This window comes from Oncorhynchus nerka, linkage group LG3 (genome assembly GCF_034236695.1).
Source record: "Oncorhynchus nerka isolate Pitt River linkage group LG3, Oner_Uvic_2.0, whole genome shotgun sequence".
Classification (NCBI taxonomy): Eukaryota; Metazoa; Chordata; class Actinopteri; order Salmoniformes; family Salmonidae; genus Oncorhynchus; species Oncorhynchus nerka.
Window position 1 is genome coordinate 22,266,013 of NC_088398.1, and position 128,508 is coordinate 22,394,520.

The 128,508-nt window shown below is 42.7% G+C and overlaps 1 protein-coding gene and 1 pseudogene across 1 annotated transcript; both read right to left on the reverse strand.

Moving 5' to 3' along the window:
* Positions 1-21,553: 21,553 nt before the first annotated feature.
* On the reverse strand, positions 21,554-40,892 carry LOC115104818 (ETS translocation variant 1-like; annotated as a pseudogene).
* Positions 40,893-43,285: 2,393 nt separating this feature from the next.
* On the reverse strand, positions 43,286-113,256 carry LOC115104856 (diacylglycerol kinase beta-like). Its single transcript, XM_029626196.2, has 25 exons — positions 113,012-113,256; positions 109,515-109,640; positions 103,868-103,944; positions 103,480-103,500; positions 103,223-103,370; positions 102,420-102,569; positions 100,633-100,682; positions 93,216-93,290; positions 92,907-93,026; positions 91,966-92,083; positions 91,664-91,752; positions 91,271-91,387; positions 90,700-90,798; positions 90,452-90,556; positions 89,432-89,505; positions 88,669-88,743; positions 86,986-87,071; positions 85,723-85,812; positions 85,232-85,392; positions 80,389-80,453; positions 59,780-59,870; positions 58,534-58,729; positions 49,966-50,086; positions 49,735-49,795; positions 43,286-45,847 (listed from the first exon to the last, which is right to left on the reverse strand). Exons 2-25 carry the CDS (start codon positions 109,582-109,584, stop codon positions 45,740-45,742), a joined length of 2,367 nt encoding a protein of 788 aa, XP_029482056.2. The 5' UTR covers positions 109,585-109,640; positions 113,012-113,256; the 3' UTR covers positions 43,286-45,739.
* Between the last annotated feature and the right edge of the window lie 15,252 nt (positions 113,257-128,508).

Consider the following 128,508-nt stretch of genomic DNA (forward strand, 5'->3'; position numbering starts at 1 on the left):
CTTTACAGTGTGTGTATAATTACAGCGAAGCTATAGACGTTGGTCATGATTCCCACTGTGTGTTAAAACTCGTGCCGTTTATTATCTAATTCATTCAAGCCTTGGTGTATATTGAATATTTTATTTCCAAAACGCTATATCCATACACTATCTTTAAGATGAATCCACTTAAGGTAAGTCTTTCTTGATAAGAGCATCTGCTAAATGTCAAATGTAAATGTTTTACATACAGATATTACTTGACGTAATTATTTGTTGAAAGAAATATATAATTTTGATGTCACATGTATCATTGTACAGTTCTTTATTTAAACATCGTTATTTGTTACATTTGACTGTGTAAAACCTATCAGTACTACTTATTTCTCTGAGAGTGAGGCGGATATATAGCATTTTGCAAAAGAAACATGATTATTTGTCTCTGAAATGAAACCATCAAGTGATAGATTTGAAAACAAATACATGGAATGTCATTGAACAACCCCATGATTAAATAGTGAAAAAACACACCAATCTCTTTCATCATTTCTTTCAACAATAAAAGCTGATATACCAACATTTCTGAAAAGGGATGTATAGCGTTTTGGAATGAATCTCTTTATCTGCCTTTATCAGACTATTCATCTATGAGGTCTACCTGTCCCCTCCAAAGCCTACCATGTTTCCTAGCTTCTACCAAAGCTAGGAAACACCACCACTAACCAAGAGTATGAGGAATGAAGTTGAGTTATCGTTACCCATTTATGTCTTTTTTTGTCTTATTATTTTTCTATTACTTCTCTTATTTTCTCTCTGCATTTCACTGCATTTCACTGCATTTCACTGCATTTCACTGTTAGTCTCTAAACCTGTTGTTTTACGGAGCATGTGACAAATAACACTTGATTTGAATCTAAGGCGTTATTGTTTCTTTCCCGTCCTGTGGCGAGCAGAAAGCCTGTGACTCAGCTGTTTCCATGCTGCATTATAGAAAATGAATGTGAAGGCACACCAAACAGGCCCTTTAAAAATGCATGAGCGCTCCCTAAACCTCCCTCTCCCTCCTTCCAATAGAGCTATCACTGGGGCCTGTTATCTCCCGAACCCCCAGGTAGAAAATGGTAATGATACCACTTAACATCGCTGCACATATGGAGGGAAAATGGAAATGCCAACAGCACCTCAACTATAAAGCAAATCAAATTGAAATATTAATCCGCTGATTAATATAACATTATGAGAGCCCATTCTCTTTGTTGTTTAACAACAAAGGGTTGCAAAATAAGCAACTGCCTAAAGAGGTAAGGGGTTTAAAAGAGTCCCACAGAGGTGCTAAAGCCCCTTTCAAACATCATTACTGTGCATAATGTATTCACTTCCACAGTGCTGAGATTCGATATTGATGTTTACTCATTTATTTTTTAATTAATGTTCGTTGTTAATGAATTCTTTGATGAGGGGCATTTTGTAAAGCATTATCCATGCAAGAGAAAAAAGGGGTGTAGCGTTTCTCGGCCGTTGAACTGGGTATAACAATGCTAGGTGTAAGGAGAAAAAGTTGGTGAAAAGTGGAGTCATTTGTCCCCCCAAAAAAATCCCCAGCGATACATTTTTTTGTTGTGGGTTTGTGATCGCAACTTCTATCCACGCGGGGATGTGTGTTGAGAAGTCGACTGGGAGTTGCACGGGAGTGGTGAGAGAGTGAGATACTTAGCTAATTAAACGAATCTTACTCAAGGCACCAAGAGGAGGAGATACAGGTTGGTTTCTCCACAGAGCCTTTGGTGGAGCTCTGTCCTTCCCCTCATCTATATTGATCACTGGGGATCTTATGGAGGACAGAAAGTGAGCAGGGAAAACAGGAAGTAAAGTGAAACCACCATCACTCAGCATCAGCAAGAGATAGTTGAACAAACTGTTTACTCTTGAGTTTTACAAACACCTCTTGTATTATTGGTGAACTATTGTACTGTATGTTCCTCAGTTAACACCAAAGAAAGATTGTCCCATGACCTTGGATGATACTGAATCTGTGGAATCACAGTAGGCGGTTTGTACCATTTGGCCATTGGTGAGTCTCCATTCCCCTACCCATCTGGAGACCGTTTTGAGTAAGCAGAAACCTGGACATCGTTAGACAGCTCTTGGCAAGGCCAGTCCTGTCTCTCTACAGATACTGTACGAGGCTGTTTAAGGCTCTAATCCTACCAAGCAATTAATTGCGTAATTGGATCAATTAGGCATCCCAATTGGTCACACTGATCTGCCCCAGTTGCATTATGGTTTATAAATGTATGGAAAACTTTAACACAATATAACAACACGTTCCATTCTGCTACTATTCACCTACATAAAAAAGACAATCCGCCAAAACATTTACTCAAAAATGTTGAAAAAGATTGCATGAAGTGTCTCTAAAGTGGAATTTGAATGAATCCTTGATCCTTTCTAGGTTTTAGGCAACACATGCAGTTTTGTATTTAGTAGGCTTTGATCTGTATCACAAACATTTTAATTCCATTTCAATCATGAACGCACTTTTCAAGTTTCCATGTCTTGTCATATTTGCAGTATATGTTTCCGAGACAGAGGGGAAATCTTTGTGACTTATTGTGTTTGCAATATCTCAATGTCTCAATATCTCAATATCTCCATGCTCATACAGCTTCTTTTTCTGTCTATCCTTCCAGCCAGTCTCAAATGGAGCCCAGCCACACCACTTTAACGGCACATTTGTCAAAATGTGAAAGCGAAACATGGTGCAGATGTTACGCGTGTCGTAAATGATTGCTCCCACTTTCCCCCAAAAAATGTCGCAACTAGAATTACGGCTTTTCATCAGCCGATATATTTCACTTGTGATTAATTGCAACACTCACATTTGGATCATTTCTGCACAAGAGAAAGCATTTCTGCTTTGTGAAATTGATATAAAAGAAATGCAAATCGATGGTGTTCTTGGCACCAAACATATGCTGCCACAATGCCAACAAGCCTGCCCCTGACAACCCCAGCTGGGGGCTTGTAAGACTTGCTCTTGGCAAAAGACGTTTTTTTCCAGCCGCTTTGCAAATGAACACCAATTAATACGAACAGCATCCAATTCTAGTCCTGCACCTGGTTAAGTCTCTGAGATTCTCCAAATCTATTACATGCTAAGGAGCCAATGGATTGACATTCCATAAAGATCATCATTGTATTGGTGATGTGTGTGAAATCCTCCTGAAATCCAAACCGAGACAAATGACTCTGGCCCACCATCTCAGTTCAGTTTTTTTTCTTGATCATCAGGTACAATGTAGCATTTTTGTCCTGTCCTTTTATAGCTCACCACTAACCTAGTTGTCTCTCAGCAAATGCATAGACATCTCGACTAGTCAGTTTCCCATCGACCAAATTCTGAGCTGCTGTGGTAACATCCTTGTCTCTCTCTCTCTCTCTCTCTCTCTCTCTCTCTCTCTCTCTCTCTCTCTCTCCCTCTCTCTCTCCCTCTCTCTCTCAAACGGATAGTCACCATATGACTTATGATGGATAGGAAGCTTTAATGAGCTCTTACAAGCAATTAAGTAATCAGGGAACCCCGCTGTTCGGCGCTGGAGCTAGCGAGAGCGGTGACAAATGGAGGCCCATCAGTACTGTAATCAACACAGGACAAGCTCCTCTCCTTCGCTCACCACTCCCAAACAATGACACGCAAGGACAGCGATGGGGCAACCAGCATGGACCAATCTCATGTTGTTGTTGTGTCTCCAAATAGGATCTGAACCGTTGGACATTCCAATGTACTCTTTTAAAATTGTACGCACATTAGATGTGACTTGCAATACCTACATGACAGGTTGTATAGGCACTGAGTGGAAATAAGCACAATATCTATGCTATGTGATGTTTTTTCTGCGTTCTGATCAACACAAACATATTGCTATGCATGATTCCTATCAATGATATCAGTGTACAGTTACATTACCACTTCAGTGGGTTCCAGATGTACAGGTTTACATCTCAACATGTGGTGACAAGGAAAATGGAATCTAATTGCAAGACTTGGCCTGCTCAGCTCCCAGTCCGCCTGGGGCTACAGTATGTATGTAGTGAGGCTCTACGTTCTCAGTTTCACATTCTCACCCACCCAAAGCATGGTGTGCACCCCAGGGTGGTATGACACCTCTCCCACACTCCTGATCTTCCCTGAATAATTCAACTCTTACCATACGCCTGGTGTCGCCGTGTTGGATATCAGAACAGAGTTGGAGCCCGACACAATATGTTGCATGTTGAAAATCAAATATGTTGCTTATTAACAGGGTGGCTTTGGCGAACACTACCTGGAGAAATGCCTAAGGGAGGCTGAGAGAAGTGCGCCCATAGGGTAATGCTCTCTCATGTGAGTGAGGGAAACAGCTGAGGGTGCAGATTTGACATCACTGAAACTGGCACAGTGAACACACACCCACAGACACACACAAACATGCAAGCACGCACTGTATGGAAATCAGAGAGTTAGGCCAGCCATGCATGACAAACTGTGTGTGTGTGTGTGTGTGTGTGTGTGTGTGTGTGTGTGTGTGTGTGTGTGTGTGTGTGTGAGAGAGAGAGCGAGCGAGAGAGCCCTGTTTATACCTGGTGCTAACATGGGTCCTTTGTCCTGATCTTGTCTACATTCTGATTGTGCCCACATTTCCAGAAATGTATCTACACATTTAAATCAAAATGTGTCTGTTATCCGCCCACTGTGCTCAGATTTCCTGGTCCCTTCCTTTATGCAAATAATTTCACAGTAATTCTTTTAAAAAATGTATTTATTTATTGTAAGACACATATTGATGTAATCAGGCAATGGTGCCACCTTTCAATGATTTTAGATGTCAGAATAATGATGATTTAAATGGTTTCTCTGTCCAGATCTAGCTACACTTGTAAGATATCCAGACACTATGCATGTCTGACTACCCTCCGGTGGTGGGCAGGATGATCTAATCACAATCAGTGCACAATGTGTCTTTTGAATGCCTACACCTGTCTAAAAATGTAGGCACAATCAGAATGTGGACAAGATCGGGACAAAGGATGCGAGTTAGGGAGAGGTAGAGAGAGGGAGAGAGAGAGAGAGAGGGAGGGAGAGGAAGAGAGCTGGGGGGACAAAGAAAAAGGCAAGCTGGCAGGAAGTGAGTCCAACCCTCAATTGACCTCTGTTTTGAGTCAACGCTGAGGGACAACACTATGACAGCACACAATCAAAACAAGGTTTGATGTTTGGGTGGTTGCAGTATCACAATAAAGCACCGGACCAGTTATGTTTTGGTTAGCTACCATCTGGCCCGGTGCCACAAGGATTGTGTTCCTTCCAATTCAAATTGGCTCGGTGAAGGACTCATGTCCTTTCATATACTGCTCATTACATTAGCCACCAAACTGAAGGTATAATAATTACCCCGTCCACTGCAATTATTTCTTCACATTTTTCACTTTAAGTCATTGTGTAAGCAACAATGGTACAGATGTCTGTGGGTCCATACAGTGATGGTACACACGGAAGAGTGAGCTCTGTTGCACTGCTAACTTGGCGTCATTTCCTCAGATTCCGTACAGATTGCACCAGCTAATTATGATCTAATAACTGGCAGACTGTCTCAATATTATTACAGGAAGAGTAGGTTTAAATGAATAGCTCATCATCTGCCCTCAGTATCAGTCATGTTGTTTTAATGATCATAATTCCACCATTAAATCTTAATAATATGTCAAGGTCTTAAGGGAAGTATGTCCATTTGCTGCTTCAATTTGAATTAACCCAAGCATTGCTCAAGTTAGGTCTGTTTTTCCAAGGAGGCTTATTTTGGTAGCTATGTAGACAGCACGCGAACAGACGCAGAGCCACATCATTCTTCAATCAGAGACACAAAAATGTATGTCCATTCCTTTATTAATCTGTTGATGTAGCACAAGATACAGACAAACCAATGGTTTTCTCCTTTGATTATTTGGGCTCTGGCATGTGCAAATACTCAACCATTGAAATGTTGGAAAAATTAACTCTGTTTTAAAGAGCTCCGTGTGGTTTCCATTTGGATATGCATCCCTAAATGAACTGATTTTCAGAATAAATGTGCATCTCTGATTTATAAAACAACCATAAAGACTCAAAGGACCCATGGCGCTTTTGGCTGGACTTTCAGAATCTCTAAAATCACTGCTTTGAGGTGTAAATCTGTAAGATAACTGGTTTTCTCCCCAAGGCGTTCTATTTGTGAGGGAGGCAGACACTGCAAACAGCTTCCAGCTAAGAATCGCCGTAGGAGACAGAGAGAACAAGAGAGCAAGAAACAGAAGGAAAAAAAGAATAAGAGAAAAGAGAGGGAGAGAGAGAAACAGAAGAGGGAGAGAAATAGAAAGGGAGAGAAAGAGTGCAAAGGCGTCTGGTATAGTAAACATCATCACTGCCATCCGGTAGTGTCTAAGTCTGTCTAGCTCCGCGCTATACATGTCACTAGAACACTAGAGGGGCGGTGGAGCACCAGCAAGACATCTAAATCAATCGGTGGGGAGGAGGGTGGGCGGGTGGTAACAGGGTGTACCCAGCCCCCTGGCCCAGGGGTCACCACAGGCATGGGAGGGGGACCAAGGGAGAGGGTGAATGGTGCACAGTGTCAATCGCCCTGTTGAGGAATAGCATGAAGAGACCGTGCTAATGAGAAGAGCACAGTGTAAAACTCACATTAGTGTTGTATTGTGCAGTAGATAAGAGGGAGAGAGACTGTTTTACACTGCTGTGTTTAGCAGATTTAACTTTATAGCCATCATGTCCATGCTACAGTCTTATAGTAAGTTGATGTTTGACTTAGCAAGAGGGGGCTCATGATCTCTGTCATTATACTGTGAAGACAGATATGTGGTAATAGGTTATCGATGAACCTATATACTTCAGTCAAAACAGTGGAAATACTATTTTTCCATTCCTCTGAAATGCCATGAATAGAAAGGTGAAATATAGACTACATGGTCAAAATAAAAATGTTTCCTAACATGAGCTTTACCACACTCAAAGGCAGAGCCCATTAGAGCAACAAAGTCTCACGAACTGAGAAACACAGTTATCTCTGAATCCTCCCCTCCTCTCCACCAGATCCTCACCTGCAAAACAACATCTCCCCAAAACGAGGTGAACGCTTGCTAAAAATAACCATTACACCTCCAACACCAATTGATCAATTGTAATTACCTACCTGTGGATTGGCCTAGTGCTGCTAGTGCTGCTTCTTAGGCCCCTGGAGCCTGAGAGCCAGTCACAGGTAGAACTCCATAGGAAGGAGGGGAGAAGGAGCTTTTAATTGCTTTGTGCACTGTGTGTAATTGAAGGTTGAAGTGTGTTTGCCATGAGGAGTGTGACTTCACTTGGCCCTGTCTAATTAATCCTGTCACATGAGCCTTCTGCCTTCAATTTTCACTTTGCCGCTCAGCATCGCGAGGTGAGAATACAACTGGAAATATAGGTTGGTAACTGTATATCGCTCACTGGGCCAGATGCAGCACAAAAACAGCTCTGTCGCACGCTGGGTATGTACATAGTCAATGGTAGGCTTTGAGGGGAATCCTATGGTAGGTACACCTATAGCTCATCTCTTGGCAGTAGTACTGTAGACTACTTTATCACTGACCTCAACCCAGAGTCTCTCAGAGCGTTCACAGTCAGCCCACTGACACCCTTATCGGATCACAGCAAAATCACAGTCTACTTGAACAGAGCAATAGTCCATCATGAGGCATCAAAGCCAAAGGAACTGAGTAATATTAAGAAATGCTATAGAGGGAAGGAATGTAGTGTGGAAACCTACCAAAAAACAATTAGGCAACAACAAATTCAATCCCTTTTAGGCAACTTCCTGGACAAAATGTTCCACTGTAATAGTGAAGGTGTAAATTCTCTACAGGATAAAATAAAAACCCTTCAACCCAAAAATGCCTGTGTTGTTGACAAACAAACCGAAACAAAGGCAAAGGCAAAGTTTGATGACTTCAAACAGCTTTTGACTCAATTTGACATTTGCTATACAAAATTGATAGAAAGTGGTGTTGGGGGAAAAACATCCATGTACACAAACAACAAGTGTGCTGTTAAAAAAGGCAAAAAACACACATTTCTTCCTACAGGGCCCGTGGAGGGAGACAGGGATGCAGCTTAAGCCCCACTCTCTTCAACATATATACCAATGAATTGGCGAGGAAACTGGAACAGTCTGCGGCACCTGGCCTCACCCTACTAGAATCTGAAGTCAAATGTCTACTGTTTGCTGATGATCTGGGGCTTCTGTCACCAACCAAGGAGGGCCTACAGCAGCACCTAGATATTCTGCACAGATTCTACCAGACCTGGGCCCTGATAGTAAATCTCAGTAAGACCAAAATAATGGTGTTCCAAAAAAGGTCCAGTCGCCAGGACTACAAATAATTCCATCTAGACACCGTTGCCCTAGAGCACACAAAAAACGATACATAGCTTGGCCTAAACAACAGCGCCACAGGTAACTTCCACAAAGCTGTGAATGATCTGAGAGAATTTCACATGAGTTGACGCTGGAGAGACGAAGCAGGTACGGGGAGTAAAACATTTAATAAAGACAGATATCGAATGAGACAGGAACAGCGTCAGCAAACTAATATTAAAGACAAAAACAATACAATACAGCAGTGGGGAACAGAGCAGGGAACTGACATAAATAGGGGAGGAAATTAACAGGTGATAAGTGAGTCCAGGTGAGTCCAATAACGCTGATGCGTGTGACGAGGGAAGCCAGGTGTGCGTGATGGATGGCAGGAGTGCGTGATGCAGGGCAACCTGGCGTGCTCAAGCGTCGGAGGGAGGGAAGAGCGGGAGCAGACGTGACAGAGACAAGGCAAGAAGGGCATTCTATGCCATCAAAAGGAACATAACATTTGACATATCAATTAGGATATGGCTAAAAATACTTGAATCGGTTATAGAACCCATTTCCCTTTATGGTTGTGAGGTCTGGGGTCCACTCACCAACCAAGAATTCACAAAATGGGACAATGGGACCAAATTGAGACTGCACGCAGAATTCTGCAAAAATAGCCTCCATGTACAACGTAAAACCCCAAATAATGCATGCAGAGCAGAATTAGGGCGATACCTGCTAATTATCACAATCCAGAAAAAAGCCTTTAAATTCTACAGCTACCTAAAAGGAAGCTATTCCCAAACCTTCCATAACAAAGCCATCACCTTCAGAGAGATGAACCTGGAGAAGTCCCCTAATCAAGCTGGTAATGGGGCTCTGTTCACAAACACCAGCAGACCCCACAGAGCCCCAGGACAGCAACACTATTAGACCCAACCAAATCAGGAGAAAACAAAAAGCTAATTACCTGACACATTGGAAAGAATTAACAAAAGAACAGTGCAAACTAGAATGCTATTTGGCCCTAAACAGAAAGTACACAGTGGCAGAATACCTGACCACTGTGACTGACCCAAACTTAAGGAACTCTTTGACTATGTACAGACTCAGTGAGCATTGCCTTGCTATTGAGAAAGGCCGCCGTAGGCAGACCTGGCTCTCGAGAAGACTATGTGAAGAGAAGGCTATGTGCACACTGCCAACAAAATGAGGCGGAAACTGAGCTGCACTTCCTAATCTCCTGCCAAATGTATGACCATATTAGAGACATATATTTCCGTCAGATTACACAGATCCACAAAGAATTCGAAAATAAACCCGATTTTCATAAACTCCCATATCTACTGGGAGAAATACTACAGTGTGCCATCACAGCAGCAAGATTTGTGACCTGTTGCCACAAGAAATGGGCAAACAGTGAAGAACAAACACCATTGAAAATACAACCCAAATGTATGTTTATTTATTATCCCTTTTGTACTTTAACCATTTGCACATCGTTACAACACTGTATATATACATAATACAACATTTGTATTGTCTTTATTCTTTTGGAACTTCTGTGAGTGTAATGTTTACTGTTCATTTTTATTGTTTATTTCACTTTTGTATATTATCTACTTCACTTGCTTTGGCAATGTTAACATATGTTTCCCTTGCCAATAAAGCCCCTTGAATTGAAATTGAATTGAATTGAAAATTGAGAGACTCTGTTTTTCTCAATGTGGGGGAGGACACATATTGGGAGATGTTTGATTCAATCAAGCTTTAGCAAAGCAACTGTCCCAGTACACACATTTGATGCCAGTTTTTTTGTTGCTATAGGACCAATACTGTAGGTTCAAGAGTATCAATATTAATTCATTAGCATAGAGATGAATTACGTTTTTAATGAGTGAAATCTCAAATGAGATGAATATGACTCATTCAAACCTTCTGGCTTGAACATGTACAGTTGAAGTCTGAAGTCTACATACACTTAGGTAGGAGTCCTTAAAACTTGTTTTTCAACCAATCCACAAATTTCTTGTTAACAAACTATGGTTTTGGCAAGTCGGTTAGGACATCTACTTTGTGCATGACACAAGTCATTTTTCCAACAATTGTTTACAGAGACATAATTTCACATATAGTTCACTGTATCACAATTCCAGTAGTTGACTGTGCCTTTAAACAACTTGGAAAATTCCAGAAAATTATGTCATGGCTTTAGAAGCTTCTGATAGGCTAATTGACATAATTTGAGTCAATTGGAGGTGTCCCTTTGGATGTATTTCAAGGCCATGGGAAAATGAAAAGACATCGGCCAAGACCCCAGAATTTCTTTTGTAGACCTCCACAAGTCTGGTTCATCCTTGGGAGCAATTTCCAAATCCCTAAAGGTACCACGTTCATCTGTACATACAATAGAATGCAAGTATAAACACCATGGGACCACACAGCCATCATACCGCTCAGGAAGGAGACGCATTCTGTCTCCCACAGATGAACGTACTTTGGTGCGAAAAGTGAAAATCAATCCCAGAACAACAGCAAAGGACCTTGTGAAGATGCTGGAGGAAACAGGTACAAAAGTATCAATATCCACAGTAAAACAAGTCCTATATCGACATAACCTGAAAGGCCGCTCAGCAAGGAAGAAGCCACTGTTCCAAAACCGCTGTAAAAAAAGCCTGACTGCGGTTTGCAACTGCACATAGAGACAAACATCATACTTTTTGGAGAAATGTCCTCTGGTCTGATGAAACAAAAATAGAACTGTTTGGCCATAATGACCATCGTTATGTTTAGAGGAAAAAGGGGGATGCTTGCAAGCTGAAGAACAACATCCCAACCGTGAAGCACGGGGGTGGCAACATCATGTTGTGGGGGTGCTTTGCTGGTCACAAATGGGTCTTCCAAATGGACAATGACCCCAAGCATACTTCCAAAGCCCTGACCTCAATATAATAGAAAATATGTGGGCAGAACTGAAAAAGTGTGTGCGAGCAAGGAGGCCTACAAACCTGACTCAGTTACATCAGCTCTGTCAGGAAGAATGGGCCAAAATTCACCCAAGCTGGGAAGCTTGTGGAAGGCTACCCAAAACGTTTGACCCAAGTTAAACAATTTAAAGGCAATGCTACAAATTACTAATTGAGTGTATGTAAACTTCTGAACCACTGGGAATGTGCTGAAAGAAATAAAAACTGAAATAAATCATTCTCTCTACAATTATTCTGACATTTCGCATTCTTAAAATAAAGTGGTGATCCTGACTGACCTAAGACAGGGAATTTTTACTAGGTTTAAATGTCAGGAATTGTGAAAAACTGAGTTTAAATGTATTTGGCTAAGGTGTATGTAAACCTCCGACTACAACTGTATATATCTTTCTTATATGATGAAATCTTATCTAAAGATAAGAAGTGTACAGATGTAAGATCTTAATTGAACCTATATTGTCACAGCAAAATCCTGCAGCAACAGGATTTGAACGTTCAGTCCATAGTGTTGCTTGATCAGCGTTAGGCTATTAGCTGGCCAAAAGTAGGCTACATGAAAAGTGCAATACTGTTAATATAACCGATGTGTTCAGTGAATTTATGTAAATCATGAAGCTCATCTGCATTTCCTGCAAAGAAAATTCTCAGCAACAAAAGAGTAATCAAATTAAGATCCTACATCTGTAGATAAATGCTTGACTGACTTCTCACTACACTAGAAAATAAACACATACACATAAAGTAATCACACATCATACCCTCTCCAGCCTACAGACACTGAAGGGCAGAGCCAGGGACAAAACAAACAACCTCCTTGCCTCCCAACAGACTTAATGCTGACATGTTTGGCCCACATTCTGTACAAAGTGTTGTGATCATCATCACTTTTTACTATTTTTTCCCCCATTTCCACTGTTTTCCCTGCCTGGACTTGCAGGAGGAGTAAAGACGAGCCGTTGCCCACAGTGAGTCCCCCTGGCACAGATAGACATGGGATGGCCGTGCAACAGTATGTACAGCCTGCCTTCCTTCTGTTAGCAGTGCATCTGAAGATAGCAAACTGCACTGTTGCTCGCACTCCCCGATCCCGTTGTTGTCGTTGGCCAGGAGCCACCGCTATAGCGAGCCAACTGAGTTAACAGACACTTCCGCTCGGCACATAAGGAACCATCTGTTTAAAGACAAAAAATAAATAAATTAAGTGCCTCTCTATACCACCCATTTCCTCCCTCCTCCCATCCTTCTATGACCATGCTACAGTTAAGTGTTTTACAACATAGCTACTCCTCATACTTCACTGAATAGCCAATGAAATAGCGTTAAAAGTGACTAATGTGCCTAGTGTCTCTATCTTAAAGGAATGACTTAACAAGTACTTCTCGACACCTAGATGGCATTGATTCAGGACTCTCCTCGCTGTCTAATGGGCTTTATTTAACCTCCCATATTTTGTTAGATTCTCTTTTTCTGTCCGCAACATTATTCATTGGTTGACTTCACACAATACGTGGTGTTGTCTCTTATGAATTATTTAATTGTCATGTTACTTACTAGTGCAGTCTTTGAGCAGTAGATTACTGTGGTCAATGTCAAGTAGGGTTTTGAAGTAGGGTTTGATCCTAAAGTCTCGTTGTGTTTAAACCAGGGTTCCACAGTAGCCTTGGCTCTGTAAATCTCTTCAGACATGCCAGCTTGTAGCTAAATAAATATTGGCCGAGGGGCATTTGAAAAAACATATTGTCCTGGCTCGGCATCCAATCCCTCGGCCCTCTGTTGCCAAAACAAGACGATGGGGGTCTACAGCAGAATTGATCCTCACATGAGTGGGTTTGTAATGGTCAACTCAAACTCACTGCCATGGCTGTCTCTCAGGCTTTGTTCAGGTTTTGTGTATATATCATATACTGTATATGCCATATATAGGCATATATTACGGTGTCATATATATGACGTTACATCATGTAAGCTTGTGGAGGAGCCTGGGTGTGCCATTTACAATATCACACAGCACCTTTGTTGTTCCCAATATGGTTGACGAGAAGAGGGGGGGGGTCTTGTTCTTCTGTCTTCTGTTTACACCTTGAAAGAAACATATTTGTCTCCCTTGTTTATGACATGTATTTTGAGATGGTGTTCTAAATCTTGACAGGCGCCACACTTGGGTTTATTTTTCATCTTTCGATATCATTGGCCAGGGTCTGTGTAGGCCTCCGCAGACAATTGTTTGCTTGTGCCATTTAATATGTACACTATTTGGAGCATTTTGTTAAGCTTAAAATCATAGTGTTTCTATTTTTGTTTTCGCTTACTTTATTGACTCTGTTAGGTTCCAATATATGCACATTTTTAGAATCTCGCCAGATCCTGGATTTAGCTAACAATCCAAAGCAAACTGTTCTCTGCCTACCTTATTTAACATTAGGGAAACTTTAACATTGAGCCACAAAAGAATAAAATAACTTTAAGAGAGTTATGACTAGAATACTACCACCTGTACTCAGTCACACAGGTGAATGTCCCATAAATTCTCATCATAAAGAAATGAAGGTGTATTTTAATAGGTGCATTATTTAGTAGATTTGACATGGCTGCCATGTATTAGCACAGCGAGCGCATCTGTAAAAACTCCACAGAGAAAGAAACGGATCATTTTCCCTGGACCTATTTCTAGTTCTCCTCTTAAGCCTATTTTAAGAGCATTAGGTCGTTATAAATGTGAGGTGGTCTACATTTAGCCATGTAACATCTATCATCATCTGACTACATTAGTGTACTTTCCAGGCTCTGCACTGACTAAACTCTCTCTATGAGTTAAATGAGTGGATTCCCTGACTCTTATATGAAACTTATTTTTATTTAAAAAATGTTTACTTCTCCCAGATACATTTTTCTTAGCGTTGTCATTATTGTTATTTACGCTACTGTCTATATGGCAGAAAATATTTGTTAAACGGCTGAGGAAAGGCATTTAAATGGTTGAAAAATTAATTATGTATGTATACACTGAAAAGCAGCCGTATGGGAATTATGTAGCTAGGACTCCATTTTGTGCCTATTAAGAGCCCCTCTGAGGTACACTCGCTGTATGTAGCAGAGCTAATGGTCCAGGGGAGGGGAAACTGTGCGTGAGTAGGTTGGGCCCTATGCTGCTAAGTTCTCTGGGCCCGGCGACAGATGGTTGGCCACCACACTGACACTGGGTGGCTTTGTGTACTAGGGTCTGTCGTGAGACTGATCTGTGGTGTTGGCGTGGCAGAGATCAAACGACATTGTGGAAGGTGAAGAGACGGGTCGAGCGCCAGGCCAACAGTGTGACACCCGGAGAAGGAGATGCGAGACGAGGCGCTGTCGTGGCAACCCTGCCTCGACTGTTGGTTTTGACAGCCTCCCGTTTGTGTGTACAAAACGTCTCCGGAGTCGAGCGTTGGCTGGCGTTGAATGTGGCACGCCACATGGTGTGTTGGGGCTGTCGTGTGAGAGTATTAACCCTCACCACTCGTAGTGCAGGCAGGAGACGAAAAAAGTAGCCACACTAACAATAAGTACAACAACAAATCATCACCATCATCCTCATCACTAAACGCAAAAACAATTTGCAGATGCAGGCAGTAATAATGACTTCAAAGCTATGTGAACAATAGATGCCATGCTGCCATACAATCACAGATCATCATCAAGACACAAACACAGTGTCATGGTAAAGGGTTGTTGAAATACATCACCCATTTTGACAAAGGATATTGTGTAAAGGGTAACAAAGATAGGTCTACATATTGAGAATAGACTTTGAATGGCAAAGTATTTTTGTTTTCATTTAGTCGTAGTAGACAAAATTAGATGAATGTGAGAAATCCCCATTGAAAATAAGCAGGGCATCCATTCTACAACAGTTCCACCCACTGGATAAAGGATAGGGCTGTTAACCGATTACTACCCCGTCAATGATCAGATCATCTTCTGCCCACAGTCTAGTCAGAAACTACTTCGACCTGACGCTCCCCCCTAAAAGCATCTCAATATCCAATTCCGCAGCTTTCTAAACATGGATCAGGCCCCTATTTATTACTGCCATGATCTTGGTGTCAGTTTCTGTCAGTCAGTCTGCTCTTGGTGTTTCATCTGCTCCAGAACAGGAAGATGGCAACCAGATCAACAGGGGGAACAGTGTAATGAGTGTGGATGGAACCACCGGCGATGCCTAGATCTGAGAGGGCTCCTCGTAAATTACAGACGACGCTGTTCGTCTCAGGAGTCAGCAGCTTCTCTGAGACCTTTGATCCATTCGCTGTGAGTGAGTGGCTACTGGAGAAAACAATTACGTCAGACTATACATTACACAACCTGGATGGGCTCGGTGCAATTAATTAAACTGTTGTAGATGTAGGCTCACCTACATTGGACATTAAAGGGCCAATGTGTATTTATGAAAATTAGTGTTTTCATGTTTTGAAATATGATTGGTGTGTAAAAATATATATATACAGTCAAAGGTTTGGACATACCTACTCATTCAAGGGTTTTTCTTTATTTTACTATTATCTGCATATTAGAATAATAGTGACATCAAAACTATGAAATAACACATATGGAATTCTGTAGTAACCCAAAAAGTGTTAAACATATTAAAATATATTTTAGATTTGAGATTCTTCAAAGTAGCCACCCTTTGCCTTGATGACAGCTTTGCACACTCTTGGCATTCTCTCAACCAGCTTCACCTGGAATTCTTTTCCATCAGTCTTCAAGGAGTTCCCACATATGCTGAGCACTTGTTGGCTGCTTTTCCTTCACTCTGCAGTCCAACTCATCTCAAACCATCTCAATTTGGTTGAGGTCAGGTGATTGTGGAAGCCAAGTCATTTGATGCAGGACTTCATCACTCTCCTTCTTGGTCAAATAAGCCTTACACAGCTTGGAGGTGTCCTGTTGAAAAATAAATGATAGTCCCACTAAGTGCAAACCAGATGGGATGGTGTATCGCTGCAGAATGCTGTTTAAGTGTGCCTTGAATTCTAAATAAGTCACTGACAGTGTCATCAGCAAAAGCACCCCCACACCGTCACACCTCCTCATCCATGCTTCATGGTGGGAACCACACATATGCAGAGATCATCCGTTCATCTACTCTGCATGGTGGTTGGAAACAAAAAATCTCAAATTTGGACTCATCAGACCAAAGGACAGATTTCCACCGGTCTAATGTCCATTGCTCGTGTTTCTTGGCCCAAGCAAGTATTTTCTTCTTTTTGGTGTCCTTTAGTAGAGGTTTCTTTACAGCAATTTGGCCATGAAGGCCTGATTCACATAGTCTCCAATGAACAGTTGATGTTGAGATGTGCCTTTTTCTTGAACTCTGTGAAGCATTTATTTGGGCTGCCATTTCTGAGGCTGGTAACTCTAATGAACTTACCCTCTGCAGCAGAGGTAACTCTGGGTCTTCCTTTCCTGTGGCGGTCCTCATGAGAGCCAGTTTCATCATAGCACTTGATGGTTTTTGCGATGCACTTGAAGAAACTTTCAAAGTTCTTGAAATTTTTGGTATTGATTAATGATGGACTGTCGTTACTCTTTTCTTTTTTTCTTTATTTACCCCCCTTTTCTCCCCAATTTCATGGTATCCAATTGTTAGTAGTTACTGTCTTGTCTCATCGCTACAACTCCCATACGGACTTGGGAGAGGCGAAGGTCGAGAGCCATGCATCCTCCGAAACACAACCCAACCAAGCCGCACTGCTTCTTAACACAGCACGCATCCAACCCGGAAGCCAGCCACACCAATGTGTCAGAGGAAACGCTGTACACCTAGCGACCTGGTCAGCGTGTACTGCGCCCAGCCCGCCACAGGAGTCGCTAGATCACGATGAGACAAGGATATCCCTACCGGCCAAACCCTCCCTAACCCGGACGACACTAGGCCAATTGTGCGTCGCCCCTTGGACCTCCCGGTCGCGGCCGGCTGCGACAGAGCCTGGGCTCAAACCCAGAGTCTCTGGTGGCACAGCTACCACTGCGCCACCCGGGAGGCCTCCTTTATTATTTTTTAAGTTCTTGCCATAACAAGGCCTTGATCTTTCACCAACTAGGGCTATCTTCTGTATACCACCCCTACCTTGTAACAACACTGATAGGCTCAACACTGATAGGCTCAAATGCATTAAGAAGGAAATACATTTGTCAAATTAACTTTTAACAAGGCACACCTGTTAATTGAAATGCATTCCAGGTGACTACGTCATGAAGCTGGTTGAGAGAATGCAAAGAGTGTGCAAAGCTGTCATCAAGGCAAAGGGTGGCTACTTTGAAGAATCTCAAATATAAAATATATTTTGATTTGTTTAGTACTTTTTTTTCCCCGTTACTACATGATTCCATATGTGTTATTTCATAGTTTTGATGTCTTCACTACAATGTAGAAAATGGTTAAAATAAAGAAAAACCCTTGAATGAGTAGGTGTGACCAAACTTTTGACTGGTAATGTATATGAAACCCGTTCAGGGAACAGAACAAAAAACTGGCAAAGAATGACATTTTTCAAGGAACAGAAATGGAACCTGGAACGAAAGTGATCCATACTGTTTCAGAACAGAATCGTTATTTTAAAAGCATAGGAATCATAATAATGTTATTTTATGTTCCAAGCATTTTTTTTCTATTCCCACAACAAAACACAACAAAGCACATATGTAAAGCCCTCACTCTGTCAATCAGAAACTCATTCTAGTGTCTGCCTGCAATTTGAAAATCTTTGCCTGTGCATGTTTAGGCTACCTTCCCCTCCCCCCTCCGAAGCATAGGCTAATGTAGCTACTGAAGTTGCAATCATGATTCAGAGATTATGGAGAGAGATTTTTTATGAGCTAGAGAAGAATGGATTAACTTTTTCAATGTTAGTTAAGGATACTATAGGCCAAGATACTACTTTTTACGTTGGATTTATTAACTACAAAAGGTAAGATGTGTTTTTAATTCTGGTGGCGCTCTGAACACACGAGCTTTCTAGCTAGCTAGCTCAAGCTTGTTAGCTATCTGACTCAAAGGACATTCAAAGTTCCTCTATGGAAGTGGCTTCTCCTAGGTATAATTCTGTAGACGTAGTTCATATAATGCATGTCATAGCAAGATGTCCAGCGCTTCAAGCCTCCTCCTCAACCCTCCCACGCTATTAAATGTATATTTTTTTAATCAGCAGACAGTGCCTTTAACTGTACCAACAGCTGTAACGGGCCTGCTATTACAGAGGCTTTATTATCTCCCTGCTTATCCTTGTAAAACCACTGTTGTTCCTCTGATTTACCCCTGAATGATTTATGCTCACTGGTCTGGCCACTGATAGACCATGGCAGGAAAGATAGAAACACACTTAGGGGCTTTCTCATGGGTAAACACACCATATTAAAAGCACACTTGTTTCGAAAGCCCAAACACATTTGCTACATGAGGGTGGCCCAATGTCATTTCACTTGTCAAATACCACAGTGTCAGAGCCAATCAGGCGACTCGGCTGGCAACACAAGCCATTTAACCTGAGCAAACACTGCGTGTCATGAAGCCCAAAGAGAACTTAGAGCCTCTGCAAACACCGGCGAGGTATAGCGAGGACCATCGGGCACGAATCAAGGCAGCCACGGTGAACACGAGTCACTCCCGTAATGGGTTTGTGATGACTCAAGAACCAAGGGCCATCTGCTTGCTCCAGTGGGGGAGGAAAGAATGGACAGAATCACAGTTCAGAGACACACGAATCATCCTATTTTAGCATGACTGGTAGTAAAGGGAAAAATGTAGCTACTGTCACACAATGCATAAGGGTTAAAAAAAAAATGGAAATCTAAAGTGATAGTTTAGTGATTTGACATATTTAGATATGCGTTCTCTTTGAAAAGCAGTATATGGACAATGACAGAAATATGATAAATTAGCTGAACTATCCCTTTAACCCATGTTCTATGTATTGTAACCAGATAACAGGATTAGCATGGTGATTTTCAGCTCCTATACATGAAGCCTAGAGGACTTCACAAAATGAACTCCTTTCTCTGAAACCTATTTATTTCTTGGTGAAATAAAATGTTATAGGATCTCTATAACTCTCTTGCTTAGTGCTCTTTTGTAGGGCATTCAATTTCCCTGATGACATGAACGCTCACCACGTATTTAAAACACAGAGGTTTGCATGGGATTTCAATGTGGAACTTTGAATAAACCACAGTCATTTGTGTCCGCTCTTGAACCGTGAAGTTCATTTCAACAGCCAAAGTCAACCACAGCCTTGGACACACACAACTGAGATGAGGCACCAAAACTAAAAGTATTTTCTCCGGAAGCACAAGTTTGAATATACGGTCGGTCCACGAAAAAAGTGCCTTTTACGTTCTTTTGATATTTTAAGGAGAAATTGTGAATCAATATTTCATTTTAAAAGCCTGTTATATTAAATGAAATGACCTTTAATATAGACCATGTAATCACATTTGTAGTATGAACAGAGGCTTGCTAAAGTGAAAAAAGTCAATGTTTCGCCATCATTGTAAAGACCTATTTATTATGTTGCTTTGATAAAGTAATTTCTGAAGACTATTATTTATTTAATGTGATTAGTGACTCTGTCCCTCATATTAAGGTCAACCCTTAAAATGTACTGAACATTCAAACATTCAAATGTACTGAACATTCACTTTAATATGGTGAAACTATTCCTTAAAAAAAAAAATCCAAAGAAACATTGAACATCCAATAGTAAAATCGCAGTGTCAAATCAAAAGAGCTGGGTCGACTATTTTTTGGCCACTTTCTGATGTTTTGTGGTGAAAATCTGAGCGGGTTGAGCATATCACGTTAACCCTGATAGACAGGCTACAAATATTTTAGCAATTAAATTGCCACTCCCTGTTGCACACAACAAGCTTCCATTCCTCTTGTCACGAGGAGATTTATGGCTGATTTAATTAAGATGAAATCTCCAACCCTGTTACGGTCAACCTACTTTTTTTGATGTATACTGAACAAAAAAGAGTAATTCTGTTTGTAATAAAGCCCTTTGTGGGGAAAAACTCATTCTGATTGGCTGCGCCCCTGCCCAGTCATGTGAAATCCAGAGATTAGGGCCTAATGAATTTATTTCAATTGACTGATTTCCTTATATGAACTGTAACTCAGTAAAATCATTGAAATTGTTGCATGTTGCGTTTATATTTTTGTTCAGTATAGTTGAACATCTGTTCTTTATGACAGAATGTAAAAATGAGGTCAAATCAACTGTTTTGTTTTTACCAAGTTACACTTCTCAAAGCACTGAATTGGTGGAACGACCCTGTAATCAAATAATATGTCATTCATCATATTAAAAGTTAGGTGTTAGTAAATGCTTCAAAAAAGCAATCAGATGGATAAAGGTAAAGGGGCAATACATTGCACTATAGGCAATCAATAAAAACATCTAAGACTAGGACCTATAATAGGGTTTGCCTGTAACCTGGCCTGACAAATTAAGCCAAACTGTGCTTTTTCATTACCTACACATCCGTTTTCATTTTTCCCCCAGTGAAACCAATTAAACAATGCTTCCTTAAATTAGCCATTGATTTTTTTTGCGAGTGACACTTTTACAAGAGGCAATAATAACTTTAAGGCAGTGTTACTTTTTCATTACTGACACTCCAGCTTTTTAAGAGTAGGAACAAAAGACACCAACAATTGTCCAACATGAAAAAAATACTACCTTAAATTAGACATTGATTTTTCTTTGGGTGTCACTTTTGGCTAAATGCTTTGCGGTAGAGAGTATCCCCACCAACCTGGAAATTGACGAGTTACTTTTCTCCATTGCACTTCTCTACACCAACCCACTCATGCTTGGTTGAACTGCTCTAAATTTGTCTATGCCTGTCAGTAAATCTATGAACTACAACATCTTATCCTTACTGAGTAATGCGGTTTTGAAAACTTACAGAATATTTGTGTTTTATGCAATAAGAGGTTTTGTGGTAAAATTGGCTGTGGAAATGACAACAAAAATGATATGTTCTATTTCAGTAGTTGCCGTAGATAGCTCACCAAGATCCCATACTTCAATTCTCTTTAAAAATGTTTACTTGCTAATAAATCTGAAAATATTGTATTCATGGTAAAAAAAAAACATGTGTATATTTTCATGGGTGACAATCACGCATGTACCAGTTTTTCAGCACTATTTTATTACAGAATTTTGGCTATTGCTAATTCCATCCCAACTTTTTTTACAGAACTTCATCGTGGTGACTTCATTTTTTTCCCTTTTTGAAGAATATAAAACAAAACATATGACTAAACAAAACACTTAAACACAGAACGCAGAATTGCAGATTGCAGTTTGCCATTATTCTTAAGACTATAAAATGACAGTTACAATTCGAAGCAGCAACCAATGTGCATTTACCTGATTATACATGGAAACCCTATTTCAGATATAACATGGATCTTTATAATACTAGAAAATTCCAAATAGTTCTGATACCTTTTTATTCAAATGCAACACGTACATCATTTGTCTACAAACAAAAAGGAAAAAGTTAGATATGATTTGATTTCAGTTAGCATGTTTATCTCTTTTTTGTATGCATTCCTCACATTACGTTTTGATTTTAAAAGGGGGACAGCAACATCGTGTGATAGGATATAAAGGGAATGTTTGTTTTTGTACAATTCCCACATTGTGGCCTTGAAATATCGAATAACTCGTGTTGTGGCTGAATTAATACACATCATTGACATAAAAAACATTTGTGTCGTATCATGTAGGACAAATCAGAATTAAATGTTTGTTATACATATGTAAATCATTAAGTTGGCCGCTGGTGTGATATACACAACAATGCAAAGACTAAATAAGGTACAGTCTCTGCTTCGTTTGTCTTTTGAATACAGGTTATTTGCATTACATATAATAAAGTATGTTTAGGGTGAATTTGTTTGCATCTGATCGTTTCGTGTCGAATTCCTACAGGTCTACACAGTCAATGCAGTTTTGAAAAGGAAACCAAAACTCAGTCATATCATGATGCACTGTGGGTCAGTCAGTACTGGCAAAGGGGCACGTTTAAAACTGGCAGCAAGGCAGCATGTAGATGTCAACTAAGATTGTTATAATTACATTACTGTTTCAAGTCTAGAATTATGTCACTTCACCATAAAAGTATCTTAAAAGCATGTCATTACAATACATTGCATTATTCACTTAAATGAGTAAGAAAGTACACATGATGGAGATGAAAGGGCAATTGAACAAAAAGAGGAATGAAAGAAATAATTGAGGATGTTTCCTGTAGCTGTCGAAAAGATCAGGAGGATTTTTTTTCTTCAAGCTCTGAGGATTCAGCTGCCTAGACTGCAGGAATATGTCCATATGTGACCTTTGGCCTTTGAGTCCTGTCTCATACGAATACGGCATGCTTATGGGGGGGGGGGGGGTCCCTCCTTTAAATTACATAGCTAGCCCCCGCAGGTTCACAAACTGTCAGTCAGTCCATAAAGTGCACTCTCCATCCTGCAGCACAGCTTGGACGTCAAAAAAAAAAGGAAGAAAAAGGGTGGTGTTTGTGAGAGAGGGTGACTCGGGATCCTCTGAATGACAAAGTCTTTCCCCTCCGTTCGTAGCGACTGCGAAGTACACCAGTTCGGCGTCCTGGGGCTTTACGTTAATAAACGTAGCCCTCGCTGTACGGGTGTGGCGGGTTGCAGTAGGGCCCCGCCTCCTGCACGTAGGCCATGTTCTCGTCAAAGTGTGACAGCGGCACTGTGTCCTCCTCGTTGATCTGCCGCTCCATGTCCGTCTTCAGCACGGGCCGCTGATTGTCAGGGAAGGCCATGGAGAACAGAGCCTCGGGGTCGCACACAAATTTGTACACGTATCTCTCCCCTGCCACCTGGAGATAAGATAAGATTAGATAAGATGAAATGAGATTAACTTTATTGTCCCCAAAGGGACAGTGGGCAGAGCCCATGGTTGACTATGGAGAAGACGGTATTACAGCTAATCAAACGTGGAACCATCGTCATATGTCTCTTGTCAGGGTGCCGCCTTAGGCCTCTTTTACCTTCTGCATAATGCCTTTTTCGTAGTAATAGCGTAACGATCGGCTGAGTTTGTCGTAGTTCATAGCAGGTCGATTCTTCTGGATTCCCCATCGACGTGCAACCTTTGTCACACACATCCACGAACAGACAGACACACATAAACAAAGGGGAAATGGTTATGGTGAAATGAATAGAACCAGAATGTCATAGAAGGACCACATTGTACAGATTAGTGGCTTCAGTCTTGTAACATATTTCTTGTGCATAATAAGAGGTGAGAACATAACACGCCCCCTGTTGCACAACTTCCCGGTAAAAATGCAATGACGTTGTCTTAATGTCAGAGCTTACTAATCCATATTTCCTAATAACAGCAATTAGAGTGGAACCAGACTCCACACCCCTTGACAGGGATGTGTTCATTAGGAACTTGTCACCCACCCAGTGGAGCAGGCAGCAGATGTTACAGCACCTGTCTACCAGACCACACAACCTCCCCATCCTAAAGCCCTTCTCTCTCTCTCTCTCTCTCTCTCTCTCCCTCTCTCTCTCCCTCTCTCTCTCCCTCTCTCTCTCACTCTCTCTCTCCCTCTCTCTCTCCCTCTCTCTCCCCTCTCTCTCCCCCTCTCTCTCCCCTCTCTCTCCCCTCTCTCTCCCCCTCTCTCCCTCTCTCTCTGGATCCAACACTAAAAACATCGCACCCCCTTTCATGTCCTCATGCTCATTCATGTGTTACACCTGCCCTGGCCAAAGGCAGAATTTACGGCCACCCAAAGCCCAAAGTTAGCGCGTTTGGTCACCTGATGGTATGAATGCCCCCCTGTTCGCTGCAGCTGGCTGGTCCCACTGAGTTGGGCCATGTGGACCGATGCCAAGTTACCCCCCCGACACACACATACACACACACTCCTCTAACCATTACCCTACCAACACACCAGACACTGACTGTGCCTCTCTGTCTGCGATGTGAGCGCACAAACCCAGACCTGTTCCATTTCAAAGGGCAGAACCGTCAACACCGTTTATATTTTTAGGAACAGGTTCATTGAAACATTTAGTAGGCCACTCTCCGGTTGACAGTTTGTTTGATTTGATCAGATTTCATACTTTTAGCACGTGGTGAGGCAATAAAAAAGGAACGTCAGTACGGTACATTGCCTCGTTCAAACATTTCCTAACACATTATTCTGACCGTTTGAAGAACAGATTTCACCTCAAACTCACTTCAATGATCAGAATAATCTGGTCACTGTTGCTTGAAGGGACTAAGATACTCCATGTGGAATATGATGAGACAGACATGCTCTCACCTCCTCTGGCTCGATGAGTTTGAACTCCATGCCCCGGCCGGTCCAGGCGATAAAGTGAGAGTTGGACGGGTCGTCCAGGAGAGCCACTAGGAACTGCCAGAGCTGCAGTGAGCCTCGGCGCTGGTAGGTTGGACCTTCACGGTATAGACCTGACTCCTGCTTTATGTCACCTAGAGGGGGGGTGGAGGGAGGAGGAGGATGGAGGGAGGGAGGGATGGAGGGAGGGAGGGAGGGAGGGAGGGAGGGAGGGAGGGAAGGGAGGGAGGGAGGGAGGGAGGGAGGGGGAGGGAAGGAAGGAAGGGAGGAAGGGAGGGAGGGAGGGAGGGAGGGAGGGAGGGAGGGAGGGAGGGAGGGGAGGTTGTTATTTCACGTTTCAATGAATATCTTTGATTGAAATTACAAGTGAAAGCAGCCGTTTATGTGTCGACTCTTGGACATCTCACCTTCGACCTTTTCGGGGACCACGCAGGTGTCGTCGTAGAAATGTCTTGCGACTTTATCGAACATGCAGCCTGAGAGACGAGACAGTGTTGAGAAATCACGTTAAGGGAAACGGCAACTTGGACGGGATGAATAACCCAACCAACATGCATGTCTCCAAGCGTCATCCCTCACCTTCAGTCCTGCTGCTGTGAGCCAGATAGCCGTCTTGCCTCAGGTAGACAGAATGGCAGCTAGGCACTTCTGCTGGAGACAGGGGAGAATGGGTGTTAGAAGCCCTTAAGGGAGCATTAGGACAGTATCAGCTATCTGAGAGCAGTCAGTTACTGCTCACTCACTGCACCACTGCCCCTGATTAAAGAACATGTCTTCTAGCATGACACTGGAGCTCAGCCAACACTAAGCGCACAATATGACACTAGTCCTGAACAGTGCAATGTCGTAGTCTAGGCTAAGCTCAAGATAACCTATTAGCAGCATTGGAGTAAATGTAGCATAAAATGTTGGGCATGTTTTCGGCTTGTTCTGTTTCTTCAGCAGTGAAGCATGATGGCTATGATGGCTTTGTTTCACTGACTGCAACTTCACTGGTACTATTTACAACAGTATAATATTACATATGTCTGGCCCTCCTACAACATTACAGCTGCTGGTTACAATCAAAGGGCCGAAACAGTTACAAAGTGAATGGTCAATAAAATGACTAACCCCGTTCATTTAGGGTCCATCAACATTTCTCTGAACTTCATCAAAGTAATGGGCTTGTAGAGGAAATTGCTGCTAATGAAATTACCAGGCTCCCCTCCCATCCTCTCCACAGGCCTGGTCTAGTAAACAAGCTGCAGAATGACTGCTAATAAATTCGCCTAAATGGTCAATCTGGGATATAAAACATGCTGGAAAAGGGCTCCCTCTGTTCATCCACGCCATCGAGATACTTGGGAAACCTGCGTAAATGTTTGCAGGGTAGTGTTCATTAGGCACCAAACTGAAGACAACAGACTGAAATAAACCTGTGTGGCTCAGTTGGTAGAGCATGGTGCTTTGCAACACCACGGCTGTGGGTTCCACTCCACGGGGGAACGGTATGAAAATGTATGCACTCACTACTGTCAGTCATTCTGGATAAGAGAGTCTGCTGAATAGCTCAGATGTAAATAGTGAGGACTACCTGGATATAGAAACATTTGTTTTCTGTTGCAAATGTTTTCTGTACGCGCTCTCTTATGAACATGTCCCTGTTGAAAAGGGCTCATGTTACAGAGAGAAGGCCAACTCAAAGGGAGCTCAGTGCTGTTTATATTGAAATCTTTCTCTGCATGAGGCAGCAGAGTGGACGCCACATTCCACCCTGACTGGGCACACTATTACACCACTCCACAGTAATCTCTCCTTGGCTCTAGCTTATGAATGAAGCCAGCAGGATTGCAGGATTAGAACACCCCACCACCCCTTCTGCGGGGGAGGACTGTGACCAGGCACAGACATTAGAGCACCACAGGAAATGGAGCCCGGCACAGACACCCAAACCAGAAACCCCTGCGCTAATAATGGGTTAATCCAATCAACAGGCCCATTCCTCAAATGACAACTATCTGGTCTGATTAAAAAGAGGGTGGTTTGATGCTGTGGTGGGTCCAAATGCTCAAGTATTTAGTTATATTAGAGTGAAAAGAGTGTTCTTTGGCCGAATTTGTCATATTTCTCTAATGATGTACACTAAAATATAAATATACAGTAGGCTACATTTTTCTATAGCTCTAACCAAGGTTATAGATTCAACGGTCGTAAAGGTGGGGAGAGGTCTGTCCGTAATAAAGAAATGCTTTTTTGACACCACACTCCACAAAGCAAGACCTGCAGGCTGTATGTATAGATATGTAGGCTATGTGTGACGTTTTTAAAAGTATGTAGTTCTGTCCTTGATCAGTTCTTGTCTATTAATGTTCTGTATTATCTCATGTTTCTTGTTCTGTGTTGGACCCCAGGAAGAGGAGCTGCTGTTTTCGCAACAGCTAATGGGGATCCTACTAAAACACCAAAGACTAAATAAGACAATGACACCACAATATTAAATACAACACATTTTACTGCATCTCTATTACCACCACCTCCTCCCCCAAAAAAGAAGAGGACAACTAACACACCCACTCACCTGAGTCATAGGTGAAATCCCTGGGCTCCTGTTTGATCATCATGGAGGGGGGTACGTGGGGGGAATGGGCGCCCCTACCATGGCAGGGTGCTCAAACAAGGGGTCGGAGTACTCCTGCTTGAAGCCTTGTGGGGGGAACAGGATGTTGGGCTCAGACATCTGTCTGTGGTACATGGGCCTTCCGTCCCGAGACATCGACGGTGGGGAGGGGAACGAGTGGCAGGGCTCCGACAGCTGACGTCGAAATCTGAAAAGGCAAGAAAATTACATTTTCACAAATTCTCATGATAACCGATTGAGACAGATGGACTGACATCAATACACATTTTTATACCTAAAACTTGACAATTTATACAACCTGTTGTGTATAATTAGAATGGTACATCGGGATTCAGGTAAGCTGTACTGGATGTACTATAATGATCAAATAAACTTGAAATGTGCACTTGAAACTATGTCGATAATGTTTTGTTAGTGCCATTTTAAAGATGATGTAGCTGTACCTGTGGTCCATGGAGTAAGTGCTGTCCGGGAGGGGCTGGGAGGGCTGGAGGTGGGGGTACGTCCTGTCTGGTTTGGGGGTGGGGATGGCCGTGGGGGAGCCATTACGAAGGGGGACACGGGGTTGCTGCAGGGGGGCGTCGCTGGGCTGGAGGGCTTCATGCCTGTAGGGTGTTTGTGCTGCTGGTAGGCACTGAGAGACACACGGGGTGGAGGGATCAGTCTGTTGTTGTTTTTACATTATGTCGACGCATGCCATTTGACAGAAGCCATTGTAGTGTGGCCTAGTATTTGAACGCTATCCTTTTCCATATCCAATCGTCTTTTATGTTATAGTTATTGTCGAAGTGACAGTTTAAAAACATTTCGGGCAAAATTTTGAACTTGAATTTTAAGAATATATATATATATTTGATATTTTAGCGTATGTTCAGGGTTTAAAATACTTTTGTGTTTCCTCTTCTAGAATACATCTTCATGATGACCCTTGACGTACACGGCACTGTAATATCGCAAGCATATGCCACAATGCCATATATCACAAGTCAAATCAATTAAAGATTTGATGTAACTAGGCAATTATTGTGCCATAGGCATTTTGGTTCATTTGAAAAAACACCTTAGGTAGACAGTATATTATCCTAGATCTATTCCCCAAGTCAAGCGCATCCCACTTGAAACATTTAGCACAGCACCTGGCCTTTTGTTTCATAGGGAATGGCTGCAATTCCAATGTCTTGAATTCTCAAAATGGAAGGCAGTAATACAACGTTGAAAACAGGGTGGGAAGCCAGAAGTACTGTAGTTTATCAAGCAATCATAATGAAGCAGTCATTATCCATCTAACAGCGTGGCGATATATTGGACAACCTGTGGGGATGAAAAAAGACTGTACAAAATGTCATTCATTTTCATTTTCATCAAACCAGATTTACCTGCAGAATCCTTGTGAGATTTCACTACAGGTAAAATAAATACTACTTCAATATCCCACAGGATATTTTTCAAACCACCGAAACCTATAATGTTCATTTTTGTGTGTTAGTCTATCTCCTTGTGTGCAATCTGGCTCTGTTGGTTCCAGACAGGGGGAAGTGGAACCTCATGTGATGTCATACTGGCTGATGCAGAGAGCTAGGATGTTTTCAACCTGTTAATACTTATTTGATCAAGCTGAGGCTGGTGCTGTGGCTTACCTACCTGATGTTGTACAGGCACTTCTCCCCATAGTGGAGCTTGAAGGGCCGCTCCTGGCCACAGGCGGAGCCCAGCTCGGAGCAGGGGCTGTGGGGCTCCTTCTTGATCTTCAGCTGCAGTCCGTGGAATGCCACTATGACATGCATGTGTGAGATGGAGGGAAGGAAGGAGGGAGGATGGAGAGGAGACATTAGATTGGTGACATTGAAACATTTATTCAGTAACTAATTCATTATTTATCAGTACTCTATATGTCCAAATGTACAATAGTCATATAGTCCCCATGAAAAGTAAACCTATTTTAAAGGCCCTTCCACCACATACAAAATCCTTATTCAACACTTGGGTAATAGGTATACATGTCCAGTACTTCATCTTACTCCACTGCTATCCCTAAGGACAGGGAATATAATATCTATGCAGACTATTTCTATTTCTAAGTCCAGAATCCCAGTCTTCATCACTCACTGTAACTCACTTCTCGCAGTTACACAATGGGAGTCTCTTCCTTCCTGAAATATGACAATCTCAAAGCAGGGCTAGACACCACTAAATCCCTATCACGTTTCAGCTAACTGCCAATACTGTCCAGACAACACTAACAAGGCCCATTGATCTGAACCCACTCTCTGTACCTATGCCCAGTTTCCCACAGTGGCCTGTGCATTTAAGAAGCTGTTAAGTGCCAAATCAGTCCTGATTAACATCCCATCATCTTGAGTCATGATCAACACTAATTCAATTGGCCACGGTGATGAAAACCAAGTCACTCAGGATCAAGTCAGACCCGGGTACCTGGAGAGCTAGCGTGTCACCGCTAATAAACACACGTAGGCTACGTACGTGCGCGAACATGCACACGCGGTTGCACCAGGCACATGCACAACTACCGAGGAGAGTATAAACCCAAAGTGCTTTACTTATGCAGAGAATATGGCACAGTCATTTCCTCGTTACCGTTGACAGGAAGTGGTTTGTCAATCTTCATGTTAAAATCCGCATCCGACCCACTGTGACGTCAAAACAAAGTAGATACCGATCTTGAATGGAAGTGAAAATCAATCAAACTAAACAAAGCACTAAAAATGCTTGTCTTTTCTCTGGTTATTTAGGGCTAGAACCATGCTCAACTGTCTACCTGGGGGAATGCCGGGCCAGTGTATGTTTTTCTAGAATGGGCCTTAGAAAACAAGCCCTTTCCAGAGCTGATGACTGAGGAAGTAGTTTAGGGGTTGAGGAGCTGAGAGAAGCGGATGTTTTGAGTTTCTCACTGCTGACTGACAGCTCGGCCTGTGTGACAGTGTCACAGTCTCTCTGTGTGGAGGAGTCGATCTGTCAACACCCCATCTGACGCCTGTGTCCCAGGGGACTGATGCACGGGGCACGTTGGGGCAAAGCACAGGGGATGTTCACAGGTCTCGCTGGCCTCGGTGGGGCGCGACCTTTACGGGTCATCGATCGGTGGTCAAAGTTTTACCTCCTGAGGGGAGACCTTTGACGAGGTCGAACGGCGTCACAGGCGTCGCAGACACAGAGGCTGCAGCCTTATCTGGCTAATTAAAGGCTTATGGCAAGAGGTACAATAAGTAACAGAGAGGTATTGTTTACTGTTTTGTGATGTACATGTATTTATTAGTGGACATACACTGAATAAAAATATAAACGCAGCATGTGAAGTGGTGGCCCCATGTTTCATGAGCTGAAATGAAGAATCCCAGACATCCCAGACAACACAAAAAGCTTATTTTTCTCCAATGTTGTTTACATCCCTGGTTAGTGACCATTTCCCCTTTGCCAAGATAATCCATCCACCTGACAAGTGTGGCATATCAAGAAGCTGATTAAACAGCATGATCATTACACAAGTCCTCCTTGTGCTGGGGGCAATAAAAGGCCACTTTAAAAAGTGCAGTTTTGTCATGCAACACAATGCCTCAGATATCTCAAGTTTTGAGGGAGCATGCAATTGGCATGCTGACTGCAGGAATGTCCACCAGAGAGAATTATTTAATGTTCATTTATCTACCATAAGCCACCTCCAACATCGTTTTAGAGAATTTGACGTCCAACCGGCCTCACAACCGCAGACCACGTGTAACCACGCCAGCCCAGGACCTCCACATCCGGCTTCTCCACCTCAGACCACGTGTAACCACGCCAGCCCAGGACCTCCACATCCGGCTTCTCCACCTCAGACCACGTGTAACCACGCCAGCCCAGGACCTCCACATCCGGCTTCTTCACCTCAGACCACGTGTAACCACGCCAGCCCAGGACCTCCACATCCGGCTTCTCCACCTCAGACCATGTGTAACCACGCCAGCCCAGGACCTCCACATCCGGCTTCTTCACCTCAGACCACGTGTAACCACGCCAGCCCAGGACCTCCACATCCGGCTTCTTCACCTCAGACCACGTGTAACCACGCCAGCCCAGGACCTCCACATCCGGCTTCTCCACCTCAGACCATGTGTAACCACGCCAGCCCAGGACCTCCACATCCGGCTTCTTCACCTCAGACCACGTGTAACCACGCCAGCCCAGGACCTCCACATCCGGCTTCTTCACCTCAGACCACGTGTAACCACGCCAGCCCAGGACCTCCACATCCGGCTTCTTCACCTCAGACCACGTGTAACCACGCCAGCCCAGGACCTCCACATCCGGCTTCTTCACCTCAGACCACGTGTAACCACGCCAGCCCAGGACCTCAAATCCGGCTTCTTCACATTCTTCATGTTGCATTTATATTTTTTATTTATATCTTTAATAAAGCCCTTTTGTGGGGAAAAACTCATTCTTATTGGCTGGGCCTGGCTCCCCAGTGGGTGGGCCTGGTATGCCCTCCAAGGCTGACCCATGGCTGCATCCCTGCCCAGTCATGTGAAATCCATAGATTAGGCCCTAATTTATTTATTTCAGGTGACTGATTTCCTAATATCAACTGTAACTCAGTAAAGTATTTTAAATTGTTGCATGTTGCATTTATAATTTTGTTCAATATAATTATGGTTTATGAAATTATGTATTTGTCCTACAACACAGTAAGTTAATATGCACATGAACTGAATGAACTACAATGTTAAGAACAGCTCATGCGCTCTAAGAGAGGCACCTAAAATAGAGATGGAAATGTCACAATAGATTTATCAGTGGGGTGCCAAGGTACACCAATCAATATGGAAGACCTGTAATGACAACAGATAAACCTTTTTAGAATGTCAGGTCCATCAATGTTTAAATTGCTGTGAGTATCTACAGATTGATTCATCTAAATGACTGTGCATTTTAAGAACAAGCATTTCTGACAGTTATTTACATCATTTTGAATGGTTTCATTTGAATTTCTCAAATATTCTGTCAACTTCTTTGGCTAGTTTTCTGTACAAAATGAACATGTGTTATGCTTGCCCACATTAATTGGCATTTTAGTATTTGGATAAATTACTATTGTTTGTTTGGCCCTATTCCTTATTTAGAAACCAAACCATACATTTGATTCAAAACAACATTTTGATCATTGATTTTTTATAAATACAGATTTGAGTGTATTTGCATTTTGTCTGACTTTACGCTTTGCAGTGCACACAATCTCTTTCATTGATTATTTTGGTTCCCTTATTTAAATCATATCTGAAATACCCCCCAACCAGCTATGCCGTTCACAGTGAATTTTCTCAATACAGCCACTATATTAGCTGCAAGCTAAGAAATGTCATTTTGGTGCCAATCATTCCTAATTATCACAAAACCCCCTTGAGGGCAACAGTTGTGTGCATTGGGTTACAAACTGTGTATTTTGGCATTTACAGTGAGTTCTACTTTTGGCAGATATTTCTCCAGTCCATTCATAAAATATCAGCCTTTTGGCAACAGGGGGAAAAAACGTCAATTTTCACACAGCGTAAGTGCTTGCCATTACTGTTAATGTGAGTAGCTCCGATCCGCTGATTACATGTGTTCTCATTTTACACCATCTACAGTACTTCTTCATACCCTGCTAAGTTATGCTAATGAGAGCTTGGAAACCACTAAATTTGAAGGTAATAGACAAAGAACATGTCTCCTCCATGCGCCAAGCCTTAAGATTCAATGTCTGGAAGTTTCCCCTTCAAATGTGATGTTAAGTATGGTTGATGGACATGGGAAAATTGTCCACAAGTGAGGTGATAAAGTGAGGACGTGAATGCTTCTCTATGAAGCGCAAAAATAAACATGTCAAAAATATCCGCAGTGATCTATTTCCAAGTTTCCACCTGTTCTCTATGTCTATTTTCTCATACCGTACGAATGAATTGACTGTACATGTCATACACCTCGTTTTACCTCTATTGACCTCTAAACAATCCCACCATCCTCTCTCACTCTCTCCTTGGTGAAACCCATATTGGAGTCCTGCAGGCTGGGACGCCTGCTCGAGAGCCCAACCACAGTGCCCTCGCCCTCCCACCCACCATCTGTTTCTGCCTCTCCAGTCTGCTCCAGCATGCCAACAGGACGTTTCCTATGGTCAGCAGTCCCCTACTACAGTGGACACGATGGGCCCTGGATGGCTTTGAAGGACATGGGGACCTCAAGACCTTATGGATGTTACTGTGCAACCATTTTGGATCCTATAGTGGATATGTACCATACTGTACGTCTACGGAGCTCAGAGAAACTGGTAAGAGGTTCCTCAAAGGCAAACAGTTTCTTGAGACAAATGTAGAAATAAAAGTATTGAAATGAATAAAATATTCTGAGGTGAATATCAAACATGTGAGCGATAAAGGGGGGTAATGGTCATTACAGACAGTTTCCTGCTTTCTCACTGTTGCACAGGCCTTTTGGCTCATCTAAAAGACATGTGCTAGCACTGGATCCCACTGAGCTCCACTCACTCCACTTCTGTCTCCACGTTGGCTGACTTCCTTCATAACCCCACTGTGCCAACAACAGCCTCGTCTCCACTCACTTTAAATGCTCATTGTACTGTGCCACCAAGTGCATTATAATGTATAGTGCATTTATGTCAAGATATATTGATTTCTTCCCGTATAACCGCCACAACAAATGCTGACAGTTACAGAGGATAAAATACTGTTGGAAAAAATTGAGTTTGAGATTATTATTATTTTATATATATATATATATATATTTATATAAACACTATCTGATTATTATCACTCATTGCAAATGACTCAAAATATTTTGATGTTTTCCTACATAAATAAACCCCAGTGCTATAATATCATAGCTCCCTCTTCCACCCCCTTTCTTCCACCCCCTCTCTTCTACCCTCTCTTCCACCCCCTCTCTTCTGCACCTGTCTGCCAACCTGCAAGACTAGCTCTCCGGAGACCACATGTGAGAGTGAAGGTGGGGGTACTGAGAGACATGGAAAAAAACACACACACACTCACACACAAACACAGAGACTCACACATACATACACAAACACAGAGACTCACACACTCACACACAAACACAGAGACTCACACATACACTCACACACAAACACAGAGACTCACACATAGATACGTACACAAATAGAATAAAATTGTGGCATCATATACTCACAGTTTTCAGTCTGGAAGTCTGGGACAAACTGCTCGTCATTGTCGGGAACTTGAGCTAGAGAAAGAAGCAGAGAGGAAAGGAAAAAGTGATTTTCATGCCGATGGACAACACCAGACTCACGATATCCAGTCTAACCCTCTCAATCATTTATTTTGGCAAAAAGCCTCTAAAGACATAAAAAAATCCCTTTATGGACATGTATCTATTCATGAACAAAGCAATGTAAATGCAGAATCCTACCAATGTTTATCCATGTTATAATGCACCAACGGACAAATAGAATGCAAATGGAGCAGCTAAAAGCTAAAATAACAGTCTCTAGAGAGAAAGAATGTATTGCTCTTCCCCTCTTTCTCTTGATTACACATGTCCTGAGGTTGTCTGGTCCGTTTTTAGATGATGCTGTAGCTTCAGGAGTTTGCCATCTCCACGCCGATAGCAATAACACCCATTGTTAACAGTAGCTAATTGGGTTCTTCCCCACTGCTGAACCCACCTGTACCTGCCGAGTCAGCTCTGCTCCAATCCAGAGTGTTTCACCTATCATTCACACTCCTGTGCTTTCGGCTAATGCTAAGACAATGAAGGCTCTGCACAGGGTCCAATTAGGCATGTACATATTTATATCACACATATTTGCACTTTTTAGGTCCCTGAAGTTTGACGAGTTTGGAGAATTGTGGCAAACGGCAATATGAGAGATTTTTTAAATGTGTCATTAGCACGTCTATTTTTACGCACAAAGAGGTGAATTCTCATTATCACCGAATCAGTATCATGTCGAGGCAGGTCTGTATTAGATGATCATGTTTTGTATTTTCACTTTTCAAAATGAGAGAAAAGGAACGATCCAACAAGATAGAGAAAGGAAAAACCTATTTTCTCACAATATGCGTGGTGGAAAAACACGTGAAAAACTATTAGGTCAAGCCTCGTGTGAACTAATGTTCACTGTAAAACAAGTGTCAATACAGTAGACTGATCTGATACACACTAGGAAAGATGAATTATATGGTATGGTGCAATACTGTAAAGATCAACATAACAGCAACTGAAGTATAATTGTAAAACCCTGTGCACCTGCTGACTTCAATTCTTTGTGCCAGCCAAGCCCCCTCTTGCAGTGGGATTGTGGTGTGCACTGTGATTTCTGCATCAAGATGGCCATTGTAAGAACTACAAAGCACCTTTTCGTGCAAAATAATGTCATACCTTGCCACTACAAATAATTACAGACCAGAACTTTCTCTCAATTCAAAATACTGGCTCCACCACAAAACCATGACTGGAAAACATTCACCCAGTGCCAAGCCAGACAACTCAAAGAAAAAACTACAATGTCTCCACCACAACCGTGTACAACTTCTATCTGCCTCAAGTTCACTAGCACTGTGTAACACACGCGCACTGCAGGCATCACAAAGTCGCAAGGTTCAAAGCGAGAGGGGAAGAAGGATGGCGACAGACAGGCGGAAACGAAAGGAGAGAGGGAGAAAGTGATGTTGAAGCCGGATGCATGAGTCACCGGACCCAGTCTGTGAATGGGCCAGCTGATCCCTGCAAAAATTCCCGGGGAGAGCACCAAAATTAGAACTCTGCCGCCATTCACAAAAAAAGAGAGAGAGAAAGAAAGAGAGAGGGAGAGAGAGAGAGAAAAGAAAAACAGCCAAGCCCCATTCACAGGCCCTGAGTAGTACATCCTTTGTCTTTTCTTCAGCCCATTCTTTTCATCCCAGCCCAACACCATCAGGCTCCTGTACCTACAAGTACTGTGTGTCTGATGGTGTTAGGTTTCAAACAAATCTAGCTAGCGCGCCAACAACAGGGCTGAGATGAAAAGAACGGGTTGAGGAAAAGATTTACTGTCTCCTTTTAAACGTTTGAATTCAATAGACCAGACTGCATCAGCTATCATTTTCACATTTGTGTCAACATTTTATTTTAAAAAATTACAGTATTCTAAATTGTGGCAACCTCACCGAATAGATTTCAAAGTGAAATTGATACTTGAAGAACTCCCAAAAAGAAAGAGAAAAATAGCCTTGGCCAAAATGGCCAGGTTAAGAACCCTTCAACCTCTCGGTTTGTGATGTCAGAAATTCAGTCTGTCTCCCATAATTCCTCCTCTTATTTCCAATTACCTGAATGAATAAATCTTTGATATAGGTAGGTAGGTATTCCTTTTTATCTTAATGGACAGGAAGTAATTTATTAAATCTACTTCAATCTTGAAACGTACATCACAATGATCCACGACATGCAGAACTGTACTCCTTACAGTAATATCTATATCAGGAACCAAGTCCTTTTTCCCCACTTAAATACTAAAATATTAAAATGACACCTTATTCTTTTACAAGCCCTGCGGTATATACTTCATAATCTAACTGGCAGAGAGTAGCTGGTAAAGTATTCCAATATCTATTTCAAAGCATACTTTTCATTTTTAAAACCCCTAAATTACACTGCGAGCATTTTTAAATGTATTAAAGAATAGATGAATCTCATCAATGATTAAGTTGCCTATCCACCTGTGCAAAGCAGGGAGAAATATTTTTCTACCTCTTTGGAAAATGTAATAAGATAACCTCAAAAAACTTACCAGAAAAACATCACAGTTGATAGAGTATGATAAAAATGTATATTACTGGTTAAGGATTTACACTTTAGACCTTAACATTACAACTAGAATCATCTGCCAGTAGAGACTAAGGCCTACTGGATAAAGAAACAGGCTGTCTTGTTCAATACTAACATAGCGCAACAGTAGAGCTGAAGAAAATATCTAAACAATTTACCATAAGTACACATTTTTCTAGATTAATTTCAAATATGTGGTCTGAACATAAATCATCAAAAGTTCAATCTGTCATCAAACGTCGATTCCCCTCAAAGCTTGAGAGACCAACAAAGAACAAAAGCCCTGACACTGACATAGATTGAACAACAAAAGAATGATGTCATTATTGATACCAAATGTAGCCTAATTCTAATCCAAACGAAATTTGTTTTAAATAGTTAGCTGACACAAGATGTTGGCATGTTTTTGTCTTCCATAATGCAGTCCGCAGTCCACAAATGCAGTGCATTTAAGGAGAAAAGTAAATATGCAGTGCATTGGGGCGGCAGGTAGCCTACTGGTTAGAGCATTGGGCCAGTAACCGAAAGGTTGCTGGATTGAATCCCTGAGCTGACAAGGTAAAAATGTGTCATTCTGCCCCTGAACAAAGCAGTTAACCCACTGTTCCTAGGCTGTCATTATAAATAAGAATTTGTTCTTAACTGACCTGCCTGCCTTTATTTAAAAGGATCCATTTAAAAAAGAAAAAATGAGGAAAGATGTCCCACATACAGAGATAAACTTAGTTATATTTTGTGTAGAAAGGGAACACATGGTGAATTTACAATACGAGATAAGATGATGGGACCACATTATACAGCACATAATGTCGTGGGCTTGTTTCGGTCCCTAAGCAAGCGGCAAGTACAAACTTCAAGATTTGTCATGCATGCATACAATCATATTGACATGGGAAATTAAAATGATTAAACAGTAATGTAGATGACTTTTATAGAAGCTACAAAGAACTCACACGTTGAATCCACAACCTACTTCATATTTACACCACTATTTACTCAGAGTCAGAAACTTTGTGATTTCCTGTTTTAAAACCTAATGCCAATAACATAGATTGGACATACTGCATATTATAATTTATAGGTCACTCTAAATGTAATCAAAGCAATATTAACATCCAGAAATGTAGCAACAAAAGTTTTAAAGAATAAAAGGCCATGTTTTTCTGTTAATGCATATTGCAGCTTATTAGCAATCAATTGTAAGGAAGAAACATTGCAAACTAATGCAAATGTCCCATGCAAAGAAAAGCATTTTCAATATGTAAACATTACATTCAAGAAGATCAAATGTAGATACAACCGACAGACTAATACGTTTACAGACTTAGACATGCACAAACATATGAAACATGCATCTTACGAAAATGGTACAGGCACAATATGATCAATATTCTTTACTAACCAAAACTTCTGTGCTGCAAACAGGGCGGAAAGAAGACACCCGCGCTTAAATCCTGAAGCATCACGTCTGAGTTATACCACACAGAGCAAGTCTTGCCATTAGAAAAAAATGATTAAATAAACAAAAACAAACAAAAAATAAATTCTCAACAAAAAAAACAAGTAAATCCGTTATTTTTCTTCCAATAGAAAGATAAAGAAACGGAGAAGACAGCTGATACTACAGCTATGGAGGATGAATTCTAGAGAGATGCGCTGAGAGGAAAAGAAAGAGAATGAGGGAGGGAGTGTGAGAGAGAGAGCGATAGAGAGGAGATGGTAGAGGACCGGTGGAGGTGGTGCGGTGGTGGCGGCTCGCGTGCGTTAGCTCTTGCCAAAAGCAGAAGAGACAGTGAGCAGCGGAGAGCTTTCTCCTGGTAATTTGTGATGACACTCTGGGTAGAGCCTCCTCAGTCTCCCTCAAGACCACGCTCATCACAGTCTCTAATGTATGCATGACACACAAGGTGCCTCTTCCACACAGGCTTTAATTGGACTGCACGTTAGTAGGAATGGAACTTGGGGCCAATTTTTTTCTACATCTCTACCTTTCCCGTTCCCTTTCTCCAATTCTCTTACTATGTCTTTTAAACCAAGTGAGCTTGTTGAGCTTCGACACTACAGTAAACGGGTAAACACTTACCTTCCGCCAGCCAGGTCTCTTGCAGTTGACTGAGGTCCTGGAAGAGTTCTAGGAGAATAAAACAATGGAGGACAATCATGGAGGGGAAGAAAAAACAGGACAAAAAAAGCTTCAGAAACAATTCCCTCCACAATGACAGGCTGATAGGCTTAGAATGCCATTGGAGGCTTGGCCAGATGATTCAGAGGCACGTGTGTAACTAATAACAACTCAATTTGTGTCTGTAGCCACTGACAGATGCTACTCGCAATCTTCACAGGTGAATGTCTTGTAATTGAGATTTTGCTTACGAGTGCAGGTGGCCACAAACCAATTGAATTTTGCTAAATGTTAAGAAGCCGTGAAATGAACTTTTCCCTCCCCTCTGCTCTACCTACCTTCAGTGTCCAGGGCTAGGTCAGAGTTAATTAATTTTCTTTTTCTGTCATTTGCCGGTCTCTCACTGCAAGTTGTCTTCCCGTGTGGCCTCTAAACGGGAGGAAACAAATCAATGTCTCCCACTGGAGTGATTCTGTTGTGTACTAGCACAGATGACAGCTGAGAGAGCAATAGATGGCCATCAATCACACATCTCACACACTTTTAAACTTGACCCTGTCCCTTTTCTTTACCTATAACTACAGAGGGAAGGCAACACTAGTAATAACGTTATTACAATATTTCTTAGAATATATATAACATCATGTATTACACAGTAATAGTTTAAATATTACGCTATCCGTTCATACACCTGCACATGGAGGAGGTGACTGAGCGACCGAGTGACCAGCTTGCAGGTTTTACATCAACTTAATAACACAGTAATGAATAACATTTTCCTGATATCTAAGTGCTGTTTATTTGTTATTTAGTCTCGGGTTATACGTAAAAAAAAAAAACGTGTCTCTCACTCACATTGGATTTAATATAAGGCACTTGTTGGTCTTGAATCCCATCCATTCTCCAACGCTAATGCTCTACTTTAATTGATAAGCAATTAGCCAGAATTGTCCGCGGAGTGTGCCGTCCGACCACCCTATATCAAGATGGATTGGGGGAAGAATCAAATGAAGAGACCGTCTAAACTTGCCGAGGTAGTCGACCTGAAACAGTTTCATTCATAAAGGTACAAACACCTCCGCAGTGAACTTGCACTACGATTATCCCACTACAAAAGTAAATAATTGACATATTAGCTGCATAGCTCTCAATGAGTTGTGTTTACTCACCTTTGTAAAGAGGTAGGCTATGCATAAGGTTGTTTACAAACGGTCCACTTCTAGCTATAGGCTGTGCGCAAGGATGGCGATAAATATTGAGAACCACCACCTAACGTGACCAAAAGCTGTACTAAATAATACTCTAAAGCATGTCGTAAACACAAAATAGAAAATAAATTAATAGGGACACTCACCTAATTAATCTGCGCCGCATTCATTCACGGGTTTCTGTCTGTATTTAGTAAGAAACAAAAGTCAGCGACGTGAAGCCCGCTGCTGAATCTGACGGCTGAAGCCTGCGCACACTCAGCTCTAGTGTTGGTTTGGCGCCGCTTGGCTTCGCCTTCTGGGGCCCCCCATGGAAAAAGAAGGCGCTCCGTTTCCTATTGGTTGTCAGTCTTTCACTGGATCCGATTTCCATCCTTCAATCAGGCACATTTTTAATCATGTGTGTTTAACTTCTAAAGAGAACAACTTGTGAGGAACAGTGTCACAACTGTCTGTCTGTCTGTCTGTCTGTCTGTCTGTCTGTTTGTGCTTACATTTACATTTAAGTCATTTAGTAGACGCTCTTGTGCTTGTAATTGCGTGTGCATGTCTGTTTTAAACTTTATCACTTTGCACAATGTTTCTCAAAAATTGGGCTTTTATAAAGCTCTTATTATACTTTTACTTGATGCCATTGTAGTGTCTTAACACTTAGTACTTATTTATGTAATAAGAAAGACTCTGAATACAAGCAATTGAACTGGAGCTTCACATTTACTCAAACGAGTTAGTACCAGAATAACATAGAACAACACTGCGCATGACCAAGGGTGCTCCATCCTTAAAGGGGGCATCAGTAATTAACAGAACATAACACTACATTTGAAGAAGGAAATAGGTTACCTGTGTACAGAACCTGTTTTGTTTTGTTTGAGAATATGTTTCTCAGAGCACGTTCTTGATCAAAACACACACACACACACACACACACACACACACACAGTCGCGTAAACACACAGTCGCATAGACACACACAAACCTTATGTTCTCCTATTTTCCCTAACCCCTAACACTAAACCTAACCCCTAAACTTAAAATAGCCTTTGTCCTCATGGGAACATGGGAAATGTCCCCTCAAGGAACGTTTTTCCTTGTTTTACTATCCTTGTGATTTTAGGTCCCCACAAGGATAGAATAACCAACCCCCCCCCCCCCCCCCACACACACACATTCCCTTAGCCTAACCCTAACCTTAACCCAAAAACTAACCTTAACCCTAACCCTAAACCTAACCCTAGCACCTAACCCTAAAACTAACCCTAGCTCCTAACCTTAACCCTGAACCTAATTCTAACCCAAACACTAATTCTAACCTTAACCCTAAACCCCGTAGAAATAGCATTTGACCTTGTGGGGACCAACAAAATGTCCCCAGTTGGTCACATTTTGGTCCCAACAAGTATAGCTAAACACGTCCACACACACACACACACACACACACACGCTCCCTCTGTCCTTCTTTCTCAATCAGAGGCAACACACACACAGATGTGAGCACACACACTTTGTGACCATGGAAACAGCATTTTGAAGTGGTTCCAGAGGGACTTGCTAAAGCTGCAGCTCTCCCCTAATGTAAGGGATGCACTGCTGTGTGCCTCAGACCTGCAGAAGGCACTGACCTGTAAGTAAATCACAGGTCACTGGGCAACTGAGGACAGGTTTGCATCACAGTCAATACGACACTGACACACAGTGAGAGCAGTCTGGTGCTTTACAAAAGAAAGATATCACTAACACTCACACCTGACTCCCCCCCCCCCTACTAGCTCTGACTTTGCTGATAGCTACTTTATTGAGGAAACATGTACTTACTAAGACTATGATATGTGGTTGTCCCAGCTAGCTATAAATGCACGCACTATGAAGGCACTAACTCTAAGTTGCTCTGGATAAGCTGTCTGCTAAATTACTCAAATGTTAATGTCAAATATAAAAATCTAATGATTTGGGGGAAATTCTAAACATTTATTCTAATAATATACAAATTGGTTATTACATTAATCAAAACACTTGCATGGCTGATGAAAATATCAAAGAAACACATGTAATGTTCAGTTGAAAGGGTGTTATATGTCAGTAGAAATCTTGAAGCCGTCCTATGGCCATTATTACATTTAAAAAATACATGTTGTATTGATACACACAATGGAGAGGTGCAGTGAAATGTGTTGTTTTACCGGGTCAGCCATTGTAGTACGGCACCCCTGGAGCAAATCAGGGCTAAGAGCTTTGCTCAAGGTCACATCGACATATTTTTCACCTTGTCGGGTCGGGTACTCAAACCAGCGACCATTCGGTTACTGGCATAAAGCTCTGACTGCTAAGCTACCTGATGCCTAAGACATTGATGGGGATAGGAAGTGAATTATCTTGTCACTCCTGTGGAACCCCCCGAAGGCCTGAGAAACACAGGTCAAGCGTAGGTGTCCCGTCCATCTGACACCAAGCGAAGAGGTAAACACACTCATTTGCCTCATCCCTAGAGAGTTAGGAAAACAAACATTTGCTATGTGTTCCAGTTGAGATTTTACATTGTATTGTATTAGTAGCAACACCATGTAGTTACTTTGTGCAGAAGGCATTGATTGTTTTATGTGTCACATAAGCCTACATTAAAGATATAAATGAGATCATAATGAATGAGGAGTTATGATTGGAATTATGTAATATAATCAAAATGATTTCCATTATTTTAAAAGTAATGTAGGCTAAAGGAAATGATTAGATTTGTTAAGGGACATTTATTTTAAGAGTAATCCTATATTGATTTAGTTGACTCAAGCAACAAGAAAAAAGCATGTTACAGGGTCATTGAAGGGTCATCGCAGGATCAGGGTGCAAACTGTACACAGCACTGTCAAGTGTGACATACCATGAGCCATAAGAAAGTTTGACAGGCATCTCTCATGGCTTGAGTGTATCCACTGTATAAATAGCTTTAGAGCAGGTGTAAGAACACTAACAGGATCGTGAGTGTCCTGTCGGTGACAGTCAACCCGTCTCAGGTGACATTGTGCCATTGAGTGCCATTAGGTGTCAACAGGGTCAAAGGTCGGTGAGCATGTCAAACGACAACAACATTTAATTGTTTTCATGTTCTGTTCAGTTTTTGAACAGAAGAACACATTGGCGTGATTTACAGAGGAGAGCAATGCTTTACGCAGAAAAATAACATTGTGTACAAAAATACAACTTCACTGTACAAAGCAAACACTGCACATACAAAGCAAAGTAATGGAAAAGTTGGTGGAACCAAATCTTCCATAAGCAGGATGGGACTTTGAACAGAGACAGAAATCCAATACAGTCATCTTCTATCATTGAATTGTACTTAGAAAACATGCAGGAATGCATTTCACTTGAAAACTTATATCTATTCATGTACTGTTTGGGTGTCATTCATGTGTAACAGATTTGAAGAATTTCAGATAGTGTATGGATCTGATCTGAATATGGCCTTTCGTTCTGTTTATCTTTGGTAGTATATTATATTGAGATATGGGTCAGAGGTTTTGGTGAAAACTGGACAAATGATGTCAATATAATAAAAAGTCACGATAGATTTCTGAAATTAAGAATACAATATACTGTTCAGGTTAACAATATCAGGCCATTCTTATGGTTAGTCTTACTTATCTGCACATCATGTGCCAGACCAAATAGCCTCTGCAGATATCTAGAGGGAGAATGCAGAGCTTCTTCTTGTCTCTGAATAACCCAGTCATGCAAATTGATTAGACTGATTCTCATGATTGATTCTTCAATTCTAGCTCAAGTATGTCAATAGTCATTTCACATTTGGACTTGAGTTCTAATTGGTTAATGTATGCATGTATGAGTCATGTATTGTAAACATGCTCAATGGCAAACCACTGGAAAAGACTGAACAAATCAATGACCTAAGGAGGTCAAAACCTGCTCTGGAGTCTTGACTGTGATAATTGTACTACATGATGTACTCAATTTTATTCTTTGAAAGGTTTTTCTATAATAATAGTTAAGTGTATAAACCTTTGAGCAATATTATATCTTAAAAATACCTGAGTACCTGCCCCTGAAAAACAGGACTCCCTGACCACAAAAGGTTGATTTCAGGTTGATATGATTTCATTTAGTGTGAGAGAAAGGCAGTAGTTGAACCCTGACAAAGTGTTTTACTTCCAAAATGAACAACACAGTACAATTCCACGTTCAAAAATAGATCTTGGTTATCCATGCAACTCAAGATGTGCAACTGCACAATTAGAAGAAATTGTCTGGATATCCCGTGCAATATAGAAAAAGTGTATATGTCATGTGACGTGTGCATGCGTTTGTTACCAATTCATTTTCCTTAATTGGTCTATGAGCCTTAATGGAAATAGTTTCTATGATCCAGCTGCAAGACATTTGAGCAAGAACCTGTCAAACATGTTTTGTGGGAAACCTAACAGAGCCTTTGAGATTCTTAAATGCATTCTCTGATGAAGTCAACATTGAAGAGATAGTCAGTGCCCGAAGAAATGCGAAGCAAATAACCTGAAACGTTAACTTAGACCAAATGCTTAAAGTATATGTTAACTCAATGTCATCACTGTCCTTATGCACCCTGAAAGATATGTTCACCTCATAAACAGTAATCCAATGTCCATCATGCATTGGGGGTGTTCAAACGCAAACACATTCAAAACATTGACGCCGCATAAATCAATACCTTATCATACAAATGATTTTCAATGATTGACAGAAATGTGTCACTTCCTTCAAAGGACTTGATCCACATGGCACGTTGCACTAGACCACTATAAAAATGACATTTAGAAAAAAAACATGCCATCGTAACAGTATAAAGTTGAAATCTGGAAAGGTAAACAACTGTTCCAGAGGGACAATACCACTGTGTTGGCATTGTGGAGTGGCACCGCATCATGAACCAAAGCTTCTGTCCTTGTAGTTCCTCACTCTAAATAAGTAAGGGGGGCACTGACATTTCTATGGCAGAAGTAGCATGCACAGCTACAGTATGCTATTGAATGGAGCTATGCTAACAAATTGGAATCCTAGCATCATAACCTAGCGATCCAAATGGAGCTAGGCTAACAAATTAGCATCCTGGCATCACACCTAGCGACCTCCGTGGGTAAGACGGCTTGATTCTCTGGAGAAGAGGCCGAAGGCTAAGTCTCTCTCTCTCAGTCTTTGCTCTCGCTGCATGTTCGTCGGATCACAGAAGAGAAGAAGCTGTTGCCTTGTGGGGGACCCATCAACATCGGGGCCTGGTTCTTATGCACTATTTCAATCTGGTGTGGACAGAGAGTGAGGGAAACAGGACAGAGTTACATGGTGGTATGCTATGGTTGGGTGAATGCTTTCATAACATGGAGCACACGGACCCACTGAACATACCTGTACACTGTACAGCAAGGGAGGTCATGGCCTGTGTAATAATGTAATCATGCCATTCCAATTAGCGACCACAGAGAAAAGCTTGATGCTTGAATTCTATGAGTATTAGACGCTATTAGTATGTCAGAAGAAGAAAAAGTGAAACTACCACAGATCAATGAAAAGGTAAATATCAACCATCAAGGTATGCCCTGACCTGGACGCAGCTCATTATACTATATCCCTCGCAGTATTAACAAGAATAATGAGCAAGGTGAACAGTATCATCAGCATAAAAGAAACTCTTCTACTTCAAAGAGACGCTCATCGTCCATGAACTCTAACACTGTAGTGGTCGCTATTGTGCGTGGGCTTGATGTCCAAATCATATTCAACGTGACCGAACTGAATGTTACTGGAGTATAATTTAATTGACAAATGAACCTTTCCATGAGAATTGAGGTCAAAAAAAGGTTCAGTACAAAATAAGGACTTGAAAGAGAAGCTGGCCGTGTTTGAAAGCTTAAAGGGCTATAAGAGTTTGTATTTTATGGTAAAGAAATTGATACTAATTTTCAAATAGATGAATTAAAGGGGCAATCTGCAAAGCACAACAAAGTGGCTACCCTGCCACTGTTTTGGTAAATAGCTGAGGGATGGTGCTGGAGAACGTAACCAAACAATGCTATCAATACTGGGACTGACCATCCATTAGATCAAAATGATAGTTTTAACCATGTTTTAAAGCTACACAGTCAGTGTTTGTTTACAATTGACTGGTTTACAAATAATGGAGTAAAACAAATGTATATTTTGGGTTCTGATTGTGTACAACAGGCAGAAGTTTGCATCCTGTAGCTCCAACTCCAAAAAGTTCTGGGACACTGTGAAGTCCATGGAGAACAAGAGCACCTCCTCCCAGCTGCCCACTGCACTGAGGCTAGGGAACACGGTCACCACCGACAAATCCATGATTATCGAAAACTTCAACAAGCATTTCTCAACGGCTGGCCATGCCTTCCGCCTGGCTACTCCTACCTCGGCCAACAGCTCCGGCCCCCCCGCAGCTCCTCGCCCAAGCCTCTCCAGGTTCTCCTTTACCCAAATCCAGATAGCAGATGTTCTGAAAGAGCTGCAAAACCTGGACCCGTATAAATCTGCTGGGCTTGACAATCTGGACCCTCTATTTCTGAAACTATCCGCCGCCATTGTTGCAACCCCTATTACCAGCCTGTTCAACCTCTCTTTCATATCGTCTGAGATCCCCAAGGATTGGAAAGCTGCCGCAGTCATCCCCCTCTTCAAAGGGGGAGACACCCTGGACCCAAACTGTTACAGACCTATATCCATTCTGCCCTGCCTATCTAAGGTCTTGAAAGCCAAGTCAACAAACAGGTCACTGACCATCTCGAATCCCACCGTACCTTCTCCGCTATGCAATCTGGTTTCCGAGCCGGTCACGGGTGCACCTCAGCCACACTCAAGGTACTAAACGACATCATAACCGCCATCGATAAAAGACAGTACTGTGCAGCCGTCTTCATCGACCTTGCCAAGGCTTTCGACTCTGTCAATCACCATATTCTTATCGGCAGACTCAGTAGCCTCGGCTTTTCGGATGACTGCCTTGCCTGGTTCACCAATTACTTTGCAGACAGAGTTCAGTGTGTCAAATCGGAGGGCATGTTGTCCGGTCCTCTGGCAGTCTCTATGGGGGTGCCACAGGGTTCAATTCTCGGGCCGACTCTTTTCTCTGTGTATATCAATGATGTTGCTCTTGCTGCGGGCGATTCCCTGATCCACCTCTACGCAGACGACACCATTCTATACACTTTCGGCCCGTCATTGGACACTGTGCTATCTAACCTCCAAACGAGCTTCAATGCCCTACAACACTCCTTCCGTGGCCTCCAACTGCTCTTAAACGCTAGTAAAACCAAATGCATGCTTTTCAACCGATCGCTGCCTGCACCCGCTTGCCCGACTAGCATCACCACACTGGATGGTTCCGACCTTGAATATGTGGACACCTATAAGTACCTAGGTGTCTGGCTAGACTGCAAACTCTCCTTCCAGACCCATTTCAAACATCTCCAATCGAAAATCAAATCAAGAGTCGGCTTTCTATTCCGCAACAAAGCCTCCTTCACTCACGCTGCCAAGCTTACCCTAGTAAAACTGACTATCCTACCGATCCTCGACTTCGGCGATGTCATCTACAAAATGGCTTCCAACACTCTTCTCAGCAAACTGGATGCAGTTTATCACAGTGCCATCCGTTTTGTCACTAAAGCACCTTATACTACCCACCACTGCGACTTGTATGCTCTAGTCGGCTGGCCCTCGCTACATATTCGTCGCCAGACCCACTGGCTCCAGGTCATCTACAAGGCCATGCTAGGCAAAGCTCCGCCTTATCTCAGCTCACTGGTCACGATGGCAACACCCATCCGTAGCACGCGCTCCAGCAGGTGTATCTCATTGAGCATCCCCAAAGCCAACACCTCATTCGGACGCCTTTCGTTCCAGTACTCTGCTGCCTGTGACTGGAACGATTTGCAAAAATCGCTGAAGTTGGAGACTTTTATCTCCCTCACCAACTTCAAACATCAGCTATCTGAGCAGCTGTACATAATCTATTGGTAAATAGCCCACCCATTTTCACCTACCTCATCCCCACAGTTTTTATTTATTTACCTTTCTGCTCTTTTGCACACAAATATCTCTACCTGTACATGATCATCTGATCATTTATCACTCCAGTGTTAATCTGCAATATTGTAATTATTCACCTACCTCCTCATGCCTTTTGCACACATTGCATATAGACTCCCCTTTTTTTTCTCTACTGTGTTATTGACTTGTTAATTGTCTACTTCATGTGTAACTCTGTGTTGTCTGTTCACTCTGCTATGCTTTATCTTGGCCAGGTCGCAGTTGCAAATGAGAACCTGTTCTCAACTAGCCTACCTGGTTAAATAAAGGTGAAATAAATAAAATAAAATAAGTTATAGTCGTCAATAATCAATGATTATATATACTTAAAAAAATGTATGGCCCTTTAAAGGTTATTCCAGTGTACAATAGAGATGTAATAATACATGTTATAAGTGCAAATTAATGTGGTTAATTATCTTATGTTTGCAAGACATGATTTGCATAACTGTTGTTGTTAATAATTAGTTGGATAACATCCCATTTTAATGAACTTTTAACAGGTTGACTGATTCAAAATTCAGCATCGAGACGTCTGTAACTCACCATGGAAATCATCCAACACACAATTATGTATTGTCAGAGCCTAACTTTGATTTGTGGAGTTTTGCCAACAGACACAAGTGCACTTACAAACTACTTGTTTTGTCATGCACTAGATTCTCCCGTAATAACTGAAAGATCTGTATGTAAATTCTGGCTCCACTTCATCTGTGATGCTGTCAGATTGTAATTAAAAGCAAACACTGGTTTAATCAGCACAAATTGAGCCATTTCATTTTGAAAAGTGAACAAAACGTCAAACAAAACAAACACTTGTACTTGTTCAGGGGAGTAGTTTGAGGGACCAGGTGAATACGTTCAAAGAAAGGGTCGTGTTATTACATGTCAGTTATGATAAATTACAAATATTTCAAACAATGCAACTTCCCTCCCGAGAAACTTCTGCCGGGGTACTTTAAAGCATTCATCTCTTTTGTGGGAGCATAGTGACAATTAGATGATGAACTTTCTATATGAACCACCTGTGTGCAGCACATTCTACATGCATTAATACCACAATACACGGAACATTGACATGACTTACAGTACAGGGAGTCTGCATCCAGGGCTCTCCATCAATCTGCATGGGGAGGGCTTTGGTGGTCCTGACAATTACAAACAAAAATCCCTCTTAAAACATGATTCTTGACTTCTGTCATGTCTTCCATCTAGATTGTTTCTATGTTGTTATCAGTGTTCAAAAAGGCTGGATGGGATTAAAGAAGGACGACTGGGGTCAGACAGTGATCAGTGGTTGTGGTCAAGGGGTACCGACCTGATGGTGACCGAGGAGCACTGGGCCAGGCGTCTTCCTGCGCTCCTCAGGCCGATGTGGATCTGTCCCATCTCCATGGCTCCCTCCAGACCCACCACCTCCAACAGCTGGTCTGACGGGTCTAACAGACACGGAGACATAAACACAGCCACACATAGAACTCAGACCATCTCTCGACCATCTTGTTGAGTCGAGCATTACAGTTTCAATTGATCCTAAATCAAGCCATTGGTTAACTCTGGAATCCATGCATCTTGAGTAAGAAGAAGAAGAAGAAGGAGAAGGAAAAGAAGAAAGATGAGAACAGGAGGGATAAAAGAGGCAAAAAGGAAGTGTGCTTCATTTTCAAGGTGCACAGTTTGCCTTCCGCTCTCCGAAGTCTGAATATTCACTGTTGAAAGGAAAAAAGAAGCAACAAGAACAACAACCAGCAGCCATAAACAAAACACCTATTAATTAGATTGCACCGGCAATGCAAAGCAATCTTGTCTTCCTATAATTATTAATTTATTTTCTGTTTTGAAGTTATGAGCATTGATTTTGCCCCTGCTGGAAGCCCAGTGTCGCGCTGAGCCCATCTGTTTCAGCGGGCCTGTTACTCCTCCTACTCTCAGACTACCCCTCCGCAAATTAAGCCCTGTTGGGAGTGCAGAGAGACACTAATTGAAACTAAGACCCATTTTAGGGACTTGGTGGGTATGGTAGAACAAACTAGCATGCTGTCATTGATCGTGTTGTATGGTGCTGTTGCTAATGCTAGGTTGCTGCTGCTAGGGTCAGGCTGATGTTGAGGGCTTCTAAGATGTTTGAGTGATGCCTTTGACACGATATATAAATCAACCATATTTGCATTTCTATGGATGTTACTGTTGAGGGGTAGTGTCCAGCTGTAACTATAGCAACAGGCTGGGTCGGCACCCTCTGTGTTAAATTGTGAATGGAGAGCTTGCCCTGTCATGAGAGCTAAAAAGAGTTTGTGTGCGTTCGCACGTGTTTGTGTGCGTTCGCACGTGTGTGCGAATACGTGTGTGTTCACACCTGTGTGTGTGTTTATGCCTGCCTGCATGCCTGTGTGTGTGTGTGTGTGTGTGTGTGTGTACACAATGTGCTAGCCCCCTGATACTGGGCCCTCCCCTCCAGCATGTCTTCTCACGTTAGCGCTGCTGGCTCACAGAGCCCCTGGCTGACACATTTACATTTAAGTCATTTAGCAGACGCTCTTATCCAGAGCGACTTACAAATTGGTGCGTTCACCTTAAGACATCCAGTGGAACAGCCACTTTACAATAGTGCATCTAAATCTTTTAAGGGGGGGGTGAGAAGGATTACTTTATCCTATCCTAGGTATTCCTGAAAGAGGTGGGGTTTCAGGTGTCTCCGGAAGGTGGTGATTGACTCCGCTGTCCTGGCGTCGTGAGGGAGTTTGTTCCACCATTGGGGGGCCAGAGCAGCGAACAGTTTTGACTGGGCTGCGCGGGAACTGTACTTCCTCAGTGGTAGGGAGGCGAGCAGGCCAGAGGTGGATGAACGCAGTGCCCTTGTTTGGGTGTAGGGCCTGATCAGAGCCTGGAGGTACTGAGGTGCCGTTCCCCTCACAGCTCCGTAGGCAAGCACCATGGTCTTGTAGCGGATGCGAGCTTCAACTGGAAGCCAGTGGAGAGAGCGGAGGAGCGGGGTGACGTGAGAGAACTTGGGAAGGTTGAACACCAGACGGGCTGCGGCGTTCTGGATGAGTTGTAGGGGTTTAATGGCACAGGCAGGGAGCCCAGCCAACAGCGAGTTGCAGTAATCCAGACGGGAGATGACAAGTGCCTGGATTAGGACCTGCGCCGCTTCCTGTGTGAGGCAGGGTCGTACTCTGCGGATGTTGTAGAGCATGAACCTACAAGAACGGGCCACCGCCTTGATGTTAGTTGAGAACGACAGGGTGTTGTCCAGGATCACGCCAAGGTTCTTAGCGCTCTGGGAGGAGGACACAATGGAGTTGTCAACCGTGATGGCGAGATCATGGAACGGGCAGTCCTTCCCCCGGGAGGAAGAGCAGCTCCGTCTTGCCGAGGTTCAGCTTGAGGTGGTGATCCGTCATCCACACTGATATGTCTGCCAGACATGCAGAGATGCGATTCGCCACCTGGTCATCAGAAGGGGGAAAGGAGAAGATTAATTGTGTGTCGTCTGCATAGCAATGATAGGAGAGACCATGTGAGGTTATGACAGAGCCAAGTGACTTGGTGTATAGCGAGAATAGGAGAGGGCCTAGAACAGAGCCCTGGGGGACGCCAGTGGTGAGAGCGCGTGGTGAGGAGACAGATTCTCGCCACGCCACCTGGTAGGAGCGACCTGTCAGGTAGGACGCAATCCAAGCGTGGGCCGCGCCGGAGATGCCCAACTCGGAGAGGGTGGAGAGGAGGATCTGATGGTTCACAGTATCAAAGGCAGCCGATAGGTCTAGAAGGATGAGAGCAGAGGAGAGAGAGTTAGCTTTAGCAGTGCGGAGGGCCTCCATGATACAGAGAAGAGCAGTCTCAGTTGAATGACTAGTCTTGAAACCTGACTGATTTGGATCAAGAAGGTCATTCTGAGAGAGATAGCGGGAGAGCTGGCCAAGGACGGCACGTTCAAGAGTTTTGGAGAGAAAAGAAAGAAGGGATACTGGTCTGTAGTTGTTGACATCGGAGGGATCGAGTGTAGGTTTTTTTCAGAAGGGGTGCAACTCTCGCTCTCTTGAAGACAGAAGGGACGTAGCCAGCGGTCAGGGATGAGTTGATGAGCGAGGTGAGGTAAGGGAGAAGGTCTCCGGAAATGGTCTGGAGAAGAGAGGAGGGAATAGGGTCAAGCGGGCAGGTTGTTGGGCGGCCGGCCGTCACAAGACGCGAGATTTCATCTGGAGAGAGAGGGGAGAAAGAGGTCAGAGCACAGGGTAGGGCAGTGTGAGCAGAACCAGTGGTGTCGTTTGACTTAGCAAACGAGGATCGGATGTCGTCGACCTTCTTTTCAAAATGGTTGACGAAGTCATCTGCAGAGAGGGAGGAGGGGGGGAGGGGGAGGAGGATTCAGGAGGGAGGAGAAGGTGGCAAAGAGCTTCTTAGGGTTAGAGGCAGATGCTTGGACTTTAGAGTGGTAGAAAGTGGCTTTAGCAGCAGAGACAGAAGAGGAAAATGTAGAGAGGAGGGAGTGAAAGGATGCCAGGTCCGCAGGGAGGCGAGTTTTCCCTCATTTCCGCTCGGCTGCCCGGAGCCCTGTTCTGTGAGCTCGCAATGAGTCGTCGAGCCACGGAGCAGGAGGGGAGGACCGAGCCGGCCTGGAGGATAGGGGACATAGAGAATCAAGGGATGCAGAAAGGGAGGAGAGGAGGGTTGAGGAGGCAGAATCAGGAGATAGGTTGGAGAAGGTTTGAGCAGAGGGAAGAGATGATAGGATGACACGTACGATGGACAGCGTCACCACGGCGATGGATAAACGTGTGGAGATTCCTGGTTGCCCGGGGCTACACACAGGTCATATAGTATACCCCAGAGTGCTTACTGTGGGCCAGGAGTGTGCTCTGCTCTCAGTAACCAAGGTCAGGGCAGGGAGGTCGTCAATGGACATATGGCTTCATAAGGCTTTGAATTTGTCTATTTTTGAAAATAGCAAATGATTGGTATATGATTATCATAAACAGTGGTGGTTGTATTAGTATTTTCATGAGGCTACTTCAGTTGTTTAAGTTTATGCCGTTGGGGGAGGGGTGAGGGACTAAGCTAACATTTTGAATTATTTTAAGATGGTCATACCATGGATCATTTAGCTATTTGATTTAGAATTGAATCCCCCAAAAAATAAAATAAAATAATTTGAGAAAATATTGAATATTGCCTTTACTACTATAGTCCATAGAAATGCATGAATAACACATTCATGAATTTGCTAAATATTCAACTCTATTTTTTTGTGGCACAAAACTACTTCCATTAGTTTGTACTTCAGATGAGTCCCGTGACACTTGTGGAGGTCGTAGAGCATAATGGAGAACATCGCGGTCGCGAGAGACTCCCTTTTCCATAGTGAAGTCATATTCGTTTGTAGTCCAAACTGTTCGGGACACTACAGACATTTTCTTGAGAAGACTGATTTTCGGGATGTCTCATGGTCTGACAAACACTGCTGTCTGTAGCTCTGCCACCTTCCAAGGCCGACATCGGCAGATGAAGTGGATTGAGACACAGCCCATGCAAAAAAAAACAGTTTAAACTCTAGCTTAAACTGACAGATTTTGATGGGGATTTTATTATTACGTTACTTAGATTGAGGCAAAGGTGACACTTAAGGAGGAATGAATGCCTGTATAATACTATCTGACTGTTACAACCAGTGCAGTGCCTGTTTAATAATAGTGATGGATGCATAACTATAGCCTGGTCTGTAGTCTATAGTCATGGAAGAAAGGCACTGGTTGCACGTGTCAGACGAGAGAGACCGATTAAAGATGTATTTTTATTTCTTCTTGTCAAGTGATTTTTTTTTTAAAGGGCAACACTAGTTACACCAGCACTTCCGGAGAGGTTTCTCTAACTCAGAGCCATGTAAATATATGGTTCTGCTCTCACTTGTCTACTACATTCTGGTCAAGTGTTATTGGTTGAGAGTTGGTCATAGCGGAGAGGTTTTGGGACATATCATCAAGCGCTCTGAGAGAAGACCGTCATCCACTCATCATGCAGTGTTTAAATGGGCAAAAGGTGGAGGGTGAAAAGGAAACATAGATCTTGCAGAAATAAAAACTTGTTGGTGTTGAGCGATTAGTGATTTTTGTGGTCGTTTCGGTTGAATGTTTTGGCACCATGCATTACAAAAAAATTATTGGTTTAGATGTTGTTGTTTTTTTTTACCCCTTTTTTCCCCAATTTCGTGGTATCCAATTGTTTAGTGGCTACTATCTTGTCTCATCGCTACAACTCCCGTACCGGCTCGGGAGAGACGAAGGTTGAAAGTCATGCGTCCTCCGATACACAACCCGCACTTCTTCTTAACACAGCGCGCATCCAACCTGGAAGCCAGCTGCACCAATATGTCGGAGGAAACACCATGCACCTGGCAACCTTGGTTAGCGCGCACTGCGCCCGGGCCCGCCACAGGAGTCACTGGTGTGCGATGAGACAAGGATATCCCTACCGGCAAAGCCCTCCCTAGGCCAATTGTGCGTCGCCCCACGGACCTCCCGGTCGCGGCTGGTTACGACAGAGCCTGGGTGCAAACCCAGGGTCTCTGCTGGCACAGCTGGCGCTGCAGTACAGCGACCTTAACCACTGCGCCACCCGGGAGGCCCCGATTTTAGAGCTTTTTAATGGAAATTCCAAAGCCAAAAATAGTGATAATTCAATCGCCAAAATATTGAAAATATTGTCTCTGTTAGGTTCACACTGGGTAGACATCATTAGAAACATAGAAATTTACTATGAAATAATACAACATTTCAGTTGTGTATATTACTTAATTTTTATTTGATGGCTTTATTATTTTTCATTCCTTAAAGTCATCATCTCATCTCTGCTCTGGCAGTAGAAGCCATACTGTACTGTCTGTAGTCATCTTGTTTAGCTAGGCTAGCCTGCCTAAGTATGCTGCAGAGCTGTCTGAAGAAATCATTTTACGAGTTCTTCAAAATAGATAAGGCATACTTTCACAAACTGTCTCTATCACTCGTAGTAGTGTTGTGTACATTTCTCTCTCATGTGGTTAACGTGGTCTTGATTTTGGTTAATCGCTTGCACTAAAACTTGTCCTTGTAGATAAATTGAAAATACAGTCATACAAATAATACAAATGTAGTTTTACACTCATAGTGGTTTCAAAACAATCTGTTTTAAAAGAGGGGACCAAATAAAGACCAAATCGTTCCTGATCGCACATCGACATGACTTATCTCAGATAGAAGACAAGACTGAGTCACAGAGATGTTACAGTGGCTTACACACACAGCCAAGTCCTATATTAGGCAGCCCACGCCTCATAATCGAGTTGTCACAGTGCACGATTAGTCCCAGCATCCTTGTCATTGTCAAATACCTGTCCAGGGCAGTCTCTACTCCACTGACAACATGCAGAGTGACAGAGAGGGAGTGGGTGAACGACGTTGAGACCACCTTTAGAATCTCCATGGTACATGTCTCAGGGAATCAGTCCCCCCCTCCCCCCATTGCCACTCCCCTCTGTCCCCGTTCTAAATAATTCACCCCTAGCCATTCCCTTCCACCTGAGGGGCTTGTCTCCTGGCGTCAACAGCGGGATGACTTAACAGCTCCAGAAAGGTCAGTTGTTTTTTCCCCCAGTTTGATCCACACTTCGCACTCTGTGCTCTGGGTACGTGTACAGCCTCCCGCCCCCACGACCCCAGCCCCACCACAGCCCCCCAGCCCCACCACAGCCCCCCAGGCTAATGCACTCGGTGTTTATGGGCCCCTCTAATACTCCATTCTCTGATCTGACAAGTTGGGCCTCTCATCTTGAGCACACCTTCAGCAAGGGCAACCAGCAACCAGCACTCACTCACTGGCCACTAAGTGCCTTTTCAGGTTCAGGCTGAGGGTTTAGGATAAAACAAAACAAAATTATTTGCACCAAATCAAATGATTTTTGGGTGAATTAATGGAAGGGAGGGACTACTGTAGTGTATCGATGGGGTGTGAATTGATCATCTCCGACCACCACTACCATCTTAACCCACCTTGCCAAAGCTGTCATTTCTAAGGCTCTGTCCATTGCCTCTCTCCCAGTCTATAAGAGTAGAACTCAGTGAAATGGATGATGCCCTAGGTTATTAGAAAGAACATGCATGATCCAAATGGGTGCATTCATCAGTGCTTGACTCGTATTGACTGAAATTAAAGAGCAGGGGGAATCTCCTCGATACTTCACTGTTGGTGAAGAACATAATGGATTTGGTACTTTGATTTTAACTGAGGAGGATACATCCCAGAGTATGTAGTCAATGGGTTGCCTATTATACAATGCAGTGTACATCGCAGTGGTACTAATTAATGAAAAAATCCTTGGTATGATTGCACATTTGACAATGAAAAATTGTCACATACCCAAGTCTTGTGTGATTTGACTTTCACTATGCACTGTATGAATCTGATTTGGTTGATCTATGATCTAATCAAGCCTGGACATAATACACCAGCAAAATACTACCACATTCTACGGATGTAGAATCTTAATTTGATCACTCTTTTGTTGATGAGAATCTTCCTGCGGTGCAGGAAAGGCAGATTAGTTTAGTGATTTACATAAATTCACTGACAACCCGCACTAAAACACGGTTGTATTAACAGTATAGCACTTTTCATGTGGCATACTTTTGTCCAACTAATAGCCTAACCACCAATCAAGCAACATTATGGACTAAGCGTTTAAATCTATTATTTTGCTACAACAATGCTGGTCAAATTAAGATCCAATGCACTTGCAATAAAATACTGTACACCTTCTAATACAAACACCTTGATCACAGCTACAGCATTATTGCGCACAATGGTACGTAGCATCATCTGGACATGTGGCAACAAAAGTTTTAACACTCCCCATTTCTGTCAAGCGGTCTACGCATACAACTTGATGATATTGTTTGATAACTTCAAAGCATGCAGCTCACAGAACTCACTGCAACTGCCTCTGCAATGGGATGCTGCAAAGCAAACGCAGCGTTCCGTTGGAAATGAATGTACTTCTGGTGTACCAAAATGCAGTGACGCTGTGTAAGCGGTAGCCCTAGTCCACTGTGAATTACACTTCCCTACATTATGCTGCTCCATGTGAGGACAACCCTCGACATAGTATTGCCTAAGAAGGTGATACATGCGTGTTTACAGGAACTTAACCAGTGACTAAGGTGATCATCGGCAAACTAGACATGAGTAGACAGTTCACCGGTTTACCGGCTGACCTTAACTCCTCCTAAACAATAATATGTGTTAATTCATAGATTCTCCTTGATGGGCTTCCCATCTGACATATTTCTGTGTTCAGGGCCCATAAAGGCAGCAGAATTGACACTGAGCTCCTTCAGTCTGCTCCTATTAAGCTGGGTTGTCCACTTCCACCTACACAAGCCATTACCAGTGAAGTGACAGTGCGAAACAATGACATTAAACCGCACCCCTTCATCCTAAACCAAATCTAAGCACTGTGATTCAACTTGTCATTGGTGAAATATTCATACCAGCGCCAGGGAAAACTTTGTCCCAAAGTTTGTCTCTGATTGGACAAGGTCTTGCCTCTTAGTGTCACAGGTTATTAGGAGAAAGGGTATTCTATGCTAACAAAACTATACACAAAATGGCAGCCGATCAGCCATTGAGTTGTAGCATTTCAAGGCTATTATCCGGTGTTTGTTTGGTTGTAGTACTGATCTGTAAGAGGCATACCTGAATATGAGCAAGCCTTTGACATTTTAAAAGACCTTAAAGGACCTATGTAAAATACCCCATGTAACATAAATGTGACAATGTGAACAATGTTTCCTCAAAGTTGGAATTGCAATAAATACATTTCAAATTCACCAGTATCCATCATTACGATAGCTACCTTGGACAGCAAATTGAAGCTCTTTGGGGTCCAGCACTGTTGTCCTCTTATCCTGGGTCTTCTTCCCTCCCCGGCGGTTGCTCCGCCTTTTCCTGCTCTCACCCCACAGGTTGGAGCCGCCATGCATGCTGGGAATGTTTAAAATGGCGATGCCTTCCAAAGAGATGCTGTCTAGGTCCAGAGTGATGCCATCGCACTTTACAAAGGACAAGGGTCAGGAAAGAAAGCGCGAGAGAGAGAGAGGGAAAATGGAGGGAGCAAGAGAGAGAGTGATTACATCATATCAATAATCAAAGTGTTCCTCTTGAAACATTTGTGTAGCAATAAAATAATGTTAAGTAGATCATGCTAATTTTGCTTGAGCCAGAGCTTCTCAGTTAGGTGTTTTCAAAACTTTACTACGCTCATCTGACAGCGCTCACTGCTGAGTGATGATTAACAGTTTATGTCGAAGCCATTTGATCTTTGACAAGCTGTAAATGTCCACCAGAAGGGGACCTGCCACCAGCCATGACTCCTAACAACCTTATACTAGTACAGCATCCATATTAGGAATACCCTCAGTTGCCAGCTGTGTAATAAAAGGCCACTTCTCTGTCCTCTCTCTCAGTGGAGTTTTATACATGGCCTGTAATTCCACACCGAACCTGCTCTCCTTCAGTACCATACGAAGTAGCCATCCACGGCTAATTAATGAACACCTCTACCACCGCTGATGGCTCTGAGGAGGGGGAGATGGATCAGATAGACACCACCTTCATTATCCCTCAATATCACACACAGCAGGGCCGTGCCGGGATAATTACCTGTGTGTTGGGCTGAGGATCCGTTAGGGGAGTGGGAGGGGTAGAGGGGAGGCCTCCCTCCCTCCTCAACACTTCAAGACTGAAATTGGTACAAATGGAAGGCTATTTGTGGATCAGGAGGTGGCTGGTGCTCAGTGTCTTAAAATGGTGTGCACTAGATTAGAGACATTATTATTTCTCCCAGGGAGATTGTACCTAGGTGCTTTACTTTTTGCTTCTTGTTCTCACTGCATTGTGTCTGCTTTCAAAAGACTTCATTTTGCATGTTAACAGTATGTGTTATTGTTGCAGAGAACAGTACAAGTGAGAGTAGTTTATGTTGAATTATTACATATTCATTACACAGTAGTGCAATTAAAAGGTGACAAGTCATAGGATTAAATGGCATAAAAATACTCAGTCCCAATCTCCCAAAATTGAAAGCAGGCAGTTGTATTTACCTCAACCTCCAGAAAGTCGTGGAGCTTCTTGCATGTGGCCGAGAAGGTCTCAGAAGTGCCAAACTCAAAGTACCACAGCTTATTCTTTGTTCTGAAAAACAAGACAACAAGAAGTGTAAGGGGACTAGGAGGAAACAAAAATCTATCTCTCCCCACATCAAAATATACTGCCATACAGTCAGCAATACAAAAAGTGGTTGAAGTGATTTCCCTTTCTCTCCTCGCAATTTCTCGCTTTTAGTTAGTCTGGGCTTTATGGAATAGCTCTCTGTCTATAATAGCATTGATTCATGTAGTTTTGTCAGAAATTTATTTATTTCAGACTTTTCAGAATTGACTTGGAAGTATTCTCCACTATTGTTTATCAACAAACAAAAATATCTAATAATAAAAACCATTTTATCGTCATATACACAGGAGAGGTGCAGTGAAATCTGTTGTTTTACAGGGTCAGCCATAGTAGTACGGCGCCCATGGAGCAAATTAGGGTTAAAGGCCTTGCTCAAGGGCACATCGACAATTTTTTCACCTTGTTGGCTTGGGTATTCAAATCATCAACCTTCCGGTTACTGGGCCAGCACTCTAACCGCTAGGCTACCTGCTGCCTTATAACCCGTTACCGTGAATACCATCCACCATTGTTTGAGAATTTAAAATACATTTGATATTGGATTTTAAACATATTCACAAAATCCAATCTCCAAAAACATACAACGTCACTCATTAATCATAATGTCTACACACGTAGAAGCCCAAAGACTAACGTAAAGCCGATTAACCACTAGCGTATGTGGGGTGGGTACCTTGCATTAAAACACAGCAAGGGGTGAGAGAGGGTAATCTAACTGGCCCTTCAATTAACTGAGGACTGGGGTGCTGCTCCTGGTTCCTAGGGACACATGATCCCAGAGCTAAGCCTGATGATCAATGACCCTGCTAGTTAGAGTCACCATCTGTCTTTATAACAGAGTGATACTCTGTATAGAGCTGTATGCTTTTACTTTACTGAGCCGGCTTGTATTTATTAAGCGTCTCAGAGCAGGAGTGCAGATCTAGGATCTGGTCCCCACTGTCCATTCATTACAATCTAAAAGGTCAAACTGATCCTAGACCAACACTCCTACTCTGAGATGCTTTATGAATACTGTCCCAGACGTTAATCTGAAGATTGGTGCAGAATGTAGGCTACATCTTAAGACAGAGCAAGCTCTAAAACAAAGCAAATAGAAACTCTGAAATACTCCACGTGGACCGCTGAGTGAGAATGGATAACTGTAGGCCTAATACACAATGGGAAATGAACATACAGAACAGAGAATACAATTCTCTATGAAGACAGGATTTTTATAGACTCTCCAGGCTTAAAAGGCCTACAAGGTGAATCAATATTACTAAACGCTCTGGTAGCCACAGTTTGGCCAGCAAAGATTACTTGTCTCAACTTATTGCACTCTGCCCATAGAGTTAGTGAGCCTTGAAAGATTCATAATAACTCACAGCTCATCCCCCTTTGAGCAAGAATTAAGTGGGGAAAGAAGATATCTATCAAGATGTGCTAAGAAAGATGTTCAAATCTCCTTCCCCTGGCAAAAACAGATGGAGCAGTCTGAGTAATATTAGCTACTCTTTGTAGATTCTGTACTGTACATGTAGTACACATTGGAGTTAAGTTTAATAAGTTAATTTAATGAGGCATTAATCAACCTCAGGAGGCTGAAGAAATGTGGCTTGTCACCTAAAAACCTCACAAATTTTTACAGATGCACAATTGAGAGCATCCTGTCGGCAACTGCACCACCCACAACCACAGGGCTCTCCAGAGGGTTGTGTCGTCTACACAACGCATCAACTGGGGCACAATACCTGCCCTCCAGGATCCCTGTCAGGATTTGGCCAGGGTTGTTCCGGTTTTTGGTCACTAGATGCCCCCATTGTGCCTTTTGACCTTTTGTTTTCCCTTGATCCCCATTATTATTTGCACCTGTGCCTCGTTTCCCCTGATTGTATTTAAACCCTTTGTTTTCCTCAGTCCTTTGCTCTGTGTTTGTATGTTAGCACCCAGCCCTAGTATTCTGTTAACTCTTGTTGATCCCGGTGGATGCTCTTGTGGAATTCTGTTTTTTTGTTCTTGTTTATTTATTTTTTGAGTATCTTTTGAGGCTTTTTGTGCTATACCTACCACCTTGTGGATTTACCTTTTTTGTCTTGGAGGATTACCTTTGTTCTTGTGGAATTCCTTTTGAGGTTGTGGAGTTACATGTGTTCCTGAAGGACTTCACTTTTTACTACATTAAATACACCGTCTCAAGTACTGCTGTGTCTGCCTCATCTTCTGGGTTCTGCCGACTATTCGTGGCTCAGTTGGTTAAGTGACTGTTTCTCACTCCGGAGACCCGGGTTCGTAACCGGGTCCTGACAGAAACACAGAGCCAAAGATGAACCCAGAGGCAGCCAGTTCCCAGGACCTTGTTGCCATGCTGTCCCACCACCAGGAGACTGTCCAACGCCACAAAGCCGCCCTGGTTCAGCAAGAGGCCTTAATGGCTAGACATTCTCATCTTCTGTCGGAGATGCTGACTTCCATAAAGCAGATATCTGATCGACTTACCTCGGCAACAGTTCCCGTCCCAGTACCTCAGATTCACGTACCCATGGCAGTTAACCCTCTGGCTGAACCTCGTCTTCCACCTCCCCAACGGTTCTCAGGTGATCCAAGTGCTTGTAAAGGGTTTCTCACCCAATGTTCTCTCTCCTTCGAGCTGCAACCCTCGTCGTTCCCCACCGACCGGTCTAAGATCGCATATATCATCACCCTGCTGTCGGAAAAAGCCCTGGCCTGGGCTACTGCTGTGTGGGATGCCCATAGTTCCTGCTGTGCCAGCTACTCTGCCTTTGTTGAGGAATTCAAACGAGTGTTTCAAGGCCCAAGCAGTGGTCCTGACTCAGCCAAACAGCTCCTGACTCTCCACCAAGGTCGGCGCAGCGTGACTGACTATGCCATCCAGTTCCGCACGGTGGCAGCAGCGAGTGGTTGGAACGAGGCGCTCACTGTGTGCTTTCTGAAAGGCCTTTCCGACACTATCCAAGATGAACTGGCCACTCGGGAACCACCGGACAATCTCGAGTCCCTGATCAAGTTGGCCTCACGCATTGACCAGCGTCTGAGAGAGAGAGAACTCAACCGTAGACCTCTAGCCCCTATCAGTCCCAGCTCCGAGTCCCCACCTTTATCCTCGCTGGCTCCACCGGAACCCATGCAGATTGGACGCATCTCCCAGGCTGAGAGAGACCGCCGGATGAGGGAGCGACGCTGTCTATATTGCGGCAAACCGGGCCATTTCCGTTCCACGTGTCCCGGGCTCCAGGGAAACGCTCTGTCCCGTACAGACCGGGGGGAACTGTAACGGGAAAGATAACCTCCTCCCATCCGTCCAACTCCCGTCTGCTCATTCCAGTCACCCTTTCCTGGGACAACCACAAGCTTCACCTTCAAGCCTTGGTGGACTCTGGAGCCGCAGGTAACTTCATGGATGGTGTCTGGGCGAAGGAGAATGGCGTTCCCTTTGAACCTCTAAGTGACCCCATGAGGGTTACTACATTGGATGGAAGCCCTTTGGGATCTGGACTTGTCACTCATGTTACTACCTCCTTGCGACTTTCAGTTTCACAACACAAGGAATTGATGAACTTTCATTTGATCTCCTGTTCCGAGTTCCCTCTCGTCCTTGGATACCCCTGGCTTCACAGCCATAACCATCACATCGACTGGTCTGTGGGCACTATCAAGCAGTGGGGTCCTACGTGCCAAGCTACATGTATTTTCCCGAATTCCCCGAGTTCTACTCCCGAGTCTTTAGAATCCATCGACCTGACCCGAGTTCCCGAGTGTTACCATGACCTCAAACTGGTATTTAGCAAACAGAGGGCCACCATGCTACCACCCCATAGACCTTATGATTGCCCCATCGAACTGTTTCCGGGCACTTGCCCCCCCAGGGGTCGGATCTTTTCCCTATCTCCACCCGAACGAGCTGCTATGGATACCTACATCAAGGACGCTCTGGAAGCAGGCCTCATGCGTCCATCCACCTCCCCGGCGGGAGCAGGGTTTTTCTTTGTGGCCAAGAAAGACGGTGGATTACGTCCTTGCATCGACTACCGGGGACTCAATGCCATAACCGTCCGTAACCGTTACCCGCTACCCCTTATGGCCACAGCCTTCGAGCTGCTCCAGGAAGCAGTTGTTTTCACTAAGCTTGACCTGCGGAACGCATACCATCTTGTGCGGATCAGACCTGGTGACGAGTGGAAGACCGCGTTCAACACGCCTACTGGTCACTATGAATACTTGGTGATGCCCTTCGGCCTGACCAACGCCCCAGCGGTGTTCCAAGCGCTCATAAACGATGTGCTTAGGGATATGCTTAACATATTTGTGTTTGTTTACTTGGATGACATCCTCATCTTTTCGAGCTCTCTTCAAGAACACACAAAGCATGTCAGACAAGTACTCAAACGCCTCCTAGACAGCCATCTGTACGTTAAGCCGGAAAAATGTGAATTCCATTCATCCCGAGTACAATTCCTGGGATTTGTAGTGGAACCCAGTCGAGTCCAAATGGACCCCAGGAAGGTAGGGGCGGTAGCGGATTGGCCCACCCCCAAATCCGTTAAGGAAGTTCAGCGTTTCCTGGGCTTCACAAACTTTTACCGCAAGTTCATCAAGAACTTCAGCTTGGTGGCAGCCCCTCTCTCAGCTTTAACCAAGGGTGGCAATGCAAGGTTTTTTGTGGGGAAGAGAAGCTGAGACGGCCTTCCAAGGACTCAAGCAGCGCATCCTCTCTGCTCCCATCCTGATACTACCGACTACGAATGAACCGTTTGTGGTGGAGGTAGACGCCTCAGAGGTTGGTGTTGGAGCTGTCCTGTCTCAGAGGGGTGAAGACAAGAAGCTTCATCCGTGCGCTTTCTTCTCACACCGGCTTACCCCGGCTGAGAGGAACTACGATGTGGGGGATCGTGAACTCCTAGCGGTTAAGATGGCATTGAAGGAATGGAGACACTGGCTCGAGGGGGCTTCTCACCCGTTTCAAGTGCTTACGGACCACAAAAATCTGGAGTATATCCAGCAGGCGAAGCGGTTGAACTCTAGACAAGCTAGATGGTCTCTTTTCTTCAATCGATTCCAGTTTATCCTCACCTATCGGCCCGGGTCGAAGAATCTCAAACCGGATGCCCTGTCCCGAGTCTACGCTCCTGCCATTCGAGATGACACGGACATGCCTGTCCTTCCTGCTGCTAAGATCGTGGCTCCGATTTCGTGGCAAGTTGAGGATACCGTGAGACGAGCTCAAGCTATCGAACCGGACCCGAAAGGGGGTCCTGCCAATCGGTTGTTTGTCCCCAAGGCAGTGAGGACTCAGGTCCTTCTGTGGGGGCACTCCTCTCGCCTTACCTGTCACCCGGGCGTAGGTCGCACCTTGGAGTTCATCCAGCGTAAGTTCTGGTGGCCTACCATAAGAGAAGACGTTGCCTCTTTCGTCAATGCCTGCCCCGTGTGCTGCCAGGGCAAATCTTCTCACCTCCGCCCTCAAGGACTCCTTCACCCTTTACCTATTCCCCACAGACCCTGGTCCCATATCTCGTTGGACTTTATTACTGGCCTTCCTCCATCCCATGGCAATACTACTATCCTAGTCATAATCGACAGGTTTTCAAAGGCGGCCAGGTTCGTCCCTCTGACTAAGTTACCTTCTGCCAAGGAGACGGCTGAGTTGGTAATTAATTATGTGTTCCGAGTCTTCGGCATTCCTCAAGATATGGTTTCTGACAGAGGTCCCCAGTTCGCCTCAAGGTTTTGGAAGGCCTTCTGCCAACTCATGGGTACTTCTGCCAGTCTATCTTCAGGGTACCATCCGGAGTCCAACGGCCAAACAGAGAGGATGAATCAAGAGCTGGAAGCCACCCTCCGATGTATGACTCGTAACAACCCGTCCACATGGTCGTCCTTCATTGTTTGGGCCGAATACGCGCACAACACCTTGCGCTCCTCCTCCACTGGTATGTCCCCGCACGAGTGTCAGTTTGGCTATGCCCCTCCATTGTTCGCGGACCAGGAGGCAGAAGTCAGAGTGCCTTCAGCCTTGAAGTTCGTCAGACGCTGTCGGCTTATGTGGAGGAAGACCCGTCTTAATCTTATGCGTTCCTCACAGAGGTACCAACAACAAGCCAACAGACGTCGCCGTCCCGGGCCTACCCTGCGCCCCGGCCAGAGAGTCTGGCTCTCCACAAGAGACTTACCACTACGGGTGGAGTCTCGCAAGCTGTCCCAAAAATACATCGGTCCCTTTAAGGTTGGCAGGAGAGTTAACCCAGTTTCTTATCGCCTACACTTACCCAGATCCCTTAAGATTAATCCCACATTTCACATTTCCTTATTAAAACCTGTTGTTTTTTCTCCCCTTGTCCCGGCAGACAGACCTCCCCCTCCGCCTCGTGTCATTGGAGGCCAGCCGGCTTATACCGTCCATCGGATACTGGATTCCCGCCGGGTGCAGCGGTCCTGGCAGTATCTGGTGGACTGGGAAGGCTACGGTCCCGAGGAGCGCTCCTGGGTTCCTGCCAAAGATATACTGGACCCTGACCTCATTCGTCAGTTCAGGGCTCTCCACCCTGAGAGAGCTGGTAGGAACGTCAGGAGCCGTTCCTAGGGGGGGGGATTCTGTCAGGATTTGGCCAGGGTTGTTCCGGTTTTTGGTCACTAGATGCCCCCATTGTGCCTTTTGACCTTTTGTTTTCCCTTGATCCCCATTACTATTTGCACCTGTGCCTCGTTTCCCCTGATTGTATTTAAACCCTTTGTTTTCCTCAGTCCTTTGCTCTGTGTTTGTATGTTAGCACCCAGCCCTAGTATTCTGTTAACTCTTGTTGATCCCGGTGGATGCTCTTGTGGAATTCTGTTTTTTTGTTCTTGTTTATTTATTTTTTGAGTATCTTTTGAGGCTTTTTGTGCTATACCTACCACCTTGTGGATTTACCTTTTTTGTCTTGGAGGATTACCTTTTGTTCTTGTGGAATTCCTTTTGAGGTTGTGGAGTTACATGTGTTCCTGAAGGACTTCACTTTTTACTACATTAAATACACCGTCTCAAGTACTGCTGTGTCTGCCTCATCTTCTGGGTTCTGCCGACTATTCGTGGCTCAGTTGGTTAAGTGACTGTTTCTCACTCCGGAGACCCGGGTTCGTAACCCTGACAATCCCTACAGCACCCGATGTCACAGGAAAGCCAAAAAGATCATCAAGGACAACAACCACCCGAGCCACGGCCTGTTCACACCGCTACCATCCAGAAGGCAAGGTCAGTACAGGTGCGTCAAAGCTGGGACCGAGAGACTGAAAAACAGCTTCTATCTCAAGGCCATCAGACTGTTAAACAGCCATCACTAGCACAGAGAGGCTGCTGCCTACATACAGACTTGAAATCATTGGCCACTTCAATAAATGGAACACTAGTCACTTTAATAATGCCACTTTGATAATGTTTACATATCTTGCATTACTCATCTCAAATGTATATACTGTATTCTATACTATCTATTGGAACGAATTGCAAAAATCGCTGAAGTTGGAGACTTTTATCTCCCTCACCAACTTCAAACATCAGCTATCTGAGCAGCTAACCGATCGCTGCAGCTGTACATAATCTATTGGTAAACAGCCCACCCATTTTCACCTACCTCATCCCCACAGTTTTTATTTATTTACTTTTCTGCTCTTTTGCACACATATCTCTACCTGTACATGATCATCTGATCATTTATCACTCCAGTGTTAATCTGCAATATTGTAATTATTCGCCTACCTCCTCATGCCTTTTGCACACATTGTATATAGACTCCCCTTTTTTTTCTCTACTGTGTTATTGACTTGTTAATTGTTTACTCCATGTGTAACTCTGTGTTGTCTGTTCACTCTGCTATGCTTTATCTTGGCCAGGTCGCAGTTGCAAATGAGAACCTGTTCTCAACTAGCCTACCTGGTTAAATAAAGGTGAAATAAAAAAAATTAAAAATAAAATTAAAAAAATCTTAGCCCATGTCGCTCTGTCATTGCTCATCCATATATTTACAGTTGAAGTCAGTTTACATACACTTAGGTAGGAGTCATTAAAACTCATTTTTCAACGAATACAAAAGTATCTATATCCACAGTAAAATAATTCCTATATCAACATAATCTGAAAGGCCGCTCAGCAAGGAAGAAGCCACTGCTCCAAAACCGCCATAAAAAAGCCAGACTACGGTTTGCAAATGCACATGGGGACAAAGATTGTACTTTTTGGAGGAATGGCCTCTGGTCAGATGAAACAAAAATAGAACTGTTTGGCCATAATAACCATTGTTCTGTTTGGAGGAAAAAGGGGTAGGCTTGCAAGCCGAAGAACACCATCCCAACCGTGAAGCACGGGGGTGGCTACATCATGTTGCGGGGGTGCTTTGCTGCAGGAGGGACTGGTGCACTTCACAAAATAGGTGGCATCATGAGGTAGGAAAATTGGATATATTGAAGACATCAGTCAGGAAGTGAAAGCTTGGTCACAAATGGGTATTCCAAATGGACAATGACCCCAAGCATACTTCCAAAGTTGTGTCAAAATGGCTTAAGTACAACAAAGGCAAGGTATTGGAGTGGCCGTCACAAAGCCCTGACATCAATCCTATAGAACATTTGTGGGCAGAACTGAAAAAACGTGCGCGAGCAAGGTGGCCTACAAACCTGACTCAGTTACACCAGCTCTGTCACGAGGAATGTGCCAAAATTCACCCAACTTATTGTGGGAAGCTTGTGGAAGGCTACCCGAAATGTTTGACCCAAGTTAAACAATTTAAAGCAATGCTACCAAATACTAATTGAGTGTATGTAAATGTCTGACCCACTGGGAATGTGATGAAAGAAATAAAAGCCGAAATAAACCATTTTCTCTATTATTCTGACATTTCACATTCTTAAAATAAAGTGGTGATCCTAACAGACCTAAGACAGAGGATTTTTACTAGGATTAAATAGGAATTGTGAAAAACTGAATTTAAATGTATTTGGCTAAGGTGTATGTAAACTTCCGACTTCAACTGTATATATTCTCATTCCATTCCATTCCTTATTCCATTAGGTAGTTGTTGTGGAATTGTTAGATATTACTTGTTAGATATTGCTTCACTGTCGGAACTAGAAGCACAAGCATTGCTACACTCGCAATAACATCTGCTATCCATGTGTATGTGACCAATAACATCTGATTTAATTTGATTGTGGACTGAATGCTGCTCTAACATTCATAGCATCACATCACATCCATATCGAGAAAGTTTATGAGCACCAATGTCTCTTTATAGCGAAATGCTTGACTTTCTTTCGAGATTTCTTTGAAAGCACACCTCACAGCCATTGGTTAATTTAGCCAGAGACCGCAACAGATGATTTATCATCATGGAGATAGAGAAAAACAACCTTACAACAGTGCTGACATGCAGAACTGAATGCAATAAAAAATGGCCTTCTTTTCGCTAGGAATCAAAGCCTTACTAGCGGGATGTATTAGTGTAAGCAAAGTAACAATCACTAAAATATTGATTTCCTCATTAGGAGTTTTGTCAGGACCATTTAGCCGCTTTATAAATTAGCTTTCATTAGCCACTTGCAGGATAGCCCGGCTCGATGTTGATTTATAATGTGCAAGATGGTCAATAGGTGCGGGAAGAGAGGAGTAAGGAGAGAAAGGGAGAGCAAAAGAGAGAGCGAAAGAGAGAGAGAGAGAGACAGTGGAGGGAGACATGGGGCATGCTGAGAGGGCCTACTACACAATAACACATCTAGCATCTCTCTAACATGACTTCCAACAGCTGCCCTGGGCTCCATGTGCAAACCTCACCATAAATCTGTGTGCTTAGCAGACCTAGGTTCAAATATGATTTGAAATCATTTAAATTACTCAAATTGTGCTTGATTGAACTTGCCTGTTGAAATGTACTAATAGAAAAGTCCCAAAAGTGCACAACTCCCCCCCTCACCCTCCCGACCTAGGCTAAAGCAAATGCGCAATGTAGGCTATTTCAAATACTATTTGAACACAGGTCTGGTTCCTTCTCTTGAGAAACCTGTCTGTGACAGCCGAGAACGAAAACACACTCCTGTTGTAGACAAAACACAAATACAGACGTGAGCATAATTTGCAAGCAAACAAATGCGGTGGCCTATTCACGAGTCTATTCAAAAACAAAGCAACTTGGGGTGTGACTGAAACTAAACAATGTGCAGTCTTTACACCTGCAGTGAGCTGTTGGACGAATATTTTTTGGGGGGGTTTGTTTTTGTTATTTTCAAGAGGCCCTCGCACATCTGAAGCACTGCGTCCTCTAAGACACAGGGGAACTACCCAGGTCTCCAAGCAGCTGTATTATTTGGTTGCCAGGCGGAAAGTTTCTCTCTGTTTACATGAGGCAAACTCAAGAGGCTATTTATCTCCTCTGACGTGCACTACCTTTTTGTACAGTGCACCCCATATCATCACAGTAATAGGCTTAATAAGCTTAATACAGTATGTCTAAAACACAGCACATACAGTACACACAGCACATACAGTACACACAGCACATACAGTACAATATAACCAAAACCAGACATGGCACTTTCTAGAGAGTCTCAAGTCGACTTTGTAGTAGTTAAAAATGGGAATAGATAGCTGACATCTGAATGTCCTGTTTGTTCCCTCCACTTAGGATTTCTAAAACACTTGTAAAAACATACAGTAGTTGTTACAGCAAATTCACAATTATAGTACTATATCAAGGTTATATTTTACTGTAACCAAAACCAAAAAGCAGCACTTTGTCGTCCCCAAGTCTACTGAATGTAGCTAAACAAGGGAGTAGATAAAGTCAAAATCAACATATACTACTACACATTGACTTCTTTACAGTACAATATAACCAAAACCAAAACGCAGCACTTTGGCGTCTACAACTTTGTGTAGTAGTTAAACATGGGAATAAATGGAATTGATAGAGTCGACATCTGACTGTCCTGTCGATTCCCTCCACTTAACCTAACAAGAGAGCCATGGCAACAAATCACGGCCTTATCTCCCTGCTCATTAGATAATTAGGAGCATCCCATTGGCCCCATCGGATTCCCATCCTTTATGTGCTGATAGACTGGCGCTCAGCACCATGATCTGAAACACAGCTGGAACAGGGAGAAGCTCCAATGAGATGGCCATTGAGGATCAATGGAGAATCAACTGAAAATGATTGTCTGAACAGGCTGATACTTTTAATGTGGGTCAAGAGGTTTGACTTTGCAATAAAAGTGAATATAAAGGGGTTTCATTAACCAGAGTGTGTCCATAATATCATAACTTATAATATATCGCAAATGTAAGTTCATTTTGAAGATCAGATAAACAAAGAAAGGTACTTGTTCCACCACTGAGTGCACGAGAGACAATTTGTAGCTACAACTGCAATGTCAAAAGACAACACTGTCTCAGGTTTCACCAACCACTGAAGCAAGCGGCTCCCTGCGCAGACTTAACACAGTATTATGCCCCTGTTCTCTCCTCATCAGTCAACTCATCTACTTTATAAACCCCTGTCTCGTCACTGTATTAAAAAGTGTCAAAGGCAAACAGGCTTCAGTGTAGCATGGCTAGGCTATCCCCAGGCCACAGCACCTTGTAATACTCTTTAATGCTCTTTCTACTGTCCACTGTTAGCACGAGGCACAGCGCCATTGATTTTTCCCTCTGACACTTAATCTAAGCCCCCGTGATCTATGACCTTATTTTCACACTAATTTATTTTTGATCAGAGGTGATAAATATCACATTGACATAACCAAGTCTTTGTGCATTGCATCAATGCACTGTTTTGTTTAACATGACACCGCCCCGAGTGCTACAACTCTGACTGGCAGCTTGAAAAATGGCCTGTGTTGTGTCGTCTCCCCTTTCTTAAAGAGATATTCCAAATAAAACAGTACAATGAATGGGTTTGAACAACAAGAAAAGTATCCCTGGGTGTATTTATAATATCAGTATCATCCCAGCAAACTAAAATTGTTCTCACAACACAAAAACGGTTCAGTCTTGATGATTATACAATGTTTGTATGAAACATTCGCCTGATGTTGCAAGATCGTTCCCAGAACGCATTTAGCCTGTTCTTTAAAGGTTCCCAGAATGTTTCATTAAATTGTCGGAACATTGTGGGGATATCACAAGGTTCCCAAAACACTAAAACTGTCCAGTTGTGCTGACATTCAAATAATGTTTGTCTCAGGGTGCACAAAACGTTCCTTTGGTGTTGCAAGAATGTTGACAGAACAGCGTGCGAGTTCTTTAAAGGTTCCCAGAACATTTAATTAGGTTATGGGAACAGTGTGGGTACAAGATATGATCAGTTGTGATGACGTTTATACAATGTTTAAGTTAGGTTGGACACGACATTCCCTTAATGTTTTAAGAATGTTGACAAAACACCTGGTCCATTTATTTTAAAGGTTTCCAGAACATTGTATTAAGTTATGGGAGTTGTCTGGGATGTTGCAAGAATATTCTTGTGATTCTCACATATTGTACTTAAAAGGCTGCATAGAACATAACCACAATGTTCCACAATTTGCAAATTAGTCTGTTTTTATTACTTTTATTTGTTTTAGGTTTGGCATACTATTCCATGGATGTTCACACAATATATATTTTACCTGGTCTTGGAGGTACCCTGATGAAGACAGCTTGTCTTTCGAAACATTGGTTATTACATTTTTGCATCTGAACTCCTAGAGTGTGCGGCTCGCCTTATCTTTTTCAAGCGTTCTACTCCGCTAGCCAGCACCTCGCCTAAACAGCTGTGAGTTTATTTCGCCTCCAGACTAACATTGTCTTGGAAGCCCTCAGAAAATGTCAAGAACATTTAGAAAATGTTATATTAAAGTTTTACCTAATATTATCACAACATTCTCAGCATACATATTTCTAGTTCCTTGAAGCATAAGAAAGCAGATTGGAATACATCCCAATTATGTTTCCCTATAGATTTAATGGCAATTTGCATTTGAAGATTGTATTGTTGGCCAACTACAAAGTGATATAGACACAGAGCATTTCATTTCATCCATTTAATTAAATGTTGTTATCAAAAACATTATTTTCATGTTTTTGGGATGTTATCATCATAATGTTAATAAAACCCTAACTAGAACTTAATGGGAATCTTAGCTAATGTTCTGGAAATGTTCCCGGTTTGCTCATTTTATCTGAGTTTATAAAAAATTGTCCTTGTCATTGGAACTTTTCTGTTGCAAAGCTCAGCTCATACTAAACTCAGCAAAAAAAAGAAAAGTCCTCTCACTGTCAACTGCGTTTATTTTCAGCAAACTTAACATATGTAAATATTTGTATGAACATAACAACATTCAACAACTGAGACAAATGTGACTAACAGAAATTGAATAATGTGTCCCTGAAAAAAGGGGGGATCAAAATTAAAAGCAACAGTCAGTATCTGGTGTGGCCACCAGCTGCATTAAGTACTGCAGTGCATCTTCTCCTCATGGACTGCACCAGATTTGCCAGTGACTTGCTGTGAGATGTTACCCCACTCTTCCATCAAGGCACCTGCAAGCTCCAGGACATTTCTGGGGAGAATGGCCCTAGCACTCACCCTTCGATCCAACAGGTCCCAGACGTGCTCAATGGGATTGAGATCCAGGCTCTTTGCTGGCCATGGCAGAACACTGACATTCCTGTCTTGCAGGAAATCACGCACAGAACGAGCAGTATGGCTGATGGCATTGTCATGCTGGAGGGTCATGTCAGGATGAGTCTGCAAGAAGGGTACCACATGAGGGAGGAGGATGTCTTCCCTGTAACGCACAGCATTGAGATTGCCTGCAATGACAACAAGCTCAGTCCGATGATGCTGTGACACACCGCCCCAGACCATGACGGACCCTCCACCTCCAAATCGATCCCGCTCCAGAGTACAGGCCTCGGTGTAACGCTCATTCCTTCGTCGATAAACGCAAATCCGACCATCACCTCTGGTGAGACAAAACCGCGACTCGTCAGTGAAGAGCGACTCGTCAGTGGTCCAGCGACGGTGGGTTTGTGCCCATAGGCGACGTTGTTGCCGGTGATGTCTGGTGAGGACCTGCCTTACAACAGGTCTACAAGCCCTCAGTCCAGCCTCTCTCAGCCTATTGAGGACAGTCTGCACATTGATGAGGGTTGTTACATGTGGTCTGCCACTGCAAGGACGATCAGCTGTCTTAGGCATCTAATAATACAGACATTGCAATTTATCGCCCTGGCCACATCTGCAGTCCTCATGCCTCCTTGCAGCATGCCTAAGGCACGTTCACGCAGATGAGCAAGGATCCTGGGCATCTTTCTTTGGTGTTTTTCAGAGTCAGTAGAAAGGCCTCTTTTAGTGTCCTAAGTTTTCATAACTGTGACCTTAATTGCCTACCGTCTGTAAGCTGTTAGTGTCTTAACGACCGTTCCACAGGTGCATGTTCATTAATTGTTTATGGATCATTGAACAAGCATGGGAAACAGTGTTTAAACCCTTTACAATGAAGATCTATGAAGTTATTTGGATTTTTACGAAATTATCTTTGAAAGACAGTCCTGAAAAAGGGATGTGACTTTTTTTGCTGAGTTTATAAAGAGGGGTCTTGTTTTTTTTGTCCAATATCAAAATACAAATAATCCTAGATTCATCACAATAAATATACTGAAGTAACAGAATGGCTTGTAAGGGATATGGTCCTATCAATTGTTATAATATAGGGACTACAATAATCAGACACATAAAATCTAAAAACGATCTATTTATTTAATGTACATTATTTTCTGTCTGTTATCTCTCACCCTAGACGTGAACATACTGCTGGTGGGAAGGTGTGAGAAGGAAACCGTGTAGCCAGCTGGTGGCTCTGCAGGGGCTATGGGGGCTCGACTGAGGATGGGGGACACAACAGGGACTAGGAGACTTTTGGAGGAGTGATGGGGAGTCAATATGTGGTTGGGGTCTTGGACAGTAAGAGCTGTTGCTACAATGTGAGAAATCAGAGGGCATGGAGACTATAGGGCTTTCATCTACAATCTTAGAACAAAAGGGTTCGATGGATGTCCCTAGAAGAAGAACCCTTTATGGTTCTAGGCAGAATCCATTTTGGTTCCGTGTATCACCCTCTATGGAAACGGTTCGAAATGGAACCCCAAAAGGTGATATCTGGAACCCAAAAGGGTTCTACACCTTTTCTTTCTAAGCCTGTATAGAAGTATCATATGAAATATTACATACCAACCAGTTTGAATTAGAGTTAATGGAATTTACTGAAGAAGACTGGTGGCCCACTTCTGAGGTCCAGACAAGTGTGAAACTATGTTTATATAGGATACGGCTGTGTGTGTGTGTATGTCCATGCATTAGTGAGTGTGTGCGTTTGTTTATCTTTGTGTGTACAGTATATGTATGCCCTCACTTGCCTGCGTATGCGCATGTGTGTGACTGTGTGTACATTCACGCTGGGCTGGGGACAGGGCCACAGGTGAGATCTCTCTAAATTACACTCACAAGTGGCCATTAATTATAGATGACATCCTGGTCAGACAAACGATTTCATCCTCAAATGAGGTCCGGGCGGCGGCCTCTGCCCGGGTCCACAGGGGCCCTGCGGGGAAGCGGTTTGGGAGTGTGTGTGGCAGTGTGCGAGTGGATCCAGTGGGCCCTGCACACACAGCAGGCTTTGATGAACACACTCATTATGCTAAAGAGCGCTCCATGCCTGGGCTTCCCTGTGCCTCCAGGAAAGGTTAACGCTGGAATGGTTCAACAGAACAGCCACAGGCTACATAAGGGAGAGTGGTAATAGAACCAGTGCTTAAGACAGTAGTAGTAATAGTAATAGACTGCCATACATCATATACAATACCTCAGGCTTAGAACACAGACCCGTGTCGGTGGCCATTGAACTGTTGCTAACAGATTATTGAAATTGGCTGAAAGTGTAACTGCTTTTGAGGGTACAAAGGCAAAGACGACGACGACAAAGTCTATCTCGCTATAATCGTGTTTCTTTCTCTCCATCTCTCTCTCTTTCTCCCCCCTCTCCCTTACTTTCTCTCTCTCTCTTGCTGAGGCAGAGATTAGTGTGTAATTACATGGGAGATCAGTAACAAGAGAGAGAAAAAGGAGCAGTATGTTTGAACTAGGCAGAGGGAGGTAGTGTGTGGCGTCGTCACGGGTCGACTGATTGTCTTACTTTTAATCCTCGACCTCATTATCACCTCTTGGTCAGGCTGCAGTCAGTAAATGAATCTATCTGCCGACGTGTCAAATCTTCACACATTCTCCCTCATAATCGCCCAGAGGTGCAAAAACAGAGAGGGAGTCACCCCCGGCCCGGCCCCAGCATTCATTACATTCATCAACCAAATCCCCTCATTCCATAATTTAAAAAACAATATGCCATTATTTTGTTGCTAATTAAACCTGATCAAATATGTATGTCTTCTTTAAGGTCAACCCGACGACAAATGTAATTGACACGCTCTGAGGAAAGAGAGAAAGACAGAGAAATAAATGAGGAAAGGAGTGCAGAGTCGGTTGTGATTTCGATGGGGGGGAGGAAGGGGGGGAGGAAGGGAGTGGGGAATGCTTCTTCCACTCATTGTAACTTAGTAGCCTCCGGTGCCAGGCCTGATGGCTGCTGAAAGACTCTAATGCAGTAACTGAGAGATGGTGAATATATCTGATTTGGAAGAGTCCTTTATGTGCAGTTCAACTGTGGCATCACCCTCTGTGGAAACGGTTCGACATGGAACCCCAAAAGGTGATACCTGGAACCCAAAAGGGTTCTACACCTTTTCTTTCTAAGCCTGTATAGAAGTATCATATGAAATATTACATACCAACCAGTTTGAATTAGAGTTTATGGAATTTACTGAAGAAGACTGGTGGCTCACTTCTGAGGTCCAGACAAGTGTGAAACTATGTTTATATAGGATACGGTTGTGTGTGTGTGTATGTCCATGCATTAGTGAGTGTGTGCGTTTGTTTATCTTTGTGTGTACAGTATACAGTGCCTTGCGAAAGTATTCGGCCCCCTAGAACTTTGCGACCTTTTGCCACATTTCAGGCTTCAAACATAAAGATGTAAAACTGTATTTTTTTTGTGAAGAATCAACAACAAATGGGACACAATCATGAAGTGGAACGACATTTATTGGATATTTCAAACTTTTTTAACAAATCAAAAACTGAAAAATTGGGCTTGCAAAATTATTCAGCCCCCTTAAGTTAATACTTTGTAGCGCCACCTTTTGCTGCGATTACAGCTGTAAGTCGCTTGGGGTATGTCTCTATCAGTTTTGCACATCGAGAGACTGAATTTTTTTCCCATTCCTCCTTGCAAAACAGCTCAAGCTCAGTGAGGTTGGATGGAGAGCATTTGTGAACAGCAGTTTTCAGTTCTTTCCACAGATTCTCGATTGGATTCAGGTCTGGACTTTGACTTGGCCATTCTAACACCTGGATATGTTTATTTTTGAACCATTCCATTGTAGATTTTGCTTTATGTTTTGGATCATTGTCTTGTTGGAAGACAAATCTCCGTCCCAGTCTCAGGTCTTTTGCAGACTCCATCAGGTTTTCTTCCAGAATGGTCCTGTATTTGGCTCCATCCATCATCCCATCAATTTTAACCATCTTTCCTGTCCCTGCTGAAGAAAAGCAGGCCCAAACCATGATGCTGCCACCACCATGTTTGACAGTGGGAATGGTGTGTTCAGGATGATGAGCTGTGTTGCTTTTACGCCAAACATAACGTTTTGCATTGTTGCCAAAAAGTTCCATTTTGGTTTCATCTGACCAGAGCACCTTCTTCCACATGTTTGGTGTGTCTCCCAGGTGGCTTGTGGCAAACTTTAAATGACACTTTTTATTGATATCTTTAAGAAATGGCTTTCTTCTTGCCACTCTTCCATAAAGGCCAGATTTGTGCAATATACGACTGATTGTTGTCGTATTGACAGAGTGTCCCACCTCAGCTGTAGATTTCTGCAGTTCATCCAGAGTGATCATGGGCCTCTTGGCTGCATCTCTGATCAGTCTTCTCCTTGTAAAGTTTAGAGGGACGGCCAGGTCTTGGTAGATTTGCAGTGGTCTGATACTCCTTCCATTTCAATATTATCGCTTGCACAGTGCTCCTTGGGATGTTTAAAGCTTGGGAAATCTTTTTGTATCCAAATCCGGCTTTAAAATTCTTCACAACAGTATCTCGGACCTGCCTGGTGTGTTCCTTGTTCTTCATGATGCTCTCTGCGCTTTTAGCGGACCTCTGAGACTATCACAGTGCAGGTGCATTTATACGGAGACTTGATTACACACAGGTGGATTGTATTTATCATCATTAGTCATTTAGGTCAACATTGGATCATTCAGAGATCCTCACTGAACTTCTGGAGAGAGTTTGCTGCACTGAAAGTAAAGGGGCTAAATAATTTTGCACGCCCAATTTTTCAGTTTTTGATTTGTAAAATAAGTTTGAAATATCCAATAAATGTCGTTCCACTTCGTGATTGTGTCCCACTTGTTGTTGATTCTTCACAAAAAAATAAAGTTTTATATCTTTATGTTTGAAGCCTGAAATGTGGCAAAAGGTCGCAAAGTTCAAGGGAGCCGAATACTTTCGCATGGCACTGTATGTATGCGCTCACTTGCCTGCGTATGCGCATGTGTGTGACTGTGTGTACATTCACGCTGGGCTGGGGACAGGGCCACAGGTGAGATCTCTCTAAATTACACTCACAAGTGGCCATTAATTATAGATGACATCCTGGTCAGACAAACGATTTCATCCTCAAATGAGGTCCGAGGGCGGCCTCTGTCCAGGTCCACAGGGGCCCTGCGGGGAAGCGGTAGGGAGTGGGGAATGCTTCTTCCACTCATTGTAACTTAGTAGCCTCCGGTGCCAGGCCTGATGGCTGCTGAAAGACTCTAATACAGTAACTGAGAGATGGTGAATATATCTGATTTGGAAGAGTCAGTGATGTGCAGTTCAACTGTGACATGTGGGAATGTGTGTCAGGCTGTGTTTTTGAGTTAAGACTGCTGTGCACTTTCATGTGTCTTGGTGTTGGCTTTACACAGGCCCAAATGTTCTATCCTGTACAGACAGTGTTCTCTGCCTTACACCCGCTATTGAACACTGTTCATACACTCGGAAGGAAATGGCTCCATGATAAGTTGCATTCTACTTGCAATGGACATGAGCCCCTTGGACAAATCCAACAAAATATACGCTACCTTGAAAAACTATAATCATGCATTATTCAATTGGCAAGGATAGTGTGTAATAGAGAGATCCTAAACCCATTCCCTCCTGTAAATTATTCATTGAATTCAAATAACAGATGGTATAATTTTCTTTAAATATCTCAATCATTTTTCACATGGGCTTAAAATGGTATAAAACAATATATTTGATGTCTTTGTATACATTCTTTTTGTCCTGTGTATTAATATGTACAGCCATATCGTGTTACTGAACAGTTTGGGAATGGAGATTTAACCTAATGATTCAAACAATATACAGTGTGGCTAAACCTGTACCTTCAATGTATGGCAACAGTAGCATTAGAATATGCCTAAAACACACATAACGTTCAGTAAAAACACAAACGGCAATGTCCTGAACATTTGAGTTCTCTCACATATATCTCTTTGCACTGCAGCCAGCCTTGCAGATCACGTAGCCTAAACGAACCTTTGGATAATAGTTTGCTGTATGTTGAACTAAAGTCAGAGTAAACATGATAAATGAGTACAAATGGGATTATTAGGAGACTGTGTGTCATCACTCCGACACACGCATGATGTCAAACTACCCAAGCAAATTCAATTACCCACGCCATTACTCCCTACTGCTAGTGAAGACGTATTGGTCGTGTTAAATATTGATGGGAACATAGATGCCACATTTGTTCATCTCCAAAGGTGAACACATCTATTTAAGGTAATCACAGATGCTAAATATGAGACAAGTCCATTTACTGTATCAAGTGACTACTGAAAAAAGAAGAAGAAGAAGAAGAGTCTATTGCAATGAGGGTTCCGCCCATGTTTTTAGAGCTTTCTGACTTGGTGAGTATTTCTGTTCATAGATGTCACACTACCAGAGGTTTTGAATGCCACTTTTTTTGCCCATATTGCTAAATGAATGTTAAACTTCAGAACCATCCCTAGTATGTTTGAACTACATACTTTGACAGAACCCACTGTATACATTGACCAATCAAACAATCTAAAAGTCCCCCTTGTACCAATGCAAAATCCTCTCGACTCGTACATATATTTGTAGTAAACAAAATAAATTCAGTAAGAGATGGGCTAAAGTACGAGGAGAGAGAGAGGGGGGAGGAAATACCAGTGCTAACCACATACCAGTTAGAAGTGGCAGCTTCACAGGTGCTGACAGTCAACAGGGGGGGAGGAGTTAACATGTGGTGTTGGTGAAGTGTTGGTTAAAACCCAACAACACATACCTGCTGTTAAAGCGTTCAGGGTGTCTCTCCCTCATCATGTGGAACCGATGTGCAATGGAAGCATCCTAAATAAGGGAGAGAAAATAACATGGATTCAGCAATGACTTTTATTTTGATACTCGTTTATACAGTGGAAAAGGCCTATTAACCAATGGACACCAATGAACACACTTACTCATTCCATTTTTCCGCTTTTTTGGTTGCTACATGATTCCATATGTGTTATTTCATAGTTTTGAGGTATTCACTATTATTCTACAATGTAGAAAATATTAAAAATAAAGAAAAACCATGGAATGAGTAGGCGTGTCCAAACTGGTACTGTATATTATCGGTATAAACCTAAATAAATATTTTCATTTTGAAATAAGCTACACAACTAAAATAGTTTAGATTTATATTTGGGATATTGTTATTAATTAATTGATGAGATATAAAGATGTCGCAAAATACAGGCAAGATGTTGGTACTAAAATCAATACGATGGCTTTTTAACACCAATTAAAGTCAACTTCTTCCCCTCTGCTGATAAGCATCTCAGCCAACTTTCTATTGCACCCAAAAAAACGACACATATGCCCGATGCATATTGATATGCCTAAACAGAACCAGGGTGTTTTTGAATTCCTGGCCAACTGGAAGGCGGGCGGTGGTTGAGGTTTGAGCCAGGGATGAGGGTATTGACAGAGAGCTTGACGAACAGCACGCCATCTTTCCACACAGGCTAATTAATTAAACACACATTGCTCGTAATCACAGCTCCCAACATACAGGATGCTGCCGGCTCCCCTGGCAACCAACTTGTTCTCTCTCTCTCTCTCTCTCTCTCTCTTACTCTCTCTCTCTCTCTTACTCTCTCTCTCTCTTTCTCTGACCCGGGGCTAGAATTCTACCACATTGGTAGACTCACTGGCAGTGTTGGGTGTGAGTGTGTGTGTTTGCGTGCAGGCATGTGTGATGAGAATGACAGACTGTGAGATTGACAGCTACTCTATTAATCAAGAGAATCTAAGGAGTAAGTAAATCTGTGCATGTTTGTTGAAAAATCTATGTGTTCTATGAAATGCTACCAAAAAGTATACTACCCCTGGGCCAGAATTGACCATGGTCTTTGTGAGTCACGATGATTGCCAAGTAAAAACAACAACTGACGAACAGTCGTCAACCACAAAAGGGGGGAAAACTTCAGGAAACTTTTAGGGTTTGTTCCTATCCCCCCCCCCCTTGAGCAATCTGTTTTGACCCGCTCCATGTTGAGTGGCTCTATTGAAACGCCAGCCACAGGGAGGACCCCCTGCTAGCTCTCAGTACAACATGTAGGAGAAACCAAAAAAAAAATCAATGCCGTTTTCTTGATGTCTTTTCAAGACGCTGTTAAATAAAGACCAAAGAATTTCCAAGATCCCCGCAGACTCGATTTATCTTCAACATGAGCCAGAAGAGGTGAGATGATGGATATATCTGAAAGATTGGAACTTGATTTTCTTACAAACAGGACAATAACTGAAAACGAGAGAGCGAAAGGAAGGAGGAGTAGTTTGAAAATATACTGCAGCTCAGAAACCAGGGAGGATCCACTTCAAGTAACCTCCAAATTGAAGAAGGTACACTATAACCCTGTATACGGTATGTTGAATCAAATCAAAGCAAATTTTATTGGTCGCATACACATATTATGCAGATGTTATCACAGGTGTAGCGAAACACTTATGTTCCTAGCTCCAGCAGTGCAAAACAAAACGCGCTAATCCAAAAAATACAAATAAAGGAATTAAGAAATATAGAAATATTAGAATGAGCAATGTTAGAGTCCGGTGTGTATAGACATTATGGACAGTATATGAATGGAAAATGTGTGTACAGTAGTAGTTATATAGGACGTGCCTTGACTAGAATACAGTATATACATAAGAAGTAGATAAAACAGTATGTAAACATTATTAAAGTGACCAGTTATCACTGACTATGTACATAGGGCAGCAGTCCTGAGTACTGGGTGTTAGCCGGGTAGTAACAGTGACTAAAGTTCAGGGCAGGGCACTGGGCAGAGGCCAGCTAGTAGTGACTATTTAACAGTCTGATGGCCTGGAGATAGAAGCTGTTTCTCTGTCCCAGAGACTTGTACTGTCTCCAGATTGTGGCGGGGTGAACAGGCCGTGGCTCGGGTGGCTAGGGCACTCAATGATCTTCTTGGCCTTCCTGTGACACCAGGTGCTCTAGATGCCAGCACCCTCTGGAAAGCCCTGCAGTCCCGGACGGTGCAGTTCCAGGCGGTGATACAGCCCCACAGAGTGCTCTCAATGGTGCGCCTGTAGAAGTTCCTAAACTCCCTGTAGAAGTTCCCGTCAGTCTCGAACTGTAACTAGATGGACTGCTACTGCAACTACATTCCACTAAAGCTACTTTGTCACTTCGGGCCAATGTCATGTAGAGCAAGTTCATATGTACATTAAGAGGACATTAACAGTAGATCATCTGAACTGATGATACAAACATCTTCAACCTCCATCCCCAAACAGCAGTCGGACAATGAAGTCTCTCTCTCACGCTCCCTCTCACTCATCTTGGGGCCGCCTTCAAATAATTACCATTGTAAAACTCTGGCACCCAAATTAATACAGTACATGTGTAATGTAATATGCCCTCATAGCTCAAAGTTTAGTCCAATTATGAGTGGTGCTCAGGCAGCTGATGACTCTCCTTCACCGGGAGAGTAATGACTTTGACATGCGAGCCTGGGTCATTAGACGAACTGACTGCATCATCTTAGGACCTCCTCTGTGATTAGGTCTGTCCCTCAGCACACTAAGCCCTGATTGAGATCATTACACTTCACGTCACTTTTAACGTCCTCATAAAGGGATGGCGCCATTAATTCCATTCAACTGGACGGAATGGCTGGATTGGAAGGATAGGAACAGGAGGTGTGCTACAATAGTTGACGATGTGGTCGGATGATGGTCTATTGGGAAGACTTTATGACTTGAGTTTGGTGTAAATCTTGTAAAAATGGAAGAGGAAGTTGTAGGTGATCCTAGTACTTTGTGAAGTTTGACAGGAATGGTACGTTTTGAAATATACTCTCCCCATACAACACTTTTACCCATTCATTCACCGACCCCTGGGCTTGTACAAGTTCAAACAGATGCCTTTCGGTTTGTGCAATGCCCTAGCCACCTTTAACGCCTGATGCAATGGCAGGTTGATGCTTATTGTCATAAATCTTGCCCTGGAGACAGAAATTAGCCATTTCCTCTAGCTGCAAAGTCAAAATTGGCTATATTGTAAAAATTCAGGACAACAAAAATGATATTTTTTGTCTTAATTTAAGGTTAGGTTTAAAATCAGATATTATGACTTTGTGGCTGTGCCAGCCAGTAACCGTTCTGCAGAGCTGCCTCCAATGCAATAATGCCAATAAATGCCAACCTGTGACGCAATGCTTAGAATTGTTAAGATGAAAAAAATGTGCACACTGTACATAAAATGTTTGAAATCCAAGAATAAGATGCTTAGGATTACACTTTTCTGTGGCTCGACATAGTGAACCCGTTTGGTTACTACTGATCCTCCGAGTTTGACTCTACAGAAATGTCATTACAGAAACAATCTTTCTTCATCTGCATAATCTCTGAGGTAATTATTAGCTTGACTTGTTTTGTAATCATTATTGTATTCTGTGGTTTTTTCCCCCCAACGGAAAGCAAAATTTGATGTGAAATGTGACACAAAATATATCACACTCAATTCCATCGAGAGCTCAGAATCTTCCTAATCCCGGGCAAACAACTTCATTTGTCAACACGTTCGTTAGATACTAATCCCATTGTTAGAAGGCCATGAAAATAGTGTTATAACAACGAAGACGATTGTTTGCAATGGCTTAAAGTAATACTTCTGCTAAGGCTACTACTGTTGTTTGCTAGAAGGGTATTGCAATATCTGTGTATGCATTCCGAAAACATGTTTTGCCTCAAGCCATGACGAATATTGAGGAATTATGAGAGAAATGATCTTGATTTATTCCAATGCTTACGACCCCTTCGTCCGTTAAGTGGACCTACCTTCGTCAATACGGGACAAAGCAAAGGCATTTATTTGACTAACATTTGTAAGGACATGCATCCCTCATTTCCCCGTCGTGTTCGAATGTCACAACACCAAGATGCCGGCGTCTCCCAACCTGCAAATGTCAATTACCATATTTCCCCTGACATTTATCAGTAATGACCCACATGAGCAGGGTGTAATCAGTGTCATTATGTTGAAGATGGACAGAGATGGGCCTGACTCTGCTGTAGACGAGTTTAAAGGTGCGTAACACCACGCAGATGCACAACATACTACATATTCTTCAACCAGAGGTCGTTTAAGTTTAAGCACATCTCAATAAAGGCTTATTAACTAGCATTTGATCAAAATGAGTAAGATTACTCAGAAGAACATGTGATTACGTTGCTGCTTTAAATTCGGTATACAGTGTTATCCAATTGAGGACTTTATATAGATTATTCGATTGAAATGGATGATTCACGATAAGCATGAAGTTGTCAGCCTTGTTGTTTTAGGTGAGAGCCTTAGATCTAACATGGCCCCTCTCCTATTGACTAGTCCAGTTTGTTGACCCACTGTTCTTGCTCAAAGGGATACGTTTTAGATATTTAGATATGCGTTTACTTATCTTGAAAGCCATCTATGGACATGGAGCGACTGCAATCCACACGTTCGTTTTGTTCAAACAGCCACTGCCAAGATTTGCTAGTATTAGGAAACACATTTTTCAAACCGCTTAACTATGCCTTTAATGTGACAAATGCTCTGTATATTAGTGTAGGCAACTCACCACCCCAATGGAGAAATAGTTGTTGACGATGCTGTAAGGCACAGGGTCTCCCCTCTCTTCTTTGTCTGTGGGTGTGACGTCAATCTTCCAGCGGTCCAACATCACCTCAGAGCTGTTTTCTATGTCCCTCAGGATGTTCAGAATGCTCTCTCCCTCATAACCTAACACAGAAACAACGTAGGTTAGCTTATGTCGGAGATAATACCTCAGAACATAAGCTAAAACACATTATAGTATAGGCCATAAGTATTTTAATATAACATTATTCTCAGGACTTTTAGCTATTCTAACTATTTATTTATACTGATTTATTCCTCCATGAAAACAGAGACAAAATAAAATATAGTCAAATCTAAATTCAATATCATGAATCATGTAATTGGACAGAAAAAAATAGAGTACACACATTTATGTTTCCTTCATTTAAGAGGAATAATATAATTCATTAAACATTTTTTGCACACTTTGGGTCATTAAATTGCTAAACATACCTCCTCCCCATCGCAGACACCTTGCCAGGTCATTTCCTGTTCCAAGGGGAAGTACACACACAGGGGGGTTCCTGTCCAGATTGGCCTTATCTACACAAGAGGTACAACAAAAACATCCTACTTTAGTATTACTACTATGCCATTTATCAGACACTTTTATCCAGAGCAACTTACAGTCAAGCAGGGCTCCCGAGTGGCGCAGCAGTCTAAGGCATCACATCTCAGTGCTAGAGTCTCACTACAGATCCTGGTTCGATTCCAGGCTGTATCACAACCGGCCGTGATTGGGAGTTCCATAGGGCGGCGCACAATTGGCCCAGCGTCGTCCGGGTTTGTCTGGTGTTGGCCGTCATTGTAAATAAGAATTTGTTCTTATCTGACTTGCCTAGTTAAATAAAGCATTTTACGTACGGATGGTCCTGGGAATCAAACCTACTATCGTGGCGTTGCAAGCTCCATGCTCTACCAACTGAGCTACAGAGGACCACACCCCCACATTCTGACCACAACAACAAAACTGAACACGAATCCACTTTAATATACTGTATCTTTATTTGATTTGATTTCACTTTGATTTGCCCAGGTCTCTGAGTAAAAAAAAACAAATCTCAGCCAGTGCAGCACGGTTATCTGACCATCACTCAAATCTAAAATCTGTGCAACAACAGATAGACCTTGACTCGACGTGAATGTCCAGTCTCACAGGCTATTTCTGGAGTACTGTAGCATTCATTCTGTCCATGTTATTACTTCTCTTTGTTTTGATTGATAAAAAATTGAGGCAATTTTTAAAGGCAGAACAAGGAATATGTCTTCAAGAAAAAATTGACTTCAGGCAGGCTGTTTCTCAAATGGCGACTAATATGCCGATTTTGAACTCACATAATCACCCTATTTTACCTCCCTTGAATGCGCAGGCTTGGACGTAATGAAAATGTTTATATACAAATCATAAAAGTATATTTGATGATTTCTTGCAAAAATAACGAGAGCACTGTTTATTTCAGCAAAGTAATACAACATTATAATAATCAAAACACACAAAAGATTTGACAGTACAGCACAAGGTTTTGAAGAGAGCACGATGAAATGTTAAGGAAAGGGGAAAACTGTTATAATGCAAAAGGTGTTATATTTAGAATGTAAATACAATTTTTATTATGAAATTGTGAGGACCAAATTCATACTTAGGGTATACCAGGATGTGTTCACCAGTCTGTTCACCAGTGTAACACTGGTGTGGCAGTGGAAGTGGACACTCACCTATGAAATCCAGAATCCAACCGACTGTCCCATCCCCACCACAAGCTAACACTCTGAAATCTGGGACCTCTCGGAAGAAATTCAACCTTGAACACAACCACAAAAAAATCATATACACAATACCATTCATGTAATGCCTGAAATAATCCCCTTTCAGAGAGAAACATAATATTTTCTTTATCTACTATAAATTCATTAAAATCTTTAGACATTCTGCCCTGAAAGAATGTACTATTTTGTCCAATAGTAAATTGAACTCAAGGCTATCTTATTCAAAGGTACTGGAAGTGTTTGATCTCCATACTTATCCCTATTTTATCTCACATCTATACTGTAACTCTGATGCACTGGAGCGGCTCTGCAAAGGCCCCTATAATCTCACAAAATAACACAGATCACACTGACAATTATTCCTTCAGCCAGCTAGTCTGTTCAGAGGCTAATCGGATCAAGATGGCCAATGTTCAGTCCAACTTCTTCCGTTCCTTCACAATAACAAAGCCCTAACTGAATGAGGGAGCCTCCAAACCTCATACGGCGGATAAATGATTCGCTCAATTACTCTCCAACTGGGACTGCAAACCGTATTAGGTGCAAAACAGACGGCCGCGAACATGAAAGGCAACTTTGGGGATATTTAAATACCAAGAAACAAACACTTAATTTGGGCTAATTGCGTTAGCGCTAGTGCTAATTGACAGCAGTGTGTGCGGCTGCCTCAGCCTGCTAGTGACCACGGTGACCAGTCACCTTGTTAATGCCAACCGCATTACATACACTTCACCAAATATTAACAAGGTTACAGCCGGGCAAGGTCATCTGGAATGTTCCCAGCTAAAGATAGAGAGAGGCTTCTTCTGAGCGCAACACGTCTCTAAGAGCCTTGTCAATAAACATGGCCTTCCCAGCCAACAAAGCTCCAAACACAGAGAATCAACAGCGAAGACACAATATGGCCGACAAGGACAATTTCAAATCTTACAACTGTGTAAGATAGATCTATGGAGTAAAGCAATTGTTTTGCCCCTCTGGGCCACTGTAATTATGAGCACAAACTAAACCGTCTACAAAAGTTTTTCCTCTTCGCAAACCACTTACATTCTGCTTTCAAAACCTAATCAAAATCAAGCAACATTAGAGCACGGCAGTGACGTGTTCCTGCATTTCAGAATGCTCCCAAAGTCATGTGTCTAAAACAAAAGGGGCGGAACCTTGTGCATCGACATGACCTGCTCATCTTCTTAACCATAGACACGGATAGTCCAACAACCCCAGACCCATGCCTGTGCAGCCTACAGCAGTATACGTGATCACACATCAGCATGCCTCGCGTCACTCACAATATATCGCTATTGCCACCCACTGTAACCACTACTAGACTCAAGCACAGTGTTGTTGTCTCACTGCTTGTGATCTCTGATCTCACCTTTCAATCACGTCTGCATATGAATCCTGATTGAGTGAGAGGCTCAAATTGAGAGACCTCCCCTGCATGAGATGTTGGATATTATGACTGGGCAACAGCGGAATACATTAGGGCTTTGTAAACAGTCGCTCATCCACCACTCTGATTCCACATGTAACTTGAGGATAATAATGATAGTTGAATCATGACTGTAGAGTGTTCTGTGCACTTTAGGTGATGTTGCGGAGTCTGTGTGAGATGATTAGAGCAGAACTTACCCAGGCATGGGTCCGTTCTTGGCCAGGTTGTATACCTGCCGAGGGTTTAAGAGGTACTGGAATTTTCTGTAGATCCTGGAGGAGAGGAGAGGAGAGGAGAAACAAGGAAAGGAAGAAAGAAGAGGACGAAATTGTGACAACTAGCAATACAGTGTTGAGTTGACCCACAGAAACCTAATGAAACATCTCCCCCTTACAGCTACCACAGAACATCTGGATTGTGAAGAAAAGTCCAAATGCAAACACTTAACTGAAATGTGATCAACTGAACCCCTGTACATTGTCTGTATGCTGTTTTGCTACAGTATGATTGACAGCTCCAATGCCCTATCCCAGTGTCATTGTCAGCAACTGGGAGGGCTATAGGAAGAAGTCATTAGAAAGACTAATTCATTTTCATTTACATTTCATTATATCAACTGGCTCAAGTCATATTTTGATCTCATCATTTAAACAAATGAGGACTGGAGTAATAAGGAGTAGAATGAATATGTTCAGTAATAACCCAATTAGGCCCTGGTTTAAAGAAGGAGGTCTAACCTATACACTGACCACCAGGGATGTGACAGTCAACGACAGCGCCATCTAAGAACCTCTGCTGAACCAGGCAGGAGTCCGTAGGTACATGTTATTGTGTTTCTATTTGACTAACTAAGCCTTGAGCACTCCGTGTGCAGCCGGGCTACACAGCTCTTTGATTGAAGAGCAGTCCTGAGAATGGCTTTTTACAGAGAGGTAGAGCGTGGGGAGAGAGTGTGCTTACCTGTCGCCCTGCTTCCCTCCACTCTTTGGATTCACAAACACGAGCAGAGGATGAGTTCCCTCTATTGTTGTGATCTATAGGAAAATATATCAAAACAGAAAGCGATTTCAGTCCAATTGCTTATAATGTAGTAGGCTAATCTTACGTTAAAGTATAGCGTAAAATCATTATTATAAACTGTGAATAAAAAATATGTATATTTATATATATTCTAGTTACTGGTATCGACAATTAAAAGTTCAAACATTTCTCATGTGAACCACAGACAATACCCAACACAATCCCAGGAAATCAACTGAACAATACCCCTCCTAATTCAAGTTATAACCATCACCATCTCCTGATTGGGAGAAGCAGTTTGAGTCTTGAGTGACACGGGGGCTATCCTTAGAGACAAGCCCCTCTATCGCTACCTCTGGTAGAGCAGTGGCTAGAGAGAAGCAGTAGGCCTCTACCACAGAGGAGGCAGCCAGGGCTGAGGCTAGGCATAAACAAAACAAGCCCTAATCGCAGGCTGTAGCCTACGAGTTGGCCTTCCTGCCGCTCAGTGGCGGGCGGCGGTGACAGTGCGCCCGTGCAGCTCCCTGACACAGATGAAGCTCTTAACTCTCCGTCTGCTATCCCAGCAGGCCGAGCGGTGGATTAATGAGCTCCCTGTCCAGCCAGGAGTGATCCATTACTTCCTCTAATTATAAATAATAATCCTGATTATTATGCTGGTTAGCCGGAGAGGGCAGAGATGGATGTGGCGGGGAGATGATTCAGGTTGATTGTCACCGGTTGTCTGTCTGTTAGATATTAGGAAGGATTTGGATGGAGCTGATTCTTGTTTTGTTCACCAGTAGAAACTAATCTCATATTAATCCTAACAGAGTCATTTTATATTATCCTGCGCCCATCAAAGTCTAAATTGTGGTTAGATTCGAAATTTCAATTTAAACTATACATTTTTCACTAAATTCTACTAAATGTTATCCTGGTGCTTCTATAGAAGAAAAAGAAAAATGTTTGGATTGTCACCTGTAGTCCTTGGCCATCCACTGTGACTGAGTTGGCTCTCTGCATCTTCCCTCTGCCTCCTGATTGGCTGGATCTGGAATCTTTCCTCACCATAGACTGTCTTTCCTGGGGGTCAAAGTGCACAGACATCTTGAAAACAATCTAATGCAAAAGAAATATGGGAAACTGTGATCTACGTATGATAAAGCTATCCTGTGGTAAATTTGTATATAAGCAGAATATGGTATCATGTTGAAAGTTAAATTCACCAGTATAACAGGACAGATTGTGTTGGGGGGCAGGACATGGTCCTTCAGTGGTCCACAGTCACACTCAGGTTTCACATGGGAGGCACACTTATTATGAAGCTGGATGAGGGGAATCAATTACAACCATATTAGTATCAGGGTGACATTCAAGATCATAACATATTATTCAATGTTACCTTTCATTCGATTGTCATTTGTAATTTGATAATAGAGTTCAGTTCCTTTAAAATGTATGGGGACAATAAAATATAACGTTCAGTTTGTATCAGCTATGTAGAATTGTTTTTAGCTAAACGCCAAGTGCTGTTGAGTAAAAAGCAAGAGCATGTTGTGTAATTTACAATAACACAACTCCTAACATTGGGTTTATTTAAAAAAGACTGATATCAAAACACATTTTAACTGTGGTTTATTTTCCATTTGCAGAATACTGGAAATAACTGTTACTTGGTGTAAATTGGTAAAGTGAGAAGACTCGGATAAAAGGTGCAAAAAATAAATCATAAACAGCAAGATACAGTGGAAAATAATGAGGAGGTGGCTGATTCTCCTGGGGGGTGGGGGGTTGTACCGTGATTTGGCACCACACACAGTGAAGCCCAGTCAGACCCTGGTAACACTTAATGGTTTTGTGACACTTGTCACACTTGGTCGGGCAGTTTCCCTCCACCCAGAAATGGTGCATCACCTGTGGAGCGAGAAACAGAGAGAAACAAGAGGAGGAAAGCAAAACAGAAAACAAGTGAGATATCCATAATAGTAAAGAAAGAAAGAAAGAAAAATATAACAATGTTGTTTGTGTATTGGGCATGTATTTAAACCAGACTAAATATTGTAATTAGCTATGCTTAATATCAGAATGACTTGTTTAATTCCATTAGTGGGGAAGGAGCCCTGGATCTAAGCTCCGTGGAGCATCGCTGATCCGAGCGTGCCGATTAGTAAACACTCCAATTGGATGCACCTCTATGTTTTTCTTGCTCTTCACGTAGGTTTTGATGCACGACAGAGGAGCACGGGCCACACAGCGCTCATGGACAGTGTACTTGCAGACTGGGAGAGGTGGAACACACATTTTGACAACAACAAAAAAAAAATCACAAAAACAAGTAAAAAATAGCAAACATTAAATTGAGGTTGGAGATTCACATTTTCAGGGGGGCGATTTGGATCACAAAAATGCCTTCTTAATGATGAAAAAGTGCATGGAATGGCAAAAATGAGAGTAGACATGAGGGAAACAACTGTTACTGTTACCATACTCACATGAGCAGCACAGCCCTTGCTTGCCCAGACCTATAAGCATGTTCAGACACAGGTTACAGTAGGCCGGCTTGTTGAAGTGCTTCAGTCTCCACACATGCTGCCCATCGTCTTTCACGTTCTAAAGGAAAGATGACTGATTGGTTTGAGTGATTGATTGATTGGTTAATAATTGACTGGTTGATAATTGGGTCATTCGTTACATGGCAGATATAAATAGGCCATGTAAAACAAACATGCCTCTCTGACATGTACAATAAGGAATCACATCGGCTCTATTCGTGGCATTTTGATCTGCAGCGTTCGACAACGTTTGGCAACTGAATGTGGCCCATGTGAAAGGTTTTGCTCATTTTTTACTGTTCTCCAAAGCCATCAACTTTAGTGGGGAGGATTGCCTGGGTTCTTCCCTTTAATCCTGTGTCATTAATCATGTCATCTATTATGTCAATCACAGCAAAATGACAGTCTGACGACACTGTAAGAGACTGTCTCGTTAGCATTGTGATAAGTGACGGCTTGTTCAAGATCATTGAAGACAAGGCAGCAAAAAATTGAAAAGATGACTCCATCTAGTGGACAAAGAGAGCTAGGACATCAGTGGTGCCATCTGACGAAGCTATTGGGTAGTTAGGCAGTGGTGGGAATGTCCAGACATTGTACCTGATTCACAAAATAGAGCCCACCCCAAACATGCTGTGCTGGCTCAAATATTTTTTCCCCACATTGTCCTTTCCAGCACGGTTCCAGCAACTATAGTGGACGAGGAACCAGGCTGGCCTAACACAGCTGGCTTTGGCTTGGTTTGGCCTGGTAGTGTGAATCAGGCTACAGAGGGTTTAAAGGCCCAGTGCAGTCAAAATGATGTTTTGTCTGTGTTTTGTATCATATTATACAACAGCTGATGAAAATAACACTGTAAATTTGTTTCTGTGACTACTCACCGTCTCTAGGCCCAGTAGTACCAGCAGGGGGATGGTCGTGCTGCCTCCCTGGATCCACTCCTCCAGAGACACTGTGCCGTCATGGTCATAGTCAATCTCCTGCATCATCTCCTGCAGAATCTACTCACAACCAATCAGAGACAGTACAGTGGGATCGGTCAACACAGATTATATATGACACCCTCATTCAAGCTATACAAAGTTACAGTATTTTCTTGTTATTCATATAACTGAAACTTGCAGGCCCTAGAGCTTTATGTCTATGGATCTGCAGTATATTAAATGTTTATGAAAAAATATGCATTTTACCGGCTTCAGTTCTGTCACATCCCATTCCAAGTACTCAGCAACATGCATCATTTGAGAGATGATGTGCTCCAGTTCCTAGAAGTGGAAAACCAATCTTGCATCAAAATATACCTATGATACAATAGCCATTCTTCAATTGATGGTTTTAGACTGATGAACAGCATGTCAGTTGGTCAGTTGGTACAATCTTCTCTCTCCAAAGGAGAGTTGTACAATGCACAACAAAGGCATCTTGAAAACTGATACAGGCTTGATGACTTAATTACAATGGTTGCCCTACGGGAGGGCAATTATCGTGTAGTGGAGAGTCATCACATGCAGACCAGAGCAATGAACATGAGACATTTACCCGCCTGCTCATCCTTTAACAAGCCCAAGCTTTTTAGAGGGCTTGTGTAATGTTACTTTAGATTATATTGTACAAGATATTCTACATTTCCATGTGTCAGTGTCATGGTTAGAATGAGATAAAGGTAAGATTCAGATTTCCAGAAGGTCCTCTACTGCAGAATTGTATTTATAGAACATTAGGTAGCTATCATGTACCATTGTACCCAGCATGGTCTCATAGACTAGACGTAACATAGTAAAATACATCTGGGACACTCAAATTAGTATGATATGTTATGCTTGGTATAGTTACATAAGACACAAAGTTACTTAAGGCAAAAACGAAAGCAGGGTGGTTGGTCGGGTTGGATGGGTAGACTTATAACGTGAACGTCTTGCAACCCAAAAGGATTGTCTCATCACAGACAACTTTAGCATTTTAGATAATCAGCAAATTTACAACAACTTACTACTTTTTTAGCTACTTTGCAACTACAAGCATGTTAGCTAACCCTTCCCCTAACCTTAACTCTAAACTTAACCCCTGCTCGCTATAGCAGCTTCATTCACTCTTCGTCTTCTACTTGCTAGCGCTAGTAATAGAGAAAACTCATGTGGAACACTTGGCCAGAAACTAGCAAGTGTCATATGAATCCACAACATCACCACAAACGTCTTTTCAAGCCAGGTGAGTTACAATCGTTTGAGATACTACCTAGTGATGTTATAACGTCACCGTTTATTATATAGATGTAACGGCTGTCGTCTGGAGATAGAGAGGAGGACCAAGGTGCAGCGTGGTAAGTGTTCATGTCTTTTTAATAAACGACCTGAACACTGGAACAAAACAATAAACGATGTGAACAAAACGAAACAGTACCGTGTGGCACAAACACTCACACGGAAACAAACATCCACAAACCAAAAGTGAAACACAGGTTACCTAAGTATGATTCTCAATCAGGGACAACAATTGACAGCTGCCTCTGATTGAGAACCATACTAGGCCAAACTCAAAAAACCAACATAGAAAAACAAACATAGACTGCCCACCCCAACTCACGCCCGGACCATACTAAAACAAAGACAAAAAAAAGGAACTAAGGTCAGAATGTGACAGTACCCCCCCCCCCCCCCCCAAAGGTGCGGACTCTGGCCGCAAAACCTGAACCTATAGGGGAGGGTCTGGGTGGGCGTCTGTCCGCGGTGGCGGCTCTGGCGCGGGACGTGGACCCCACTTCACCATAGTTTTTTTGCGTCTCTTAGCTCGCCTCCATGGCCTCTTTAGAGCAGCGACCCTCGCCGCCGACCTTGGACTGGGGACCCACGCCACGGGTCCCGAATGGACGGGAGATTCCGGCAGCGCCAGACAGGCGGGAGACTCAGGCTGTGCCGGAGTGAAGGATGACTCCGGCAGCGCCGGACAGGCGTGAGACTCCGGCAGCTCCGGGGTGAAGGGCGATTCTGAGATCGCCTGGCTGACTGATGGCTCTGGCGGCTCCTGGCTGACTGACGGCTCTGGCGGCTCCTGGCTGACTGACGGCTCTGGCGGCTCCTGGCTGACTGACGGCTCTGGCGGCTCCTGGCTGACTGGCGGCTCTGGCGGCTCCTGGCTGCCTGGCGGCTCCTGGCTGACTGGCGGCTCCGGACGGCTCCTGGCAGACTGGCGGCACTGGCGGCTCAGGACAGACTGGCGGCTCTGGCGGCTCAGGACAGACTGGCGGCTCTGGCGGCTCAGGACAGACTGGCGGCTCAGGACAGACTGGCGGCTCTGGCGGCTCAGGACAGACTGGCGGCTCTGGCGGCTCAGGACAGACTGGCGGCTCTGGCGGCTCAGGACAGACTGGCGGCTCAGGACAGACTGGCGGCTCTGGCGGCTCAGGACAGACTGGCGGCTCTGGCGGCTCAGGACAGACTGGCGGCTCTGGCGGCTCAGGACAGACTGGCGGCTCTGGCGGCTCAGGACAGACTGGCGGCTCTGGCGGCTCAGGACAGACGGGAGACTCTGGCGGCTCAGGACAGACGGGATATTCTGGCAGCTCAGGACAGACGGGAGACTCTGGCAGCGCTGGAGAGGAGGAAGGCTCTGGCAGCGCTGGACAGGCAGGAGCACCTGTAAGAAGGAGACTGAGAGATAGCCTGGTGCGGGGGGCTGCCACCGGCGGGCTGGTGCGTGGAGGTGGCACCGGATAGACCGGACCGTGAAGGGGCACTGGAGCTCTTGAGCACCGAGCCTGACCAACCTTACCTGGTTGAATGCTCCCCGTAGCCAGGCCAGTGCGGCGAGGTGGAATAGCCCGCACTGGGCTGTGCTGGCGAACCGGGGACACCATGCGTAAGGCTGGTGCCATGTACGTCGGCCCGAGGAGATGCACTGGAGACCAGATGCGTAGAGCCGGCTTCATGGCACCTGGCTCGATGCCCACTCTAGCCCGGCCGATACAGGGAGCTGGGATGTAAGCGCACCGGGCTAAGCACGCGTACTGGGAACACCGTGCGCTCCACCGCATAACACGGTGCCTGACCAGTACTACGCCCTCTCTCTCCACGGTAAGCACGGGAAGTTGGCACAGGTCTCCTACCTGACTTCGCCACACTCCCCGTGGACCCCCTCCCAATACATTTTTGGGGCTGCCTCTCGGGCTTCCTTGCCAGCCGTGTTCCCTCGAAGCGCTGGCTCCCATTACCTGCTGCCTCCGCTCTCCTGGCTGCCTCCACCTGTTCCCATGGGAGGCGATCCCTTCCAGCCAGGATCTCCTCCCATGTGTAGCAACCCTTGCCTCCCATGTCCAGGAATCCTGAGATCGCTGCTGCCCGTTACCATGCTGCTTGGTCCTTTTGTGGTGGGTGTTTCTGTAACGGCTGTCGTCTGGAGATAGAGAGGAGGACCAAGGTGCAGCGTGGTAAGTGTTCATGTCTTTTTAATAAACAAACTGAACACTGGAACAAAACAATAAACGATGTGAACAAAATGAAACAGTACCGTGTGGCCCAAACATTCACACGGAAACAAACACCCACAAACCAAAAGTGAACCCCAGGCTACCTAAGTATGATTCTCAATCATGGACAACAATTGACAGCTGCCTCTGATTAAGAACCATACTAGGCCGAACTCAAAAACCAACATAGAAAAACAAACATAGACTGCCCACCCCAACTCATGCCCTGACCATACTAAAAGACAAAAACAAAGGAACTAAGGTCAGAACGTGACAATAGATAGATGATCTGCTCTATACGGTTTTAAATAGGTTATGCTAGCTAACGTTAGCTACAGTATGTAGACTAAATTAGCTAGTTATATGTTAGGTAACTACTGGTAGCTAGGTTAAAAAAAAGGTTAACATGTAAACATGCAGTGAACGGGCTAATTTGAAAATATAATTATATTAAGATAATGCACAATTAATTATTCAAATATTTATTTGTTGATTACAATTTTAATGGTTCGTGAAAATATATTTTGACATTTTCATGGACAACATTAGCATTATGTTTTCTGTTAGAGTGGAGAGGAATAAGACTGGATAGGAAGAAGAGTGAACGAGAGAGAGGAGGAAAGGTGATATGATTACAGAGCCTGCCAATTTATTATTCCAAACAATGTTTTTAAGATAAAATACAAAAATGAGGCAAGCAATGGAAATCTGTTAACCAAAGTATTTGATCTATTAGTGTACTATTTATTATTAAAGATTGGAGAGGAAAGAGAAGGAAAAATGAAGGGAGTAAAAAGAGTGAAGCGAGGAGAGTGTGGAAGAGTGATGTGGAAAGGTAAAGAGAAGGAAAGGAAGAAAGAGAAGGAAGACGAGTGACGAAAAGAGGAGGAGAAAGATTGGAGGAGAAGAAAAAGTTGAGAGTAAGAAGAGTGACACAAAGAGAGTGAAGAAGAGCACACAGAGGAGGTACAATGGCTCTTTCCAAGAAACGGAAATGTCATTTTAATGACAACATGATGAGAGAATTTCCATTTATAAGCTCAGGTCAAGACGATAGAATGGTTCACTGCACCCTTTGTAATTCCTCTTTTTCAATTGGCAGCGGGGGAAGAACGGCAGTGGTAGAACATCAACAGACCAAAAAGCATAAAGCCTCTCCGATTGGCCGTGTTGGTATGCCCTCTGTCACCACATTCTTCAAGAAGGTAGAGCCTTCCCAAGATCAATATGATTTAGCTGTGCAGGAGGGTGTCTTTGCATACCACACTATGCGACACAATCATAGTTACAGATCTATGGACTGCACAGTACAACTGACACGAAAGATTTATGAGCCAAAGTTCACATGTGCTAGGAAAAAATGTGACGCCATAGTGAGTAACGTGTTAGCACCATGGGCAACTACTTTGGTAACACAGGACCTAGACCAGGTTGAATGTGTGTCCCTGTCCATTGATGTGTCCAATCATGGACATGTAAAGTTGCTGCTAATAGTAGTCAGATATTGTAAGATATATGATGGAAGCACATCTGTGGAAACAAAACTGCTTGATTTTGTTGAATTGAAAGGAGAAAAAGCAGAGGAAATTGCAGCTGAGCTCCCTGGTGGTCTTCCCAAAATTTTACCTGGAAAACAAAGTCATGGCATTCTCTGCCGACAACACAAATACCAACTTTGGAGGACTGAATAGGCTGGGGAGGGTCAATGTCCATACCAAAGTTAAAAATGCTCCGCAGCGGGAGGTGATTGGCTTAGGTTGTCCTGCCCACATCATTCATAACACGGCCAGAACAGCTTTGGATATGATTCCCCTTGTGGTTGAGTACCTGCTCACAAAGATATTTGGATATTTTCACCATCAGAGTAGAAAGACTGAAGAGAATTTGTGAGATTGTTGGCCAGGAGTACCATAACATTTTAGGACACAGCAATGTTCGCTGGCTGTCCCTGCTCCCTGCTCTAGAAAGAGTGCTGAAAAGGTATGTGCCATTGAAATGGAAACCTGACCGTATTCAGTGACACGATCAAGATGCTTGGAGGCCAGGCAAAGTGCTGTGGAGTCAGCTGCAATTCTGAGAAACGTTGAGGCAAAATTGACTGCAAGACGTGATGACAACTTCATTCCAGTTTTGGTCAGAGGACTTCTGAGAGAGCTAGAGGAACATTAAGCAATGTCTAAGGAGAGCTTTCCCAAAACATCCCAATCGTTCTTCACTACGGCTGTGCAGAGTACGACCCTGCCTCACACAGGAAGCAGCGCAGGTCCTAATCCAGGCACTTGTCATCTCCCGTCTGGATTACTGCAACTCGCTGTTGGCTGGGCTCCCTGCCTGTGCCATTAAACCCCTACAACTCATCCAGAACGCCGCAGCCCGTCTGGTGTTCAACCTTCCCAAGTTCTCTCACGTCACCCCGCTCCTCCGCTCTCTCCACTGGCTTCCAGTTGAAGCTCGCATCCGCTACAAGACCATGGTGCTTGCCTACGGAGCTGTGAGGGGAACGGCACCTCAGTACCTCCAGGCTCTGATCAGGCCCTACACCCAAACAAGGGCACTGCGTTCATCCACCTCTGGCCTGCTCGCCTCCCTACCACTGAGGAAGTACAGTTCCCGCGCAGCCCAGTCAAAACTGTTCGCTGCTCTGGCCCCCCAATGGTGGAACAAACTCCCTCACGACGCCAGGACAGCGGAGTCAATCACCACCTTCCGGAGACACCTGAAACCCCACCTCTTTCAGGAATACCTAGGATAGGATAAAGTAATCCTTCTCACCCCCCTTAAAAGATTTAGATGCACTATTGTAAAGTGGCTGTTCCACTGGATGTCTTAAGGTGAACGCACCAATTTGTAAGTCGCTCTGGATAAGAGCGTCTGCTAAATGACTTAAATGTAAATGTAAACTACTTGCAAGCATTGGGGAAAGCACACAGATAATCTAAAAGATTTACATTGTCTCCTGTTAAAAAGGCAACCTCAGCATGAAGATATCTAGAAGGCAGCATCCACACTGCAGGAAAAATGCCCCAATGTGACCATCAATGAGGATGCATTGTTTGACGAGGTTACTGGCCTGCAAGAGATCATAAAGGGGGGATCGCTTGTAGAATGGAAAACATCTGAGACACTGCTTAGTCAGAGATGGAGCACGGTGGTTACCCACTTCAAAGAGAATGACATCCCACACACTAACCTGGCTGATTAGCGTCTGTTGTCATGTGCTTACCTGGAAGTAATGCACCAGTCGAGAGAGTGTTCTCCCAAATGAATGATATATGGACAGCAGCAAGAAATAGGTTCACTGTTCCTACCATCAAGGCCATGCTTATTGTGAAGACAAACTTCAACCTCCTCTGCGCCAGGAGTTCATGGAGAAGCTGGACAAAGACAGAGCAATCCTGAAGAAAATACCTTCTTCTGAGAAATATACAGATTAGGTTGGTATAAGTATATTATGTAGTTAACAATCTCATCATCATCTTATTTCTTTATTATGTTAAGCATTTCACATATACTATTGTCTGTTTTTTCTATTTTGCTCATGTTCTTTTCTGATTCTACCCAGACTACCAGGACCACTGAATGGCTGTTCAGATCAGTTCTGTCTTGTCTGTAGTGTTTCTGTAGTATAGTTGTTTTCTCTATCACAGTGTGCCTGTTAGACTAAATACATGAAACCGGAATTGTCCCCCTTCTTCATTTCATAGATAATAACGTTTGACTGTCAAACTGGAAATGTCCCCGGTTTTTATTTCAGAAATCTGGTCAGCTTACCCTAACCCCTAGCCTAGCTAATGGTAGCCACCTAGCTAACGTTAGCGTTAGCCACCTAGCTGATGTTAGCCACAATAAATTGGAATTCGTAACATATCACACGTATTGCAAATGTGTAACATAACATGCGAAATGGATGACATACATCCACAAATTAATACGTACCATACCATTCTAATTGGAGTGTCGCGGATTTACATTTACCATGTTAAATCTACCCTTGAGTTCATGGTTGCAGCACCAATCGTTTTTCAGTGCAGTAAATAACATGGCATGTATAGGACAGAACAAAGATGATGTTTCATGTAAGGCTGTGTTCAAATAATTTGTTTGGCATATTTTTTGAACACATATGAAGAAGGAAAAATGATTACCGAACTATCCAGAGACCCATTCCCATCAGTATCATAGAGACGAAACATAACTGTGGAGAAAGAGATCAAACATTTATGAGTTTCAATTGGTGTTTTAGAGGCAATAGATGTCATTGAGACACATTTTTACGAACAATTTAGTTTCACGGATGCACTTTACTATGTTTACTACTTTACTATGTTGAAGAACTAAAACTTCCTTTATTTTTTAAGGGTACAATCAGCTCCCATCAATTCAAAGCAATGTTTCCCCACATAAAAGTGTTCTTAGCATCTCAGTGTTGAAGTCTGATTGGTTCCTCCACTAGCCCCCAGCCACCACTCAACACCATCACCATGGAAACAGACAGCTACCTCACCAGAACAGTGATTGGCTATCCAATACAAGTGTGACTGACAGAGATACGCACACACACACAAACACACCATATCACTATAGTAATATAATCATGACAACACTCTCCTCTGCACTAAGTAATTTACATACTAATGGATGTTTCCAATACGTGGAAAAGTGTTTTTAGCCCAGTCTCAGCATGAAGCTACCCCCTCCCCCAATATCAGTAGTGGTGCGGCTCGTGACAAACCCAGCTGGATTGAGGAAGGTGAGCCGGTGAGTTCACTAAGGACTCGAAGAGGGGGGTTGTTAATTTCATATGGGGTTGACGTCAAGCTGCTGTTTGTCAGACACTAATTAGGAGCTAATTGACAACTTCCTGCTGTGGTGCGGTCAGGAGGAAGGGGAAGTGAGGTAGATGCCTGGAGGATTGGGAACTCTGCTGGAGCTGGGAAGGTGTTTGTGGTGGTAATCCAACGTGGCCACAGGAAGGTGATGGTGTATAGAGAGATGGGAGGAATAGCATGCAGTGAAGTCACTCAAAAAAAAGCATAGAGCTAAGTTGTCTAACCATATGAACATACAGTATAAAGACTGTTATTTGTCGTTGTCCTCACCTGCTCTTCAAAGCTGAACTAATACTAGTTGCAGTAACTTTTACTGAATCCACTGTAGTGACATATGGTATATTTCCTCAGTCATACAGAACCAAGGGAATTTAGCTTGCTACTGATGATGATCAATACTCACTTTTTAGATGTTTCTCTTTTTGCCATGCATTCCCTGACTTTGCACAACGTATGTAGACCTACAGATATAGCAGCTAAAGTGAATGTACTTGTAAGTGTAAATTGAAACCAGTCATTCTTAGAAGAACCAGCAGAGGGCCCTGTTAGCACCCCAAGACATCAGCGAGGCCAGACGGAAGGAGATGTAGGTTGGGCAGAGTGGGATTCTCTCTGCAAGGAGAGATACTGTAGCATCCAAGGCTAAACCAATGTGCTCCCTGGGCCAGACCTGCTAAATTATGAACACACTTAATTTTTAATGAACGGCTCTGCTCTTCAATTATTCAGCAGTTGGATGAGAATTATAAGAACACATAAAAAGTCTGATGTTCAATTATCTAATATAATGTCATAAATAAATAAGTACACATCTAAAGTTTAAGTGGAATAAAGAGATACCATGGCAACGCTAATAAGGGCTTTCAGTAAACATAATGATTCAAGTAGACTACAGCGAAAGGGGTAACCTGCTGCTCCTGCTTAGGTAATGGGAAATATAGAGCAGTGTATTGGGACGAAGCTCTAACTTGTTTGGCTATGAGTGTTTGTATTTACGGTACACAAATGTCATTTTTCTCATGGGTAAACCCCAAAATAACATTATAGCCAAAGCTGCTCCAGTATATTCCCCTTTCAGAGGAAAAATAATAATGAGTCCTCACACTCCAGTTTGTCCTCGGGTCGGCCACCCTCCAGCAGTGAGAGGTAGCAGACGATGTCCTTCAGTTGAACCATGCCTAGAGGTCTGGGCAGAGTCCTGGGTAGAGGGGGCACCTTCAGAGGGGTCGAGTTCCCTTTGATCAACTTGAGGCCTGCAGAGAGAAGAAGGCCAGAGAAGAAGGTCAAAATGTAGGCCGGTTATGATCATTGCTGAGCTTATGCCTCTAATGTCAACCTCAAACTGTCTACCAATAAATCTAAATTCATGTTGTGAAATTGATTGCAGATGTTATATAGGTGTAGTTTTTGCCAATATTACGGTAGTAAATGTTGACTAGACAGCACAGTTTTAGTTTGTGAAGATTGTAGTTAGTACCTCGGGGCACATTTTGTGAAAAAGTACAAGCTGATGCTACAAACGCTGCACTCAATGACTTGCCTGTAAGCTACAGTCCACGACAACAAGGCAATCTGGGGTGGTCTGACGACAGAATTAACAATACTGAACCAATTACAACACTATCACCCAGTGGCACTGCTCTTTGTGGTAGGAGTAAAAACTAAAGCAGACCTAAACAGCTTTAGCCTTTTATTTGGTGTTAGAGAGATTGTTTGTCTGCTGCTGAGGTCATAGTTTCTATGCCTTCTTGATCTGTTCCTTTGTTTGTGTCTGAAGTGAAGGTGCGGTGGTCTTTCTGGCAAAGTAGCTTTAGAAATTCAGTAACAGCGCACACAGACAATATAAAAGCTAGTTGGCCCCTTAAGGACATCATCTGAAGGTTATAGCTGAAGTGCAGGGTCTTACCACTAACTCTGGGCTTGTCTATGGAAGTGGGGCTGGGTTTTGGTCCCTTGTTACTGAATGATAAGAAGAGGTGTTGACAGAACTCCTCTGCCAGCTCGCTCTCCAGAAACGTCTGCATGAAGACCTTGAAGCCTTCAAAGTCAATCTCCTGAAACAAGACACAGAACATGATCCTGGTTGGTATAATTCCCATGAGGGAAGATTTAATAACCATATCATTACCATATCATGCCTGGGAGAACAAGGAATTACATTACCTGATTGAGTATGTCTTGCTTCTATGCAGCATTGAATAAAGACATTAGGCATCGCAATGAATCAAACTTTTAAAAAGTCAGTTACTCATATCCTGAAAAGCTGGTGTGACATTTTCAGCATCCCCTCCATAACCAAAGTAAGTAGTGGCTCTTAATTTCAAATGCCAAAACTAACAAAGATATTGGTTTGAGGTGAATATAGACCGATAACATTGTTGAATGTTGTTGACATCAAAATGACAAAGAATTGGTAGCAAGTCTGAAGTGATGGTACTGGTCTACATTACGAAGAAGCCTCAAAGTAGTTCTGCAATGGTTCATGCAATGCTAATGATGCCACATCACTACCAGAACAGTCAGAACAGTGTCTTATGGGAAGAAAGACTACCTCCTCTGGGTTATATTTCGCCAACAGTCCATCTCCATGGAACTCCTGCAGCACATCTTTCAGCTTCTTGGTTGAGTCTAAAAGAAAAACATTCAGCACATGTTATAACCATAAATGCTTCCCATTAAATATCAAATGATATCATCATGTCCGTGAAGGGAGATCCCACTGCGGGAACTCATCTAATTGTCTATAAAAAAAAAAAGGTTCAGTCTACAGCTCAGGAGAAATCACATCTGACACCCACCAGACCGCATCGAAATCACAGGGGGAATCACCAGACTCTGGAACGGGTAGCAGGTTAGACTCCTCTGCCTGGTCCGTTTGGTCTGGTTCCTGTCAAGATCTCTTCCTGTATTTTCAAACCATGGGAGTTTAGTCCCAGGAGTGTCCTGGCAGGACTGGTCCATTTGGGCCCCTGATGTAGACATTGTTTTATTATATTATTCTAGCTCTTCCATTATGTTATTTGTAGTGGTTAATGGTGTGTGTATATAGATTGTGTATAGGCTTATCTACCATATGAATCTTCTCGTTGTGTCAGACTGGGTTCAAGGGACTTCTGTTTCTTTTTTTATTTGTCTGAATATGGTATATACATTTGAAGTCGGAAGTTTACATACACTTAGGTTGGAATCATTAAAACTCGTTTTTCAACCACTCCACAAATGTCTTGTTAACAAACTACAGTTTTGGCAAGTCGGTTAGGAGATCTACTTTGTGGATGACACAAGTAATATTTCCAACAATTGTTTACAGACAGAATATTTCACTTATAACTCACTGTATCACAATTCCAGTGGGTTACAAGTTTACATCACTAAATTGACTGTGCCTTTAAACAGCTTGGGAAATTCCAGAAAATGATGTCATGGCTTTAGAAGCTTCTGATAGACTAATTTACATAATTTGAGTCAATTGGAGGTGTACCTGTGGATGTATTTCAAGGCCTACCTTCAAACTCAGTGCCTCTTTGCTTGACATCATGGGAAAATCAAATGATATCAGCCAAGACCTCAGAAACAAATTGCAGACCTTCACAAGTCTGGTTCATCCTTGGGAGCAATTTCCAAACGTCTGAAGGTACCACGTTCATCTGTACAAACAACAGTACGCAAGTATAAACACCATGGGACCATGCAGCCGTCATACCGCTCAGGAAGGAGACGCGTTCTGTCTCCTAGAGATGAACGCACGTTGGTGCGAAAGTGTAAATCAATCCCAGAACAACAGCAAAGGACCTTGTAAAGATGCTGGAGGAAACAGAAAAGTATCTATATCCACAGTAAAACGAGTCCTATATCGACATAACCTGAAAGGTCGCCCAGCAAGGAAGAAGCCGCTGCTCCAAAACCGCCATAAAAAAGCCAGACTACGGTTTGCAACTGCACATGGGGACAAACATTGTACTTTTTGGAGAAATGTCCTCTGGTCTGATGAAACAAAAAGTAGAACTGTTTGGCCATAATGACCATCGTTATGTTTGGAGGAAAAAGGGGGAGGCTTGCAAGCCGAAGAACACCATCCCAACCGTGAAGCACGGGGGTGGCAGCATCATGTTGTGGGGGTGCTTTGCTGCAGGAGGGACTGGTGCACTTCACAAAATATATGGTATCATGAGGGAGGAATATTATGTTGATATATTGAAGTAATATCTCAAGACATCAGTCAGGAAGTTAAAGCTTGGTCGCAAATGGGTCTTTCAAATGGAGAATGACCCCAAGCATACTTCCAAAGTTGTGGCAAAATGGCTTAAAGACAACAAAGTCAAGGTATTGGAGTGGCCATCACAAAGCCCTGACCTCAACCCTATAGAAACTTTGTGGGCAGAACTGAAAAAGCGTGTGTGAGCAAGGTGGCCTACAAACCTGACTCAGTTACACCAGCTCTGTCAGGAGAAATGGTTAAAAATTCACCCAACTTATTGTGGGAAGCTTGTGGAAGGGTACCCAAAACGTTTGACCCAAGTGAAACAATTTAAAGGCAATGCTACCAAATACTAATTGAGCGTATGTAAACTTCTGACCCACTGGGAATGTGATGAAAGAAATAAAAACTGAAATAAATCATTCTCTCTACTGTTATTCTGACATTTCTCATTCTTAAAATAAAGTGGTGATCCTAACTGACCTGAGACAGGGAATTTTTTACTAGGATTAAATGTCAGGAATTGTGAAAAACTGAGTTTAAATGTATTTGGCTGAGGTGTATGTAAACTTCCGACTTGTGTGTATGTGTGTATGTATGTGTGTAGGCATATATGCAGTGTGTAAGTATGTAAGTATGTATGTATGTACGTATGTATTATTGTATATTATTGTATATTATTTTACTGCTCTATGGATATAATTATTGTTTGGATTACCTTACTTACTATTATTTATTAATGTACTTTTTTTCATTTTTCTTTCATTCTTTATGTGATGCGCATACGGAGAACGCCAGACGAATAATTAACATTTAATTACCACAGTGAATTACTGTAATGTTTGTTTATGTGTCAATTAATCCATTAAGGGATGGGTTGCCAAATGGCGATTGGACACGAAAATAAAATGTCATTCATGAATTAATTTCATTCATTGTAGCTTCTGGAGCAACAAGACTAGATTTGGAAGGATGACCACATGAAACCATGAAACGTGTGCCTGGGTGCCTATGTGATAAACCCACCAAAAAGAAGTTCTAAAGTATTAACTTTCTTATCACTCCTCTACATGGTCAAAACACTGTCAAGTTGTCATCCTAATGCTAACACTTAAAAGGACATTTTTTTTTTTTTATCTATTTCACCTTTATTTAACCAGGTTGGCAAGTTGAGAACAAGTTCTCATTTACAATTGCAACCTGGCCAAGATAAAGCAAAGCAGTTTGACACATACAACAACACAGAGTTACACTTGGAGTTAAACAAACATACAGTCAATAATACAGTAGAAAAATAAGTCGATATACAATGTGAGCAAATGAGGTGAGATAAGGGAGGTAAAGGCAACAAAAAAGGCCATGGTGGCGAAGTAAATACAATATAGCAAATAAAACACTGGAATGGTAGATTTGCAGTGGATGAATGTGCAAAGTAGAAATAGAAATAATGGGGTGCAAAGGAGCAAAATAAATAAATAAATACAGTAGGGGAAGAGGTAGTTGTTTGGGCTAAATTATAGATGGGCTATGTACAGGTGCAGTAATCTGGGAGCTGCTCTGACAGCTGGTGCTTAAAGCTAGTGAGGGAGATAAGTGTTTCCAGTTTCAGAGATTTTTGTAGTTCGTTCCAGTCATTGGCAGCAGAAAACTGGAAGGAAAGGCGGCCAAAGGAGGAATTGGCTTTGGGGGTGACCAGAGAGATATACCTGCTGGAGCACGTGCTGCTATGGTGACCAGCGTAGGTTACTTTAGGCCAAAATACATGTCACATCAATGTTCTTTTACACAACACCTGGAAAAATACACACCGCAATGTCACTGAGCAAAAAAATCCATTCTAATAATCGACTCTGATTATGAAATCATAACTGCAGTGAAGTAGACTGTAGAGTATTGGTGCTCATGCAGTATGTGAAGTGAGGAAAGTGTGCAATAAAGCTCATTTCACCTTTTAATGAGAAGAGAGGGGGCTAAAGTGAGCTGGAGGGACTGAAAAGGAGGGAGGAAGTGGTGGAAACAGCAGAAGGTCCATTGTTGCCCCTCGGAGAATGGGATATTTTATAACCTTTCGCTGCACAGGGAGCATAATGACTAGCTGTGAGCCAATTTGAAACACGATTATCCAAATCTCTCTATCACATACTGTCCCTCACGCTTTCTCATTTCCCCCCGTTCCTGTACCCTGTCTCTTCTCAGACTTTCAACATTATAGTGGAGCCAGATTTTTTTTTAGGTGGTAGATCAGCTTTAATATTGCAGATAGATTGTAGTTTCCATCAATGTAATTGTCTGCATCATTTCCAATCCCCATATATATTTTTTGTAAATATATATATACATTTATGGAAAATATTTACAAAAAAATTTGAAAGATCAGAAATGATGCAGGCAATTACATTGATGGAAGCCACAATCCAACTGCAATATTAAATCTGATTTTATGTCCCCCCCACTTCTAAAACAAAAGTTGCGCCTCTGTTAAACATTGCAGAAGAAGAAAAATCAATCCCAATCAGATACAGTAAAGATATGCTGGAGAGCTGCTTAACAGTCAGTGGAACAATGTTGTCAAGACACGTAGAGCAGTTAACAAGAGAGATGTCATTGCCAAGTGCAACCCTTTGCCTGCAGAAGAGATCTCAAGCAAAAAAACATTCATTATTTAGATTTGGACAGAGGTCTGTGAATATCCAATAAAATACCTCCAGTTAAGATGCTATATAGATTTATGGTCCTTATTGCTGCTCAAATTAGCTCTGTTGTTTTAGTCTTCTCTAACACACCGTGTCACGTACGTGAGGAGAGACGGACCAAGGCGCAGCGGATGTAGAGTTCCACATATTTATTATAAAGTGAAGCTTAGCAAAAAAATATATTAAAAAATCAAATAAACGAACAACGAACTGTGACTACGCGATGCACATGCACAAAACACAAAATAATATCCCCAAAAATGCTACCTAAATATGATCCCCAATTAGAGACAACGATTACCAGCTGCCTCTAATTGGAAATCATACAAATCACCAACATAGAAAAATAAACTAGTACACCCCATAGAAATAATAAACTAGAATACCCCCCAGTCACGCCCTGACCTACTACACCATAGAGAAACAAGGGCTCTCTATGGTCAGGGCGTGACACACTGGGAGGAAGTTCTTATTGTTCTGGAGATGTGGGAAGTCTTTTGAGAATCCTTCCTTTTCCGAAAAACACATTTTAAAACCCAAATATAATAAATAAAGAAAATAATAATGAGACTAAACCTAATTGTAATCCTGGAAACAACCAATGCAAGAAAAGTTTCAGTATATGTCACTATTCCCACTGAAGGCAAGAAAAACCATCTATCTCAAAACATGCACAGTCAAATTAGTCATTTACGAAAACCTGAATACTTGCAGTAGCGTTCTTGAAAATAACTTCAAGACGTTCATAACTCTCTTTGGCCTGCAGGGGATGCTTTTGTGTTATGATTGATCATGTTTTATCATAAACAGCACCAGAGCACCAGACAGATGTACTGTTTGAGCTGGTTTTTCTGCAAAATCAGCAAGGGGCTCCACTAACAGATTACAGACATATGGATGATTCCAAGTCATCAGAGAAAGAGGGGGTTTTGTACTGTTTGAGCTTTACACCAAATCAAGTTGGATTAAGCTGGGTTTCATAACGCAGTGCCAGTGCATGGAGACATTCTCTGCTCTTATGCAGTCACCATTACAGTAACTGGGCTCTGTTATCCTGCCGTAGTCAAGCAGTAGGTAAAATCTCTCTCTGTGTGAGGTGGATCAGGACATGCTCCTGAGAAGGGATCTACAGTAGTTTACTAATCCAGTGTCACATTTTATACCTGACTAGATTCAATTTTCAATGAAGTTTAAACTTGATTGCGAGCGTAAAGTGACGGTGTACACGTGCACACACACACACACGCGCACACACACACACACAAACGCTCACACACTCACACCCACTGTCAGAGACACAGACTTACATTGAGCGTACTCCTGCAGAAGGGAGAATTCAGCTGGGGTCAGAGTGACCCACTTGTCCTGGTTGGTCATTGTGATGAGTCCTCTTCTCCCTCACATCCCCAAACTATCAGCCCACAGTCCACTCTCTGGAACAGAACATAGAAAAAGTTGTTAGGCCTCTTTCATTATAGTCTTTTGTGGCAGGCTGTTAACAGAAAGATATTTGGTTTGGGTTCTGACATTCATTCCATCATCACTGGTCATAAAATTGCATAAATGTATTGAATATTGATCCTCACATCATTACATTGCTATAGTGTAGTACAATATAGTATAGTATAGTTTAGGAGAAACCAAGAAATGCTTATGTCCATCTGTAACCAAAAAGTATATCAGTCAGTCTGTCAGTCAATTAGAGACTGAGTCTAGGGACTTGTTTGATTCATAATAATTACTGAATCCCCTAATCAATGCATTTTTCATGCTACCATAAGTATTACATCAGCCAAGTACATGAATCTTAGTATAGCTCACAGCCAAGCTAATGCTACCTTGTACTATCCAGCACCATGTGCTATAGCTAGCTAGTCATTTGCTAACTGGCATGTCAATGTCCAAGATGAACTCAACAACTCACTGCATTATTTGACATATTTCTTACTTACAGATGTAGGATCTTAATTTGATCACCCTGTTGCAGGAGAACATTCCTGCAATGCAGGACATTTAAAACATGTAGTGTATTTGAGGTTTAGAAATGCTGAAATTTCAGACTTTGTTTTCCCTTACAAGAAATATATCAACCCCTACAAAAATGTCCATTAATTATAATCCACATAATAATTCACATTTCCTGTTGCCTGCTTTAGCAAACTGTCTCAAATTAAGATCCTACAGCTGTACCTAAGACAACATTTAGTTTATGTGTAAAGAAGAATTTATGACAGACAGTATAAGGGACATGTAGGAGTTTAAGTTATGATTGTCCAGGACTGCTGCATGTCCTGTTGACAACAACAGAATGATGGGCCGGCTGCCAGGGGACAGACAGCCGGCATCACTGATTATGGACAATGCCATGGTGACAGAAGATTGGACAGTGTCAGAAAAGAGGGGATGTTATGCCACTTTTCCTTTGCTGTAGAGCCCCCCCCCCACCAACACACACACACACACACACACACACACACACACACACACACACACTCAATGGGTTGACAAAAAAACAGGATATGCTGACTGTAAACTTAATCCGTTCTGCATTGTAACTACTTTAACTACTGAGAAGGGTTCAAAAAGCATTACACATTCATGTAAAGAGAAATAAATCATGTGTGTGTGTGTGTGTGTGTGTGTGTGTGTGTGTGTGTGTGTGTGTGTGTGTGTGTGTGTGTGTGTGTGTGTGTGTGTGTGTGTGTGTGTGTGTGCACGAGTGTTTTGGGGTAGTCGGTTACTACAGTATATAGCCTAGAGTATTGTGTTCTGTGGACTACTGAAGCTGATTATTCCACTCCCCCCTGCTCTCTTAATGCACCTGTGTTAGTCTCAGAGCCAGCTTCCTTCCTTTTTGACCCAATTCCCTCTGACCAATTATAAAACCTCACAGCAACAAGTGCATGTAACAGTACTTTACCACCTCATTTCACAACAATTTCCTAATGAAAGAGCTGGCATGGAATCATCCATTAGTGTACTAGTATGAGTGCATGTGTGTGTCTGCACATACAGTATGGACGAGCGATGTCAGAGCGGAACGGACTAAGATACAGTAGAATAGTATAGAAAACAGTATATACATATGAGATGAGTAATGCCAGAAATGTAAACATTAAGTGACTAAGATACCGTGAATAGTATAGAAAACAATATATACATATGAGATGAGTAATGCCAGAAATGTAAACATTAAGTGACTAAGATACCGTGAATAGTATAGAATACAGTATATATATATGAGATGAGTAATGCAAGATATGTGAACATTATTAAGTGAATAAGATGCCGTAGAATAGTACAGAATACCGTATATACATATTAGATGAGTAATGCCAGATATGTAAACATTATTAAAGTGCCTAGTGTTCCATTCCTTAAAGTGGCCAGTGATTTCTAGTCTATGCCTATAGGCAGCAGCCTCTCTGTGCTAGTGATGGCTGTTTAACAGTCTGATGGCCTTGAGATAGAAGCTGTTTTTCAGTCTCTCGGTCCCAGTACTGACCTCGCCTTCTGGATGATAGCGAATGATAGCTTTGCTTCAACAAAGTACTGAGTAAAGGGTCTGAATACTGTGATATTTAATTATTTTATTTATTTTTTATAAATGTGCAAAAATTTCCCCAAAATATATTTTAGCTTTGTCCTTATGGGTTATTGTGTGTAGATTGATGAGGGGAAAAAACGATTTAATCCATTTTAGAATAAGGTTGTAGTGTAACAAAATGTGGAAAAAGTAAAGGGGTCTGAATACTTTCCGAATGCACTCTATATACATTATCGATGCAATTGTACAGTATAGACAGATGATTGAAGAAGAATATACTGTATATCTCTGAAATACATTCAGCATCTGTGACTAAATAGACCATAATGTGGTGCCATGTATGCATTATTTTGCTATTTAGACTGCGAAAAATCACAGTAGTCAATCGAATCGCTATAGGCATTGTACTCCCTCCCATAATCTTTGATCTATTGCTTGTGTGACAAATACATATCGCAACTCTGCAATCCCTCTCTAGGACTTATACTTATTGCTATCATAAATACTAGTTGTTATATTTGTCTTGTAATTCACATTTACAATCAATTCCATATATGAGTGTTAGATACACAGAAAAGAAAAATTCTCAAAATGATTCTCATTCTCTATTGTTTATGATCCGTTTACATCACTGGAGGCTGGAGGGAGGAGCTATAGGAGGACGGGCTCAACGTAATGGCTGGAATGGAATTAATGGAACGGTATCAAACACATAAAACATATGGAAACCACGTTTGACTCCCTTCCATTTAGTCCATTCCATCCCATTACAATGAGCCCGTCCTCCTATAGCTCCTCCCACCAGCCTCCATTGGTATACATACAGTATAATGCACATATCCTCATCATAATGTCCATAGAACTGCAACGACATTAGCACAGCAGTATTTCAATCCTTTAGCATATTTCTCAATGCTGCGAGTCTAATTACACGAGCAGTGTACAGTATCTATCGTAGCAGCACTGTGATACTGATAGGCTTGATTCATTTCCAGTGGTGCAACAGTAGGTTATCAAACACTGTTGCTGTCCTCCTCTCTCTTAATCTCTGTATCTATCAATGAATTCATCGGTAATACCACCCCCGGTAGAGGATTCTACTGCAAGAGACACCAGCGATACAACTAGAGAGTAGCTGACACAACACATGAACAAATACACCCACTACATTACACACACACACACACACTATATGCACACTCACATACAGTCAATGAACGAACAAACAATAGAATGCAGTATCAAGATGATACTCACCTGCTGGATAGCCAAGGCAAACTGCCGGGAGCAGGGAGTAGTCTTCCAGACAGATGTTTAACAGATGACGCTTACACACTCTCACACATACGCATCTTGCTCTTTCTCACACGCTCACATACGAATACACACCCTCACTCATATCCTTGCTGAATGTACTGGAGGAGAGCGTAGAGGGTTTGTCATCAGATGGTGTGTGTGTGTGTGTGTGTGTGTGTGTGTGTGTGTGTGTGTGTGTGTGTGTGTGTGTGTGTGTGTGTGTGTGTGTGTTAGACCCCCCCCCCCCTCTGCTGTGTGTGTAAGATTATCCGTGTGTGGCTGTGTTTGTGTGTGTTTGTGTGTGTAAGTGTGTGTTTTTTTAGAAGCAGTCAGTGCTAGAGGATAGAAACTCCAATAGAAATAGGGGGTGTGTGTGTGAGTGTGTGTGTGTGTGTGAGAGAGAGAGAGAGAGAGAGAGGGAGAGAGTGATAAAAAGCACAGAACGATCTACCGCTTGTCCGCAATGATAATCAGTTCTCATACTCACTGCTTACGTCACCCTTATCCCTCTTCTCCTCCTCTTTCTGCTCCTCTATTCCCTGGTGAGGCTGATGTCCTGCGCTCCCTCTCTCTCTCTCTCTCTCTCTCTCTCTCTCTCTCTCTCTCTCACTCTCTCCCTCTCTCTCTCTTTCTCTCTCTCCCTCCCTCTCTCTTCCTCACGCTCTCTCCCACTCTATCGCTCTCTCACGCTTTCCCTCTCCCTCACTTTCTTTCTTCCGGTCTCTCTCTCCCGTTGCCGTGGCGCATATCACCATTAGTATTCAGCAGGCAGGTGGTAACCGCGGCGACCTGTGGGAATACCTCTTGATTGAACTGATGGGATGTGAAAGGGGCAGGGGCCGGGGGTCTAGGGGAGGGGGTGTCGTGTTCAACAGACATGAATCAGGAGTAATATTCTCTCATCACTGTGGTGCTGCAGCTGTGGAGGGCTATTTAACAGCAGCCCAAGGCCAATTACATTCAGAATCAATAGGAAAAAGGATAGGCAGGGCCCTTGACATTTTAGATACTTCAAATACAGTACATGTTTTCTATGGCTGTAGCTGAAATGCAAAGGGAAAAGACTGGAGGGCTACAATATATTATAGTTTGACGACGCATGTTCACCAAGGTAGCACACAACATATGAATACAATAATAGCTATTGCTGAAAAGCAGCGACATTATTTCTACTCATACAGAATGAACAACTTGCTGCTGTTATATACCAGCCTTACAAAAGAGAGAACATGTCGGACAAAACACACTGTGCCTCCCAGCAGTCTACTCTGCTATTTGGACCAAAGCTAATACCCACCAATTCATTTAACAGTCCTGGATTACACGTAGTCAGCTATCTATCGCCCCCACACCTTTCACACAACCTTCCAAATAATGGCTGTCTCATTTGACACGAAGGTCGCAGTGTATTGAATTGAATATCAGATCCCTGAAACGATGAGTGAAAATAGAGGCGAAATCATTGACCAATGTGCCAAATCTGCCAATACCGTTTATGTTTTCAGAAACACCTCCAGGCTCTCTCTGTCTTTAGCCCGACCGAGGCCAAGGGTATTTGTGTTGTTTGCCAGTGGGCCTGGCTCCAATCTAGGTATTGACATTTTCTCCCATGTGACAGTTGGTGGTTGGGAGAATACGCATCACATTGACGTAGAGAACATACCATTCCCTAGCAGTTGTTTATCACATTTGATCAGCAATAAAGAACATGTACTTGTCATATTCCACTCCAGGTTTCAAATTGAATATGGATTTACTATACAGGGTATGTCAGTGCTAACCCATGACTGTGCAATTAGTGTATATAAACTCAGCAAAAAAAAAAAAGTCCTCTCACTGTCAACTGCATATATTTCAGAAAACTTAACATGTGTAAATATTTGTATGAACATAACAAGATTCAACAACTGAGACATAAACTGAACAAGTTCCACAGACAAGTGACTAACAGAAATTAAATAATGTGTCCAGGAAACAAAGAGGGGGTCAAAATCAAAAGTAACAGTCAGTATCTGGTGTGGCCACCAGCTGCATTAAGTACTGAGGTGCATCTCCTCATGGACTGCACCAGATTTGCCAGTTCTTGCTGTGGGATGTTACCCCACTCTTCCACCAAGGCACCAGCAAGTTCCCAGACATTTCTGGGGGGAATGGCCCTAGCCCTCACCTTCCGATCCAACAGGTCCGAGACGTGCTCAATGGGATTGAGATCCGGGCTCCACGCTGGCCATGGCAGAACACTGACATTCCTGTCTTGCAGGAAATCATGCAGAGAACGAGCAGTACGGCTGATGGCATTGTCATGCTGGAGGGTCATGTCAGGATGAGTCTGCAGGAAGGATACCACATGAGGGAGGAGGATGTCTTCCCTGTAACGCACAGCGTTCAGATTGCCTGCAATGACAACAAGCTCAGTCCAAGCTCAGACCCTCCACCTCCAAATCGATCCCGCTCCAGAGTACAGGCCTCGGTGTAACGCTCATTCCTTTGACGATAAACGCGAATCTGACCATCACCCCTGGTGAGACAAAACCGCGACTCGTCAGTGAAGAGCACTTTTTGCCAGTCCTGCCTGGTCCAGCGACGGTGGGTTTGTGCCCATAGGTGATGTTGTTGCCAGTGATCTCTGGTGAGGACTTGCCATACAGCAGGCCTACAAGCCCACAGTCCAGCCTCCCTCAGCCTATTGCGGACAGTCTGAGCACTGATGGAGGGATTATGTGTTCCTGGTGTAACTTGGGCAGTTGTTGTTGCCATCCTGTACCTGTCCCGCAGGTGTGATGTTTGGATGGACCGATCCTGTGCAGGTGTTGTTACATGTGGTCTGCCACTGTGAGGATGATCAGCTGTTCGTCCTGTCTCCCTGTAGCGCTGTCTTAGGTGTCTCACAGTACGGACATGGCAATTTATTGCCCTGGCCACATCTGCAGTCCTCATGCCTCCTTGCAGCATGCCTAAGGCACGTTCACGCAGATGAGCAGGGACCCTGGGCATCTTTCTTTTGGTGTTTTTCAGAGTCAGTAGAAAGGCTTCTTTAGTGTCCTAAATTTTTGCCTACCATAATTGCCTACCATCTGTAAGCTGTTAGTGTCTTAACGACCGTTCCACAGGTGCATGTTCATTAATTGTTTATGGTTCTTTGAACAAGCATGGGAAACAGTGTTTAAACCTTTTACAATGAAGATCTGTGAAGTTATTTAGATTTTTATGAATTATCTCTGAAAGACAGTGTCCTGAAAAAGGGACATTTCTTTTTTTGCTGAGTTTAGTAGGGTGGTAGTGGCTGGCTTATTTTTGGAGGGAGCATCCAAGCACACGCATCACCCATCCATGTTATGGATGGATCCAGTGACGCAGACCAAAACAATGGCGGCTGAACGACATGAAAGCCCCACTACGTAAATGCTAATAGAATTGCATACGATCAAAATGCAGTAGCTAGATGAGTCAGATTGTCTGCCTGTTGTGCCATGCTTACGTCATCCCTACTATGAATGAAAACAGTCAGTCGCCGTGGTGATGAATAGTCGCTCAAGCAAAGTATGAGCGAGGGCATAGACTAGACCTACGTCATTCCACTTCCTGACACAATCGTTATTGATCTTAGCATCACTATAATTGACTTTTGTCTTTTGTAGATCATCCACCACACAGATGAGGCTTTAGCCTGTGGGCTTAGTAATCAAATAATATTACTTAGCAAATATAGAGCAATATGATAAAGCTATAAACTATACAGTTGAAGTCGGAAGTTGACATACATTTAGGTTGGAGTCATTAAAACTCGTTTTTCAACCACTCCACAAATTTCTTGTTAACAAACTATAATTTTGGCAAGTCAGTTAGGACATCTACTTTGTGCATGACACAGGTAATTTTTCCAACAATTGTTTACAGACAGATTATTTCACTTATAATTCACTGTATCACAATTCCAGTGGGTCAGAAGTTTACAAACACTAAGTTGACTGTGCCTTTAAACAGCTTGGAAAATTCCAGAAAATTACGTCATGGCTTTAGAAGCTTGTGATAGGCTAATTGACATCATTTGAGTCAATTGGAGGTGTACCTGTGGATGTATTTCAAGGCCTACCTTCAAACTCAGTGCCTCTTTGCTTAATTTTTTTTTTTTTCTTTTAAGAAATCAGCCAAGACCTCAGAAATATTCATCCTTGGGAGCAGTTTCCAAACGCCTGAAGGTACCACGTTCATCTGTACAAACAATAGTGCGCAAGTATAAACACCATGGGACCACGCAGCCATCATACCGCTCAGGAAGGAGACGCGTTCGGTCTCCTAGAGATGAACCTACTTTGGTGCAAAAAGTGCAAATCAATCCCAGAACAAAGCAAAGGACCTTGTGAAGATGCTGGAGGAAACAGATACAAAACTATCTATATCCACAGTAAAACAATTCCTATATCAACATAACCTGAAAGGCTTCTCAGCAAGGAAGAAGCCGCTGCTCCAACGTCGCCATAAAAAGCCAGACTACGGTTTGCAACTGCACATGGGGACAAAGATCGCACTTTTTGGAGAAATATCCTCTGGTCTGCTGAAACAAAAATGGAACTGTTTGGCCATAATGATCATCGTTATGTTTGGAGGAAAAAGGGGGAGGCTTGCAATCTGAAGAACACCATCCCAACTGTGAAGCACGGGGGTGGCAGCATCATATTGTGGGGGTGCTTTGCTGCAGGAGGGACTGCTGCTCTTCACAAAATAGATGGCATCATGAGGGATGAAGTGATGTGGATATATTGAAGCAACATCTCATGACATCAGTCAGGAAGTTAAAACTTGGTCGCAAATGGGTCTTCCAAATGGACAATGACCCCAAGCATACTTCCAAAGTTGTGGCAAAATGGCTTTTAGACAATAAAGTCAAGGTATTGGAGTGGCCATCACAAAGCCCTGACCTCAATCCTATAGAAACTTTGTGGGCAGAACTGAAGAGGCGTGTGTGAGCAAAGAGGCCTAAAACCTGATTCAGTTACACCAGCTCTGTCAGGAGGAATGGGCCAAAATTCACCCAACTTATTGTGGGAAGGTTGTAGAAGGGTACCCGAAACATCTGACCCAAGTTAAACAATTTAAAGGCAATGCTACCAAATACTAATTGAGTGTATGTAAACTTCTAACCCACTGAGAATGTGATGAAAGAAATCAAATCTTAAATAAATCATTCTCTCTTCTATTGTTCTGACATTTCACATTCTTAGAATAAAGTAGTGATCGTAACTGACCTAAAACATGGGAGTTTTACTAGGATTAAATGTCAGGAATTGTGAAAAACAGAGATTAAATGTATTTGACTAAACTGTATGTAGACGTCTGACTTCAACTGGATATTTATTTTTTTATTTTTTTATTTCACCTTTATTTAACCAAGTAGGCAAGTTCAGAACAAGTTCTCATTTACAATTGCGACCTGGCCAAGATAAAGCAAAGCAGTTCGACACATACAACAACACAGAGTTACACATGGAGTAAAACAAACATACAGTCAATAATACAGTAGAAAAATAAGGCAAAAAAAGGCCATGGTGGCAAAGTAAATACAATATAGCAAGTAAAACACTGGAATGGTAGATTTGCAGTGGAAGAATGTGCAAATTAGAAATAGAAATAATGGAGTGCAATGGAGCACAATAAATAAATAAATACAGTAGGGGAGAGGTAGTTGTTTGGGCTAAATTATAGATGGGCTATGTACAGGTGCAGTAATCTGTGAGCTGCTCTGACAGCTGGTGCTTAAAGCTAGTGAGGGAGATAAGTGTTTCCAGTTTCAGAGATTTTGTAGTTCATTCCAGTCATTGGCAGCAGAGAACTGGAAGGAGAGGCGGCCAAAGGAATAATTGGTTTTGGGGGTGTCCAGAGAAATATACCTGCTGGAGCGCGTGCCACAGGTGGGTGCTGCTATGGTGACCAGCGAGCTGAGATAAAGGAGGACTTTACCTAGCAGGGTCTTGTAGATGACCTGGAGCCAGTGGGTTTAGCGACGAGTATGAAGCAAGGGCCAGCCAACAAGAGCGTACAGGTTGCAGTGGTGGGTAGTACATGGGGCTTTGGTGACAAAACGGATGGCACTGTGATAGACTGCATCCAATTTATTGAGTAGGGTATTGGAGGCTATTTTGTAAATGACATCGCCGAAGTGGAGGATCGGTAGGATGGTCAGTTTTACAAGGGTATGTTTGGCAGCATGAGTGAAGGATGCTTTGTTGTGAAATAGGAAGCCAATTCTAGATTTAACTTCGGATTGGAGATGTTTGATGTGAGTCTGGAAGGAGAGTTTACTGTCTAACCAGACACCTAGGTATTTGTAGTTGTCCACATTTTCTAAGTCAGAACCGTCTAGAGTAGTGATGCTGGACGGGCGGGCAGGTGCAGGCAGAGATCAGTTGAAGAGCATGCATTTAGTTTAACTTGTATTTAAGAGCAGTTGGAGGCCACGGAAGGAGAGTTGTATGGCATTGAAGCTCGTCTGGAGGGTTGTTAACAGTGTCCAAAGAAGGGCCAGAAGTATACAGAATGGTGTCGTCTGCGTAGAGGTGGATTAGAGACTCACCAGCAGCAAGAGTGACATCATTGAGGAATATAGAGAAGAGAGTCAGCCCAAGAATTGAACCCTGTGGCACCCCCATAGAGACTGCAGGAGAACTGGACAACAGGCCCTCCGATTTGATACACTGAACTCTATCAGAGAAGTAGTTGGTGAACCAGGCGAGGCAATCATTTGAGAAACCAAGGCTATCGAGTCTGCCGAAGAGGATGTGGTGATTGACAGAGTCGAAAGCCTTGGCCAGGTCAATGAATACGGCTACACACTATTGTTTCTTATCGATGGCGGTTAAGATATCGTTTAGGACCTTGAGCGTGGCTGAGGTGCACCCATGACCAGCTCTGAAACCAGATTGCATAGCGGAGAAGGTGCGGTGGGATTTGAAATCGTCGGTAATCTGTTTGTTGACTTGGCTTTCAAATACCTTAGAAAGGCAGGGTAGGATAGATATAGGTCTGTAGCAGTTTGGGTCAAGAGTGCCCCCCCTTTGAAGAGGGGGGTTGACCGCAGCTGCTTTCCAATCTTTGGGATCTCAGACGAAACGAAAGAGAGGTTGAACAGGCTAGTAATAGGGGTTGCAACAATTTTGGCAGATAATTTTAGAAAGAAAGGGTCCAGATTGTCTAGCCCGGCTGATTTGTAGGGATCCAGATTTTGAAGCTCTTTCAGAGCTTCACCGTTCTCATGATCATTGCAACTCCACGAGGTGAGATCTTGCATGGAGCCCCAGGCCAAGGGAGATTGACAGTTATTTTGTGTTTCTTCCATTTGCGAATAATCGCACCAACTGTTGTCACCTCACCAAGCTGCTTGGTGATGGTCTTGTAGCCCATTCCAGCCTTATGTAGGTCTACAATCTTTTCCCTGACATCCTTGGAGAGCTCTTTGGTCTTGGCCATGGTGGAGAGTTTGGAATCTGATTGATTGATTGCTTCTGTGGACAGGTGTCTTTTATACAGGTAACAAACTGAGATGAGGAGCACTCCCTTTAAGAGTGTGCTCCTAATCTCAGCTCGTTACCTGTATAAAAGACATCTGAGAGACAGAAATCTTTCTGATTGAGAGGGGTCAAATACTTTTTCCCCCCATTAAAATGCAAATCAATTTATAACATTTTTGACATGGGTTTCTCTGGATTTTTTTTGTTGTTATTCTGTCTCTCACTGTTCAAATAAACATACCATTAAAAATGGTGTAGGCGTACTCCAACAAACAGAATGGTGTGGGCGTATACCGGTCATTAAACATATTCATGTGAGTAGACCGCTGATTGGCGATCTAGTATGGCTGGCTGGCTGTGTATAATAATAGGATATTACATAAGTGCCATCCCCAGTATACTCCAGCAACTACAATACGGGTCCCTAGTGGCTGGCGGTCTGTTTTGATAGTTACCTATTGGACAGTTGGGCCTCTCATTGTGTATATGCCCACAGAGAGGTGCATGGGAGCATGAACTTTGAAGGGATTTGACAGTTGTTCTCCACAGACCTCCTCCACACTGACCTCATGTCATCACTCGTTCTAAATGGGCATCTATATTCTCTCAACTTCTCCATCTGTCCATCCATCACTCAATTCTACAGTATAAAACAGGGCACAAGAGCACAAGACAAGACAGCGTTATGGTTTAGAGATTGAAGATGGATGGGATGGGGTAGTGGAGCGTTGTCTGATCAATGTGTCCGATTGAATGTGTGTGTGTGTGTGTGTGTGTGTGTGTGTGTGTGTGTGTGTGTGTGTGTGTGTGTACTACTCCTTCCAGTGCCATGCTGACAGTTGGTAGCATAAGGCTATAACCATAACATGAGTCACTAGAACATTTATGGCAGCGGGAGAAGAAAAATCACATTTGCTCTGTCCATCTGCTGGCTGGTGCCGTAGAAGAAGAAAACCCCAGAAAAAGAACACATCTATTAGATATCCATAATTATATCATATCCCCAAACGTTGTTTTAGTTTCTTACTATATGGCTATCGATGTTGGAAAGGTGTTACGGCTATTTCAGACAGCATATCCTCTCGTATTTACGTCCAGGTTGCAATTACTGACATGTCAGAGGTGAGAGATACTGAAATGCATTGCACAGGGGAATGCCACATTGTGTTTCAGCTGACTGCTAACGTGAGTTAGTGTTGGTCGACTGAGCGGAACACTCTTAGACTCACACAAGTGCTTTGATGATATCACACTGGCATAATTTATCTTCATACTGAGCCAGTGATGTAGGAAGAAAATGCAGTGTCTGTAAATCATCTCCTAATGCTGAGAGCAGGGAAAAAATGGAGGGGAGATTAAAACTTCTTAGGGCTGCAATCCCGTTAATGGGATGATATGACAACAGCCAGTGAAGGTGCAGGACGCCAAATTCAAAACAACAGAAATCTCATAATTAAAATTCCTCAAACATACATGTATTTTATACCGTTTTAAAGGTAATCTTGTTGTTAATCCCACCACAGTGTCCGATTTCAAATAGGCTTTACAGCGAAAGCACCACAAACGATTATGTTAGGTGACCACCAACTCACAGAAAACCCAGCAATTTTTCCAGCCAAAGAGAGGTGTCACAAAAAGCACAAATAGAGATAAAATGAATCACTAACCTTTGATGATCTTCATCAGATGACACTCATAGAGCTTCATGTTACACAATACATGTATGTTTTCTTTGATAAAGTTCATATTTATATAGAAAATCTGAGTTTACATTGGCGCGTTACGTTCACTAGTTCCAAAAACATCCAGTGATTTTGCATAGCCACATCAATTCAACATAAATACTCAACATAAATGGAGATGAACATACAAGTTATACACATGGAAATATAGATATACCTCTCCTTAATGCAACCGCTGCGTCAGATTTCAAAAAGACTTTACGGAAAAAGCAAACCATGCAATAATCTGAGACGGCGCTCAGAAAATAAATAAAATGATCCGCCATGTTGGAGTCAACAGAAATCAGAAATCACATTATAAATATTCCCTTACCTTTGATGATCTTCATCAGAATACACTCCCAGGAACACCAGTTACACAATAAATGCTTGATTCGGTCGATAATGTCCATTATTTATGTCCAAGTAGCTACTTTTGTTAGCGCGTTTAGTACACAAATCCAATCACTCGTGCAGGTCCATCCGAACGTCGGACAAAAACTTCAAAAAGTTATATTACAGCTCAAAGAAACTTGTCAAACTAAGTATAGAATCAATCATTAGGGTGTTGTTATCATAAATCTTCAATAAAGTTCCAACTGGAGAATTCCTTTGTCTGTAGAGAAGCCATGGAACGCAGGTCGCTATCATGTGAATTGCAAGTGACCAGCCCTTGGCTCTCTGCCAGACACCTGGCTCATTCAGCTCCCATTCAGCCCCACAACACAGTAGAAGCCTCATTCAAGTTTCTAAAGATGGTTTACATCCAGTGGAAGCCCTAGGAAGTGCAACTTCATCCATATCCCACTCTGAATTCAATAGGGGCTGGGTTGAAAATCGACCAACCTCAGATTTCTCACTTCCTGTTTGGATTTCTTCTCAGGTTTTTGCCTGCCATATGAGTTCTCTTATACTCACAGGCATCATTCAAACTGTTTTATAAACTTCAGAGTGTTTTCTATCCAATACTAATAATCATATGCATATATTTGCAACTGGGACTGAGGAGCAGGCCGTTTACTCTGGGCACCTCTGATCCAAGCTACTCATTACAGCCCCTGCAGCCATAAGAGGTTTTATGCCACAGAACACTACATGACGAAAAGTTTGTGGACACCTGCTCGTCGAACATCTCATTCCAAAGTCAAGGGCAGTTATATGGAGTTGGTCCCCCCTTTGCTGCTATAACAGCCTCCAGTCTTCTGGGAAGGCTTTCCACTACATGTTGGAACATTGCTGCAGGAACTTGCTTCCATTCAGCCACAAGAGCATTAGTGAGGTCAGGCATTTATGTTGGGAGTACACAGTTGGCATTCCAATTCATCCTAAAGGTGTTCAATGGGGTTGAGGTCAGGGCTCTGTGCAGGCCAGTCGAGTTCTCCCACACTGATCTCGACAAACCATTTCTGTATGGACCTTGATTTGTGCACGGGGCCATTGTCATGCTGAAACAGGAAAGGGCTTTCCCCAAACTGTTGCCACAAAGTTGGAAGCACAGAATCATCTAGAATGTCATTGTATGCTGTAGCATTAAACTTTCCATTCACTGGAACGAATGGGCTAGCCCGGAACATGAAAAAAAGCCCTAGACCATTATTCTTCCTCCATCAAACCTTACAGTTGGCACTATGCATTCAGGCAGGTAGCATTCTCCTAGCATCCACCAAACCCAGTTTAGTCTGTCGGACTGCCAGATGGTGAAGCTTGATTCATTACTCCAGAGAATGTGTTTCCACTGCTCCAGAGTCCAATGGCAGCGTGCTTTACACCACTCCAGCCGACGCTTGGCATTGTGCATGGTGATCTTAGACTTTAGTGCAGCTTCTCAACCATGGAAACTCATTTCATGAAGATCCTGACAAACAGTTATTGTGCTGACGTTGCTTCCAGAGGCAGTTTGGAACTCGGTAGTGAGTGTTGCAACCGAGGACAGACGATTTTTACACTCTACGCGCTTCAGCAGTTGGCGGTCCCATTTTGTGAGTTTGTGTGGCCTACCACTTTGCGGCTGAGCCGTTGTTGCTCCTAGACATTTCCACTTCACAATAACCGCACTTACAGTTGACCGGGGCAGCTCTAGCAGGGCAATTATTTGACTTGTTGGAAAGATGGCATCCTATGATGGTGCCACGTTAAAAGTCACTGAGCTCTCCAGTAAGGGCCATTCTACTGCCTATGTTTGTCTATGGAGATTACACGGCTGTGTGCTCAATTTTATAAGTGTGGCTGAAATAGCCAGATCCACTAATTTGAAGGGCTGTCCACATACTTCTGTTTATATAGTGTATATTACAATCCACTGTGTCCATACTATAGACGTTTACTCAGAATTCATCCTGGAGTATTGTTCAGTGGGGGACATTTAGGACAAGAATAGACCAATAGATTGAATCAAGCGTTCCAAGCTTTCAGTCTTGGAAGACACTATGACAGTAAACAGTATTCGTGTCTATGCATTCTTATTGATATCTGTCCGTTACAAATTCACAAGAAGGTGATGAAAAACACATTTTTATATTTATTTAACTAGGCAATTCAGTTAAGAACAAATTATTATTTTCAATGACGGCCTAGGAACAGTGGGTTAACTGCCTTGTTCAGGGGCAGAAGGGAAGATTTGTATCTTTTCAGCTCCGGGATTCAATCTTGCAACCTTTTGGTTACTTGTCCAACACTCTGACCACTAGGCTACCCTGGTTAGAACAACATATCTGAGTTAGAAAAGGGCTTGAGCAGAATGTCACAGCTGAGATCTTGTGTTGAAGGCTTGGTGTTCCCCGCGGAAAATGCAGAGATGCTTTACTCGTCCTCTAATTCTGTCTGCGAGTGATAAACGGGGGCCTGTGGAAGACCTTCATTTGTTGGATGCTATCGTGGAGCTGTTTGGATCGTTTTAGACTGAAATGGAGAGGAAACAATGTTTTCTTTAGTCAGAGAAAAGGCTTTTGTAAATTTCGATCATAAACGTGTGACAACTGACATGCCTTGTGAGAGCTTATTCTTATTGTCTTTCCTTTTTCATTAGGGTAAACCCAGGGGGAGAATTCTCCCACACCCGTATAACTAACAATGCTTCGTGTAGAGATGCAACAAGCCCAATTCTACTACCTATAGTTAGGATTCTATTTCAGATATACATGATAGACCGATACACAGACAACAGGCTTAATTGACATTTAAAGTCAAACAGTACACATCTAGAAGCAGCATAACCAACAGCCTCGCAAATGTATGTAGCCTACACGCTCTGTACAAAACGTAGAACAAATTGCAACACTTCTTCTAGACTCATTGTGACACATTATATTCAAACATTGAGCCTGGCATTTGTATGCCTTTATTTCCCAATAGAGCCTCCGAATGGTGAGAAATTCTTAGAAATGAGACGGCATGCTTTGGCTCGTCTCAATCATGAAGTGATGATAGGTGGAGTGAGTTGGAAAAGTAATCCTGTCAAATGGGATTCTGAAGCCTATGGTTGTAGCTTAATTTCTATCTTAAAGAGACATTGATCGGTGTCACAGAGCTTGTGCCTTACTCATTTAAACGCTACTGCAACAGAGTTAAGAGCCTATCGTAACATCACTCCACAGCGAGCTTTGTTATAGCGCAAACAACTCGTACTTTGTCAAGCGGGTGGTCATGTGTGTTGGCGAGTTAGAGGACCCTGGTTCAAGTTCAGGGAGGAAGCTCTACATGCTAAGCCAGCACACTGACACCGGTTATGCAACTTTTGGACTAATAAATTAAATACATGTACCAATTGATTCTTGAAGAATATAACTTAGAAATGCTTCATGAGTTTAGTTCAATAATTGTACCCCATCAGAACCCAAACTATAAGCTTATTTTACTCCAATGTTTGTAAATCTAAACAAAACACCATATAGCCTTAAAACTATCCTTTTGATATCATGGATGGTCAGTCCTTTTGATATCATGGATGTTCAGTCCTTTTGATATCATGGATGGTCAGTCCTTTTGATATCATGGATGGTCAGTCCTTTTGATATCATGGATGGTCAGTCCTTTTGATATCATGGATGGTCAGTCCTTTTGATATCATGGATGGTCAGTCCTTTTGATATCATGGATGGTCAGTCCTTTTGATATCTCGGATGGTTACATTTCTGCTGCCTGATTTGCTGACTATCCTTTGTTGTTTAACGCAACGTTCTACATGCCATTCCAAAATGGCTGCTGTGGCTTCTGCTACCTAGCATGAGAACGAAAAATGCAGTTGAATTAAAAACGAACAATATTTAAATCATCTAAATTTGTCAACTGGGATAAGTAGCAGTACAGCGACATCTTCCATCCCTGGATTGAGGTACGTTCTCGAGCCATATCCAGTCCCAGCTCTGGAACATGCTTCAGAAGTTTAAAGTTAGGGGAGTTAGTGTCTTTGCCTGTTTTTAAGACTCTGATCGACAACACTGTTTGTGAAAACTGCAGTTGTTTCTAATCTCCAATCTTTAACTTGTGACACTTTGTCTTTTGTGTGTATTCTGTATTTTTCTGTAATGTTTTATGGACACGCTGCTATTTCCCTGCTTTGCCTTCTTGCCAGGTCACCCTCGCAAAATAGGTTTTTAACCTCAATGGATTTTACCTGGTTAAATAAAGGTACTTTTTAATTTAAAAAAAAATAAGACTAAATTGAAAGAAATCGAAAAATAAAATACAATTTTTGCAGCCAAGCGTTCTGACCTGTAAAAATGTAGGCCTACTTCCTGCGACCCTCAGGTCAGAATTCTGGCTACTTCAGACCCATCCCTATGTTTTTTACAGGGGCGGGGGAGCGCTCTTTGCTTTTGTTTCAACTGAGGATTGCTGATAAATGAGCCATTTATTAAAACTGTTCATTGGATATGAGAAAGGAATTTACATATTGTATAATGTCCGATATTTTCCCAAAGTTGCATATTGTTGATCCCCTGTGAAAAGAGAAGAAATTTATGTTTGTGGTCGGAACGCCGGCAATAGGATTGTTGCCAAACTACATTCTGCAAGTCCCCCAGTACAAATAGGTTACCCTTCCTGTTCATGCATTTTATGATTTAATGTTGCTACCAAAACGGATCATGTTTATCAATTAAAACACACATAGTTAAGCTGAAGTAATGTTAATGCTTAATTGTTTTCCAGCTTAATTATAGAGAGAGGTCCTTCATGTTTTCTGGTCAGAGATTGTGACAGGCAAGCCGGCTTTGTGGGAAGATGGTAATTTGGGAACATTAGGCTAATGGCATGTTCCAAAGCGAAATGCATTGTGGGTAAAATGTGTTCAAACGGTAGATGCTAAGAGAGATCCTTGAGACAACCTTACCCTAAACCCTATCCTTAACCCCGTCCCCTACCCTGACCCGCATGTTTAGGTAAAACGAAAAAAATAATGTCTCATTTGGAACACTGACAAGTAGAGCATGAATAAAATATTATCTTTTTTTTTTCTTTTTTTGCTCAATCTGATTGGGTGGGCCCAGCCCCTCCGTGCCTATGTGGCTGTTTCAAGTACCTATATGCTGGAGGGGGAGAGGTCTGACGCTGCCCAAATGCTCTGTCCAAATGTTGATACTTTCATATTGACGAGAAATCATTTTCAAAAAACTAAATGTTAAATTATTGCACACCTTTATATGGTTAGGTCCCCACATGGCCATATGTCCATGTTACAGCGCTTGTTAACAAAAGCAGAGACAACCAGCTGTTCTTAAGAGATATCTAGCGTCTCTGAACACCTGTATGTAATAGAAGGACGTCAGAAAAGTTTTGTAACTGACAAATACTGTTAAACAGTGTTAAACGTATACAGTAACTATACATTTTGCATTTGTGAAATTATTTTGATTTGATATGAAAGTAAAGGGCTTTATGTTTCTAGAACCGTATCTCAATGAGAATCAATTCACATTTAGATGTAGCATTTGGCTGTTTTGGCTGCCAGAGACAGTTTACCTCTGAACATAAGTCAAGGGCCCTGTGTTTTGGTTGATCATGTCACATGACCTGGATCAGATGGTCCAACACCATCCTATGACTTTTGCTGACATTTTCTGTGTAATGATCATTTCTGGAAAAGACTTAAAATGAAGGTTAAAATCCAGGTCAAGTAACATGACCAACCAAAACACAGGGCAAAATGTATTTACATAACAAATAAAGTCCTTGGAGGTAAAAAGGAAGTAGGCTTTGCATACACTGTACATCTTAGGCTAGGCCTAGCCTACCT

Excerpts from the sequence above, each read along its gene's own strand:
- LOC115104856 (XM_029626196.2), bottom strand. The coding sequence starts at position 109,584 with ATGACCAACCAGGACAAGTGGGTCACTCTGACCCCAGCTGAATTCTCC. Across the intron at positions 90,799-91,270 it reads GTGTGTGGTGCCAAATCACG|CTTCATAATAAGTGTGCCTC; the intron begins GTACAACCCCCC and ends CCCCTCATCCAG. Across the intron at positions 87,072-88,668 it reads AAGAACGGACCCATGCCTGG|GTTGAATTTCTTCCGAGAGG; the intron begins GTAAGTTCTGCT and ends GTTGTGTTCAAG.